Raw genomic sequence first — 144,179 nt, forward strand, 5'->3', positions numbered from 1 at the left:
CTTGCATGGAGCCCCATTGACAGATTGACCGTCATCTTGAACTTCCTAGCCCATCCTAGCTTTGTGCGGGTAAACTGTTTTATCCCTGACGCCCTTACACAACTTTCTGGTTTTGGCCTCTGTTGGGAGTTTGGAGTTTGTTTGTTTGAGTGCGTGGACAAGTGTCTTTTATAAAGATAATAAGTTCTAACGAGTGCAGTTAATACAGGCAATGAGTGGAGAACAGGAGGGCTTCTTTAACAAGAATTAACAGGCCTTTGGGAGCCACGATTCTTACTGGTTGTTAGGTGATCAAATACTTATGTACTGATATAAAATGTTAATTAATTACTAAAAAATCACACAACGTGATTTTCTGGATTTTTGTTTTAGATTCCGTTATTTTCGTCAGTTGAAGAGTACCTATTGATACAAATTAAAGACTTCTAACTGCTTTGCAAGTGGGAAACCCGCACAATTTTCAGTGTATCAAATAGTTGTTCTCCCATTGTACATCTTTGTACTTCTCTTTTGCACCTTAACGTATTGTTGGGTGTGACGTGGCAACCCTGTGTAGTTAGCGTTAGTTGGCTGGAAATGTTTACATTCAGCAAGTTAATGCTACCTGATTCAAGAAATGCCTGTGGGATGCACTTAAAAAAAAAAACATATTTTCTGCATAGAGAAGGTGTTAAAAAGACTCACGTCCAGGTAAAGCCACAAGTAACTGGTATTATAGTCGAAGTCAAGTTTCAAGACTTTTGAGACTTCTTATTAGCAGATTTAATGCTGAATTATCAAAATGAGCAGAGTGAGGAACAACAATTTTCCTAAACATTTTATTAATCTGTGTTAGACAGAACTCAGCACAGTTTGCTGGAAACATTTTGTGTCTTGTTAGATTTTGTGTTTTTGGAACCTTTTGAGTGTTAACAACAACCAGATAGCAACACTTACTGTAGACAAACTGTTTCTTTATATCTTCTTCTTCTCATAAAAACACTGTTCATTTAAGCTCTTTCACGCCCTTGTGTCATAGAGTTCTATTACATTTCTGTCCTTATACTCTGAAGTGTGTGTCTGTGCCACTTCAAACAGTAAGAGTACAGAGGTAATACATTGCGTAGCTGGACACTCACATGAAACTTTATTAGGTACAACTAATCACATTGCAGCAACTCAATGCATTTAGGCATCCAGACATGCTGAAAATGACTTGATGAAGTTCAAGCTAACCAACCAAATGGGGGAGAAAGGAGATAAATGAATGCAACATGGTTGTGGGTACCAGTAACAAGTGATCTACTGGGAACTCACACAAATGCTCCAGATGATGGAATGGCAACAGTAACTCAAATAAACACTAGATATACAGAATCCCTTCTCTGAATGTACAACATGTCAAACCTTGAACACATAGGCTACAGCTGTAAAAAACAAAGCCAGGTGGTATAATTGTTACCTGTGAACAGGAAACAGAGGATAGGTCTGTGATTCTGTCGGCTTCACCATGGTTGAGAAGGAAAATGGACACCAGAAAACTAAGGTTTCAGAAGATGAAAACAGTCGGTTGAGAAACCAGCTATATCATCAAAACTTTACTCCCCTATCTGTAACTGTACATTCTAACTTTTGACCTTTCCTATTCTGGAGCATAAATAAAACATTTCAGTGCCTTCCAAATGATTTTACACAGAGCCATCAAAACTGAATGATGATAGATTGGAAAAAAATCTGCCTCGTCGAACGAGTAATGATATTAGCAGCAAAATTCAGATGGTAAGATCAGAATTTGGTGCAAATAACATGAAAGCATGAATCAACTGTTCCTTTGTTTCAGTAGTTCAGGGTTGTGGTGGTTGTGTAATGGTATTGGATATATTTTCTTTTTACAACTTGAATCCCTTAGAATTAACTGAGTATTATGCTGATCATGCCCACCCCTTTTGATCCCAGTGTGCCCATCTTCTGATAGCTACTTACATCAGATAATGCACCATGTCACAAAGTTCAAATCATCTCAAACTGTTTGCTTGAACAGGACAATGACCTCAATCCATCTTAGCACCTTTGTGATGTATTGGATAGGGAGATTAACATCATAGATACGCAGCCGAGAAATCAGCAGCAACGGTTTTATGTCATGTCCATAGGAACCAAAATCTGGGGGAAATTATTTGGGACGTAGATTCAATAAGTTGTCTGATAACATTTAATTGGGTTTATACCCACGAGCCACTTTATTAGGTGCATCTTGCAAATACTGGACTGGACCTATAAATCCCCCCATTTAAACTAATAATGAATCAAAAATTTATGAATAAACATCTAACAGATGTATGATTTAAGCAAAATAAAATCTTGTACTATAATAAGAAGCAAGTTTATGGTGTTTTATGTCTTTTTGGGCAGGAAATATTATACATACAGCAAGATAATGTAATATAATAGTTTTTATTTCAGGTACCATAAAGGTTATTTTGACAAGTTTTGCTTTTAAACAAAAAGAGCCCCACCAGATGGTAAATGAGGGAATTAATAAGTTATGTCCTTCAAATGCTTGAAGTGTCATATGTGGACATACTTTGTTGTCATAATTAAATCAGTGAAGTTATTTGTTTGACTCAATGCAAACTGATGTGATTAACATAACATCTGTCTTTTTTATGTGGTTACATTTTAAAGTATTTGTTTTTTAATTACCATGTCATTAAATTAATGTAGTCACTTTTTACATTTCACAACTGGCAAGAGTTGCCATGTAACGATAAAAGTTGCACTGCGGGGCAGACTATACAGTATGTGTATGCGTTTGCAACTATTAGGGTTTAATATTGGACAAGATAAGTGACAGTGTGGTGCAAACGTATTCACAACCCTGGAGCTTTTTCACATTTTATCACTTCACAACCATAAATGTCAGTGCATTGTGCTGGAGTTTTGCACTACGTTAAATTGGCTGCATGCCAAAAGTGTACACCAGTGGGTGGATTCAGAATAGGCCAGTACATTTGCAGCATAGCATGCTTTCATTCTCTTTGTATTGCTTTCATTCTCTTGTGACTTTGTATTTAGATTGCATTGTGACTGCCCAACAAAAAGTAGCACATGGAGAAAAAAAGGTTACATGGTTTCAAAATAGTTTTTGAATAAAAAAGTGTAGTAATCTCTTCACTCGTATAAACCTAAATGAAATACTGTGCAACCTTTTGACTTCAGTGAAATCTGTGTGAAATTCATGGGTAATCTGTTTTTGAAGACCTCAGAGATTTATTAGAGAAGTTCGGTGAACAAATAGCATCCCAAAGTACAAGAACCACAGCAAACAAATTGGGGAGAAAAGTGTGGAGAATGTTAAACCAGGGTTAAGTTATAAAACAATACCCCAGCTTTGAACATCTGACAGAGGACTATCCGATCCATCACCTGGAAAGTGTATGGTACAACTGCAAACCTACCAAGACATGGTTTTCCACCTAAACTGACAGGTTGAGCAAGGAGAGCATTAATCAGAGAAGGAGTCAAAGTGGCTATGGCAACTCTGGAGGAGCTGCAGAGAATCTGTCCACTGTACACCTACTAGTTGTGTACTCTACACATCTGAAATTTGTGGAAGAATGGCAAGAAGAAGGCTATTGCTGTAAGAAAGCCATAAAATGTCCAGTTTAAAGATTGCCACAAGCCCCCCAAAAGACAACAAATGAAGAGAAAGGTGCTGTGGTCAGATGAAGTCAAACATTACATGCAAAATGCTGTGTGTGTATAAAATGCTAACTCTACACAACACCTTACTTACTCCATTCTGAGGCTAAAATTGTTAGTGTCAGCATAATTTTGTACAGATGCCCTTTTAGCATCCTTTTAGGGAAGGAGGATGTGTAGAGTTGATGCAAAGATGGATGGAGCTAAATACAGGACAATAGTAGAAGAAAATCTATTAAATTCTTCAAAAGACTGGAGACTGGGGCAGAGGTTCATCTTCCAGCAGGACAAGTGCCCTAGTCATTTATGTGTTAAAACAGTCCCAGAGATTCCAGACAACAGTGTACAATCAACAGACAACAGTGAATCTGTGAAAAGACATAACATTTGATGTTCAGAGACACTCTCAATCCAATCTGACCGAGTTTAAGCTATTTCAAAAAGAACAATGGGCAAAAATGTGAGTCTATATGTGCAAAACCAGTGAGACATATCCCAAAATGTTTGCAGAGGTAACTACAAATATTCTACACAGTTTGACTCAGTTTGGTGGAATGTGAATGCTCATAACACTTTAACAGATTTTTATTTATAGAAAATTTGAAAAGCATATATTTTCTCCCACTTTACAGTTGTGAGCTATTTTATGTTGTTGTCCCAATAAAACACAATAAGTTTTGTGGTTGTAATGTGACAAAGGTTTAAGGGGTGTAAATACTTTTGCAATGCACACTACATATCTTGCAGGCTCATGTTTACACTGACTATAACAACAGACGGAAACACCTCTTTGTAAACATGTAATATGTTACCCCAGGCAAAACAAAACACCTAAAACTTTACAATGTATTATTAATAAGCTCTCTGTTGGTACACAGATACCAGTGGTGTAAAAAACACAAGGATAAAAAAAAAACAATCATCTGGAATATGATCAGAATTAAAAATGATTTAAAAAACAGCCACATCAAGATTTATGGAAGAGAAAACTTCTTTGAAAATAAAATGAATTAAAAGAGGACAAAACATCTTGACACTGTGCTTTAATGTTAGAAATAAGATGTGTTTTCTATGTTAGAGTTCTCAAACCAATTTTCAATTGACAGTATTGACCATGAGCTAGACAGAAAATCTCATCTCATTCATGTATATGAGGTGGACACCACTGCCTCACTGTGTTTTAGATCACTGCCAACAACCTTACCTTAAAGCAGAGTTTGAACCAAACAAGTAAAATACCACAACACTACCACCTAGTGACTAGCTGTGGCAGTTACAGTCAGCCATGCTCCTGCATCCAGAGCGACCTCTAGTGGATAAACAACAGAAAGAAGGCTGTAGAGGCTTCAGTCTCTGTCCCTGAAAGGTTGGTAGACTATATGTACTTCATTGGTAGAAAGTTGAAACATCTGAAACTTGCTTTCAGGTTATAAAACTACCTAGGTTATGCTCTCTTGACCACTGATTCAGTATACGTTTAAGAACTAGGCTGTCATGTAGGGACTCAGTATAAGCTAAATGTTTTCTAGCCATTTGATATTTATAGCTTTCACTTGAAATTAGCATTTAAATGATTAATATGTTTGTCTTTGTTTGTAAAGCCCTGGAACTGCCATACTGCTGTTATTATATATGATTATTTTATATGAGTTATATGAGATATATGCAGTCAAAAAGAAAGTACTCCCCTCAAAGTTTTATGCATTGTATACTTACAGGTCCTTCTCAAAATATTAGCATATTGTGATAAAGTTCATTATTTTCCATAATGTCATGATGAAAATTTAACATTCATATATTTTAGATTCATTGCACACTAACTGAAATATTTCAGGTCTTTTATTGTCTTAATACGGATGATTTTGGCATACAGCTCATGAAAACCCAAAATTCCTATCTCACAAAATTAGCATATCATTAACAGGGTCTCTAAACGAGCTATGAACCTAATCATCTGAATCAACGAGTTAACTCTAAACACCTGCAAAGGATTCCTGAGGCCTTTAAAACTCCCAGCCTGGTTCATCACTCAAAACCCCAATCATGGGTAAGACTGCCGACCTGACTGCTGTCCAGAAGGCCACTATTGACACCCTCAAGCAAGAGGGTAAGACACAGAAAGACATTTCTGAACGAATAGGCTGTTCCCAGAGTGCTGTATCAAGGCACCTCAGTGGGAAGTCTGTGGGAAGGAAAAGGTGTGGCAGAAAACGCTGCACAACGAGAAGAGGTTACCGGACCCTGAGGAAGATTGTGGAGAAGGCCCGATTCCAGACCTTGGGGGTCCTGCGGAAGCAGTGGACTGAGTCTGGAGTAGAAACATCCAGAGCCACTGTGCACAGGCATGTGCAGGAAATGGGCTACAGGTGCCGCATTCCCCAGGTCAAGCCACTTTTGAACCAGAAACAGCAGCAGAAGCGCCTGACCTGGGCTACAGAGAAGCAGCACTGGACTGTTGCTCAGTGGTCCAAAGTACTTTTTTCAGATGAAAGCAAATTCTGTATGTCATTTGGAAATCAAGGTGCCAGAGTCTGGAGGAAGACTGGCGAGAAGGAAATGCCAAAATACCAGAAGTCCAGTGTCAAGTACCCACAGTCAGTGATGGTCTGGGGTGCCGTGTCAGCTGCTGGTGTTGGTCCACTGTGTTTTATCAAGGGCAGGGTCAATGCAGCTAGCTATCAGGAGATTTTGGAGCACTTCATGCTTCCATCTGCTGAAAAGCTTTATGGAGATGAAGATTTCATTTTTCAGCACGACCTGGCACCTGCTCACAGTGCCAAAACCACTGGTAAATGGTTTACTGACCATGGTATCACTTTGCTCAATTGGCCTGCCAACTCTCCTGACCTGAACCCCATAGAGAATCTGTGAGATATTGTGAAGAGAACGTTGAGAGACTCAAGACCCAACACTCTGGATGAGCTAAAGGCCGCTATCGAAGCATCCTGGGCCTCCATAAGACCTCAGCAGTGCCACAGGCTGATTGCCTCCATGCCACGCCTCATTGAAGCAGTCATTTCTGCCAAAGGATTCCCGACCAAGTATTGAATGCATAACTGTACATGATTATTTGAAGGTTGACGTGTTTTGTATTAAAAACACTTTTCTTTTATTAGTGGGATGAAATATGCTAATTTTGTGAGATAGGAATTTTGAGTTTTCATGAGCTGTATGCCAAAATCATCCGTATTAAGACAATAAAAGACCTGAAATATTTCAGTTAGTGTGCAATGAATGTAAAATATATGAATGTTAAATTTTCATCAATACATTATGGAAAATAATGAACTTTATCACAATATGCTAATATTTTGAGAAGGACCTGTATGTAGGGTTTAGGATTGTACTCCACTCATTTTTTCCACAAAGGTTTTCCTAAGGCTTCTTGTTAGTTCAGTTTGTTTTTGTGCACCTAAAGTTAGAGTAGGATTGTTTTAGAGCCTGGTAAAGACCTGATTGCATGTATTTTAAATCCCTAGAATTTACAGATGTTCTTTGCTTTCACCATGGCCATATATAATCTGCTGTTCATATAGTGCTGGTAATGTACTCATTGTTTTGTTATACTAACATGATTGTAGGTTACTTCATGTTTAGTTTAATTTGTACAGTTGAATCAGTATTATAAGGTGCTATGAGTTGCTTTTATTCAAAGCTCCAACATATGTTTGCTTTAGAAATCCATCAATACATTCAGTTACTGTCATCATGGTTCTGACTTTGTACAGAAACGTAACATTTTAAATGGAACATTGTTATTTTCTTTAATTCATCCTATTAGCCATGCCAGTGGCGGTAGGACATGAATGTACTTCCCTTCAGATGAAAATGATCCCGGGGGATCAGATTCACAGTGGGAGTGCTGTACATGGATACTTTTGCTACTGACAGAGACCTACAATAAAATCCTTCCAGCAGATACATTTGAAAAGAAATGACAAGCCATCAATCATTGTCTGGTAAAAGTTGCATCTAGATACACCTCCCCAAAATTTCTAAACTTCTCTGTTGTTTTACCAACTTTCTTAGTTTCACAGACAGAAAAGTAAGAATGCTAAAACAAACTTTCTTAGTTTCACCATGACTATGGTCCTGTCCACCCTAACATGGTTAATTTGCAAGACAGGATTTTTTCAGATACCTTTGAACCTCCCATCCACTTTGCACAGTCCCACTCTGGTTTTCAGTTCTAAAAGCCACAACAGTGTGGCCATTTTTATATTTTTGTTCTCTCTTGCTTTGTCCTGACTCATTTTCTATCAAACTTTAAATATAGGATAAAGAAGGCCAAATGGATAAGGGTGAACGTTGTCAAAGAAAATTAGAGTTTTGACTGTGTTTTGAGAATCTTCAGACTAGCACTGCTTTAACCATGCTGAGTAGCTTTTGAATTTTAATAAACTACATAATGTTGGTACACAGATACCAGTGTATCACCATCTGCCAGCGCAGAATAGGTACTGCCGCTCTTTGATTGGAAAACATCAAAAAAACATCTAGGAACTTGTGTATTAGAGCAGCACTTCTGGTTTTTGGAGGTGCAAACTCAGAGATCACAGTATTTTGTCAATCCCTCAGATATTATATCTAGTCTTCTAGATGTAGATTTTGAATGACATAAATAGAAACGTTTACTTTGTGGCCTTGAAGATTTTCCACATAAAATCATTACAAATGGTATCTATAGCTACTTTTAAAAGAACATTGTTCTAACAGTGTTAGCTGTTAGCTTTAAGCTGTTCTATAATCTAAGGAACATACACTACCCACACTACAGTGATATTATATCATGGAAGTAGGCCATTTAAGTAGCATGCAGTGATGATTTCCTCATCTCAAACAATTTATTGAAACAAAAACCAACAACAGTGGTGGGTATACCACAACAAAAAATTTCAATGTTTGAATAACGCGTCGTGTCGACTTTTGCCTTTTTCTACTGGCTCCATTTAACCCGTTCCACTCCACTTGGCCCGCTTTCCGAGCTTTTCCATTACGGCTTTTTCTGTACCAGTATCTACTTTTTTGGTTCCTGCTCCTGAACAGGTACAACCGGGGCTGCTGCCTGTAATCAGACTGCCTGCATTAGGTCAAATGGAAAGAAGACCTCGCTGAATCCACAGAGCACGAATATCCAGTATACAACCTAAAACTAACTTCATTGCGGTCAAAAGTCTGCGTGTTTGCGCTTTAAAATCCTTGTCCTCCTTATTGCCATGGTTGAAGTCAGAAACTTCCTCATAAAGCACAAAATTGTAACTTCTTCAGGCAAACTTTAAAGCTTCACCAGTCCAGACAGCAGCGTTTCTCCTCTCAGCTTCACCTGCCTAACCCCCTCACATCAGAAACTCTGAGCCTTATTTTCTGGCTGGGCTGTAGTCCAGACAATTATCCCAGTGGATCATTTTATTCATGAAATAAACACATATTAGACATTTTTGCATATACAGTTGTTGGGGGTCACACCTGCTATTTTGGTCAGGTAAATGCTTTTGCTGCACAGGGATGGGCGTCGCAGCTCTGATGTCATCAGTACTTATAAAAAGCTGAGGAAACAATTTCCAAGTTATAGCTTACAACATAATGGGGCAATCTCTGGATAAGTAGAAGCTCGTGGGAGGTTTTACTTTTCCTCCACACTGGCCATTCCCGGAAGAGCTTGAAAGCGGGAAATCTGTCTGAAACAAGATCAGAAGATTCATATCATGATCAAAGACCGTCAGATGCATCCAGACGCAGGTGAAACCCACAAAGGGTTTGTTTCTAAGGAGATGAGTTTTCCCTTGTTTTTTCAGTTGAATGCAATGGTATTTTCCACGTTTTGGACGGAGACGTTTTTGAGTTGATCACAGACGTGTGACACTCCCTCCTGTTTTTTCTTCCATCCTCAATCGATGTCAAAGTAATTTCGTTCTCAGTTTGTCAGTCACTTTCTACCACTTCTGCCATAGTGGCCCACGGGGAAGCTAGTGCCTATCTCCAGCAGTCTATGGGAGGGAGGTAGGGTAAACCCTGGACAGGTCGCCAGTCCATCACAGGGCAACACAGACACACACAGGACAAACAACCATGCACACACTCATTCACACCTAAGGGCAGTGTAGGGAGATCAATTGACCTAACAGTCATGTGGAGGAGTACCCGGAGTTTGTAATTTTATATTAAATCGGATTGGTTTATTTAGAGGTCTGGGCAGGGTAAGGCACAATTAAGGTGAGTTAGTATCACAATAAGTTCATCCAAGGTATTAACTTGTTGCATGCAATATTTATTGAAGTGTTTTATGCTGAACTGTTTTGGTTAACTGTCTAAATACTGTGGAAGCGCTTCAAGTGGTTGCGCTCCAGTTGGATGCATTAATCTTGCTGATTGCCAGTCAGCCAGGAGTTAAAGCTGAAATTTGGAACTTTTTCATTCAAAACAGACTGTAAGTCTGGACCTCATGGCCTGGCCACTCCATTGTTCGTTCCATTATTTTTTTGCCCTTGGAGTTTTTCCACCGAGCTTCCACTGTTTCTGAGTTTTATGACCTTTGTTCGAGATTTGGGGCTATCAGCTGTTAGTGGCCAAGGGGCGTGGCCCTAACATTCTACCAGCTGATACGCACACACAGAGAAAGGTTTCACAGCGTATTGGTTTTGTTCGTCTTTTCAAGTTAATCCTAATTGTTATTATTCTCATTTGTCCATAAACTGCTTGTTTGATCTCCGTCTATCCTCCAACGCATATCCTTATTTTGATTATTAGTGTACACCTTTTTGTAGAATAGTGCATGCTTAATTAGGTGAACATTGTTGGACCAGAATAGTTTGATTGTGAGAGGGACTATTGGTTTAATACATTTTCCATAGATAAATAGACAGCGTTTGTGTTTATTTTGTGTCAGAGTAATTATCTGTCAAGAGAAGGTTGGAATTTCACCATTCGGTGAAATGGTTGATAACACAGTGACATTTGGTATGGTTTTGGTTAATAATTATTAATAAATAATTATAATTACCTAACTGTAATTATTAAGTGCTGTGAGCCCAATAATCACACCCCCAGACTGTATCTCTAATCTTTATGCGTGAGAAATGATTTTTGGTTAGAATTATTTTTGTCTAATTATGATTTGTAATTATAATTTTTGGTAAATATTTATAATTAATAATCATAAACCTTATACAATAATACAAACATTTTTCTATTTTGTTTATTTGTGTTTTAAATTTTTTGTATTGCTTTTTTAATTTACTTTAATGTGACAATGTCATACAGTAACAATGGTGGCACAGTGGTGGCACTCACTACTCACCACAGAAATACAACAGACACCGTGCCGAGTGGAGCGGAGCTGCACTGCCTAAAAAGAGCCAGTGAAAAAGGGGCATTATTGTCTCCGGAGGAATGGCATCACATTCTTCTTGAAGGGTGCCCCTCAGGTCATTGAGGTTCTGGGGTACAGATATAGACATCAACTCAGCTCATTCCATGGATTTGCTATGGGATTCCAGTCTGGAGAAAGTGCAGGCTACTCCATTAGAAGTTCCCCTGTCTCCAGCGGTCATACCCTAATGATGCAACATCGATGAGATGGAGCATTTTTATCCATAAAAATGAAATTAGGCCTGTATTGTTCATGTAGGGGCACAATGATCAGATTAATAATGTTATTCAGCTAGTATGGGCTTTTCACTGTACCACTCACAAAGAGTAGGGCAATTCTGTATTGACTAGACACACCTGCCCACACCTCCACCACCACCAAAGGCTTGTCTAGTGACAACAGTGGTTGATGCATAGAGCTATCCTTGACATCTCGTTGCCAGCCATCATCAGCATGAATTGACTATCATCAGAACATCACTGACTTTCATCAGAACATCACTGAGGCCCACTGGTTACTCATCCAGCGTAAATGCTCCCTGGCTCATGCAAGACAATGATGCTGATGTCAATGGTTTCGAATGGTCTGATATGATTTTGATTGATTCGGATTGAACCAGGAAATTTATTGGTCAATTCATGGTTCAAACATTTGTTGTGAATTTTGCTGTTAGGCTCCCCAAAAAGAACAAAAATGTTGAACAGATGGACATGAGCACTCAAAAGATTACCTGTATAGGTTATAGTGCATTTTAGGTTCATCTTGAAATTTCAGCAAAGTGCTGAATGTCCCTAGCTTTTATTTATTTATTTTTTTTATACCTTTTTTTTTGCGGCACTAGAGGCCTGTTTTTTTTTTTTTATATTTGACAGTAGGTAGACAGGAAAAAGGGCAAAGAGAGGGCGAGACATTCGGCAATAGTCGCCGGGTCCAGGACCCGAACCTGGGACAGCCGCATCGAGGACTATAGCCTCTGCACATGGTATCCCTGGCTATATGTGAGTAGTGTATGCAGCATATTTTGCCTATATGTAGTATACAGTCAGTGGTTGTACATCATGCTTTAATGTAAAATTGCGAACATTTGCGTCCTACTTTTCTTGACTCTGACTTAGATATGGTCTTGTTCTGGAATATCTTCCTCATAGAGAAGAGTTTCCATGAGCCACCCTCATAAAATGATAATACAAGGATGAAACAGTACTGCACCACTTCACCATTCTTTGTTACTTACAGTACAGACCAAACGTTTAGACACACCTTCTCATTCAAAGAGTTGTCTTTATTTTCATGACTGAATATTGTAGCTTCACACTGAAGGTATCAAAACTGTGAATTAACACATGTGGAATTATATACTGAACAAAAAAGTGTGAAACAACTGAAAATATGTCTTATATTCTAGGTACTTCAAAGTAGCCACCTTTTGCTTTGATTACTGCTCCGCACACTCTTGACATTCTGTTGATGAGCTTCAAGAGGTCGTCACCTGAAATGGTTTTCACTTCACAAGTGTGCCCTGTCAGGTTTAATACGTGGGATTTCAAGCCTTATAAATGGGGTTGAGACCATCAGTTGTGTTGTGCAGGAGGTGGATACAGTACACAGCTGATAGTCCTACTGAATAGACTGTTAGAATTTGTATTATGGCAAGAAAAAAGCTGCTAAGTAAAGAAAATCGAGTGGCCATCATTACTTTAAGAAATGAAGGTCAGTCAGTCCGAACAATTGGAAAAACTTTGAAAGTATCCCCAAGTGCAGTTACAAAAACCATCAAACGCTACAAAGAAACTGGCTCACATGAGGACCGCCCCAGGAAAGGAAGACCAAGAGTCACCTCTGCTGCGGACGATAAGTTCATCCGAGTCACCAGCCTCAGAAATCGCAGGTTAACAGCAGCTCAGATTAGAGAACAGGTCAATGCCACACAGAGTTCTAGCAGCAGACACATCTCTAGAACAACTGTTAAGAGGAGACTGTGTGAATCAGGCCTTCATGGTAAAATAGCTGCTAGGAAACCACTGCTGAGGACAAGCAACAAGCAGAAGAGACTTGTTTGGGCTAAAGAACACAAGGAATGGACCTTAGACCAGTGGAAATATGTGCTTTGGTCTGATGAGTCCAAGTTTGAGATCTTTGGTTCCAACCACTGTGTCTTTGTGCGGCGCAGAAGAGGTGAACGGATGGACTCTACATGCCTGGTTCCCACCGTGAAGCATGGAGGAGGAGGTGTGATGGTGTGGGGGTGCTTTGCTGGTGACACTGTTGGGGATTTATTCAAAATTGAAGGCATACTGAACCAGCATGGCTACCACAGCATCTTGCAGCGGCATGCTATTCCATCTGGTTTGCGTTTAGTTGGACCATCATTTATTTTTCAACAGGACAATGACCCCAAACACACCTCCAGGCTGTGTAAGGGCTATTTGACCAAGAAGGAGAGTGATGGGGTGCTGCGCCAGATGACCTGGCCTCCACAGTCACCGGACCTGAAACCAATCGAGATGGTTTGGGGTGAGCTGGACCGCAGAGTGAAGGCAAAAGGGCCAACAAGTGCTAAGCATCTCTGGGAACTCCTTCAAGACTGTTGGAAAACCATTTCAGGTGACTACCTCTTGAAGCTCATCAACAGAATGCCAAGAGTGTGCGGAGCAGTAATCAAAACAAAAGGTGGCTACCTTGAAGAACCTAGAATATAAGACATATTTTCAGTTGTTTCACACTTTTTTGTTCAGTATATAATTCCACATGTGTTAATTCATAGTTTTGATGCCTTCAGTGTGAAGCTACAATATTCATAGTCATGAAAATAAAGAAAACTCTTTGAATGAGAAGGTGTGTCCAAACTTTTTGGTCTGTACTGTATGTCTTTTTAGTTGGGAACCTTCTATAAAATTCTAGATAACTTTTTTTGTATAGTTTTGTTTCAAACAAATGCTATATTACGTTTACATTTGTTTGCATCTCCACCGATGTGTCAGAAAGTGCTGATGCATTGTGGGTAGTAAGTGACGTCAGCGTTGATCAGTCCCTTTTGTCACAAACAAAGGAAATAAAATCTTTTTAAATAAGTCATAACCTTAAAAAAACTTTCCAACATAAAGTTAAAAAAAAATTGTTTGTAGTTTGAATATGTAGATTGGATATCTGGAGATTATTAAACAGTATGGCAACTAATTGTATATCCACCTAATTCTAGATGGCTCGATACATTGTGTGAACTCTCTTGGTAACAAATGGTCACTCGCAGAGCATATGCAGGTAAAAAAACGTGAGAACATCAACTTTCACTTCGTACGGGATAAGACCGTCATACCACTCCCTATATCTTTTAAAGGTTTGGGGGATGGCCTTGTGCCTCGTCAACTCCATTGTGACAGACAAAGAACAGAGGTAAAAGTAGGAATTAACTCTGTATTGATCCTGTTTTTATGATTTTAGATCACTGACAGACATTAGTTGTGTATATGAAGAGGCAATATTCTGTTGTAGGGTGAGAATGTGGTCAGGCGGGATACAACCAGGACAGGATATCTGTAAATTAGGAGGTTTTTTAAAACTGTAAAAATGTCCAATGTTCAGCTGAGCTCAGTTTTTAACCATATATTGGCTATTCTTTAAACTGACAGGTAAATCCATCTTTTGCCTTGAGACTGCCTCAAACAAGAGTTAGTCCTGTCCGGCCTGTGGGATTTTCAAGCCAAAAAGCCTTGCTTAAAGCCCTGATCAGGTCTCACTTAAGCCCCAGAACGGATGGAACACATCTTATTGCCCCAGGCACTCACCGAGTTGTCTGCTTTTTACTATAAGGCATTTAATTGGCTGAATAATAGGTCATCATGCTCTATACCAAAAATCTGGGCCAGTACATTTGAAACATAAAATGCTTTCATCATGTCTTTTGATTCTAAAATTCTCTCAAATCATCCAACAAAAAACATCTAACAATTCTAACTTGAGTTTTTTGGTTAAACATTTCAGAATCTGCTAACAATCTGACCTGATCAAAATCTTTTTAAATGGCAGTTTAAATCCTAAATAATCTTACACAAAAGCTCTGATTGAAACTTGAAGGTGAATTGTGTCTTTATTGCATCCTACATTTACATGTCAAGTTTTAAACATTTGTTTTCTATTAAACATAAAACATGAACTGATGATAAATATATAACCAGAAACCTTCAATAACACAGTTCTGGCTATGCAGCTAAACATGTCTGTCTCGTCAGTCTTCCCTCCCCTGCAGTGAGATTATGGTAGTAATATTAGAGCTAAGCTGATAGACAGACATAATTTTAAAAGCTAAATGGAATGTCATGTCTTGCTTTTATATTTGCTTTCTTAGCATGCTTTGCTTTGATCTCACCCAGCTTTGTTCAAATCTCTTTCATTATTGGAGCATTTAAAGCAGCATAGTTCAGTCCAGGTTTGGGTGAAGTATGCTTAATAAAGGATGTTCAGGAGGACCGCAGGGCCGTCTGGGGAGTTGGTGGGGGACATGTGTGCGTGTAGGGGGTTACTGTTAGGGACCCTGTTGTTTAGGCAATCCTCTCATCGGGATTACAGCAGACAGCAGGCCAGGGGTACAAACCACTGAAAATCCATTTAGACAATGAGGAGGAAATATAATGAAAGGAGGGCTTTAGTGTTTTTGTGAATCTCTGACATTTTTATATTTAGCTGAAAAATGTATAGCTTTGTCTTTGATAATTACTAAATATACAGTGCATATTCTAGTCCAGCATTAGTAACATCCTATGAAGACTCGAACAAAGACATCACACAAACTGACAACAAAATTCTCCAAATAACCAGTAAGTCATTTACTCTTCTAATCAGGTATTAGTAACAGTCAGTTAGTAAATGCACAACAGAGATTTGCTGTCTTAAACAACTGTAACGTAGCCTCTGTGGGGGAGTATCCTCTGGGGTTTACACATGTCTCTTGGTCTGCTGCTCTTTACAACTGCTGCAATATAGATGACCACAGTGCATCTATAGGCTACCCCAGTTTTACCTATGAATTCTCAAGCAAGAAGGCAAACCTAAGTGTGCATGGCTCACGCCTTCCAGTGGAGAGCGGCACTTCTGTCATACCAGGGCCACAGTTGCCAGCATAAGTTAACTTCAGTTCAGTTGAGTTTTACAGTGCCTTGCGAAAGTACTCGGCCACCTTGAACTGGTCAACCTCTTGGCACATTTCAGGCTTCAAACATAAAGATATAAAAATTTTTGTGAAGAATCAACAAGTGGGACACAATCGTAAAGTGGAATGAAATTTATTGGATGTGTCAAACTTTTTAACAAATACAAAACTGAAAAGTAGGGCATGCAATATTATTCGGCCCCCTTGCGTTAATACTTTGTAGCGCCACCCTTTGCTGCATTTACAGCTGCAAGTCGCTTGGGGGATGTCTCTATCAGTTTTGCACATCGAGAGACTGAAATTCTTGCCCATTCTTGCAAAACAGCTCGAGCTCAGTGAGGTTGGATGGAGAGCGTTCGTGAACAGCAGTCTTCAGCTCTTTCCACAGATTCTCGATTGAATTCAGGTCTGGACTTTGACTTGGCCATTCCAACACCTGGATACGTTTATTTGTGAACCATTCTATTGTAGATTTGGCTTTATATTTTGGATCATTGTCTTGTTGGAAGATAAATCTCTGTCCCAGTCTCAGGTCTCTTGCAGACTCCAACAGGTTTTCTTCCAGAATGGTCCTGTATTTGGCCCCATCCATCTTCCCATCAATTTTGACCATCTTCCCTGTCCCTGCTGACGAAAAGCAGGCCCAAACCATGATGCTGCCACCACCATGTTTGACAGTGGGGATGGTGTGTTCAGGGTGATGAGCTGTGTTGCTTTTACGCCAAACATATCGTTTTGCATTGTGGCCAAACAGTTCGATTTTGGTTTCATCTGACCAGAGCACCTTCTTCCACATGTTTGGTGTGTCTCCCAGGTGGCTTGTGGCAAACTTTAAACAAGACTTTTTATGGATATCTTTGAGAAATGACTTTCTTTTTGCAACTCTTCCAAAAAGGCCAGATTTGTGCAGTGTACGACCGATTGTTGTCCTATGGACAGACTCTCCCACGTCAGCTGTAGATCTCTGCAGTTCATCCAGAGTGATCATGGGCCTCTTGGCTGCATCTCTGATCAGTCTTCTCCTTGTTCGAGATGAAAGTTTAGAGGGACGGCCGGGTCTTGGTAGATTTGCAGTGGTCTGACAATCCTTCCATTTCAATATGATTGCTTGCACAGTGCTCCTTGGGATGTTTAAAGCTCGGGAAATCTTTTTGTATCCAAATCCGGCTTTAAACTTCTCCACAACAGTATCACGGACCTGCCTGGTGTGTTCCCTGGTCTTCATGATGCTCTCTGCACTTTGAACAGAACCCTGAGACTATCACAGAGCCGGTGCATTCATATGGAGACTTGATTACACACAGGTGGATTCTATTTATCATCATCAGTCATTTGGGACAACATTGGATCATTCAGAGATCCTCACTGAACTTCTGGAGTGAGTTTGCTGCACTGAAAGTAAAAGGGCTGAATAATATTGCACACCCCACTTTTCAGTTTTTTATTTGTTAAAAAAGTTTGACACATCCAATAAATTTCATTCCACTTCACAATTGTGTCCCACTTGTTGTTGATTCTTCACAAAAAAATAGAATTTTATATCTTTATGTTTGAAGCCTGAAATGTGGCAAGAGGTTGACCAGTTCAAGGGGGCCGAATACTTTCGCAAGGAACTTTATTTATATAGCGCCAACACATGTCATCTCAAGGCACTTTACAAAGTCAATTCAATCAAATAAATCTATTTAAAATCAGAGTTCCACAATAAAGACAAACCGTCGTTTACACATCGTTCATCCATTCACATTACACTTATCGATCCAAGGTCATAGGCCATGTGTGCTTTCAAAACATGCCACAGGGGTTGTAAAACCAAAGGGGCGTAGTTTTTAACTCACAACATTCACCTGAGAAATATGTGAAAGTCCTGTAATGGGACATCCCCAGTCCCCAACACCTTTGAGCTCTGTGTCTCTTTAGTGCTTTAAATACAAGCAATTGTTAACATCTTATTATCTGCATCAGATGTTGCTGATTAATGTATTTCCAGCATCAGGGGGACACTATGTGCATTGCAGACAGAGCAAACCATGCTTCTTCTGACTGTGAGTAATATAAACATATCTGGGTAGCCCCGCCAGAGTCCAGATTTAAAACTGATAGACAATCTGTGGAGGAAGATAATGGTGATGGCAAGGAGGCCTTCAAACATAAAAAAACATGGAGCTCATCACTAAAGATAAAGTGTTAAAGTACCAGTGGAAACATGCAAAAAGCTCCTCATTAATTACAAGAAGGGTTCATTTACTATCCATAATGTTATTATTAAGAGTTTTCAATTTATTATTGAGAAGGTTTTAAATACATTTTGACATTCCATTTTGTTTCTTATTTCCTATCAAAATCAATATTGATTGAATAAAAATAAATTTCAATCTAAATCTAAATCTTTTTCATAAATGTCAATAAACTCTAAGAAATATACAGTAGACTTGTTTTTTTGTCATATCCACACAGCTGTGTGCAGGTTGTGTATGCTTCACCTCTTTCAGTGCTGGCTTTTACTGGCAGGTGATTCCACACAGATGCAGCCCATCAAGGCCATCAGGAGGAGCTTAAGAAGAGCGGGTTCCCCTGAGATGCCAGATTGTTCCTACTCAGAGTGCTCATCAGGCCTCCTATTTTTCACTCATGTCCTTTTGCTTACCTGCAGAAATCATTTCAGTCCTGGGTCTCAGTCTGCTGCCTCCTTGTCCTCAGAGTGTTTGGAAGAAATCATTCTGGAAATCCCTATATTAATTTCTTCACAATTTTTGTTTTATTCTGTTGATGGCATATTTTTTTTATTTGTTTTATTAGGAAAGAAAACAACAGAACAAAACATAGACTGTATACAAAAAATATAAAAATAATTAATGATTTAGTGCAATAAACAAAAACAACTATTAAATCTAAATTGAATTGATGCTGCAGGGTTGAAGCTTTTTATTGGGAGATATCACTTTGGCAGCTTTAGGACAGCCTGGCACTTTCTTTTGTTTTTTTTTAACATTTATTGATAAACAAGAAAATAACAGAACAAAAACATAATAATTTACACTTTAGACTGGTGGCACACCAAAACTACAGTTTTGTGCCACCCTTCTACAATCTGTGCTCCTACATGTCCCACTCAAGAGGGTTTCCCTACCTTCTGTCTAGGATCTCTTTCTGAAGTGCTGTAAGAACAGGGTTGTTATGAGCGGGCTTAAAGGCCAACAATAAAATGGGAGACACACCATGTATAGGAGTTCTAAAGTATACATTTATTGAACACAAACTAATATTTAAATCAAAGTTTCCGACATGAAGTGTGAAAGTCAATGAAATCAGTGGTGTATGGTGGGCATGAGTGGAGGATTTATGTGAAAGCGTTGTAATGTGCAATAAAAATAATCTAAAAAGCAAAGGACAGCAGCATACTTGTGGAGGAGAGCAGACAGAGGTTCTTCTTCAGTCCTCAGGTGTCCCATATCAGTAATCAGTGTTGCATATAAAAGGTCAATGCCCACACTAACCAGAAGGGGTTGTAACAGGGTTCTAAACCTTGTCACTGGCTCCTCATACCCTCACCATGAACTCTATGAACTGCTGTTTTCAGGGAACATTAAAAGCAGAACCAGGAGACAGCTAAACAGCTTTTTGCTACAAGCTGTTAAAATTCTGGACTGTTGTTAGTTTTATGAAATTAATGTCATTACAATTATTTTATGTTTTATCTATTTTTTGAGTCATTATTTTCTTGTAACATTCTAAATGAATTTCTAACAAGAATCTCTTGAAAATCCCAGAGGAACACGGGCTCATTCTTTTGCGTGTTACTGTATTAATTATGAAGGGAAATTATAATAAATTGATTTGATTTTAATAATTTCATATACACCATGACCTGGCTTAAAGGAAAAAAGGGAAACACCATGCATAACATTTCTCCAAGATCAATGAATTTAATTCAAACTAATAGATAAATGAAAAGTTCCTAATACGAGATGGAATGTCAATGAAATTGGTGGTGTATGGTGTGCATGAGTGGAGAATGTAAGCATACGTGTCATAATATGTCAGCAAAATAAACCACAAAGCATAAAGTGGCATACCTGTGGAGGAGAGCAAAGAGAGGTTAGATTTTTAGTCAAGCTTTAAGTAACTGAAAAACTCACCAAGTCCCGCTGGAGTGTCATATAACAATAATCAGTGTTGCAGAGCAAAGGTTAATTTCTAACCCTAACAAAAGGGTAGCTGCAAGGATATCTGCAAGAGTCATAGCACCTACTGTTGTCACCACAGCACAGTAGTCCAATAACTCACCAGGTTACCACATTATCAGGTCAGCTAAACATACAAGTGACCAATTGACGAAGGGGAACCTCCAGTGACCTCCAGTACAACTTTCAGGAATCATTGAATGTTTTTTTTTTTTCCATTTGATGTTCTTAACCTCAAATATACAAATACACAGTGCAAATTTCTTTCACTCATTCAACTTTGTGAAAATTAGGAATTTTCTAATAAGTAGTACCAAAAAACTAATTGAAGGTTAGAATGTTGTTAACAGGATATGCAAAATAGTTCTTGTAAAGCCTTCAACTAATCGTATTCTAAGAACCAGAATGAGAGGGAAATTATTATCCTTTGCCTCTCCAATAATGTTCAAGAACACCAATGAAGAAAGACCAGCAAAAGCAATAGCAGAATCTCACCGGAATAAGAAAGATGAGGGCACCATTTTGGGGATGGTGGACATGAAATGCCATCTCACTGATCAGTCAAAAGCCAAGGCTAGTGTGTGAGGTTAAATGTTACCAACTAGATACAGTGTATGCAGTTGTCTTTCACACACAGTTTAAGTTCTGGAACCCAGAACTTAAACTTATACTGGGCTCACAAAGTTCTTCCTGGTGAGTGAGACGGTCACCTCCTTGCAGTTTCAAGTATGAAGGTTCTGACTGTTGTCTGTGCTTTGGATGGTGTCGTTCAATGAGCATCATCTGGGGATTCTCTTGTGCTCCTCGGTACTTCGGTGCCTATTTGTGCAAAGATGATGTTATCTGGATTGGTGTGATTGGGAGGAACTGACCAACTGATTTGAATCTATACTATGTTTTGTTTGTGGACATCTGTGCTAGACGTTGGATATTTATAACAAACACCATGTTTAAGAACAAGGTGGTTTAAAAGAGAACTTGGTACCAGGTCATCTTTGGCCAAAGGTCCATGACTTCTTTTGTGATCTTATCATCAGAACTGCAGTGTCATGTCTATGTTGTGGACCCAGATTGAGGATATTGGCCAGGTGGTGGAAGGAGCACTTTAAGAATCTTCTTAATCCAATCAAAATGTGCCCTGTGGACCTGGGGGAAGGAGTGTCCATCTCCATGCCAGAAGTTGCAGAGATTGTTAAACTGGTTGCCAGAATTTGATAAGATTTGGCCTGAGATGCTGAACGCTGTAGATACTGCAGGACTTTTGTGGTTGACACTGTCATGATCCTGGTGTGTGTGTTTGATTGGTTGTAAGTGTGTCTCCCTCCTAGAAGAGAAGATCTTGGTAGGGAGCAGTACCAGGCACCTGGCTGCACACCTGCCGGCAATTCCCTAACCAAGTTGTGGGAGATAAAGGGGCAGTGAGACGATCCTTCTTTGCTTGCTGCTTAACCTACCTGGTAGAGACAAGGCAAGTCCTTCTAGAATAACTGAAGTTTTTTCACTGTGTTCATTTCAAGCCCTGCTTACTTAAGATGTCAGCTCCTTGCAAGGTTACTGCTTCCTCACTAAGCTTTGAGCAGACTCTGGATTCCTCCATGGCAATAATTCTCCCAGACAGCTTATTCCTGGACCAACTCCCACTGCGGACATGCCCCTTTGTCCCCTCTGCTCTGTGCCTGTTCCTCTTGGAACCTAAAAATATATTCTTCAGCCTTGCTCCTTCAGTATACTCTAGAGAGCACTTAACACACCTCATGCCACCACCAGGATCCACCTCCTCCTGAAACTTCATCCTCTCACCTTACCACAGTATGCTCTCCATTAATCACCAACAGTTTGAATACAATCATGCTGTTGCTACGTTTGCTCCAACTGAACTGTACTCTTCATCTCCAGATCTCCATCTCCATTGCTGAAGCACCGCAACAGATTCCTTGACTTAGTCATTTTTTTTAGAATAAACTCACTCCTTTCCATTCATTCTGAGTCCCGACTTGTTTTTTGCATGTGGGTCAGAAAAATACCTGGTTCCATTTCAGGCACGCCTCTTGTAATATTGCATGGAGGACTTGGACAACATATGTGGAGTGACAGACCAGGGTGATGGTCCTACTCTTTAAGAAAAGGGACCAGGGGTGTGTTCCAACTATCAAGGGACCATACTTCTCAGTTTTCTATGGGAACATTACAATAAATGTTCTATATGTTGCCTCAGTGCATTTAGAACATAAATGTACTTTTTTTGCCAGGTAATGTGATTTTTTTCTCCTCCATGGCAACATGTCCATGGTGTTTCCCATATCACACTTGCTGACAGGTGGAGATGATGACCATTCTCTACATAATTATAACCATTCGCTGAACAGCAACAAGTTGGTAGAAAAAATATATGTATGAAATAGGTGATTATTGCTTATTTAAATTAGAAAGAAAAAAAGACATGACATTTACAGAATGAATCTGTCTTCTTACAAAGAGATTCCTTCAATCAACTTTTTAAACTTCAGGTTTTACAGTTTGCTGTGGGCCTCAAAATCTGGATGTCAGCATTACTAGATTGGTTGTTAATCTAAGTTTGAATGCCTTCTTATTTGAGCTTGAGCTGCATTCTTTGTTGGCACAGTTAAGAAGAGGGGAGTAGAGGAGTGAAGTTAAGGGTCACAAGGCATTTGGGGGTCCTTTGAGATTCCATTGTTGTGAAGGGTCAGACTGGAATGAAGAATAAAATGTGCAGGGTAGGGGAATGTGAAGATATACACACAGAAAAAGGGAGTGAGAATGGCAGGGAGCACTGACTGCAAATCTCCTTTCTGGAACTTGAAATGGACTCATAAATTATGAAGTGGATGGGTCCTCCTCTCTCAGTGGAAAGCAAAAAACATAGCCTTTTGAGAAAAACAGAAAACATGAGGATAAAACTATGTTGCACTCTCAGAAAAAAGAGTTAGTTTACCAACTTCAGGCTGCAGGTGTAGTGGTTACTGCTGCCACATTACAGCAACCTGACCTCAGTTCCAATTACAGCAGCGTTTCTGGAATGAGTTGCATCGATTCATGCATTGGTTTTCTTTTGGTATTCTAGTTGTATCCCATGCTTGGAGTACGCATGGCTCTCTATTGTATGTATTTCTGCACTGGCACTGAGATAGACTACTGGCTGCTTCAGGGGTCTATATTGCCAGGGTGTATACCCCCTCCTTGGAACCTTGAGTAGCACAAAGAAAGCACATAAAGGCTGAATGTTCAAACCTTTGCCTTAAAACACAAAGAAGAAGACATAAATATATTTTGGGGCGTTTTTGTCTCCCATCTGACTCCACCAAAACTTTGTAACTTTTCAGCAGGTCGTTACGGGCTCTTACAAACCTCTTTAGCTGTTGAATGGCCAAATTAGCATTAGCTGCTCATTAGAGGACAGCTGCTGTTCCTCTAACTGCCTGTAAAATACCACCAACAGTGTTGTCTTCAACAGTGTTTTTCAGATGGATGCAAGCAGGGGTACGTACCATAAAGAGCCTGAGGGAGTGCAGCTAGGTTTCGGAAATGATAACTGAAAACCCAGTAAACAACAACAAGTCAAAACTGAGTCAAAATGTGTTTAATGTTTTTTCAACATTAAGTCAGCTTCATTACACAGATGAATACTATCACAGAACATAAAAATGCCAACCATAGTAGCAACAAAATGTGATTTGGAGCCCATCAAAAGCTTAACCCTTCAATTCAGTTAAATTGAAAAATACTTTATTAATCCCAAAGGGAAATTAAATGTTGTTGTAGCTCATATTATGAAGGTTTCTTCAAAGAGCCGTTGTAGATGCTGATGGCTGTGGGCAGGAAGGATCTCCTGTAGCGCTCCGTCTTACAGCAGATCTGAAGAAGCCTCTGACTGAAGACACTCTGTTGTTGTACAACAGTCTCATGAAGAGGATGCTCAGGGTTCTCCATAATGTTCTTCATTTTATGAAGAATCTTTCTTTGCACAAAGATCTCCAGAGGTTCCAGAGGAGTCCCCAGAACAGAGCCAGCCTTTTTTATTAGCTTGTTGAACTTTTTTAAGTCCCTGGCTCTGATGCTGCTTCCCCAGCAGATGATGGCATAAGAGATCAGACTCTCCACAACAACAGACTCACAGAAGATATGCAGCATCTTGCTGCAATTGAAAAGTAACAGAGCTACTCCAACCTGCTGCCACTTTCAGTGGTGCAATTCTATGAAAGGACACAAGTGGAGGTCTCAGAAGAGACAGAGGTTTTCTATAAGGACTAAGCCCTGACTTTTGTCTCCGAACCTTTCATACACAATAATGAGGCAGAATAAACATTTGAACATTTCTGCCTCGACAGGATTTAGGATAAAGATTCAGCACCAAGATGAGCAGCAGTCTGCAGGTAAAAATTAACCATGGAGGTCACAAACTATGTATAAAAACTGGCTTCTCCTTCTCTGTGAGGAAGCAAGAGTGTATGTATCTCATGTGTATCCACTCTGATGTCATGAATATGTGATGCAAATCTGCTGTTGAACTACCTATATGTTTTTTGTCATATCCTGCAGCGCACCTATTAAAGGAGGAGGGAACGTTAGCATCCTGTTAAACTTTGTTGTGTTCTGTGAACATGCTTGTTTACTCACAGAGAACATACCGAATCTTGTAGCCACAGATCCTTCAGTCTGCTGCTCCGTATGGCACGAGCAGTGAGTCGATAACGGCATGGGAATAGATTGTGCTACTCTCCATGCAAGGTTTTTCTGTCTAACTTCTCTACATCAGGGATAGCACTGCTGCTTGTGAACACATGCATGCACACTGTCTTCATTATCTTATCCAGGCTCAAATGTGTCATTTTTTCTAAAAAGTACAAGAACATAGATTTTGAATGTATTATTAACATGGAGCTGCTATGCTGTGTTTCTTTGCTCTTATATATCATAAGAATAAACTATTTTGTTTTGATTATACATAACTGCATAGGCAAATAGAACAGTGACTGTATGAAAAGAAATTCCTAAAACATCTACAGAATTGTTGCATCAGCTCAGATCACAGTATCCTATAATTCTGACTGATATTCTCTGGTGAAATTTAAAGCATTATGAATACTTTTGCTGTTGTTAACAACATACACTGTATAAAAAAACAGAAAAACATATTTTTCTCTCTGTCTGAGATTCAGTCAAGCTAAACCTTTCTTATTTGTGGTCAGTCAAAATGTTTTCTTTTTGCTAAATGCCAGAATAACGAGCATATATTTTTCAATAGCTCCAGTTTGGAGGCCACCTAGCTTACACGCACGTTCTTACCTTTGCCCACAAAAGTTTTAAAGGACTGAGATCAGGGCTTTGTGTTGGCCACTCCTAAATATTGATCTTGTCCTTAAGCCATTTTTTACCTAAATAGGTTCTTTTAAGGTCATTGTCAATTTGGAAAATCTATTTGTGCCCAAGCCTTCTCATGACTGAAGATGTTACTTTGATGTTTCCACATAATGTTCTTTCCTCATGATGCCATATATTTTGCGAGGTATCCGAATCCCTCCTGCAGTAGAAGACTCCCATAACATGATGCTGCCACTCCCATACTTCACTGTGGATAATGACAATGACCTACCAGCTTTAGCCTTCATCTTTACAAGGTCTTTAATTTTTGTTATGAGGTTGATGCACATATTGTGCATCCAAACATATTACTTTTTGGGACAATAACCCCTTTTCCTCCTAAACTGTATAATTGCTGGACATTCCTATGGTGTTCATACTTTCATAGAGCTGCTTAAAGAGATGAACGTTCAAGCAGCTTCTGGAAGCCTCCCCAAGGATGAACCAGACGTGTAAAGATCCATCATTCTCTTCCTGACATCTTGGCTGATTTCTCTTGATTGTTTGAGGTGTTGCCCCAAAATGCATCCGCATGGGTGCCCCTATGCAACTCAAATGTTGAGAACTAACCAGAAGCTCAAAAAATAATGTTCTAATCTAGATTGTACAGGTCAGGAACCAGTTCACTGTGTCTGTTAATATGGAAATTCTTCTATACCCACGCAGAATAACAGCCCAAAATTATGTCATTTACAAGTTCCTCCTATGTAGCTGCTGGCTTCTCTCTCACTTTTCTCATGCTTCCCTTCCCTGTGGTAGAGCTTCATACTAACAGTGACTAATGGTTATATTATCTCTTCCATTTCTGAACAATCACACCAACAGCTGTCATCTCATTGAAGGTGTTGCTGATAGTCTTGCAGACTATTCCAGTCTTGTACAAAACAATCTTGCCCCTGATATCCTTTACACATCTTTGGTCTTGCCTTCTTACTTGAAACTGATAGAGAAACTATGGGAAGAGCAAAACATTTGGGTGATGGCAAGGAGGCCTTCTAAACTCAGAGACTTGGAACTCATCACCCTAAAGCTAAATCATCAAAATACAGTACCAGAGGAAACATGCAATAATCTACTCAAAAATTATAAGAGGGCTTTGATGCTGTAACGACAATATACATTTTTTCATCGATTATTTAGAAGAGGGTAAATCATTTCTGATATGCCTTTTTTTAATTTCATACTCCTTTTACATTGATTTAATAGCTTTACAGATATCCCTGTTGTATTTCCTATCAAAAACAAACCTCTTGGCTGAATTTTAATTTGAAATCTGCCAGAGATATTAATAATTTTGGGCTTAACAATAACCCTTCTGTGGGAGACAAAATTCTGGTTGGGTTGCAGAGGATCCTATACAGTAGTGAGTATACTGAGCGAAATGCAGTTCAGCCTCTATGTTTTTAAATGAAAATATCATAAAAATTTAAAGAGTTCATTTTGTTGTAAGAAAGAAGATTTATACAATGCCATATTTAGCCCCCCCCCCCCCCCCCCCCCCCCCCCCCCCCATTATAAATATGTAGAGCAGCATTTAAACAGTGGTGCTTACAAATAAGAGACAAACCGTACAGAAACAATCCTGCCTTCTGCAACATATCCTGCATCACATGAATCACAGTGTCTCATAATGACTTCCTCATAATGAAACATGACATTCTGAATAATAATTACAATATTAATCAGTGACTTCATGCTTTCACTTCGTTCTGGATATGATTTATTCAAGCAACTAGTTCTTGCATGTACTCAAACTAGGTCTTATTCTCTTTGATCATCACTCTGTCATAATCTGCCTTTGTTGAGGTTTTGAGTTTGTGTTTTGTTTACTTTCCCTGCACTGCCACGTTCTTTTCTTATCTTGCTTTGTTTCAGTTCATTTAGTTTTATTAGATTCATTCTGGTGTTTAGGTTTTTGTTATATTTCCAGAATTCCTATATTCTACGTTTTAGTTTGTATTTCCTAATAGATCTGGTTCCTCCCTGTTTATTCAATTCAATTCAATTCAAAAATACTTTATTAATCCCAAAGGGAAATTAAATGTTCTTATATGTTCTTCTGGCAATCTTATTGATTTCCTATTTCAGATCACTTGGATGTTTTCTGTTACCTCCCTACCCTCCCTGCTCATCAAGGTTAATTGGTCACTCTCCCTCAGTTCCCTTCAGTCCCTCTTCCCCCAGCTGCCTCACATTCCTCCTTATTGGTTCCCTTGGTTTATTGGTCCATTCTCCTACCCACCTCAGTATTTATACTCTTTGGTTGAATTGTTCTCCACTGGTTCCTTTTGTTATCTACCCTGTTTGTCACCTGTCTGGGCCCCCATGTTACCTGCTTGGATTCACCTTCCATCCTTGTACGTTCTTGTTTCAAAGATCGTTATTAAAAATAATTTCAACTTATTATGAGGCTCCTCGGCTATGCTCTGCATATGGGTCCAACTCAACCTCAGCACTTCCTGACACACTCTAGGTCTGAAAAATGTTTAGTTAGCTTCTATTGCTCTTTTAAAATATTTTCTTGATGGTAGGAACTTCTCACAGCAGAGCAGCTCTGATTTGTTGATACAGTTTCAGTTTTCTTAGCTGTATAATCTTATCATGACTGGTGTCCTGAGCCAAGCCCAGTTGTTCAGATAAGAAACAAAATTCAAAATAGTGTAGCATTCAGCCAGCTGGTTGAACACAGTAACATTCTTAAGGCTAATGTTAACAACACTTACATTTATGGGCAGTTCAGCTACAAAAACAGACATAGCTAAAAGTAGATGAAAATTGAATATTTAATCCTTAGTTTTCCTCATCCAAACCGCAAAGCACTAAAACCACTTCTGTTTGTTGTTTTGTACCGTCCACCAGGCCCTTACTCTCAATTTTTAGATCAGTTTTCAGACCTTTTATCTGATTTGGTGTTAAATACAGATAAGGTTATTATAGTGGGGGATTTTGACATTCATGTCGACACTGAAAGTGATAGCCTAAATATAGCGTTTAATGCTATCTTAGACTCAATTGGCTTTGCTCAAGACATTAACAAACCTACCCAACTTTGTCTTCATTCACTGGACCTTGTGCTGACATATGGCATTGAGTGCAAAGACATAACAATATTTTCTCATAACCCTGTCCTGTCTGACCATTTCTTAATAACCTTTGAGTTTAATTTAACTGAGTACTCCACACCTGAAAGAAAATGTCATTATAGTAGATCGTTATCAGACAATGCTGTAACAACCTTTAAAGAATCTGTTCCACTTTTAATTTCTTCATTATCACAGAAAAGCACAGTGGAGGACAATAATTCTGTTTCTGCCCCTTCACAAATTGATTATTTTGTTCATAGTGTTTCTTCATCATTGCTTGGTGCATTAGACAATGCAGCCCCCTTGAAATATAAGGTAATTATTCATAGGAGGAAGGCTCCTTGATTTAATTTAGATCTGCATACTTTAAAGCACAATGTTAGAAAATTGGAGAGAAAATGGCGCTCTACACACCTAGAATATTCCTACTTAATCTGGAAAAATAGCCTACTGTTGTATAAAAAGACACTTCGCCAAGCTAGAACAGCTTATTTCTCATTATTAATAGAAGAGAACAAGAATAATCCTAGGTTTCTCTTTAGTACAGTTGCAAAACTTACAGTCATAGCTCTGTTGAGCCATCCATTCCCTTAGCTCTCAGCAGTCATGACTTTTTGGGATTCTTCTTAAATAAAATTGATTCTATTAAAAATAAAATCTTTGACATACTCCCGAAGATGATTACTTCATCCTCAGCAAGTGAGACAACATTGGAAATAACTGCAGAACCTGATTTGTGTTTGGACTGTTTTGATCCTGTGGAGCTTCCTGAGTTATCAGAAATATTAGCTTCATCTAAACCTTCAATTTGTATGTTAGACCCAATCCCAACGAAATTATTTAAGGAAGTGTTCCCTCTGATTACCATCCCCATTTTAGGTATGATTAACCTATCCTTAGTAAATGGATATGTACCACAGGCTTTTAAGGTAGCTGTAATTAAACCTTTACTTAAGAAACCTTCGCTTGATCGAGATGACTTGAAAAATTACAGACCTATATCCAATCTTCCATTCTTGTCAAAAGTTCTTGAGAAAATAGTTGCTAATCAAATGTGTGAGCATTTACACAGCAATGACGTGTTTGAAGAGTTTCCATAAGGCTTCAGAGCTTATCATAGCACTGAAACAGCTCTGCTGAAAGTCACTAATGATATTCGAATGGCCTCAGATAATGGACTTGTGTCTGTTCTGGTTCTGTTAGATCTCAGTGCTGCATTTGATCCAGTCGATCACAATATTCTCTTAGAAAGGCTGGAATAAGCTGTAGGGATCAGGGGAACAGCACTAGGCTGGTTTAAATCTTATTTGTCTGACAGATTCCAGTTTGTTCATGTAAATGATAAATCATCTTTAAACTACAGGGTTAATTGTGGAGTACCACAGGGTTCAGTACTTGGGCCAATTATCTTTACTATATATATGCTTCCAATAGGTCAAATTATTAGGCAGCATGGGATACATTTTCACTGTTATGCTGATGATACTCAGCTTTACCTATCCATAAATCCTGATGAACCCAACCAGTTAGATAGACTACAAGCATGTCTTGAAGACATAAAAACTTGGATGACTTTACATTTTTTGCTTCTAAATTCAGACAAGACAGAAGTTGTCGTCTTTGGACCGGAGTCTTTAAAAAAGACACTGCTTAGTCAATCACTTAACCTGGATGGCATTAAATTGACCTCTGGTAATAAAGCAAAAAAACTTTGGTGTTATTTTTGACCAGGACATGTCATTTAAATCCCATATTAAGCAGGTTTCTAGGATTTCCTTCTTTCATCTTCGGAACATTGCCAAAATTGGAAATATCCTATCCAGGAGTGACGCTGAAAAAGTAGTCCATGCATTTGTTACTTCAAGGCTGGACTATTGTAATTCGTTACTATCAGGATGTCCACAAAATGCAGTTAAAAGCCTTCAGCTGATCCAAAATGCTGCAGCAAGAGTTCTGATGAAACTTAAAAAGAGAGATCATATTTCTCCTATTTTAGCTTCCCTTCATTGGCTCCCTGTTAAATACAGAATAGAATTTAATATTCTCCTCCTCACATATAAAGCCCTTAATGATCTAGGTTATAATCAGTCTGACAGAGAGAGGTATCCCAATCCTTGTGGTTTTTAGTATAACAACAACCATCAGTGGGCTCTAGATGGATAAAGTTTATCAGTTTATTATTTTACTTAGTGCCCCTACACGTGGCCCGATCTGGGGTAGCCGGACTCTGGCACTCGGTGGTTTGGTCTGGCCTCCCTGGCAGCCCCGCGCCATTCCGGAACCCTTTGTGGGGTGCCTTGAGATGACATTGTTGTAAATAAGCATTATATAAATAAATAAACTGAAACTGAAACCATCTCTGTAGTTATGCTGCTATAGGCTTAGGCTGCTGGAAGACATAATGACCACATTCACCCTGTTCGCTACATTCTCACACTACTCTCCAACTTTGCATTATTTGCTGTTATTTTAGTTTTTAACTTCTTGTTCTCTCTTTTCTCTTCCTAGAAGCTACACCTGGCCTGACTCTGTGTCTACCTGCAACAACTTAATGCTCACCCTCTAGCGATGACCCACATGGCCCTGTTTTTCAGTGTTTAACCCTTTCTCTCTCCTAGACATGGAAATTGACTGAGCTTTTACTGTAACTAATGATATGTGCTCTCTTTCAGACTCTAACCCTGAAAACTAGCTCAGAGTTTATCTGTTCTTTCTTTCTAGATGAAACGATTAAAGGAGCTACATCCATGAACATTTACTTTTCCTTCCCATAGAAAGTACTCCTGGATCAATGCTTCTGTGTTCTTTTTGCGTCTCTGCTCTGTTCTCTCAAATCCCCAGTCGGTCGTGGCAGATGGCCGCTCACACTGAGCCTGGTTCTGGTTCTGCTGGAGGTTTCTTCCGGTTAAAAGGGAGTTTTTCCTCTCCACTGTCGCTACATGCATGCTCAGTATGAGGGATTGCTGCAAAGTCAACACCAGTGACTGTCCACTGTCTCTACATGTTCATCTGGGAGGAGTGACTGCTACAAATCTCTGACTCGATGCAATTTGCTGGGTTTCCTTAGATAGAAAAACGTTTTATCCAATTTGAATAAATAACTGAATCTGACTGCACTGTTCAATGGTTACAATTAATTGGAATGTATGTACCTGACTTTTGTGAAGTGCCTTGAGACATGTGTTGTGAATTGGCGCTATATAAATAAACTGAACTGAATTGAATTGAAAAATTTAGATTTTTTTTCTGGGATGTTAAACATAAAAGAATGAACTGATAACTAAAAATAGAGAGGCAAAAATGTTTCCTTGGGTTAACAGATTTTTTTTCCTGCAAAACTAAACTGTTTATTAAATAATTATTTTTAGATTTGATTTGACATTTTCTTTTGCAAAGTAATTTAAAGCCAAAACAAAATAAATGTTAGTTCTCAATGGGGTAATTGTTCAAAAATCATTGTTTAAATTTTTCTCCTTTATCTGATGCTGTTTCCCAATGTTTCAGAGGTGAATACTTCCACATAATGTTGTGGTGTTTCTGTTCAATTAGAGACAGGGGCTTTCTGGTTGCTTCTGTAGCTTCAGAAAGAAAAGTCAAGCCACGCTCGTCTTATTAACTCTCTCTATTAACTATGGTGCACGCAGCCGGAGTGAGAGCAAGCAGATGGGGGAAGGTCTCTTTGGGTCAAAAATTCCAGCTCTGACTCCGCTTCCTGGGCTGTGTTAGGAAGCAGGTTAACGTGATTTATTTTGAAAGTTCCAGAAAATTTCATACTGGCCTTTAATGTTGTAACCCATGACTGGGGTCCCAACAGCACACAAATCTGTGAACTACAATAAAACCTTTATAAAGACATTCGCTTGAAAGAATTTTTCATTTTTGCAGGGTCGATCAGTCTTGGGACTACCACCTTAGAGGTTGTTTTGGTTTCTTTACAGGGACATTTCTGACTTAGGTCACTCCTCCTGTTTGGAATGGACATTTTCATCACTTTGCACTGTCATGTAAAACAGATAAGGCAGTATAGCTGCCTCAAATATAGAATAAGATAAAGAAGTAAACTAAATAATCTGGAGTACCATGATCCATGATACTCATGGGAGGTTGGTGAGGACTCATGCTGTGTTTTCAACATATCTTATAAACATTTCAGCCTAACAGAATGCAGCATCCACTTTATAGACAAAGTCTATCTGTGAATCTTCTCATGCATTTGCATGCACCTTCTTGATGTATTGGAGTGATGTTTTCTTCTTTAATGCCTCCCTCTGCTGTTTTCTCTCAGACTTTGCCAAATGTTTAATTAAAACTTTTGGAGTGGTTGTATAGACAGCAGGTTGAAGATAAGCCGATGCTGGACTGAAGAGCTGCAGTTGGGGGTTTGGGGTTGTTAGGGGGTAGTGAAGAGGGGGTTGGTGAAGGCATTTCTCATTATGTTAAGCTTCCAAAGAGGCGTCCGCCAACCAGATAGCTGCTAGATAAGCTCCCCTGTTCTCAGTGAAGGGGGTGAGCATTTTTTTATTTTTTGGGGGGGGACGTCTTCTGCAGCCTCTAACATGTTTTCTACCAGGATTGCCCTGTTTTAGCTCCATCCATCTTCCCAATGATTCTGACCAGCTTTCTTGTCCTTGCTTAAGAAAGGCCTCCTAACAACCTGTTTCACAGGGGGGATGGGGTGTCCAGGATACTGTGCAGTTTTTTTTCCCCCACCTACAGCATTTTGCATACTGGTCAAAAAGTTCAATCTTGATCTTAAATGGCCAAACCGACTTCTTTCCCATTTTTGCTTTGTCCCCTACATGGCTTGTGGCAAATGCAAACAGGAGTTATAATGTATTTCTTTCAGCAATGGCTTTTTTATTTCTACTCTTCTATATTGGCTATATATGTGGAGTGTCTGAATGACAATTGTTCCACAAACAGATTCTCCCACCGGTTCAGTGGATATCCGCAGCTCCTCCGGAGTTAAAGGTGGGCGTGCTGTCTTATTTGGATCCTACTGTCCTCTAGTTATTTTTTCAGCAGAAACACACCACATGTTTTCTGCAGGACCAAACTAGAGATACATTTTTGTCAGCTTGGTACCACTGCGGTGCAAACACATTTAGAGAATTGGCTATAAACTCACCAAGTACTGTAATATTAACTCTGAACTTGGGTCAGTGATCATACATTAATTAGAAAACCAGTGGATATATAGCCCTCTTACTTTATTGTATTGAGTGATATTAATGGTTGTATATAAGTGTAATGTACGATTTATTAAAAAGTATAAAAAGATAGGCAAACTGTTTTCAGATATGCTTGGTTAACACAGTTTAAACACAAAGTGCTTTGGTCAGCTGTTTGAAAAGTAACTCAAATAAATACAAGAAATTAATAATTTTTGTGAAGATCTATCAAATATTCTCATATTGTAAAGATTTAACATCCTTTGAGTTTTCTTTATGACTGTTTTTTGTGCAAAAATATCACTAGAAAACTACAGAAAATTTGCATTAGAAAGGTTTATTATTATTAAATTATTATTAATAATCTGACCTAGTTTAAATATGAAAAAAAAAAAAACTTTTCTGGACTTATCAACAATATCAGTGGAAAATGAATCAGTTTTCTTTTTCAAAAACATGGATATTTAAATCTTCCATTTCACCTAAACATGACCACTATACCATGACCAGTATGATATGACCAGTTTAACATGGTTCTTCAGCTTTGTGATCACTTTGCCGGCCTGAATTTAAATACGCCTTAGCATTCTGTAAAGGTCCAGTAAAAATGAGATTATGCAGAAATATCAGTTACAGCTGTCAACCAGCCTCAGAAAAAAATAAATAAAAAAATGAATGAATGAATCCAATCCGTGACTCCATTCCTTGGTTTCCTTCCCTCTTGCTCTGCTGGGGTGATTACTCTGCCTTACTCCATCCCTGCTTGGTCCCTTAAGACACACACTCACACACATGCATACACACAAACTCCAAAACTCTCTCACACAGACTCCCACTCAAAGTGGTCCAGCATGGAGGTGCTGCTGCTTGCTCTCTGCAGCTAACTTGAAACAGCCTGGATGGAAAGCTGAGGCATGCTGGATGGAGAACCTGTGGACTCACATCATCTATCTGTACTGACTGGACACATCAGCAGCTGCTTCACTATGGAGTCTGGCAGATATCAGAGGACGGTGCTGATCACAATGATGATGTTCAAGTTAGGTAGGTCATTGTTTCCTACAAGAGCTTCACCACTGTGTGTAGTGCCGTTTATCACATCAGAGCAGGGTTTCCAGGGGCTTTGTTAGATCCATGTGGAGTTTGTTTAAACAATCGTACCTTTGTGTATTTAGCACAACTATACTGAAAGATCATAGTCAATTCTAGTTTTATTTTTTGCCAATAGGCTACCTCTGGGTAAATATTACATGACTAACATTTCACACAAACTAGCTACTTTATAAAAAACTAATACGTAAAGACAATGTCTTTTTATTTATTGAATTCTTCCAGCCAAGAAATGTTTTTTGCTTTGGTCAGTTGTTTGAAAAGTAACCAAAATAAATATAAGAAATGTATCATTTTTTGAAGATCTAACAAATATTCTGATGGTGTAAAGGTTTAACATCCTTTGAGTTTTCTTTATGACTCAGTTTTTTGTTGACCTGCAGCATGTGTACCCCTGACCAAGGGTGTTTGTGTGTGTGTGTGTGTGTGTGTGTTAGTGTGTGTGGTCAATCAACCCCAGGAGCTTTATGAAGCCCCCCCTGGACCATTTTTCCCGTGACCTTCGTTTGTGGGAGGTGTCTGAGGCTTGTTTAAACCGTGGCACGCCAAATGCAGTGATTGGATCTGGGTGGCATTGTTAGAGGTCACCATGGTAACGAGTTAGGCATCCAGCTGCACTGCTGCACAGCTTTTTTTGTCTCAGCTTTGAAAAGAGGGGTCAATGGACGTTAAGGAGCATGGAGAGAGAAGTGGGCCTGTGCTCTGATGTTTTAAAGGAAAAGGCATGCATATGAGACAGGACTTAGGTGGGGAGATCAGAAAGAAAGATATAAAGCAGAAAACAAAACAGGTTTTTCAGAAATAGCATGAAAAGTTAATCAAAATCAGAATGATTAGTCTTCACTAAGTCAAACTTGAAGAACAAAAGAACCTATAAAGGTGAAAGACTGTAGTTCAGCCTCTTACTGTAAATGCAGTAATTTCCACATGATTCATCCACCAGAGGTAAGTGCATTTGTTCAGGCCAGTTTCAGCCTCTCAGTGTGAAACTGTGACTAATTCCAAGAGAATTTGGTCTGATGGAGTAGGACACTAGTGATCCAAATGCTAAACAGTAGTGCTTTTTAAAGAAAAAAATACTGGTGAAGAAAAGAAACAAACTCTTCAGAAAACACAGTACTTAAAGCTCCAAAGTTTCTTAACTGGAACTGCAAAGATTTTATTTTAAAAATACCTAAATAAAAAAACCCAAATTCTGCCTCTAAAATGAAACGCAATCCTTGATCACAGGAGACAAAAGGATGTACGTCTAACACTCTGACTGGGTCCAAAAGGATTTTGGCATTTTTTTTCCATATAAAGCAAAGAAGCCACCTGCTGTGGAGCCTCCAGAGGACAAAGCTGAACCCTGGTGGAGCTGCCAGTCTTATGTGGTGATTCAATAAAATTCCTCTGAGCTTAACGTGCGTTATCCTGGGGCTTCCCTTTCTCTGGGAGTCACAGCACTCATTCTTCTTTGGCAAGCAGCATGGACGTCTAGACTCAATGAGACCACTTTCACCTATCAGTTCAGTTCAGTAGAGGTAGATTTGGTTTAATTCAGTTCAGTTCAGTTCTGCTCAAGTCGATTTAAATCTGATCAATTTAATTCAGTTTTACTATCCAAAAAGCATTTAGAAAAAGAAAAGTTCTCTCAAGACACTGAACATCAAATGAACAGGGTGAATTCAAATCCAGTTACATGCTGTCAAAATCAAAACCAGGTCTTTTCAGTCAGTTGCATTCAGTTCAGAGCCTCTGCTCTGGAAACTAGATTGTCATCGTTTTGAAGGAAATTAGAGGTGTTTCAACCAAAGTGAGATAGATACCAATTGTGCTCATCAGATCCGATTTTCGCTGAAAAAACCTTAAATAGGCTATACAGTCAAAATGGTTTGTGGGAGACCACAGAGCATGACTGGTCAGCTTTCCCAGGTGTAAAAATGTTTTATATATTTCAAACTCAGTTTTTGAGCTGTGTTAAATCTTTATTTATTTAAACATTTTACTTGAAGTTTACATTTAATACCAGACATTAAATAAAACATGAAAAAAATATTTTTTAACCAAGGAGTGGGAGCAAAAGCTTTAAAAGTGAAACTGTTGCTCCCTCCCACAGCATGGGGAGTAATGTGTTAGTTTGAAGCAAGCCTCCCCACCCAGGAGACATGCTGAGGTCTCTGGTGAGCGTCATCAGTCTTATCCTGACATCCTTCTACCTGCTAACAGTCCGTGGCTCTGCTTAGTGTTACTGCTGGTTTGAGATGCTGGTACCAGTCAGTGCCAGGTATCAACTCTGTCAGGCCACAGCAGTGATCTATGAAGTGCTTTGTGACGGAACGGGTGGGTGGATGTAGGAGGAGCTGTTATCATCGCCCTGGAATGTGTGAGGGGGTGATCAGGTTTGGATGACGGGGTGAAGAGTGAGGAAAGCCTTTCTGCCTTTAACATCTCTTTAGAAGGATTCATGAGATTACAACTGGAGTAAGATGAAGGCCATGATTTGAGCTAAAATATCTTCACCGGGCTTCTGGAGAAAATCATCTGGACTTAGTGTGGCATGAGGGACACAGAGGACAACAATCATCCAGAAAAGATATGAAATTAACCTGATCTCACAGAGTTTATCTAGAAAAAGACGACACAAGATGGACGAAGAAAATGGAAATGGAATCCGAGTTTATCCTGAGATAAAGATGAAGGACCCTGCCTAAACATGCCTTAGGAAAACAATCTTTAAAATTGCCAGTAGAACTGTAAGAGTATTTAGTAGTCTGAATTTGAAAATGCCTGATTAATATGGATGGTTAATAAATTAGCTGAACAAGAATTAAAATATTATTAAAATGGAACCATAAAATATTTGAAATGTAATCTTTTGACTTGATTTACAGTGACCGCATCATTAGTAAATTATTGCTAACAACAAACAAAAACAAAGGTACATTAGAGCTGACTCGGATCCTTAGTTCTAGAGGCAGTCAGAACATTCTGTCACATCACAACTGCAACCAATGATGTATTTTATATGTGGCTTTAATGTGATGGACTAAAATAAAGTAGTGCATGATTGTAAAGAGGAAAGACAAGGATACACAGGATTTCTTTTTTCTAAAATAAAATATCTGAATAGTAGGGCGCGCATATGTATTCAACTATCTGCAATCCGATAGCCCAAAATAAAATAAAGTGCAATCAACTGCCTTCAGAGGTCACCTCATAAATAAACCAAATCCATCTGTTCAGTGAAGGCCTCAGACGTTTGTTGGACATTAGTGAACAAACAAAGCATCATAGAGATCAAGAAACACAGCAGACAGGTCAGATAGAAGGTTATGCTGAAATTTACAGCTTTGAACATCTTTCCAAGCTCTGTTCAATTCATCATCTGAAAATTGGAAGAGGATGGCACAACTGCTAACTTTCACCTTCCAGCAGGACACATGCCTTAACATACAGGCAGAGATACAATGGAATGGCTTAGAACAAAGCTTATTTATGTGTTAGAATGGTCTAGATTCCAGACTTAAACCTAAATGAGAATTTATGGTAAGACATGGAAATTAACATTGACAGATGCTCCCTCTCCTATCCGACTAAGGCTGATCGTAGATATATACTGCAAAATACCTCCACTTGTAACTACAGCACAAGATGGTTCTACAAAGTATTGACTCAGGTGGCCTGGATAAAGGTGCATTTCATACACTTTAGATTTTCTTAGTGAAAATGTTAGACAATCTTGAATCCTGCTGTTCTCCACTCCACAAATATGCACTATGTTGTGTCTATCACATAAAAGACAATCAAATACGTTAATGTTTGTGCTTGTAATGTGACAAAAAGTGAGATAGTTCAAGGCATATGAATATATTTGCAGGACCCTGTAGTCAATTATAAATAAAATCTCTACTTCCTGTAAATGTGTTAGAAATCTTATAGGATTCAGTTTTATTCTAATATATTAAAGTAAGTAAAATCAAGTCTATCCCATGTGGCTCGTCAATAGCTCTTAAATTGCTTTTTGTATGCTGCAGATGGATGTTTTAGGGTGACTTTTCCAAAACTTGAATCTTATCCTAACAAGCATGTAAGTTCTTGAAGTAGAGGCGAAATTATGAAAACGAAACCTCCCAGGCTTTAGAGGTATGAAAAGCAGGGAGGTGAAGGGAGGAGAAGTGAGACAGCGATGTGAGAAGGAAGTTTTGGTGTTAGGTGGAAGTGATAGGAGATGCCAGTGAAAGGAAGTGGAGGTGTTAAAGTGCTTACAGTGGAAAGTAAGGGATGGAGGTGTTAGATGGAAGATGAAAATGCATTGTCACTGCTGTTGATGTTGTTTGTGGAGAAGCTGGTTGTCTGCCATGTAATTAGGAAGCTTGTATTCACCCAACCAAGTGTAACATTTTTACTGGTTGTAAAAATCAATCAGCTTGTTAGTTGGCATGAAAGGAAGATATCAGGAATGGCCAGACCTGACCTGTATGTGCCTTTTCTTTAGAGGTTGCCCTTTAAATTCAGAAAATACTGAAGCAGCACTGTTTTAGGATAGTACATACTTTAAGATTAACATTGCTTTCACAACAAGGGTCAAATTGGTTAACTTGAGATTCTACCCTCCAAATTAGACTTGTTCTGCTTGTTGCTTTCTTTCTCTCAATTACACTACATGACCATCTGCCTTCACACACATTTGAGTTTGAGTGACACCGCATTCTTAATACATATGATTTAACGTGATGTCAGCCCACCTGGGCCTTTGAGGGTACAACAGCTTAAACTCTTCTTCAAACACTTTTCACAAGTTTTAGGAGTGTGTTTATTGGAAATGTTGACAACTCTTAAAAGATACTGATGTTAGACAAGAATGTCTGATTCACAGTCTCACTCCAATTCATCCCAAAGGTGTCCGGTCAGGTTGAGGTCAGGATTTTATGCACACCAGCCAAGTTGTTGCAAACCAAACTTGCTCATCTATGTTCTTATGGACCTCACTTTGTGCACTGGTGCTCAGTCATGTTGGAACAGGAAGGGGCCATCCCCAACCTGCTCTCACAAAGTTAGGAGCAGGACATTATCCAAAATGGTATTATAAGACATTAAGAATTCCTTTCACTGGAACTAAGAGACTAAGCCCTACTCCTGAAAAACATCCCCATGCAATAATCTTACAATGCAGTCAAATGTCATTCTCCTGGTAACTGTCAAACCCAAACTCATCTACTGCACTGCCAGACAGAGAGGCATGGTTCATCACTCCAAACACCACATCTGCACAGCTCTACAGTCCAGTGGCAGTGTACTTTACACCACTGCATCCAATGCCTTGCTCTGCACTTGGTAGGCTAATGTAAGGCTTGGATGCAGCTGCTCAACCTTGGGTGCAAATTTCTTTCAAGCTCTGTACACGCTATTCTTCACCTAATCTGAAGGCTGCATGAAGTCTGGAGGTCTGTAACTATTGGCGCTGCACAAAGTTAGTGATCTCTGCTCACTATGCTCCTCAGCATCGACTGATCCACCTTTGTGATTTTATGTAGCCTATCCCTTCCCAGCTGCGTTGCTGTTGTTCCCAATCACCTTCACTTTGTTATAATACCATTAAATATGACTGTGATATTTGAAGTTGTGAGGAAACTTTAAGACTGGTGGCATTTTATAATAATAATGCACTGAAATTACTGAGCTCCACAGAGTGACTCCAATCTTTAACAAATGCTAGGAGAAGCAGTCAGTATGGCTTGGTGCTGGATTTTATACCTCTGTGACCATTGCAGAGACTGGAACACCTGCATTCAATGATCTGGAGGGATGAACAAATACTTTTGCAGTAACAGTTTAAATTGTAAGCTCTGCTCTGTGTATGACTGTCATTATTATCTACTGTGTTACATTAAATTAAGTGGGTTAAGCTTTCATTATTGACACAGTAAGAGTAATAGGTTTACATTTAACACCATCTGCTCTGGACCTAAGTCCACAGAAAAGTGCTTGTAATTCTTTATCATCAGATTGGTTTCTAAGCTTCTTCAAGTGTTACTGCAGTAAGCAGACTATTGTATTAGCTGTAGTATAATATTAAAACATATAATCTTAAGGACCGACAACAGGTCTGAGGGACATTAGCATAATTAACTCACATTGAAAAAGAACAAACAACTGACCAGTTCCTATTCCATAAGATGACAGCTTGTTACATTTTTATTAGGAAAGCAGCCTAGAGGAAAGTACCAGAGTGACTATAATGACCTGATTATATTGAAATGGCAAAAATCATGACAACATGAACAGTTTATTATTATTATAAATAGTATTATCTGACCTTAAAGGTGTAAATATTTGTTTGATTTCACCATTTAAACAGTAGAATTACTTCTGTTCAAATATTATTTAATAAAGACTATAAAAAGAAATTGCAGATTTTGCTCAAAGTATTTTATATAACTACTGACCATTCTTGTTTTGTAAAACATAACTAAAACTAAGGGACCCTGCTGTGATGAAGTACATATCTCTTAGAATTCCTTCATGTTTCAGATTTCGAAAGAAAACTCCTGAACAGGTCTCCTAAGATTAATTTACTCGCAGACCTTAGCTGTTGAAGCTGGTTGGTTAAAAAATTATAGATGCCACCTGAAACAATGGAAAATATTCCAAAACTCCTTCAAGAAGTCGAATCAAAAGATATTATTTGCCCTCTGTAAGCTGAGTCTAATATTTTGAGCGAGTCCCAACAAAATGGGACTGTTGCAAAGGGGAAACATCAAGGATCGCATCATAGCATTTGGACAGAAATGTACAATAGCAGAAACAGTTTGGTGCTGTGAACTGTCAGACCTGGTCTGAAGTAAAAGCCAAACAAGAACCTCCAATAACACCTAAAACAAAACAATACAAGGTTCAAGAGGGTAAAAGAGAATTAGGAGTTGTGTATCTTCATTGGACAAAAAGATGTAGCTGAAACGTTTGTTTGGTGCCATCTCATTGAAACATCTACAGACACCTGAAGAAAACAAGCACATCCCCATAGTCATTGATGACTACTCCTTTATGGCACAGAGCTGTAAATGGAAATGTAGACATTGAAGTTTAAGACATTTGTCTCATTTCATCAAATTAAAGTAGGTTTGCTAAGGATGAAATTGTTTTCCAGGTTAAAGGCAGATCAACTCATTGACAACGTCAACTAACAGTCTAGATGTTGATCTTATTTATAATTTATGGTTGGGATTGAAATGAATGTGCATGACAAGGTTCCATCCTTGTTGAGAGAACTGGAACCTGATTGATGGACAAGTCTTAAAATGTAAAATGTCACGGATGGAAGAGGAGACGGAACAAAGTACCAGAACTTGTTCTCTACATGATACAAAAAAATAAGAAATATTCTTGTTTAGAACAAGGATATTTTTTGTGAGGTACACATATAGCTCAGTAGATTAGAGTATTATTGAAAAGATTATTTATTTCAGTAATGTAATATTGTAATATTTGGAGTAACTGAATATTGGGTTTTCATTAGCTGTTAGATATACCATAATAAATTAACAGAAATAAATGACTCTGTGTGTAGTGAATTTATATAGCTGAATTAATGAAAGCTTGTAACCTTTCAGGAAGGCAATAAGAAACCAACACAGCTGATTTAACTTCATTGTTTCTCATGTGAAGAATAGTAGTAGTAAATTTACACTTCTTGTATTTTATGTTTTTGTTCCCCTTCTTCCTAGGATTACTGTGTACAGCAGCAGCGGACAGTTGTTTATCCTCTCCTTGCAACAATGGAGCAACATGCATCGACCACATGGGTAAATATGTCTGTCTGTGTACCAAAGGACCAGTGTGGTACATGGGTAAAAACTGTGATCAGCTGTACGATCCCTGCATTTTGGCACCTTGCACCAACTGTACCAGCACACGTGGGACGGATCAGTTTACCTGTCAGTGTCCAGACGGCTTCACAGGGAACAGCTGTGAAGAGGGTGTGGATGAATGTCAGAGCAGCCCCTGCACTGGTGTTAAGTCCAACTGTGTGGGCAGAGTCAATGGGTATTCATGCCACTGTCCCATTGGTCTGGGAGGTGAGGACTGCCAGGAGTACATGACCATTTGCTCAGTGGAACCATGTCAGAATGGTGGCACTTGCCTAGACATCCCTGACCTTGGCCCCCAGTGCCAATGTCCTGCTGGATTCCAGGGTATGAACTGCGAGGAGAATGTCAATGAGTGCCAGTCTGACCCCTGCCAGAACGGAGCCATCTGTAAAGACAGAGTCAACGGCTACCAGTGTTTCTGCGTGCCTGGATTTCAGGGTTACCACTGCGACCTGGACATTAATGAGTGTGCCTCACAACCCTGTCAGAACAATGGTACATGTCTGGATAAGGTGGATCACTACGTGTGTGACTGCACTCCAGGTTTTAAAGGTAATGCATTGTTTGGATAAGTCAAGTTTTAACTGGATGGGACAGACTGATGTATAAAACTGTGCAAAAGCTTAGAACATGTTCAGTTTATTCTGATTTACGATTAGACTTTAACAGGGGGCATACGGTGATGGTCACAATTATTGGCACTCTTGGAAAAGATATGTGGAAGCTTTACAAGCAAACTCTACTTGTTTGCAGGAAAATCCATCCATCCATCCATCCATCCATCCATCCATCCATCCATCCATCCAGTAATGTTTGAAATTATTTTTGAATAGCATAATGGGTAACTGACTTAAACACACAGTGTTCCAGTGGAAGATGCTAAAACCCATGGGAATTCAGTTTGTTTGGTGTGTGCATGCCGTACAAAAGTGTGAGTAAAAATAGAACAGTTTTGAAGATCCAAAATAACCAATTACACTGGGAAAAAACATTAAAGGCATCTGCTCTCCATAGGATTCATTATGTTCTACTGTAACATAGTCAAAGAGTCAAAAAGTGTCATACTTTGAAACGTCGGTGTTAAGATTGATAACTTTGCCTAACGTTTGGCTTGGTGTTCTTTCTATACAAGACATTACAGCAATAAGTGGTAATTTAGTCATGAAAGTCAAAGACTAAAAATGTGTTCACTATGCTGTAGGACAACACACAGTTTGTAAAATATATTGGCCTACTTCATACTTCTATAAACCAAGTTTCTATTGTGAATACATGTTTTTGACATCATTAGTCTGTCAGTTCTGTTGTTATTGTGTAGGTTTAGTGCAGCACTTGTACTTGGATAATTAAGTGGGAGGTTAGAATATGTCATGGCCTTCCTCTGGCACCCTGCAGGCATTAACTGCGAGGCGGAGATCGATGAGTGTGAGTCCCTTCCCTGTCAGAACGGTGCCACCTGTCGAGACCATGTCGCCATGTACTCGTGTGTGTGCGTGGCAGGTTTCCAAGGCCAGGACTGTGAGGTCAACATTGACGAATGTGCCAGCATGCCTTGTCTGAACAGGGGCAAGTGCAATGATGGGGTCAACAGGTAAGATTACAAAAAGCCATGCTTTTAAACTTCATCACATGACATTATGTCCAGACACTTTCCCTTACCTTAACTGTGGCTACTTCTTTTTGAATCCTGTCATCAAAGATCAGTTATACAGAATGTTTTTGCAGAAATACATAAAGATTAATACTTAAATAATTATACATCACCTTGTGTGTCAATCTAGAGATTTGTCTGCTTCTTATTATTTAGCTGTCCACAGGACAGATTATTTAACCATAACTTCAAGTTATAACAAGGTGGCAAATAACCGAGTAGTACTGAATTAGATTAAACTAATATAGTTAATAGTACTGAGATCTTAACAAGCTGCTCAGTGGTTCTAGTTACCACTGTTGATTTACAGTTTACAATGCTGAGATGTTTCTGTATGTACTTTCCATGTTCTCCCCATGCAAGGTGTAATTCAGGTTCTCTAGTTTCCTCCAAAAATTCAAAAAGATGCCAATTGTGAATTATCTTTTGTTTCTTTGTTTTCCTTGTGATGGATTGGGGACTAGTTGGGGCATATACCATAACCCTCCCACTCTCTTGTCTGCTGGGATGGGCTCCAATCCCTGGTGATCAGAAACATAATTTAGCAGGTACAAAAGGCGTATGGTTGGATGAAAGGAAAGTGGAAAGCATAACCCATCTGTGCTCAATGTGTTTTTTTCATGCTGCTTTCATTATCATTCTGGCATATATATATATATATATATATATATATATATATATATATATATATATTTATATATATATATATATATATATATATATTTATATATATATATACACACTACCGGTCAGAAGTTTTACTAAGGGCATCAAAATAGTAAATGAAAACACATATGGAATTATGTAGCAAACCAAAAAATTGTTAAAGAACTTTAAATGTGTTTTATATTTTAGATTATTTAAAGAAGCCGCCCTTTGCTGTGCTGACTGAAATATTAACTTTTGGCCATCTTTCAATGAACCTCTGGGAAGAGCTTTCAAGACTCTTTGGAAAACCATTTCAGGTGACCACCTCATGAAGCTCATGGAGAGAATGCTAAGGGTACAATGCAGTCATCAAAGCAAAGGGAGGCTATTCTGAAGAATCTAAAATAGAAAAATGTTTAGATTTATTTCACACTTCTTGCGTGCATACCTTTAGCATACAGAAAAAGGTTTGTGAAATTCCCCCTGAGGTTTTACTCTGCAATAATTTACCATACCTTTTAGCACTTTCTTGGCCTTCATATCAAGCACCTTAAACTACTTGGGTCTATGGGGTGTGCTATATTCACGTTGACCTTCAGCATTCCAAAATTATAATTTATCCTGGACTGTCTAATAATTGTATTTAACAGTAGGATGAACAAACTACAGAAATGTGATATGTGAATGTGTGACACATTACTAAATGCACCACAGAAACAGAATAGGTGCATATAAACCTAAATAGAAATTCAGAGAACGTATGGACAGTGAAGGGATGGTAATCAAAGATTAGTGCTTTAATCAGTCATCATGATGAGGAGCTGTATTCTATGGTGAGCCTAGTAAAGCTTAGCATCCCATCCAGCAGTGTGTCTGTCTAAGGCAGCATAGCAGACAGTAAAGTTGACCAGGGATAAGAATTAATCCACTTGTTGTAACTCACCACGATGAGTCATTGGATAGCTGGAATTGCTCCAAAAACCTGGTACAGTTGTAACAGATTGGACTAGTTGGAAGTCAGGATGTAACATGACTCGCAATGTTTTTAATTCAACACAAAGTCAGTTTTAACTTGCATAGATTGTGTGTCACACTGCAGTAAGTCATTTGGTCAGCCTAATTAAGCTTCTTTCCTTGTTCACTGATTTTTTATTTGGTATATGGTGTGTGTTTATGGACGTTTATTCCCTTTGGGTCATGTTCTGATTTTCAATAAATGGGTAGCCAGTTAACTTGTCTGGAAAATTTTTGAATAGCTTAAAGTAGTAAAAATTGATAATCTTAAGCCAAGATGAAATCGTTCTATTGGCAGTAAATACTTTTTACTGAGTCCATAGAGGCCTCCAAGAAAGTATTTCTCAAGCTGTCAAACAACCCAGCGTAATGTAGCGCCTAAGGGAGTGCAGAAGGATAACATAAAGAGTTGTTTGAAAGTACTCAATGAATGTGGCGCAGATGTCACAAAATTTGCATCACATTGTTTGGAGGATTTTCCCCGCTGTGACATTTTCAAATATGGACATGTGTGCCTTGCTCAAGACAATGGAGCACCTACAATGACGTCGGTGCCATGCGGTGTGTGCACTACAACTCCGGGGGAAGTGTGTGCAGATTTCGGCCTGATCACCTCTCAGAAAAGTGGCAGGGTTTGTCCTCTGGACTGTCAGGTGGGAAGCCAGGAACTCAACGAGACAAATGCACGGAACGGTGAATATGGATAGCGGCTGGAACCCGGGGGACAGAGGTGTCTGAGGCTACTACCGGAGCTGCTTCCCGTGATGAGGAGACTGACAACAAAGGGACACATATGTCAACTAGCTGTGGCGAGCACGAGATGAATGCTGCCGGATCTCCAAAATGGTCTACTGTTTTAAAAAGAGGAAAACCATCATCTAATGGTAAAACGGGAACTCGCTTTTGACGAAGCCAGGTAGAAGCTTGGGTATTGTGGGGACAGGGGCAGCTGACCACCATATTAAGACAGTGACGACCAAAGAGATACGTTTAAGTCAGGTGAGAATTTGGAAGAAAAGCACTCACCAGGAGTGTTTTTGCTTCCAAATTCTCACCTGACTTAAACGTATCTCCAAGAAAAACTTGGACGAAAGGTTACATGTCAGAAAATAGCCACAACTAACAGTAGGTTTCCTCGTCTAATGTGACAGCTGAGTGCAAAGATGTAGCAGTGATGTACAGTACAGACCAAAAGTTTGAACACACCTTCTCATTCAAAGAGTTGTCTTTATTTTCATGACTATGAACATTGTAGCTTCACACTAAAGGCATCAAAACTATGAATTAACACATGTGGAATTATATACTGAACAAAAAAGTGTGAAACAACTGAAAATATGTCTTATATTCTAAGTTCTTCAAAGTAGCCACCTTTTGCTTTGATTACTGCTCCAACAAAAAAAAGTAATTTGAAATATAGTTTTGCCAGAGAAAATGTAAGCCAAAGGTTATTGTTTGAAACTACAGCAGTATTTCTCCTTTACCTTGCATGTGTTGTCACTGACATCCTCCAAGCACGTTCTGTGTGGTTGATTGGTAAACCTCCAAACCCTCCGGATGATCCCCAAAACTCATTTGTTTGTCTTCTATCCGAATGTCCTGAAGGCACCCCTTGAAGTTTCCACCCCGGGCATTCATGTTCTTGCCTACAGGGAGCCCTCCCACAAATGCCACATCTCCTGCTTCTATGCTCACGTTGCCTAAAGCTCGATGATTTCCCGCTTTAGGATAAACCACATGGCCATTCTTAATCTTTATGGTCACTAAATGATTCTTCCCATCAGTGACTTGTTTAGCTTCTGACAGCAGAGTAGTGTGAGGACTGTAGATGGCAACAGTGCTTTCCTTCAGATAGACTGTCAGGTAGGACTTTCCCTGCCGGCAGAACTGCAGAAGCAAGCCGTTGTGTTTGAGGGAGTGCATTAAAAAGGAAACGGTCAAGTTTTCTCCATGGCTGTTTGAAATGTTGACAGTGGAATAACTGCTGGTGTTCTCATGGCCAAACGTAAATGACTGATATTCTGAATCGGGAGTGGAAAAGACAAAGGTGCAACTATATTATTTTAACATATTGGGAAACTGGCCACCACATACAGTACAGACCAAAAGTTTGGACACACCTTCTCATTCAAAGAGTTTTCTTTAATTTAATGACTATGAATATTGTAGCTTCACAATGAAGGCATCAAAACTATGAATTAAAACATGGAATTATATACTGAACAAAAAAGTGTGAAACAACTGAAAATATGTCTTATATTCTAGGTTCTTCAAAGTAGCCACCTTTTTCTTTGATTTCTGCTCCGCACACTCTTGGCATTCTGTTGATGAGCTTCAAGAGGTAGTCACCTGAAATGGTTTTCCAACAGTCTCAAAGGAGTTCCCAGAGATGCTTAGCACTTGTTGGCCCTTTTGCCTTCACTCTGTGGTCCAGCTCACCCCAAACCATCTCGATTGGGTTCAGGCCCGGTGACTGTGGAGGCCAGGTCATCTGGCGCAGCACTCCATCAATCTCCTTCTTGGTCAAATAGCCCTTAGAGAGCCTGGAAGTGTGTTTGGGGTCATTGTCCTGTTGAAAAATAAATGATGGTCCAACTAAACGCAAACCAGATGGAATAGCATGCCGCTGCAAGATGCTGTGGTAGCCGTGCTGGTTCAGTATGCCTTCAATTTTGAATAAATCCCCAACAGTGTCACCAGCAAAGCACCCCCACACCATCACACCTCCTCCTCCATGCTTCACAGTAGGAACCAGTGATGTACAATCCATCCGTTCACCTCTTATGCGCCGCACAAAGACACGGTGGTTGGAACCAAAGAGCTCAAACTTGGACTCATCAGACCAAAGCACAGATTTCCACTGGTCTAATGTCCATTCCTTGTGTTCTTTAGCCCAAACAAGTCTCTTCTGCTTGTTGCCTGTCCTCAGCAGTAGTTTCCTAGCAGCTATTTTACCTTGAAGGCCTGATTCACACAGTCTCCTCTTAACAGTTGTTCTAGAGATGTGTCTGCTGCTAGAACTTTGTGTGGCATTGACCTGTTCTCTAATCTGCTGTTAACCTGCGATTTCTGAGGCTGGTGACTCGGATGAACTTATCGTCCGCAGCAGAGGTGCCTCTTGGTCTTCCTTTCCTGGGGCGGTCCTCATATGAGCCAGTTTCTTTGTAGAACTTAATGGTTTTTGCAACTGCACTTGGGGACACTTTCAAAGTTTTCCCAATTGTTCGGACTGACTGACCTTCATTTCTTAAAGTAATGATGGCCACTCGTTTTTCTTTACTTAGCTGCTTTTTTCTTGCCATAATACAAATTCTAACAGTCTACTCAGTAGGACTATCAGCTATGTACTGTATCCACCTCCTGCACAACACAACTGATGGTCCCAACCCCATTTATAAGGCTTGAAATCCCACTTTTTAAACCTGACAGGGCACACCTGTGAAGTGAAAACCATTTCAGGTGACTACCTCTTGAAGCTCATCAACAGAATTCCAAGAGTGTGTGGAGCAGTAATCAAAGCAAAAGGTGGCTACTTTGAAGAACCTAGAATATAAGACATAGTTTCAGTTGTTTCACACTTTTTTGTTCAGTATATAATTCCATGTGTTAATTCATAGTTTTGATGCCTTCAGTGTGAAGCTACAATATTCATAGTCATGAAAATAAAGACAACTCTTTGAATGAGAAGGTGTGTCCAAACTTTTGATCTGTACTGTACATCCCTGTTATCTGGCCCATGGGTTTGTAAATAAGGTGTTTTCATGACCCACGCAGTAGGACTGGAGTTCCTGGCTCAAGATGGTGCTGCTTTGAGAGGGTGAATGAGTGGGCCTTCATCGGACCGCTGCACTGATGCATATTAAGACGAGCCATGAGTAGCTGCTGTCATACAACTGTCGCGGACTACGCGTGGGACAGAAGATAGAGCTCGTTGAATAGTTGTAGACCACTTGTTGGGTCAGTGTGATGTGCTGTGTTTACAAGAGACATTTCTGCCAATGCAGGACTTGGAAGGGTTAAACTCGATACATGCTGACTTTCATGGAGCAGGAGAGTCCAGAGTGGATATGAAATAATAGGCTACGGGGTGGATTCCTGCAGGAGTAGCGACTCTCTGGAACAACAAACTTGATTCCTGTGTCACTGTTGTCAGACTGGTGTATAGCAATACGCTGACAAGGAATGTGTTATCCTAAATGTGTATACCCATGAGTGTCATCATAATGGAGCTGAATATCTTATTTGACCTGCTTTTATCAGTTCTTCTATACAGGATAATAGCTTTTCCAGTGTGTTGGTTATTAGGGATATGAACTTAGATATTTCAGAAAATTAGCTTTTTGCTAATTATTTCAACCAATTTTGTGAGAATAATGATTAATTATGTCATCTAAAGTCCTATTGCCTATAGCTTTACAGATATAAGTGAGGCAAGGCATACAACCTCTTGGTTGGACCACTGTGTTTCTACAGCAGATGCGCATGTCACATTGAAGGATATGAACATTTTTTTATGAGTTATCAACAGCTGATCACATACCTTTTGGGATGAAAATAAATGACCATGTTTTACCTGTGACAGAAAATTATGACGATGAAAATAGGTCTTGAGTGGACTGGAGCTCTCTCACACAGCAGGAGATTCTATCTTATTGTGTGAGCACAGAAAGATTACTAGAAGACATATACCTGCCAAGAGAAGCAGTTATGTGTAGATATGGTAAATGCCAGAATTCTGAACATATTTCAGTGATTTGTTATATGTATGAAGATATAATTAAAGCACTGATTGATTCCAGTAAATCCATACACAGAATAAAAGTTTAAAAGAAAGTCAAACCTGGTTGGAATGCCCATGTAGCTAGATTTTATATAAAGGTATGTGAGGCTTCCAACGGCTGGATTATGGCAGAAAGAGCAAGATATGGGCCAGGTTTTGAACACAAAAGGGTCACAAATGCACAATATAAGTATCCTCTTTGTTTCATCTCAAGAAGTGAGCAGACAATGACTGCTGACTGCAGTATAAAAGTGCTTATGAATTTTGGAAAGAAGTTAGGTCAACGAAAACTAATTTCTCTGCCATCTGTTGTTGAATGTATCTCTGGTACAGATAATATCTTAGAACTGTGGCAACATTACAGGAAGCCATTTATTTGTGTACAGAGTGATTCTTATAGTGTGAATGAAGTTTATAGCTCAGATGCAAATTTCTGTCATGAAGTCCATGAAGTTGTCAAAGAATAAAGCCACTGGGGAATGTGGGATCTCAGCTGAGCACTCAAAGTTAGCAAGTGGAAGGTTAGCTCTGCTCTTCATCTGCTTCACAGCTTTTTTAACACATGGGTTTTTACCTGACTCTATGCTAACTCTATAGTTAGTCCCTGTTATCAAAGATAAAGCTGGAGAAATTGGCATCTTGGAGAATTACAGACCAATAGCGTTGGCTAGTATTGTGTTTAAAATTGTTGGGAAAATTCTGCTGGACAAGATCTCAGAATTTGTTGTATGTTCAGATGCTTCCAAAGCCCTTTGATAAGTTAACCATGGAAAACTGGTTATGAAATTATTTTGAAAGGGTGTACCTAATTTTATTGTAAGAATCTAAACTTATTGGTATGCTCAGCAAGTGATGGTGGTCAAATGGGAAATGGTGTGTCTGCACCATTTAAGGTTGGTAATGGGTCAGACAGAGGGGGGATGTTATCCCCTATTCTTTAAATGTGTTTCTGGATGAACTATCAACAAGATGCCTGTAAAACTGGATGCACCGCTGGGAATTCTTTTTTCAACCATTTGTTGTATGCATATGACCTGGTGGTTTTCAGTCTGAGCACTGCAGGCCTGCAACAGTTGCTTAATATTTGCTCAGGCTATGGCCTGGACTATGATCTTCAATACAATGCAGTGAAAAGTATGGTAATGATATGTAAAACTAAGGAGGATAAAAGTACATAATTTTCAGATTTTTATCTGTTAGTGTTAAATGGAACAGAGAAAATAAAATATCTTGGGCATATATCAACAGAGGAATTGTCTGATGATGACAATAGACAATGTAGAACATTATATGCTCAAGACAAACGCACTAGCATGCACGTTTGAATCCTGTACAGATAAGGTGAAAATAATGCTGTTTAAATCATTCTGTACAGCTCTACACACAGCTCATCTCTGGCCCAATTATAAAGAAGGAAGCTTGCAAAGGCTGCAGGTGGCCTACAGTGATGTTTTACGTGTGCTTCTCAGGAGGCCGAGATGGACCAGTGCAAGTGAGATGTTTGTCTCAGTAGGATTAAAAATGCTGCAAGCTAACTTGCATAAGCTGTATGGCTTTATTTGTCGATAGCTTGATTCACAGACTCATTCAATCATGTCACTAGTTAATATCAGCTGTAGTGCCATTCGTTACCAGTCCAGGATGTGGAGACACTGATACAGTTGTCTTTTAAAGTGACTTTTTAATTTGTTTGTTTTATTATTGCCAGTTGTGAATGTGTCTTTTTGTATATAATGGACTTCGAGTCCATAATAAAGTTGGAATTAAATAATTGAATTGGATATTCCCTGTCCAGGGTGTGCCCTGCCTCTCGCCCATAGACTGCTGGAGATAGTCACCAGCTTCCCCGTGACCCACTATGGAATAAGCGGTAGAAAATGACTGACTGACTTGGATATTCAGTAGTAATGCCACCACCGACGTTAGTACTCTGAATTTTAATTTCAGTAATACTGTTAAAAATCTGGGAGTGATTTTTGATAAGGATTTTAAGTTTAGTAAGCAAATTAATTCAATAGTCAAGTTGAGCTTTTATCATTTACACCTTTTGGCTAAAGTTAAGCCTTCCACTCAGACATTGAGACAGCTATAAACACTTTTATCAGCACAATAATTGACTACTGTAATGCTCTTTATGTTGGTGTCAGTCAGTCGTTACTCAGTCATCTGCAACTAGTAAAACATGCAGCTGCCCGGCTTCTTACGGGTACCACCAAACAATAGCACATCACTCCTGTTTTATTTTCTTTGCACTGGCTTCCTGTCTATTTTAGAATGGATTAGAAATGTCTGCTGTTTGTTTTTAAAGCTTCAAATGGTTTGGCCCCATCTTATTTATCTGATTTGTTATGTCTTTATGTTCGTGGTAGATCACTGAGGTCTTCATCCCAGTATTTATTAAATGTACCAAGGACTAAGTGCATTGGGGTGATAGAGGACTCTCAGTAGCAGCTCGTAGACTGTAGATCCAGTTCCCTCCCGAACTATGCTCTATCTCTAATCTGGGCTTTTGTTTTAAATCGAAACTTAAAACTTTATTATTTAGAAATGCTATTAATACATAGTAGTTTGATAGCACATTATTCCAGCGTTTGTATTGTTATATTATTTTTGTTGTTGGTTGTTTTACATTTTACCTTTTTATGAAATGTTTTTCCTTTTTATGTATGCTTTGTAAAGTACTTCGGTTGCCTAGTTGGCAGTTTAGAAAGGGCTATACAAATAAAAAATAATAGTGATATTAATAAGTTAAATTGTGCTCAAGCATGCACAGTCTCTGTGGGGTGATGAAAGAATGGAGAGGAGTATTACTTAAAGACCCTCCATTAAAGGCTACTGGTCAACTACTCTGTGTCTCTGCTCTTTCCCAGTTATCAGTGTGACTGTGACGGGACAGGCTTCACTGGGGACCACTGTGAAATCGATATTCCTGAATGTGCATCTGACCCTTGCCAGCATGGAGCCAAATGCTTAGAGGGAATCAACCAGTACATATGCCTCTGCTGGGCAGGTATACTACAGTTTAACACAAATTAGCTTGCAAACCAACCGCCCCAGTGGAGGGACACTTTCAGATTCACAACTGTTGAAAGATTATTATTTCAAACTGGTATGTATACATACTGTCTAGAATTTAGGAAATTGAGGTATTCTTTCAACATGCATTACATTGCCAAAAGTATTTACTATAACATTCAAATCATATAATTTAGGTGTCCTATTCACTCCCATGGCCACAGGTGTTTAAAGACCAGCAGCTAGTGCTGCAGACTGCTTCTACAAACTTTTGTGTTAGATTGGGTTGCTCTCAGGAGCTCAGTGAATTTCATCATGTAATCATGATAGGATGCTACATGCGCAATAAGTCCCATCATGAAATTTCCTCACAACTAAGTGTTTTACATGCAGCTGTTAGTTGGGTTTTGACAAAGTGAAAGCTATTTGGAATAACAAGAGTGCTTTAAAGATATTTAAACATTGTGTAAAGCAAGCTGATAATGGATCCTAGAGCAATGGAGGGGTGTTCTCTGGAGTGACTAATAATGTCTTTCTGTCTGGTATCAAGTGGGCGAGTCTGTGTTTGGGAGTTGCCATCAAAAGAGCACCTCTCTTATTGCAATATGGCAAATGCAAAGTTTGGTACAGAGGGAATAGCAGTGTGTGGCTGTTTACCAAGAGCCTCATGAACGAAGCGTGCATGTGCACTAAAACCTTGCTGTGCACCATGTGCAAAAATAAAGGTGACTGTAAATATTTCTCTTTTTTTGTCACATTGATGCAAATGTGCATGAAATGCATATAAATTATCTAAGGGGCACGTTCATTTTCACTAAAAGAAAAACAGTGTTGGATCAGCACATTAAGTCTAAACTAAAAAAGTAGCATTCCCTGCAAAATTGCAGTGTGAATGCTGTAAGCTGAATTTTTCAGCTGACACTGAAAGAAGCTAAAGTCAACTAAAATAAATTATTGAAATGTAAAACATTAGCATAAACAGGAAACTGTCTGCTGATCAACTTAACTAGAAAAACTGTAAGCTACTATTGGCAGAACAAGCTGAAGTTAATGCAAAACCCTCCATCAATGCCAATCTATTTTGTTGACAGTATATTATTACAGGCACGACACTAGGTAAAGTGAATGTTTTAAAAAGTATAAAATATATAAATGCTAATAAATATAGCCATTATATCCTAAATGAGCTGAATATTGCAAATGTTGAATCATTAAAATAGCACAAAGTATGCAATTCAGTTCAGTTTTATTTACATAGCACCAATTCACACCACATCTCTTCTCAAGGTTCTTCACAAAGGGTTGGAATGGTGGGGGTTGTTGGGGAGGTTAGATTAAACTACTGAGTGGTAGAGTTTGGCCATTTTAGAATGGACTATGTGTAGGAGTACTATGTAAAATAATAAACTGATAAAGTTTGTCCATCTAGAGCCCACTGGTGGTAATTGCTATACTACAAACAACAAGGATTGGGATACCTCTCTCTGTCAGACTGATCATAACCATTGGAAAAAAGAAGGGGTTACACAGGTAGCAGAAATAGAGGGTGTGCTTGCACCTCAACCATAACTGAGCCAGTTTAGGCTAAACCTGACTCAAGTAGATACATATCAATTAATCCTAACCATTGAACAGTGCAGTCAGATTCAGTTATTTATTCAAATTTGTTAAAACAATTTTCTATCTAAGGAAACCCAGCAGATTGCATCCAGTCAGTGACTTGCAGCATTCACTCCTCCTGGATGAGCATGTAGAGACAGAGGACAGTCACTGGCGTTGACTTTGCAGCAATCCCTCATACTGGGCATGCCTGTAGCGACAGTGGAGAGGAAAAACTCCCTTTTAACAAGAAGAAACCTCCAGCAGAACCAGAACCAGGCTCAGTGTGAGCAGCCATCTGCCACGACCGACTGGAGGTTTGAAAGAACAGAGCAGAGACACAAAGAGAACAAAGAAGCACTGATCCAGGAGTACTTTCTATGGGTAGGAAAATTAAATGTTAATGGATGTAGCTCCTTTAGTCGTTTCATCTAGAAAGAAAGAACAGATAAACTCTGAGCCAGATTTCAAGTCTAGAGTCTGAAAGAGAGCACATACAGTTAGTCACAGTAGACGCTCAGACAGTAGCCATGTCTAGGAGAGAGAAAGCGTTAAACACTGAAAGACAGGGCCAAGTTTATCATCGGTACAAGGTGAGCATTAAGTTGTTGCCAGCAGAAGCTTGGAACGTTGCCCCTCTCCAGAAAGGTGTCACAGGTAGACACAGATTCAGGCCAGGTGTAGCTTCTAGGAAGAGATAAGAGAGAGAACATAAAGTTAAAAGCTGAAATAACAGCAAATAATGCAAGCGGAAGGAGTTAAGTCGCAAAAAACGTGTAAAGCATTCACACCACAAGTCAGGTGTAATGATTTTTTTAAGGTGGACATGGTGTAGACAATCGCACATGTCCATAGCTGCTTAGAGGTGTGCATAATTGTGGAACGATGGCAGTTTTGGCACTGCTGGAGGACATTCCCCATGGAAGAATTCGGAGGGAGCGTTTGTTTTAGAGATCTTACTGTACTGTTAGCACAAGATGATGCATGGTTTATTAGCTTCTTTAGATTACTCAAGGCAATCATCCTGGAGCTCTGCATGGAAGCTTTTCAGAAGGAGCCGATTGACAGATCAGATATTTCACAATCATCCCTGTGCCGTCCCATGCCACCTGTATGGGACGGCCTCATCGCATGTTGCCCAAATATGTAAGATTTCCCTACACTGTTGCTGAACAGGCATAAAGTAAAGTTGCAGTGAGGAGCGCTATCTGTAAATGAAAATTTATTTGCACCTGTTTATGTCAGTTGCCTCCTACTGCCACTCAATTTCCTTTATTTTGTTAGTGATTCCAGAGGAATGACTGCCATATAATATTCAATATCTTGCCTCCACCTCTGATACTAAAACCTCTATTTCACATTATGTGAATCTCCTCTTCTTTCCCTTGCTGACGCCGCCAGTGGCATGGTTATTTGGACATGTTGTGGGTGCCTTCCAGCTATTTATACTACTGCATATGTATTTATGGGCAGGGACCGGTGGTTCAAGCGCCACATGCAGCTGCACCCAATTCACTGCGAATTGGGATCTATGAAGGCAACGTGTGCGGTGACATGTCTATGCATGGTTTCATACATGTGATTTTTTTTGTGCACCGCAAGTTTCATAATTTCTCTCTACTATCAACATTTAGTATGAAAGCTGTGCACTCTTTTGTACATGAGGCCCCAGGAGTTGGACTCAGTCCCTTAGTTCCACTAAAAGGAACCCTTCAAGTTCAGTATACCAACAACCTTTGGACAATGTTGTGCTCCCACATGTTTTACAAACAGTTTGGAGATAGCCACTTCCTGTTCTAATATGAGCCAGGTCCATGAAGATATTGGTGAAAGTAAGTAATTTGGAAGAACCTGAATGACCTACACAAAATCCTGACCTCAACCCGAGAGAACACCTTTAGAATTGATTACCGATTAAACTGAGAGACAGGCCTTCTTAGCCAACATCAGTGCCTGACCTCAAAAATGCCATTCTTGGAGATTAATGAACAACTACCATAAACACACTCCTAAAACCTTACCAGAAGAATTGAAGCTGTTATAGCTGCAAAGGGTGGGCAGATATCATATTAAACCCTATGGATTAAGAATGGGATGTCACTCAAGTTTATGTATGTGAAGGTATACCTTTGGCAATGTTATGTTTGTACTTTGGGCTTGAAAATGTACTATTAATTAGATAGATTTGATCTATTATTAAAAACTAAACTAATTTGTAGTTTTACATATTTCACCATAATACATTTCGTGGGGGTTTACGAATTTGGACATCCACCTACACTTTTCCGAATTTTTGGAAATGAAGTTAGCAGGACTTACAAAAAAGTCAGAAAACGTTAATATACTTTATACAATATGAATGTTTAGGTTACGAAGGGGAAAACTGCCAGGTGGATATAGATGAGTGTGAGCAGCATCCGTGTGACAATGGCGGAGACTGTTTCCAGCGCTCAGATCTCCAGAACTATGGGAGGCTTTCTGAACTGAACATGACCAGTTTCAGCTATGACATTGCAGCTGGCTTCATTTGTCACTGCCTGCCAGGATTTGCAGGTAAGCTTTAGATCTACTATAAAACATTTGTATTTCTTTATTCACATTCTCTGATTCGGAGGAACGTGTCCCTCTAACAGGTTATAACTGCTCAGTCAATGTGGATGAATGTGAGTCTGCGCCATGTCACCATGGAGGAAGCTGTCAGGATCAGGTCAACTCCTTTCAATGTTTGTGTCCAGAGGGCTTCACAGGTAGAATAAACCTTTTCTCTGCTGTTCTAATCTTGCCTCCTAACAAAACATCTATTCTGAGCTGCTTTTCTCCTCACAGAGACCTAACTGTGTTCCTAACCTAAGGCTAGGCTATCGAACCAAATACATGGCTGTCTGGTTTAACACAGTCTTAAATGCTTTTTCACATACTGCTGGAGAGAAGGGACACATCTGTTTGCATGTGTGGGAAATAAAAAGTACACCTTTTTTCAGCTCTAGGATATTTATTAGGATAAATAACTAAGGCAGTCTTAATTAGATTCTATAGTTATTTTCATCTTCTCAAGTATATACAAGTACCTCTCAAAAATAGAATATTGTGAAAAAGTTCAACATTTTCGTCACCTATTTCAGAAAGTAAAATTCAGGAAGTAGCAAAGCATAGTCATAGAAAGTTAAGTGGAAGGAAAAAGTGTGGTAGGGAATGATGCACTAGCAACGGGGATAACCACAGCCTTGAGAAGATTGTCAAGAAAAATCCATTCAAGAATTTTGGGGAGCTTCACAATGAGTGGGCTGAGGCTGGGGTCAGCACATTGAGAGCCACTAAGTACAGAAAAATCCTACACTAGAGCTACAAATGTTGCATTCCTCGTGTCAAGCCACTACTGAACCAAAGGCAATGTCAGAAAGGTCTTACTTGGGCTAAGGTGAAAAAGAACTAGACTATTGCTTAGTGGTCCAAAGTCCTGTTTTTAGATGGAAGTTAAGTTGAAATGTAATTTTGAAACCAAGGTCCCAGAGTCAAATTTTCTGAGACAGTAAATGTTGGGTTTTTATTATCTGTAAGCCATAATAATCAAAGTTACAATAGTAAAGCCTTAAAATATTTCACTCCAAGTATGTTTAACTTCTTCTAATGAAGGACAAAAAATATTCAACTTTTTCATGATTTTCAAATTTTTGGAGATGTGCCTGTAAAAACAACACATAACAGATTCCACAAGTCAGTTACCTACATTCCAACTTGATCCTAGTTATCAAACAATGCAGTAAAGTCTAGCTGGCTGTATATCTCTCATTTTCTGTCAGATTTTTGTTTGGTCATGTGTTTGGAGAAATATTTTGTCCACTTTTCTTTATAGCATTGCTACAGCTCATTTATGGTTCCATCACAGGATTTCATTGTTTTTTGGCTTTCTGTTGAAGATTTTCTGCTGTTTGAGATCATCGTCCTGTTGCTTTCAGCCAAGCCTCAGCTGGTGGACAGACTTACTGGCTTAACATTTGACTCCAGGACGCTTCTTAAACAGTTTATGGCTGGACCAATGACTACAAGGTGCCCAGGTTTTGTAGCTGCAATACAAACAAAACCATCAGCCTTAACACCATGTTGTGCAGTTGGTATCAGGTGTTTGTGCTTAGATGCTGTGTTTAATGTACATTATTGCCAAACATCTGTACTTTGGAAACATCTGTCCAAGGAACATTATTCCAGCAGTCTTGTGATTCATTCAGGTGCAGCTTTGCAAACTCACTCTCCCAAATTCTTTTTAGAGTGAAGAGGCTTTTTCTGTCTTATTCTGTCTTATTCTGCCATTTTCTAACTGTACTTTCATTAGCTAACATGTACTGTAGAAACAACAGGCTGCTACTTTCATTCTTAAATGCTCTGGAAGCAGCAAAAAGGAGACTTTTTTTTATTTTAATCACATTAAGTTTCCGTAACTGTTTGTTTTAAATATTGCTCCCCGCATACTTTTTGTTGGCCCTAGTAAAGATGTTTTTTTTTTATTGCTATCCAAATACAACACAAAATCATTTAGAAAACTCAATAAAAAAAAACTGTTCATTTTTTTTCAGTATTACCTGTTTACACCAATTAGCATTCTGAAGTATTTTCAGAATTTATGCTTTACTTTTTCAGGTTGCTGAGAGTTTCTGGGTTCTGTTGTCAATAATCCATGAAGTCCTCTTTCCTCTTTTTTGGTGATATCAACATGATTTGACACAAGGGCTGTTTGTCTTAGCTTCTCTTCGAGATGGGTAGAGATCATGCCATTCAAGTTTGGCAGTTGTGAGTTTGTCTTTAGGCATTAAGGAAAGCTAAAATTAAATAGCTACTTGTATATATTTGGCCAACATCTATAGTCAAAGCAACAATGTTAATGTTTAAAGCAACTGGAAGTATGAAAAACGAAAGCAGGAGGATGGAATGGAGGGAGATAAATCTCCAAAGCTCACTGATAAAGAACTGCAACAATTTTTGCAGGATGTGATTTTCCAGCTGCAATAAAAGATGGATTTCACACATGCATAAGTTAACAGAATATTCTCATTACACAGCAATGGATAGTGCTTTACAGAGATTTATGCCCCTTAAACATTCTTATTTTGTCATGTTACAACTGCAGACTTGAGTGTGTTTAATTGGAATTTTATTGTATTTGATTGACCAACAAACCGTATAGCATAATTTTGAAGAGGACTGACAATAATATGTTCAGCAAGTGCCTGCACTTTTCACGTTTAAGTAGTATAGGCATTTATTTCAATTCCACCCCCTTTATGTTATGATTTGTGGGTTGTTAGCAGGACCAAAATGCAAGCAGGAACTCAGGAGCAACATAGTGAGTAGAGCAATTTAATGATAAATAACCATCAACACTTCCAGGCAAAACACAAGCAGAGAACGGGACACGAAGCAAGGACAGAGAACCAGGAGATGTAGAAGGTGAAGGGCGTGATGCAGAGAGAACGGACAATAAGCAGTCAACGGAAGGTTCCAGCAAAGAAACAATGACAACCAGTCAGGATTGTGACACCTTAATGTGATACCTCTAAATAAAATTCAGTGCAGTCACTTCCCTTTATATAAATAGAAGTTCTCTGAAATACATTAGTTGTAATGTCACAAACTGTGAGAAAGTTCAAGGGGTATGAATACTTTTGCAAGGCATTCTGAACAGATAGCATCATCATCACCCTAGTTCTCAGAAGCCTCTAAACCAGGCAATAATGGGTTATCCTCCTCCTCATGATTATTCCTCATGGCCAGCCAAGCTATGAATTCCTTCTTTGAAGAGATTTGTCACGTCATCACTCAAAACAAAAAGAAATATACCAGCTTGTGACCCTAAAACAAGATAACAATTGACTCCAGACCAAGAAAGTCAGCCTTCTTCCACAAAATAAAGGGGTAATTTGCCCACGATATTATGAGTGTGAGATGTGGATAGGAGGGGAAGAGAGGCCATATGTTATGGAGAAGCATTGTCGTAAAGAACAAAGCCAATAAACGGAGCCATATGCCAGGAATCCATGTTGGATATTAAGCAGGGGTCCGTTAAGAAAGCTGTCAGGGGAGGGGGATTAAGGCAAAGCTCCTTAGGACCCTAATTAAAGTCTGGTGAAAAAAGGACAATATGAACAGCAAAACAGACCTCATTTATTTGTTTTGTCCTGTATTCGTCTGGTTGGTTATTCTGTAAATTTGGGAAGGACAAAAGAGATTTCATAAGACTTTATATGGTGTTAATAAATCTGTAGACCTCATGTGTTCAGAAGTTTTTACCTCTGTGTCCCAAAATTCTGGCTTTGCTTCTATTCTGCACCAAAGTATTAAAGCATAACCTTTATTGCCATAATTCATTCAATTCAATAATGAAATAAAGCAGACTGAAAAAGAAATCTCTAAAACCCCTGCTACAGTTTCTCTGGGTTCATCTTGTTAGAGAATACAGATAACAAGAGCTCTCAGTGTTTTAGATTTAGATTATTTTTGGTATTTAAATAGAAATTGTTGCTGCAAAATATGGCAGGAGCAATGTTGGTTGATATTTATTTTAAGATTTTTTTTCACACAGACTCTACAGAATACTGCACTTACTAAAATGAAGAAATGAGACAATAGTTTGCAGTTTTGTTTATGTTTAAGGACAACCAATATGACTTTAGATGACTACACACTTATTTACATTGAGATAACATTGTTTTCTTAATATTACGTTTTGTAAATATATAACATTTAAATTGATAATCATATATGTACATTTACTTAATTCCTTTTTCTTTTAGATTTCCTCTGTCTTCTTTACAAATTTGACATGCTTTCAAAAATAGTTAAACAAAATTCCAGAATTATTTTCAGTTATGTCCTTTGTAGTTTAAGAAAACTATCAGCCACTGTACTTTTAAAAAGTCAACCAGTCTCATTGGGTAAGAGTTGAAGTTTTTAACCTGTACACTCCTTAACCTCAAGGTTTTTGTTTTTGCTATTTTATTTTTTTTGTATTTGTTTTCACTTTTAATTTTAAATTTTATGACCCCCTTTAGACTAGGAGAAGTGCATATCTGTCCAACACTCTACCCTGAATACCAGTTTGGTCTGTCTGACTCCTGTTTTGACCATACATTTTTCAAAACTGTAATCCTCACATATTATAACAATTGCCCCATGAATACCTAATAAATCCACCTCCACCTTAAAAATACAGGGAAACATGTTGTAGGTGTAGTTCCCCGTTAAGCCACTAGAGGCAGCCTCTATTAGTTTAATTACTTGATCTCAAATCTATGGAGGTAAATTTGTCTCAATATTCTTCAATAAAAAAAAACTAATCTCAATCAAAAAAATAAATTGTGGTCAAAACCAAAACCTTTGGAATATTCAATAAAAAAAAAACTAATCTCAATCAAAAAATATTAAGTTGTGATCAAAACCTTTGGCATATTCAATCAAAAAAAACTAATCTCAATCAAAAAAATAAATTGTGGTCAAAACCGTTGGAATATTTAATCAAAAAAAAAAAAAACTAATCTCAATCAAAAAATATTAAGTTGTGATCAACACTTTCAGAGTTGTTACAATTTTTTTTTTTTTATGGAATATTTTATTTTGGGGAGAAAAAAAAATAGTTTGAAAAAACTTTTTTTGATTAAAATGACAAATTTGTTGTCATGAAGAGAAAAACGTTATTTGCAAACATAAACTTTTATTTGCGCATGTCAAAAATCTTTGGTTACGACTCTTGCTCTTTTGGTTTTGACACTCTCTGTTTTTGGTTGAACTCAAAGAATTTTGAGTCCTGGGAACATGAACATCCTGGGCGGGGCCTAAAGACGAACGATATAAGATGTTTTCCTATTGGTTAGCGCTGACTAAAGCGGCCGCTCGAACTGCAGGGCTTGTACAGAAGAAAACTGCGGTTAAGTGAGCCGACAGTCAGAAATACACGGTCACGCCAGCCGACACTAGCTCTCTCTTAAAGATTAGCGTAGCGCATACAAGGTGCATTACAGTAATGGAGCATAAAGGACCCCGATCCTGGCAATGGTTGAGAAAATAAGAGGAAAACAGAAAAGGAACCTACAGAACATTTATATTAATTAAATTTTTACAACTTTCACATTCATGTTTTATGTAAAATAATAAATATTTAATATTTTACTGTACAGTTTTGAAGAAATATCTTATCAAAGTATCTCAAATTGCTCAACCATTATATGCATTTGTCCCACTTTCAGGAATTTATTTCTCCATAACCATGAGAGGCGACAACACAATCTCTTCAGATTATATTAGAGGGTCATCTATATTATAACCAGAATTAGTACTTCATAATCTCACTGTAGATTTCTGGAGAAATTCACAACTACCCCAACAAAGTACGACAAACGCTTCTTTTTGGTGAGGTCGATGAGGTCCTGTGGGAAGTGGTCTGGACAGCTTAAAGTGCAAGAGCATCCAGAACTACTCTGACCTCTCCTGGACTGGAAATGCCCCTCGCCTGTTGAATAAGGCACAACAACAGCTCTTCTTCATGAGGACATGATAACAGACTGTTCTCTCTCCTCAACTGCTTACAAATGTCTACAGGGCCACGGTGGAAAGCACTCTGTGTCTCAGCATGACAGTGTGGTGTGGGAACTGCACAGGAGAGGAAAGAAGTATCACGGGTGGTGAGGACAGCACACAGGATTATGGAATGCCGTCTGTCCGACATGTACTTTGTTTTATACTACACTTGGGGTAGTTGTGTATTTCTCCAAACCTTTACAGTAAAATTATGAAATATTAATTCTGGTTATAATACAGATATCCCTCTAATAAAATCTGAAGAGATTGTGTTGCCACCTCTCATAGTTTTGAAGAAATAAATTCCTCAAAGTTAGGCAAAAGCATATGCTGGTTAAGCATTTTGAGGTACTTTGACAAGATATTTCGCCAAAACTTTACAGTAAAATATTAAATATTTATTATTTTACATAAAACATGAATGTGAAAGTTGTAAAAATGTAATTAATATAAATGTTCTGTAGGTTCCTTTTCTGTTTTCTTCTTATTTTCTCAACCATTGCCAGGATCGGGGTCCTTTATGCTCCATTACCGTAATGCACCTTGTATGTGCTACGCTAATCTTTAAGAGAGAGCTAGTGTCGGCTGGCGTGACCGTGTATTTCTGACTGTCGGCTCACTTAACCGCAGTTTTCTTCTGTACAAGCCCTGCAGTTCGAGCGGCCGCTTTAGTCAGCGCTAACCAATAGGAAAACATCTTATATCGTTCGTCTTTAGGCCCCGCCCAGGATGTTCATGTTCCCAGGACTCAAAATTCTTTGAGTTCAACCAAAAACAGAGAGTGTCAAAACCAAAAGAGCAAGAGTCGTAAACAAAGATTTTTGACATGCGCAAATAAAAGTTTATGTTTGCAAATAACTTTTTTCTCTTCATGACAACAAATTTGACATTTTAATCAAAAAAAGTTTTTTCAAACAATTTTTTTTTCTCCCCAAAATAAAATATTCCATAAAAAAAATTGTAACAACTCTGAAAGTTTTGATCACAACTTAATATTTTTTGATTGAGATTAGTTTTTTTTTTTGATTGAGATTTGTTTTTTTTTTGATTGAATAATATTGGGACAAACTTACCTCCATAAAAACCTTGCCTTGCAAAATGCATTGCAATAAAAAAGCTGCACACTACAAATATTTTATTGATGTGTTGATATTGATATGAAAGAGTTGTCTGAAAGACATTAAGTACATGTTTTGTCTGTTTGTGTGAAATTTGAGTCTTTAAAGGCAACAGAGACAAAACACATGAAAGCTTATGACAAAAAAGCCAAATAAATATAAATAAAGAAATATCCATGGTTAGTTAGGTCTGAAGTTATTGAAAAGATTTGATTTGAAAGTTAAAACATGACATGAGTAAAATAGATGTTTCTTGTAATTGACCTACTCAGGCTCTGGTAGAGGCGACTGTGGCTCAGTAGGAAGAGTAGTTGTCTTGCAATCAGAAGGTTGTGGGTTCAATTCTAGCTTCCTCCTGCCATATGTCGATGTGCCCCTGGGCAAGGCACTTAACCTCAAGTTGCCTACTGATCTGTGTATCGGTGTATGAATGTGTGAGCATTAGTGAGTGCAATTGGGTGAATGTGGCTCTAGTGTAAAAGCACTTTGAGTGGTCTGTATGACTGGAAAAGCGTTATATAAGTTCAGTCCATTTACCCTTTGCAATAACCATTGCAAATATTCCACTTTGTATTTCATTTTATAATGATTGCGGGATGTCTAGGGGCTTCTCTAGGGAACTTATTAAATTAAAGTTCCATTGTTGGGAAAACTCTCGTCAGATGGACTTACAGTCTGCATTTCTGCTGTAGTAAAGACTTCCATGGCATTTCGGGCTGGTTGTACGCTATAGGAGGTGAATTTGGACTTTAGCCTAGTTTTTTTATTACAACCGATGTTTACATTTGGCTTGACATCATTATAGGCGAGTAATTATGTAATTAAGAACTACATTATTGCTGTTAAAAGCGCTGACATAAAGCTTTGGTTCAGTCCACCTTTCTTTCTCTTTCGTCACTGTAGCTGAATGCGAAACTTTGATGTTGTCAAAAAGCAGTCTTGAGTGACATCTGGGAGTCGTATCTGCTGTGTTTTGGTGTCACTCTTTAAAGCCGGGCAGCAGAACTTAGAATTCTGAACTGTAGTTCCACACATAATACTCGTACTCGTCGTCTTCCAAGGTGTTCCCAGGCCAGCCAAGAGACATTTTCCCTCCAACAAGGTGTCTGATACATTCCGTACTCATAGTCATCGTCTTCCGCTTTATTAGGGACCGGGTCGCGGGGGCAGCAGACTCAGCCGAGACGCCCAGACGTCCCTCTCCCCAGACACCTCCTCCAGCTCCTCTGGGAGGAGCCCAAGGATTTCCCAGGCCAGCCGAGAGACATAGTCCCTCCAGCATGTCCAGGGCCGTCCCCTGGGCCTCCGCCCGGTGGGACGTGCCTGGAACACCTCCCGAGGAAGGCGTCCAGGAGGCATCAGGTATAGATGACCGAGCACCCTCAGCTGGCTCCTCTCGATGTGGAGGAGCAGCGGCTATACTCCGAGCCTCTCCCGGATGGCTGAGCTCCTCACCCTATCTCTAAGGGAGTGCCTGGCCACCCTACGGAGGAAGCTAATTTCAGCCGCTTTTCGGCTCAGCTCTCTCGTCTCCACAATGGACTGGCACAGCGCCCCTATTATTGCGGCTGCCGCACCGTTTCATCTGTCGAACAAGACCCCGAGATACCTGAACTCCTCCACTTGAGGCAGGATCTCCCCTCCAACCTGAAGAGGACAAGCCACCTTTTTCCGGTCGAGAACCATGGCCTCAGACTTGGAGGAACTGATCCTCATCCTAGCGGCTTCACACTCGGCTGCGAACCGCCCTGGCGCATGCTGTAGGTCTTGGCTAGAGGGGGCCAGCAGGACCACATCCTCTGCAAAAAGAAGAGACGAAATCTCCAAACCAGACCCCCTCCGGCCCTTGGTTGTGCCTAGAAATCCTGTCCATAAAAGTTATGAACAGGACCGGTGACTAAGGGCAGCCCTGCCAGAGTCGAACATGCACCGGGAACAAGTCCGACTTAGTGCTGGAAATGCAGCCCAAACCCCAAACCCAGGCCCGAGTTTTTGCCTCTGCCACAGCCCTGGCCACGGCACGCTTGACCTCACTGTACCCGTCAGCTGACTCAGGAGTCCCACAAGCCAACCACAGCCAATAGGACTCCTTCTTCAGCTTGACAGTGTCCCTTACTGCCGGTGTTCACCACAGGGTTCGGGGACTGCCGCCGCGACAGGCAGTGCAGACCTTACGGCTGCAGCTACGGGCAGCAGCATTGACAATAGATGCGTAGAACATGGTCCACTCGGACTCTATGTCTCCAACATCCCTCGGAATCTGGTCAAAGCTCTCCCGGAGGTGGGAATTGAATACATCCCTGGTCGAGGGCTCTGCCAGATATTGCTGGCAGACCCTCACTCTGCGCTTGGGCCTGCCAAGTCTGTCCAGCTTTCTCCTCTTCCAGCGGATCCAACTCACCACCAGGTGGTGATCAGTGGACAGTTCAACCCCACTCTTCACCCGAGTGTCCAAAACATGTGGGCGAAGGTCTGACAACAACAAAGTAGATTATTGACCTCCTGCCTAGTGTGTCCTGGTGCCAAGTGCACTGATGGACACTCTTATGCTTGAACATGGTGTTCATTATGGACAATCCATGAATAGCACAAAAGTCCAATAACGAAACACCACTCGGATTCAGATCGGGGAGGCCATCTCTCCCGATCACGGCTCTCCAGGTGTCACTGTCGTTTCCCACGTGGGCGTTGAAATCCCCCAGCAGAATAATGGAGTACCCGGGAGGGGCACTATCCAGCACCCCCAACAGGGGCGCCAAGAAGGCTGGGTACTCCCAGCCTTCACTACCGCTCGGCCCATAGGCCAAAACGACAGTCAGAGACCTATCCCCAATGTGAAGGCGCAGGGATGCTCTCATCCACCGGGGTGAACCCCAACACAAGACAGCTGAGCTGGGGCATCCACCTGGGAGCCTGAGCTTGTGCGGGAGGTCGAGAGATATCGACTAGAAATAGTCAGGCTCGCCTCCACGCACAGCATGGGATCTGGAACCCATCTTCTCAAGAGGGGCTGGACTCTCTTCTACTCTGGAGTGGCCCACGGGGAGAGGCGGCAGGCTGGGGTGGGTCCACGCATAATAATTGGAATAAAATTATAAAAATCTTTTATATAACACCTAGTTAACACCTAGTAAAAGAAAATGCCTGACTTCCTATCTGTTAAACAGAAAAGGATGTTGTACTGATGTAAAATGTACACACCTGACAAAAGAGGTTACAATTTGTCTGTTGAAAACCTGATTCTCTTAATGTAATTAATTTACCCAGTAACACTGGGGTGTCCAAGTTGCGATCAAGGGGCCATTTGTGACACCTGAGTGATTTTTGTTGTTGTTTGTGGCTGCCAGCTGCATTTTAATAATGATACAAGTCTGCACTGCTAGCACAGGTGGTTGATACAGATGCAGACTTTTTGTGTTCAATTAGGACAAAATTATTACCAACAGATTAAAATCTTCTCACATTGGAGAATTATAGGCAGGACGCAAGGTTTGTCTGTTAATAATCATGTCTTTTTAATTTCTTTTATTTCACAGTAAATACGAGAACATCTATTCAGTGACTTTAACTCAACAGGCAGACTTTGGTATACAGTTAATATGCTTTTATTTAAATAATAAAGGTTTGGCTAAATACAGCTAGTGTTTTTAAAGAAAGAGTGACCAAATTCCTGAGATTGCTTAAAATAGACTTGATTTTTGTTATATTTTTTAACCAGGATTTTGCAAACTGGAAGAATTTGTTTTAATGAGGTAAATATGCAAAACCAAGTTTTTGATCTATAATTATTTCTTAACTCTTTCCTAAAACAAATAACTGTTCATTTGTTTATTTCCAATATTGTATGCCTAGATTATTGCTGAGTAGGTACAATATAATTTTAGTTTTGAAAAAAAATATTTTTTGCAAACCTTTTTACAGTTTATGTTTTTATTGAATACATTGATTATTTACAAAAGGTTTTGAAAAACCTTCTATATAAAGTACTTTTCCTAACCTAGAAAGTACTTCTTGATCAATGCTTCTCTGTTTTTTGTATTGTTTGTTTTATTTGTGTCTCTGCTCTGTTCTGTCAAACCCCCAGTCGGTCGTGGTAGATGGCCGCTCACACCGAGCCTGGTTCTGGTTCCTCTAGAGGTTTCTTCCTGTTAAAGGGGAGTTTTCCTCTCCACTGTCGCTACATGCATGCTCAGTATGAAGGATTGCTGCAAAGTTAACTCGATGCAAGTGACTGTCCCTGTCGCTATATGTGTATGCATCAAGTTACTGACTTGGTGCAATCTGCTGGGTTTCATTAGGTAGAAAACCTTTTAACCATTTCAATAATAAAATGTATTTGACTTCATTGTTTGTTTAATAGGATCAATTTGGAGTGTATGTACCTGACCTGGATTCTGTCTGTATGATTCGACTGAATTTACTTTTTTTTATTGTAAAGTGCCTTGAGACGACATGTGTTGTGAATTGGCACTATATAAATAAATGTAATTTAAATAAATATTCCTAAAGCTGAGCGAAAATAATGATAAACAAAAATGTCTCATCCTCCTTAGAACTAAATGCTAGCCTAAAGTTTAAGTCCTACCCTACTTTGGTCTGACTCACGTTGAACCTGCAGCACCTCCTGCTGGTCAAACAAACAATTTCTGCTGCTAGTTGCCATCTGCAGTATTTTAAAAGCAGTATAAGGAGTAGGTTTGGGAAGGACTGCAATCTTGCATTCCTCTTGTCAATTGACAGGAGCCAGATGGAGGCTTACCTTTGTGCCAGGGCTGAGCTGAAGACAGGAGAGCAACAGAGGAGGGAGGAAAGGGAGGGAAGGATCATTTCAGGGAAGGATGAGGGAGGGTGAAAGAGGGAGGAAGAGAAACGGTGGGCAGGGCTGCCTTGTAATCACTTCTGCTTGACATCCTGGTGCAAAGTGAGGGAACTAAGGAAGAGAGGCAGTGAACTTTGCTGTGTCTCCTTTGCCATTATAAGTGTGAGGAGTGGGTTGGCAGTTGTCTTGGAGGATCATGGAAGGGAGGTGGTTGATGCTCCTGCTACTGCTGTGCTGCTGCTGGTGGGCACAGTGCTTGATAGGTATGATAAATGGCAATTTGTAATATAACAATTCAATAGAGGACATTTCTTGTATTTTTCACTGGGAGGTTGGAGTCTTGGCAAAGACAAGCTGCACAGCTCCTTCACTACAGAGGATTGTAAAGACTACGTTAATGCAAGTTGACTGGTGCTGCCAGGGCTTAACGTTAAGTGCAATTTAAAGAGGCAGCTCTCACCCCCAGTCAGCAAATCTCTAATTAGAGTACAGAAAGTGTCAGTGGCTTTATCTGAGGGTCATTTGTGATGTTTCTGTGTCCAGCTGACACATTCATGATGAAAGAGACATTTAATTGGATTGCTAATGTCATGTCATTTCCTCATCTTCAAATTATTTGGAAAACACACTAACCAGACCTGCCTGGTTTTCTGATTTGTATCAGTCAGTCAATGTTAACTTTTCCAGACACAACATTGTTGTTGAATTAAACCTAACATATTAGACTGTAGATTAGTCCATAAAACTAATCTGGTAATGCTTCTCAATGAAAGTCTCATGAACAACATTAATGTTAGTGTTTTTCCATTAAGGTGTTCTCTGCGAGGTTGACATCAATGAGTGTGACAGCAATCCTTGCCAGAATGGTGCCATATGTGAGGATGCTGCCAACTCCTACAGGTGTCACTGCCCCATGTCAGAGCCAGGTCAGGAACCCTGGGGTGGGCGTGACTGTGATGTTAAGTTGCTCGGCTGTCGGCAGCACCAGTGTCAACACGGGGCAACCTGTGTCCCCATATTGAACATCGACAGGGGGCACAGTTACATATGTATGTGCCCCCCTGGCTGGGGTGCAGAACGCTGCAACACCTTAACCACCTTCTCCTTCAACATAGAGGGTTATGTTCACATGCAGCTGCCCGTTTTCAAGAACAGCACGAAACAAGAGGGTGTCGATAAAACTCAAGGACTCCACATGCAGCTTCGTTTCAGGAGTACTCTTCCCAGCATGGTGCTGTACTACCGTGGCACTATGGAGCATTTTCTTTCCCTGGAGCTTGTCGACGGCTCCCTCCAGGCTACAGTAAACTCAGGGAGCTTACTGAATGTGGTTTACCCCAGCCCAGTTAATGATGGAGAATGGCACCAAGTGACTGTAACCATGGATGAGGGGTTGGTTCTGACCGTTAAAGGGCCTGGTTGTAAGGAAGGATGCCAGGTGAAGAATGAAGGTCACAACCATCTGATTTTTCTCCAGCCCAGCTTTTTTCAACAGCTTTATATAGGAGGAGTACCTTTGGAATATGCCTCTCATTTATCCAGTGGAAAGGGATACATTGGCTGTATTGAAGATCTTAAAGTTGACCATAAACTGCTGCTACCTCAAGACCTGATTAGGGAGGAGAACAAGGGCTTGGAACTTGGATGTACTAAGAAGAATTGGTGTTCTGAGGACGTCTGCTTGGAGCGTGGACAGTGTGTGGACATGTGGGTTCAGGCAAACTGCGTGTGTTATCGGCCATATTATGGCAGTCACTGTGAAAAAGGTAACAGTTCCTATATTTACAAGGGCTTGCTTTCTAAAATTCTATTTATGGATTGTTGGATGATTTACCTTGCTCTGAATCTTAAAAATGATAACCCAGATTCCTTTGTTGTTCCAAAGTGAGGTACAGTTCAAGTGAGAAACTGACAAGCATTCATCATTGTCATAATTTAAGAATTTATTTGAAATGTTGATTTTTTTTTTTTTTAGGGGGGTGGGGGTAGGGGGAAGATAACACAGCAATCATTATTAAAATCAAGCATCCTGTGCTCAAGTTCTAAATCATTGTGGATTTTCTCTAATCCATACAGGATTAAAATAATGCCCAGAGGCTTTAATATATACATACACCCATACTAATACCTTTTGTATATGGTCCTCAGCAAGGCACAGGGTTCAATTTTTGCCCAAATCCCTGAAGTCATTCTTAGTGAAAATCTGTGGACTATGCTTCGCAGCTGGGGCCATGGCAGCCAAATATCCAGTCAGAATTATACCAGAAGCTCATTGATGGCTGCAAAAATACTTGTGGTTAAGGTACAACTTCCTAAAGAATATTTACTATTGGGGATGTATGTATTTCAACCAGTATGTATCATTTTGAACACGTGTGTTAGAGAAAATCCAAACTATAGTCACATTTGTGCAGGCAACTTCTGTTTATAAAAAGTATTACAGTTGTATGTTGCATGATCTTCTCATCCTTAAAAATAGTTCAAATGGATATTGGGTAACCCACAATTCAGTGACCTTGAGGGCCATAATGACTGCATGTAAACTTCTGTCCGAAACTGTAAAATACAGAACAGTGTAACTGTAATCTGATTTATATACAGTACAGACCAAAGGTTTGGACACACCTTCTCATTCAAAGAGTTTTCTTTATTTTCATGACTATGAATATTGTAGCTTCACACTGAAGGCATCAAAACTATGAATTAACACATGTGGAATTATATACTGAACAAAAAAGTGTGAAACAACTGAAAATATGTCTTATATTCTAGGTTCTTCAAAGTAGCCACCTTTTGCTTTGATTACTGCTCCACACACTCTTGGCATTCTGTTGATGAGCTTCAAGAGGTCGTCACCTGAAATGGTTTTCACTTCACAGGTGTGCCCTGCCAGGTTTAATAAGTGGGATTTCAAGCCTTATAAATGGGGTTGGGACCATCAGTTGTGTTGTGCAGGAGGTGGATACAGTACACAGCTGATAGTCCTACTGAATAGACTGTTAGAATTTGTATTATGGCAAGAAAAAAGCAGCTAAGTAAAGAAAAACGAGTGGCCATCATTACTTTAAGAAATGAAGGTCAGTCAGTCCGAACAATTGGGAAAACTTTGAAAGTGTCCCCAAGTGCAGTCGCAAAAACCATTAACCGCTACAAAAAAACGGGCTCACATGAGGACCGCCCCAGGAAAGGAAGACCAAGAGTCACCTCTGCTGCGGACGATAAGTTCCTCCGAGTCACCAGCCTCAGAAATCGCAGGTTAACAGCAGCTCAGATTAGAGAACAGGTCAATGCCACACAGAGTTCTAGCAGCAGACACATCTCTAGAACAATTGTTAAGAGGAGACTGTGTGAATCAGGCCTTCATTGTAAAATAGCTGCTAGGAAACCACTGCTGAGGACAGGCAACAAGCAGAAGAGACTTGTTTGGGCTAAAGAACACAAGGAATGGACATTAGACCAGTGGAAATCTGTGCTTCGGTCTGATGAGTCCAAGTTTGAGATCTTTGGTTCCAACCACTGTGTCTTTGTGCGGCGCAGAGGAGGTGAACGGATGGACTCTAGATGCTTGGTTCCCACCGTGAAGCATGGAGGAGAAGGTGTGATGGTGTGGGGGTGCTTTGCTGGTGACACTGTTAGGGATTTATTCAAAATTGAAGGCATACTGAACCAGCATGGCTACCACAGCATCTTGCAGCGGCATGCTATTCCATCCGGTTTGAGTTTAGTTGGACCATCATTTATTTTTCAACAGGACAATGACCCCAAACACACCTCCAGGCTGTGTAAGGGCTAATTGACCAAGAAGGAGATTGATGGAGTGCTGCGCCAGATGACCTGGCCTCCACAGTCACCGGACCTGAACCCAATCGAGATGGTTTGGGGTGAGCTGGACCACAGAGTGAAGGCAAAAGGGCCAACAAGTGCTAAGCATCTCTGGGAACTCCTTCAAGACTGTTGGAAAACCATTTCAGGTGACTACCTCTTGAAGCTCATCAACAGAATGCCAAGAGTGTGCGGAGCAGTAATCAAAGCAAAAGGTGGCTACTTTGAAGAACCTAGAATATAAGACATATTTTCAGTTGTTTCACACTTTTTTCTTCAGTATATAATTCCACGTTTTAAGTCATAGTTTTGATGCCTTCATTGTGAAGCTACAATATCCATAGTCATGAAATTAAAGAAAACTCTTTGAATGAGAAGGTGTGTCCAAACGTTTGGTCTGTACTGTATGTGGTGGCCAGTTTCCCAATATGTTAAAATAATATAGTTGCACCTTTGTCTTTTCCACTCCCGATTCAGAATATCAGTCATTTACGTTTGGCCATGAGAACACCAGCAGTTATTCCACTGTCAACATTTCAAACAGCCATGGAGAAAACTTCACCGTTTCCTTTTTAATGCGCTCCCTCAAACACAACGGCTTGCTTCTGCAGTTCTGCCGGCAGGGAAAGTCCTACCTGACAGTCTATCTGAAGGAAAGCACTGTTGCCATCTACAGTCCTCACACTACTCTGCTGTCAGAAGCTAAACAAGTCACTGATGGGAAGAATCATTTAGTGACCATAAAGATTAAGAATGGCCATGTGGTTTATCCTAAAGCGGGAAATCATCGAGCTTTAGGCAACGTGAGCATAGAAGCAGGAGATGTGGCATTTGTTGGAGGGCTCCCTGTAGGCAAGAACATGAATGCCTGGGGTGGAAACTTCAAGGGGTGCCTTCAGGACATTCGGATAGATGACAAAAAAATGATTTTTGGGGATCATCCGGAGGGTTTGGAGGTTTACCAATCAACCACACAGAACGTGCTTGGAGGATGTCACAGTGACAACACATGCAAGGTAAAGGAGAAATACTGCTGTAGTTTCAAACAATAACCTTTGGCTTACATTTTCTGTGGCAAAACTATATTTCAAATTACTTTTTTACATGTGCCCTATGTTAACTCCAGACAATTTAACTGTTTTTGCACTATAATACTGTTGCAGATAATATAAATTTTCCACCTGAAATCACTTGGCATGGATTGTTGTGACTTGCAAAGTATTCATAGCCCTTTAACATTTGAATTTTTTTTAGGGTGCAGCCACAATTTTCAGTACGTTTTATTGCTATTTTATATACCAGACTGACACAAAGACTTGCCTATTGTGAAGCAGAAAGAAAGTCATACATGGTTATCAAAGGTTTTGTACAAGTAAACTGCTGAAAAGTGTGGTGTGCTTTTATATTCAGCACCTATGAGTGAGTACTTATTCTATGAAAGTCTGTGAACATAATGTTTTAAGTCTTGCCAAGATTCTCAATTTGATTTAGTTCTGAACTTTGTATCATTTTAACACATGAACATGCCTGGATTAAACCTGTCCAACTGTGACTCTGGCTACACATATAAATAGGGTTGTTGTGCTGCTAGAACCTCCACCCAAGTCGCAAGTCTTTTGCAGCTTCTATCAGGTTTTCTTCCCATCAACTCTAATCAGCTTTTATGTCCCTGCCCTCAGCATGATACTGTTACCACCATGTTTCACTGTATAAGTAGTGCATTCAGGATGCTGAGCAGTGTTTGTTTTTCACCACAGATATCTTTTTTATGCGGACTAAAATGTCCAGTTTTGCTGTGAGCACCTTCTTCTTATTGTTGTATTTTTGCCACTCATCCATAAAGGCCAGATGTTTAGAGAGCACTAATAATAATTCTCTTATCAACAGTCAGTTTATCAGTTGACCTTTGAATCTCTGCATCTCCAGAGTCACCCTGCACCTCTTGGATGCTTCTCTTGTTTTCTGACCTAACCCTGCTTTAAATGTCTCCACAACGTTCTCCCTGTCTGCTGTGTTTCCTGGCCTTCATGATGCAGTTTTTCTCTAATGTTCTTCACCAGTCCTCTAAACCCTTCACAGAAAAGCTGGAATTGTGATGAACTTACATTACACACAGTTGGTCTAGTTAGTAAATAGGTTACTTCTGAAAGCCATCACAATCAAAAGGTGCTCAATACAAATGCATGCCACAATTTTCAGATTTTTATTGCAAAACATTTTTGAATTAACAAAGTCAGCGAAACATCCATGAATACTTTTGCATTTTAAGTTTACCCTATTGACTCTGTTCGAATGTAATAGCCTTTGATCTGCAAGTTATCATTTAATCCTGTGTGCAGCTTTTACTGAGGTGGGATCATCAGGTGGGAGATTTTACAGCTGATCATTTAATCCCTCAATCTGTGTTCTGTTCACAGGATATTCCCTGTTTAAATAACGGACAATGTCAGGTCACTTGGAATGACTTCAGGTGTGGGTGTCCCCTTAACTACTCTGGCCGGCTGTGTGAAACACGCCGGTGGTGCATTGACAAACCATGTTTTGAAGGAACAAGCTGTGTGGATCTAACAGATGGTTATGAATGTGAGGAGTAATACTTCTCTGTATTAATAAACAGCATGGCTGATTTTGTTAATTAATTCGCATAGAACACATTTGCAGAGATCCTTTCATAAAAAGGTTTGAACTGACTTGTAACTCGATATTTTCCTACAGGTTTAACGGAAGCTGTTTTTCAGGACAACTCTCTTCAATATGCTGCCAATGGCTCCCTGCTGAACCCTGTGACCAACATCACCATGGCCATACGGACAAGGGACGAGAATGGAATCTTGTTGCGTTCTGAAGGCAGAGCAGAGGTCTTTTGTTTGGGTTTATTAAACTCCAGCCTGCTGGTCAAACTGGACAGTGGGCCAGGTGAAGAACTGCTTGCCTTTATGAGTGATAGGACCATCGCAGATGGGGCATGGCACCAGATCCAGCTCAGTATGGTCAACCCTCTGTTATCAGTATCTCGTTGGCAGCTCACAGTCGATGGGCAGAGGGCTGGTGGCAGCTTTGGAGTCGGCAGCAATCTCAACTTCCTGAATAACAGCAAAGTGTGGCTGGCGGAAAACTACACTGGATGTTTACGGGAAGTGAGAATAGGTGGTGTGTACCTGCCTCTCATAAAGGTATGGGAGACCCCTCAGCGAAGCTGGTTCTCCAGGATCAGTGGGCATGAGCCAATCATTGGATGTCAAGGTGCACCAGTTTGTGATTCACAGCCCTGCCTTAACCAGGGTGTTTGTCAGGACCAGTTTAATGAGTTTAACTGCAGCTGCAGCTCTGGATGGGAAGGGGGCTTGTGTGAGAAGGAGATAAATGAGTGCTCTTCAGCTCCCTGTGTCTATGGTTTCTGTAAAGACCTCATGGCAGACTACAAGTGTGAATGTGAACCTGGATATGAAGGGAAAAACTGTCAGGATGAAGTGGATAACTGCCTGGAGTTCAGCTGTGTTAATGGAGGAGTCTGTGAAGAAAATGCTGGAATTCATACATGTTCATGTCCTCCTGGCTACAAAGGCACACGTTGCCAGTGAGTACAAACTATTCACCTTTACCTTTAGAATATTTCAGCATATTTACAAAACTAATGGGAAAAAAAGCTACAACATTTTGACTCCTACATGTACATGTTGTACTAACCACATACATCCTAATGATTGATTGACGGTTTGAGAACAATCTGGAAGTGAGTTTTTTTCCAAATTCTTCCTATCTCTGTCCAACCAAGCATGTGGAGGTATGCCGAGCAACCCAGGACAAACTATTGGGGTTTGATTGCTCAATCACTTTTACTTACTAGAGCATCAATCAGCATTACAAGAGCATTAATGTGCATTACTAGAGCATTAATGTGCATTACTAGAGCATTAATAAACATTACTAGAGCATTAAATCAGCATTACTAGTGCATTAAATCAGCATTACTAGATCATTAATCAGTATTTTTACATTCATTGCACTTCTATTCAGGCTTATAGCTTCTTAAAAGCCATGTCTGTAACTGAGAAATATAAATATGTATGAAAGAAAACAAGTATACATTGAGCTACATGCTTCTACACTTTTCTAATTATAATGCAGATCCTAACACTACATTACACTGCGCACACTCAGTGCCACTTTATTAGGTATACCCTGCTAGGAGAAGATTAAACTCCCTTTTGCCTGCAGAACTGCCTTAATTCTTAGTGAATTCAACAAGGTGTCTGATACATTCCGTACTCGTACTCTTCATCTTCCGCTTTATCAGGGACCGGGTCGTGGGGGCAGCAGACTCAGCAGAGATGCCCAGACGTCCCTCTCCACAGACACCTCCTCCAGCTCCTCTGGGGGGAGCCCAAGGCGTTCCCAGGCGTGTCCTGGGCCATTCCCTGGGCCTCCTCCCGGTGGGACCTGCCTGGAACACCTCCCTAGGAAGGCGTCCAGGAGGCATCCTATATAGATGCCCGAGCCACCTCAACTGGCTCCTCTCGATGTGGAGGAGCAACGGCTCTACTCCGAGCCCCTCCCGGATGGTCGAACTCCTCACCCTATCTCTAACTGAGTGCTAGGCCACCCTACGGAGGAAGCTAATTTCAGCCGCTTGTATCTGGGATCTCGTTCTCTCAGTCATGACCATAGGTGAGGGTAGGAATGTAGACCGACCAGTAAATCGAGAGCTTCGCTTTTCGGCTCAGCTCTCTCGTCTCCACAACGGACTGGCACAGCGCCCATATTACTGCGGCTGCCGCACCGTTTCGTCTGTCGATCTCTCCCTCCATTCTTCCCTCACTTGTGAACAAGACCCCGAGATACTTGAACTCCTCCACTTGAGGCAGGAACTCCCCTCCAACCTGAAGAGGACAAGCCACCTTTTTCCGGTCGAGAACCATGGCCTCAGACTTGGAGGAACTGATCCTCATCCTAGCGGCTTCACACTCGGCTGCGAACCGCCCCAGCGCATGCTGTAGGTCTTGGCTATAGATGGCTAGCAGGACCACATCATCCGCAAAAAGAAAAGACGAAATCCCCAAACCAGACCAACTCCGGCCCTTGGCTGCTCCTAGAAATCCTGTCCATGAAAGTTATGAATAGGACCAGTGACAAAGGGGAGCCCTGCCGGAGTCCAACATGCACCGGGAACAGGTCCAACTTGTGCCGGCAATGCGGACCAAACTCCTGCTCCATTTGTACAGAGACCGGATGGCCCCTAATAAAGGGCTCCCAATTCCATATTCCTGGAGCACCCACCACAGGGCACCACGATGGACACACTCGAATGCCTTCTCCAGGTCGGCCTGGTCCAGAGGCACTGTCCCCGACCACCACGCATTGTTGAAGAGGCGTGTCAACCATGACAGCCCTACAACATCAAGAGACTTGAGGATACTCAAGGCGGATCTCCTACACCCCCAAAGCCCTGCCACCGTGGAGCTTTTTAACCACCTTGGTGAGTTCAGCCTGGGTGATGAAAGATTCTAACCCCGAGTCCCCACCATCCTGCCATCACGGAGGATTGAGGAGATCCTCGAAGTACTCCTTCCCCCACCCGATAATGTCCCCAATTGAGATTAGCAGCCTCCCAACCCCCACTGTAAACAGTGTTGGTGAAGCACTGCTTCCCCCTCCTGAGGCGCCAGACGGTTCGCCAGAATCACTTTGAGGCCAACCGCTAGTCCTTCCCCATGGCCTCACCGAACTCCTCCCATGCCCGAGTTTTTGCCTCTGCCACAGCCTGGGCCGCGGCACGCTTGGCCTCACTGTACCCTTCAGCTGCCTCAGGAGTCCCACAAGCCAACCACAGCCAATAGGACTCCTTCTTCAGCTTGACAGCGTCCCTTACTGCCGGTGTCCACCACCGGATTCGGGGATTGCTGCCACGACAGGCACCGCAGACCTTACAGCCACAGCTACAGGCAGCAGCATCCACAATAGATGCGTAGAACATGGTCCACTTGGACTCTATGTCTCCAACATCCCCCGACATCTGGTCAAAGCTCCCCTGAGGGGGGAGTTGAATACATCCCTGGCTGAGGGCTCTGCCAGACATTCCCAGCAGACCCTCACTATGCGCTTGGGCCTGCCAAGTCTGTCCGGCTTTCTCCTCTTCCAGTGGATCCGACTCACCAACAAGTGGTGATCAGTAGACAGCTCTGCCCCTCTCTTCACCCGAGTGTGAATACATACATCAAAATTTTAAAATCTGGTTAGGATTATCAGGCTATATTGAGGAGCTTTTTGCTGCATTGCGGGTCAAATACCAGTCAGGATCTTTCTGTGTGGAGTTGTATCCACAGGTCCTCTTCTTGTACTCTAGCTTTCTCTTACAGCGCAAAAACATGCATGCAAGGTAAATGTTCCCCTCTGAATTACCCATAAATATGAATTTGTGTTCATGGTCTCTCCATGATGGACTGTGATGGACGCGTGACCTGTTTGTGGTCTACAGAGTAAACATTTTTTTCAAGATTTTCTGATTTTATCCAACTGTCAATTTTATCCAATTGTCAGTGAAAGAAAAGTGTTGCCATTATTAAAGTATCAAAGGAAGTAAATTGTGTGTTTGTGTGTTTCTAATAGATGGCGTTTCCCTCCAGTAGCTTGTGATGCAAACATGGATTGTCTCAATGGTGGGGTTTGCTTTGCAGGCAACTGTACCTGCAAGCCTGGATACAGCAGCAGCAGGTAAGACCCTGGGTTCTTCATACACTACATGGCTAACTGTGCGTTCAACACTTAGCAAGGTGTCGTGCTGATGTATGTCTGGTTTAGGAGCATATGTCTGTGTTTTCTCCCATCTTGTCAGTCAGCATTTTGCTAAAACCCTTCTGATGTGTTTCAGGTGCGAGACGGAAGTAGATGAGTGTGAGTCTAGTCCCTGTCAAAATGGAGCCACCTGTCTGAACCGACTCAACCACTTCCAGTGTGTTTGTGTCCCAGGCTTCAGTGGCAAACTGTGTGAAAGCAATGTAAGTTGAGCACATTCTGCAGGTTGAGGTACTTTAACGACACATGTTTAGGATTTTAAGTTTAAAAGTTTCAAATAACCTGACTTAGCATGACATCTAATGTTGGTTTCAATAAAAATATTGTTTAAAACCTTTAAGTGGAGACACTTTCACCTTTCAGGGGCTGTAGTTTATATAGAGCACCAACAACTAGAGAACAGTTTCTTCCAGCTGCAAAACATCTCTCAAATGAGAGCAATCATCTCTAAAGCCAAGCTTGAGATGCTGATTTGTGCTTTTGCTTCGTCATGTTTAGACTATTGAACAGTCTTTTCACCTGTCTAATTAAGAAAGAGCTGCCTCGTCTGCAGCTGGTACAAAACTCCTGACGTGCACTAACAGAAAAAAACACAAAACCCCTGTCTTAAAGTCTCTTCATTGGCTCCCTGTATTATATTGCATAAATGATCAAATTTAGTTTTTGACATTCAGAGCACTACATGGGTAGGCTCCTCCCTACAGCCCGTAGTCTGGGATCCCCTGAGCTGAATCTATTGAATCTATTGAGACAGAGCCTCTCAAGATGTTGGACCAAGACTATGGAATGAACTTCCACTTTTCTTGCAATCACTGGACTTTGGTGATGCTTTTAAAAACTCAAGACATTATTTTTTAAACAAGCATTTTGGCTTCACCAGTCCCAAGGCTGGGCAGCATGGTGGCACAGTTGGTAGCACTATTGCCTTGCAGCAAGAAGGTCCTGGGTTTGATTCCCGGCCGGGGGTCTTTGGAGTTTGCATGTACTCCTGCATGGGTTCTGACCGGATACTCCGGCTTCCTCCCACAGTCCAAAGACATGCCTATTAGGTTAATTGGTCTCTCTAAATTGTCCTTAGGTGTGTGTGAATGAGTGTGTGCGTGGTTGTTTGTGTGTTGCCCTGCCATGGTGTACCCCACCTCCTGCCCGTAGACTGCTGGAGATAGGCACCCACTATGGAATAAGTGGTAGAAAATGACTGACAGTCCCAAGGCTGCTATGAATGTATGCAGTGTATTTTTAAATGTTCATGTAAACTTATTTGATGATGTCTTCCTAAGTGCTGCACAGTAGGAAGACTGCTGTAAGAGAACGTTGCAATATAAATAAAATGTACTTACTTACTTATATTATTGGCACTTTTGGTAAAATTGTGAAAAAGCCTTAATATAATTTAGATTTATTTAAATACTTAGTTCTACGTTATTTATTAAACAGAGATTTAAAATTGTAGAAACAAAAAAGATCAGAATAATGTGGGGTATGCCTTATGTTCAACAGATGCCTGATGGAAACACAAAAAAACATATAAGTAGTCTCTGATATTAAGTACATTTCTATGATCTCTAAGAGGGTACAAAATGACCTCAGGTTGTTTACTAAAAGATGCTGTGTGGATAGAAACTCCTTGTGCAAGCTTTATGTTATTGAAGAAATTCTGACCAAAAAAACAAAAATGTGAACTAGTGAAGGCCTAAAATGACAAGTGGCAATCAGTCTTTTTATGTAAAGGGAAACTGCATTTTTAATCAAGAATTATGTACATGGTCTCAATGAGTAATCAGTGTCTTGCCTGCTACAGACTAAGCAGTTTGCTGTCTTTAAGTTTATGTTCCAAAAAAAAGCTAAACACTGCTTACAACAGAACTACCAGAATAGCAGCATTGACAACATCTGCTCATCTGCTCTAACTGCATAAAAGGTTGTGCTTCTCATCCTGTTCAAAGTATTGCTTGCCTTGGATATATTTTTACAAACACTTTCTGTTTCTCCAAACTTATAGAAGTAGCTGCCGCCTGCAGGTAACACACTGAGAGCTAGGGTTGAAACTCATCCAATTAGGTATAAAAAAAATACTCCATGCTGTTCTTGCAGAAACGGGAGCCTAAGGAACGAGTTCCCTGGCTGGAAGTGACCATCCCCCTGACCACCCTGTGTGTGCTGTTAGCCATCCTGACAGTGTTTTTCCTGATCATGACAGCACGAAAGAAGCGGCAGTCAGAGGGCACGTACAGCCCCAGCTCTCAGGAGGTGGCTGGTGCAAGGTTGGAAATGGGCAGTGTGCTGAAAGTGCCACCAGAAGAGAGGCTGATCTAAAGCCTGAAGTTGCCACCTCACAATCTTACATCCAAAGGATGCATATAAGCCCAGAGAGAACATATATTTGGCAGCATAATACTGCTTTAACCTCTGTCCCAACAGTGAAGAGGCAGTAGGTAAGACAAGAACTGCCTGGAATAACTACTGAAGTTAGATTCATCACTAAATGGTTTACAAAGGAAAACCTTTTTCTGCGGATTCCAGTGATGATACAAAAGAATGTGGCTGTTGGAGGAAAAATAAAGTTTCTCCATGTATTTTACATAATGTTGCTGTGAAATTTGCACAACAGTCTATTTAACTGTGACAAGTTCTGGCAACTTTGTTGACAGGCAGAATAATTTTTAAACCTTTTAACTCTGTACCTGATTAACTTGTCCTTCTTTTCTTCCACATATTTTTTTTCATATGAGCTATTTTGACTAAAGCTCTGAGGATAAAAATCATTACTCTGAACTGTTGTTTTGTGCAAATTTTTACAATTCATGCGGTAGAACTTTGCCTCAGAATCGAAATCACGGATGGACATTCATCCAGCCTTTTGAAGTCTTACTGCTGTATGTTGTGATGTCCCCATCAGGATTTATCTTGTCCCTGTAACCGATCATCTAAGAATAGGCAACAGTCGATACCAAGTCCTTATCTGATATTTTTTAAGTTAGTTAATAAAATCAATGCAGTATTTAACGTGAAGCTCCAACACAGGTTACCAAGATGAACAAAGCTGCTATTATGTTCTGACAACCATCACCTGGAACATGTAAAACAAATCTGACTTGACATCCAGCTACAGTCTTCAATGAACTCATGTCTTACTCCTGCTGACTATTGCCTCTTTTCCATTCACGGCTCTAGAATGGCACGGCTCCACTCTGCTGAATCTCGCTCTGCTCCACACAGCAGCTGTTGTGTTTCCATTGACTTATTGACGGCTGGAGTTATGGCTTTAAGCCCCTCCTCCAGCCATCAGCATTGTGCACTGTGCCGCTATTAACCTTTAGTATCTTATGGTTTGGTGTGAGACTACCAAACATCAGATAAGTTTCAAGTACAAACATGCACAGAGTAGACAGTAGAGCCTATGAAAAAGGGGCACAAGTTTTCAGTGAGCACTTTGCTGTAGCAGTAGCCTAAGGGTAGCATGTTTACTTGTTGTTTTGATGTCACTCTATAATTCGGCTCATATCACATTTCATTGCAGTTCCAGGTAATAAGGTACAGGAAAAATAACAGAAAAGGTTGTTCTCCTGCTTCAGAACATTTATTTTAAACATTATTAAATCATAAAACCAGCATTCAACATACTAAATGACAGCTATACAAGACATCATCAAGATATTTGGCAATATGATTAAAAATTTGCAGAATGCAGTTGGGCATCAAATTTAAAGTGCGATGGTTAAAGTCACAGACAGTACAATTGCCACAGGTATACTGAATGTGTGAAGTGTGATCGGGATCCTGAGGCAATGCATGGGATTGGATCAGGACATCCTCAGCTGTATTATATTGTTAGTGTACACTGTATGACTCAACAGGTTAATCCTGCTACCTATTTTTTTAGTGTTTGTCCTCATTTTTGTTTTGGATTGCGTGTGTATATAAGCTGCACAAGTTGAAGTCACTGTATGTTCTTCTGTATTTCCAAGGGTATATTTGGTGTATTTAATTTTATAAATGTGGTTGCTGTTGTCAGTGTGTCACAAAATGATAAAAAATGGATGCTTTAAACCCTGCAAAGAACATCTGCTTGAATTACAGTATAAGTAAATAATAGGTTTTCACTTTTTTTGTATTCAACAAGCTGACCTGCAAATCTTGTCCATGAGTATTTCATAATGGGGAAACAAATGACATCTTTTTCAGAGGAAAGAAAAACTATCTAGGTTTGATGAGAGGTAAAACACTGTTAATTGCAAAAGGCCTGTTTTTATATAGAGCACCACTAATGTAAAATCCACTAATCAAGAATGACTGCTGTGGTGCACTGATGCAACAATGAACTAAATCACAAATAATACAACACGTTATGGACTCTTGGCGACACAGCCTGAAGAGCTTTCTTTGAAGTGTGTCTCTAAAAAATCTACATCTGAAAAACCAAACGGCCCCACCACTGCATAAGGAGAATGTGACTAGGAAACTAAGCAGTGACTGGGATTTTGCAAACACAGGGGTGAGGTGAAGTAGTAGGATAAGGGGTGCAATGGGGCTCAGCCTTAGTTCTATTGTTCCTTACAGAAGACAGGGCACTCCAGGTTTGGAGAACCAGCATTGAATGTGGTCAACATCAAGCATGCTAAATTGCCAAACATTTTAAGCAAACATTTTATTTGGTATTTTTGCACCTTGTCATTTTTGCATTTGACCGATGTTTTATGTGTCGCTGTTAATTTCACCCAAAACATATCTGCCTTTAACAATGCAACATTAACATACCCTACATGACAAAGTTTTGGTTTGGCAAAGCTAAGCTTACAGCTAAACAATGGGATGTTCATTAAGCTCTCATCTTATAAAAACAGTGTACTAGCACAAAGGTTGCTTGGTTGAGAAATCTGTGAAAAACTAAACCTTTCTTTTCAAAACAGATGAGATGTAAAGATATTTTTAATAATATTTGCTTAAAGTGTTTGGGTATGAGATATTTTTGATGCTAATACTATAATGCTCTTATCTAGGTCCTGCTCATAGCAGCTGTTTGCTCAACTCCCACCAGGGGTTGTCTGGGCTGATTTATCAAACTGGGAAGAAACTGTGTGCTGCCTCTTCCAGGTCAGACACTAACTACTCATTAATACCTTACATTACAAAAAACACTAGCTCTGAAATAGTTCCAGATTATGACTTCTCTTTACTATTTTAAAGTTAATATATTAGTAAACTTCACAATTATGATACTTGGTGGTGTTAGGATTAGTTTAATTGAACACAAACTTAGTCCACAAGTCTGATGCTACTTTGCTTATCTAGGTACAGGTCCTTCTCAAAATATTAGCATATTGTGATAAAGTTCATTATTTTCCATAATGTAATGATGAAAATTGAACATTCATATATTTTAGATTCATTGCACACTAACTGAAATATTTCAGGTCTTTTATTGTCTTAATACGGATGATTTTGGCATACAGCTCATGAAAACCCAAAATTACTATCTCATAAAATTAGCATATTTCATCCGACCAATAAAAGAAAAGTGTTTTTAATACAAAAAACGTCAACCTTCAAATAATCATATACAGTTATGCACTCAATACTTGGTCGGGAATCCTTTTGCAGAAATGACTGCTTCAATGCGGCGTGGCATGGAGGCAATCAGCCTGTGGCAATGCTGAGGTCTTATGGAGGCCCAGGATGCTTCGATAGCGGCCTTTAGCTCATCCAGAGTATTGGGTCTTGAGTCTCTCAACGTTCTCTTCACAATATCCCACAGATTCTCTATGGGGTTCAGGTCAGGAGAGTTGGCAGGCCAATTGAGCACAGTGATACCATGGTCAGTAAACCATTTACCAGTGGTTTTGTCACTGTGAGCAGGTGCCAGGTCATGCTGAAAAATGAAATCTTCATCTCCATAAAGCTTTTCAGCAGATGGAAGCATGAAGTGCTCCAAAATCTCCTGATAGCTAGCTGCATTGACCCTGCCCTTGATAAAACACCGTGGACCAACACCAGCAGCTGACACGGCACCCCAGACCATCACTGACTGTGGGTACTTGACACTGGACTTCTGGCATTTTGGCATTTCCTTCTCCCTAGTCTTCCTCCAGACTCTGGCACCTTGATTTCCGAATGACATGCAGAATTTGCTTTCATCCGAAAAAAGTACTTTGGACCACTGAGCAACAGTCCAGTGCTGCTTCTCTGTAGCCCAGGTCAGGCGCTTCTGCCGCTGTTTCTGGTTCAAAGTGGCTTGACCTGGGGAATGCGGCACCTGTAGCCCATTTCCTGCACACGCCTGTGCACGGTGGCTCTGGATGTTTCTACTCCAGACTCAGTCCACTGCTTCCGCAGGTCCCCCAAGGTCTGGAATCGGCCCTTCTCCACAATCTTCCTCAGGGTCCGGTCACCTCTTCTCGTTGTGCAGCGTTTTCTGCCACACTTTTTCCTTCCCACAGACTTCCCACTGAGGTGCCTTGATACAGCACTCTGGGAACAGCCTATTCGTTCAGAAATTTCTTTCTGTGTCTTACCCTCTTGCTTGAGGGTGTCAATAGTGGCCTTCTGGACAGCAGTCAGGTCGGCAGTCTTACCCATGATTGGGGTTTTGAGTGATGAACCAGGCTGGGAGTTTTAATGGCCTCAGGAATCTTTCGCAGGTGTTTAGAGTTAACTCGTTGATTCAGATGATTAGGTTCATAGCTCGTTTAGAGACCCTTTTAATGATATGCTAATTTTGTGAGATAGGAATTTTGGGTTTTCATGAGCTGTATGCCAAAATCATCCGTATTAAGACAATAAAATACCTGAAATATTTCAGTTAGTGTGCAATGAATCTAAAATATATGAATGTTCAATTTTCATCATGACATTATGGAAAATAATGAACTTTATCACAATATGCTAATATTTTGAGAAGGACCTGTACCTAGAGAAGCACACAAACATACTTGCCTTTTATTTTCTTCTCACAGGTGCTGCTAACTTCCCAGAATCACTTAAAGATATTTTCTATTGCAATTAATGAAAAGTCCTTATTTGACATCAAATCAGTCTAACACACTGATCTTATGTTATTAGTTTGGGAAGAAGAAGTTACATATTGTATGATGATGGAAAAAACATGCTGGTCAGGGTTCTATATAATTGGCAAAATTGGAATCTTTGCCAGCTGAATCGGGCCAGATTGGTACTAACAATTCAATCTCTAAAGTTGATTAGACCTAATCTTTTATACTAATGTCTAGTTTTTAACTTGTTCGTGTGAATGATGTTTTAAAGACTAAACTGCATATCAGAGTAGTTTAAGACTGAATGGCTACAGGCTGGTTAAAAACAAAGTGCTGTTAAATCTGAAAGTTGAAGTGGGAGATGCAGTATTTTCTCCATTCTTGATCTTCTGTTCAAGAAAAACAATGTTTCTCACAGAAAAGCAAAATGATTAAAAGTATGGTGTTTAACATATATTTTTAAATGTCCATTTGAAGAATTGATGCAAAGTGAATATGAATTGTAAATTAATGTACAGTCAGGCCAAACTTTCTGTTACTGCTGTTTTTTTTTTTTTCTCCTTAACATAACCCATTTTCTTTCTACATTGGCAAGATACCAAAGCTCTGATGATTTGCATAATACTCTTCGTGGTTGAGGTTTTACTGTGGAGCATCGGGAAGTGTTTTAACTTGATCAGTTAAATGGAAATCAGAAAGGCTGGAGAGAATACAGAGAAACCAATAATTTCAGACCATTATTAGCCAAGTCAAGTTTATTTATATAGTGCTTTTCAGCGACAATGCATTCAAAGCGCCATATTATGATACTATTATGTTATTCTGACATAACTTTATATTTGCTTATTTTGTAATGTGACCATTATTGAAATAATTTTATCAAGCCCCATCTCTAAACTGATATATAGTTGGCATTCCTATAGGTCACTTATGGCATTTATAAAGAAATAATATGAACAATTTAAAAATGGAAATATACAAGTATGTGCATGGTGCAACACTAATATGTGCCTTGATGTTCTCCAGAATCCATGAAACTAATGTGTCCTGTGGTGCTTTACTGGTCCTCTTCAGATATAATGAAGCTGTGTGTACACTGCTTTGGAGAGGTAACTGGCAGACAGCTACCTGTGGAAGGTTTAGCACTCCTCGGATTTAATGCTGAAAGCATCATGATTTTGTACAGGTATACAGTATTATTCAATACATAAAAAGCATGTATTTGCAGAATGGTAGCTATGCCACAATGAATTGTTTTGAGTGAAATTGAATTATGCTCAGCTTTGGTAAAATAAAGTTTCAATGAAACAATTCTAATTAGTTTCACTTTTATATCATACGACATGGTTCCCTGAAGTTGTGCAACAAGAGCCTTTAGTATTATTGACTTTAAGTCAGTGTGACTTTAGAAGCCTCCATGTGTCAAACTTTCTTTGATGAAGTTGTGTTGTTGGCTTCTGTTAATTTGATGTCATTGCCACTGTTTTTAAAGATGTCCCTTTAGAAGACAATTCGTCATGTTCACCGACTGATGTAACTGTATGAAGAACATGTGTTTTAAAAAGTAGTAAGTCTATTTTTAATATTGATAGCTTGTCTGTGTTTTATGTTTGTGTAAAGAGACAAATGTGGTTCTCAAACACATCTGTGTGTTTTTGTGTTTTCAGTGTTCAAGTAAAAATAAAATACAGTGAGGTATGAATACTTTTATTTTCTAAAAACTGAGTGCTCTCTGTTCATAGAAAATATTGATTTTAATATCTTCCACTTTTAGAAAAAAATTACAAACTGCATACCCTGCTTAAACAAAGCTTATGCATCATGTTTGTAACCAGGAAATTAAATGTCTATAATGCATTGGACTGACAAGAATCAGAAGTACCTGCTAAAATATTAAGAGAACTACTATGCCTTAACCTGTTAAGTCCTAGGTGTTATAGAACAATTTCCGCCTGAATTGCACCTGAAATAATAATAATAATAATAATCTTTATTGGTCATTGTACATGTACATTACAATGAAATTTGTCCTCTGCATTTAACCCATCCCTTATAGAGAGCAATGGGCTGCCATTGTGCGGCACCCAGGGAGCATTCTGGGGCTAAGGGTCTTGCTCAGGGACCCAGAGTGGCAATCTGTGGGGTACAAACCTGGCCCCTTGTGTCCCCTCCGGAACACAAACCTCCTGTTCTAACCACTAGGCCGCCACTCCCTATAAATCAAGTATAGCCCCACAGTTATAATGGCTACATGCAAACTTTTGGTAACTGTGTAAAGGTAGGACGTAAAAGAATATTGTTTTAAGTGGAAACACTGTAGCAACTGTTACTATGTCTGATTTATTAGTGAATAAACAAAAAAAATCAAACGCACTACTCACAGCTCAACTCACCAGCGGGTTTGTTGAGCGGTTTGGGCAAGCCCCCCAGGTCATGGGTATGTAAGCTTCAGAATGTTTGTTTCACAACATTTGAGTTAAGTGGAGGTAAACCTGTAGATATATTTAAGGGCTATATCCCAACCACACTGCAGCCTTGTATGACATCATGACATTGGAAATAGGAAGATTATTGTGGACATTCATAAGACTGGTTCATCCTATGGTACAATTCCTAGATTCAGATCTGTTCAAACAAATGTATGCATGTATAAACACCCAGAACTATAGAATGACCAGACCTCATAGCATTTAGGAAAGAGATGGGTTCTGTGTCCCAGAGAAGAACGTATTTTAGTGCAAAATGTGTGTATCAACCCCAGAACAAAAGCAAGAAACATGGGCTGAAAAGCCTGTCAGAAAGGAAGATGCCATGACTTCACAAAAAATAAACCAGATAATTTACTCTGGGACAAAGGTCTTCATTTTTGGAGAAACATCCTGTAGTCACATACCTGGAGGAAAAGGGGACATGTTGGCAAGCCTGACAATATCAACTCAACTGTGGAGTACATAAATGGCAGCATCGTGTTGCATAGGTGCTTTACTGCAGGACATACTTGTGCGCTTCAGAAAATTAATACCATCATGACCAAAAACATTATGCAAAATATGAATCTCAGTCCCAGAGGAAGAGTTGAGCAGACATGTGTGAACAAGGCAGCCTACAAAGCTGACCCAGTTACACCGGGTCTGTCAGGAGGAGCCAAAATTCCATCAACCTACTGCAGAAAGCACGTGGAAGGAATATAAATATATCCGACCCAAATCACAAAATTTAAAAAGAGATTTTACCAAATAAAAAAAAAATGTATGTAAACTTCTGATTTTGAAGAAAAGTAAAACAATTCTCTTATAATTCCTGCATTTAACAAATTGAAATGATTTTAGTAATTTTAACTGACCTAAAACAGGACATTTACTGTATGAATTTTTAAACAGAAACAAAGTGTTTGACAGAGTGTTGCCTTCTAATAGTTAGAACATGCAATCTAAGTTTCATGTCAGCATTCCAGGCTCCTCCACTCCCACATAATGGGATAAGGGAGGATGAGGGTGATGCTTGACCTGTTAGTTGTGTGATCATTAGCCAGTCCAAAACTCAGCAGATACACAAGATGGGAGTCTTGTAGGCACAAAGGAATGCACTTTTATATGGTCCGATTGGGATGGAGGTAGGTCATGGTGGGGTAGAGAGGTTGTGTTTTAAGACGTGCATAGTGGAAAAGGAAAATGAAGCCTAGGGATGTAAAGAGTGCATTCAGCTCTCACTAAACTCATAATTGTGAGTCCAAATTTATTTAGGTTTGCTTTTGACATCAAGATGTGTAAATGTACGATAGAGCAACATAAAATACACAAAAAAAAATCTTTTATTGTCCCTCAATTTGAAAATTCAGGTGTCCCCGCAGCAAAGTGACAGGCAAATGCAATAACATTTCAGCTTTTATTTCCAGATACACTATAATTATGAAAGTAAATGAAAGCTCAGCCCACAGGTATTGTGAAAGCACAAGACCTGTACTCAAGCTCAAATCAAATTGGCTAAGACACAGAGGCCTGAGAAGTAAGGACATGTAAGAAGACTAAGACAAGTCAAATGAGGGCCCCAGAGAGCTGTTGTTGAACCTACTTGGTTTCCGTTGCTCCAATTAGTGCCAGAGTATTTACACATACCCCTTTGACCTTGCCCTGTCAGTTTATCTCACAGTTGCACCATTTTGACTATGATTGCTGTTATCTTGTAATCTTTAATTTATTCCAGCTTCCTGTTTCTTTGTCACCAGTAAGCTATCTCCTTTATTTGGCTACAGTACCTTATTGATAACTCAAGAACTAAAAATAACATCTAACATGCCAAATAAATCCTCTGACACCACTGTCTGTTGTTACTGGGAATTTGCATGGAGTTATTTACTTTCTGATATAGGTTTTAAGCTGACTCATGTCTATCAGTCATTTATTGTTTTAGATACAAAAAAACTGTTTTTTTTCAGGAAGATTGAAGACATCCCTTTCACATATTTGTTTATATTTTTTAATGCAAAAGATTAACTCTAATACACTCCATATGAAGAATATCTTTTCTAACTTGACAGAGGAAACCAGTTTGAACAGATTTTTCTCCATTCGCATCCCAACATGCTGGCTAAGCCGTAGTAATTCATGTGTTCCAAGCATAGAGTTTCTAAATGTAGAATGGGAGTCACCTCCACGTAAAGCTCACCATCAGGTGGTAACCAGTTGACAGATCAATCAATCTCTACACTTGCGTGTCCAAGATATAATTTCCCAGGACATTGCAAACTCAGTTATCAACCTTTATTCCAAGGTGGCCTGGTACCGAGTACATTTGGTACCAGGGCACCTGGTGGTACACAGTTTATGCCTGGAACAGAATTCAAACAGCAAAGCACAAATTGGATACAGATTGGGGATCAAGGAGGCTTTTATTCTCCTAGATGACTACATTATTGCCTACATGGAGTGTTAAGTCCCCCATGAGTGAGTACCACAACACCCCTAGATCGTACCCCTTCCAGGACACCATCCAGAACATTAATTTGCCATGATTGGATTACTACTGAATATAAAAACGTCAGACATAATATATGTATCATAGCTAAAGTTATAAATCGGTGTTGTTTCTGATATTGTCATCCATAGAGGTGTGTGTATCTCTCTCCTACCTCCTCTCATTACAGGGTTTGTGCAGCAGGTGTGTCCTCCAGCTGGAGTTCATCAAGGCCAAGCAGGAGGGGACTAAAGAGGAATGTGTTCTCTGAGGCAGAGGCCAGATTATTTTGCTTACATAAGTAAATGTTCAATGTCCATGTTGTTGTCTTGCTCCTGGACTCCAGTGGTCTGTTTCCTCGTTCCCTGCGTCTGTTTGGAGGAATCTTCTCAAGACTCTCCATGAATTATTTTACTGCTCTTCTGGCTGATCTCCTGAAACCACTTACCTGGATTTTCTATCACTAACTCGCCTTCATGTCCACCCAACAACTCCAACCTGAAAAAAGGACTAATCCCCTGGCAACCTCAGTTCCTGTGGATATAGTCACCTCCTCTTGGAACACATTCTCCTCCTCCACCAATAAGAAACATTCTTTTCTACTCATTTACAAAATTAATCTTAATCATCAGACATTAACCACATACCTCTCCTCCCAGTGTTTACCTGGAACTTTGCTGTATTCCTGAAAGAATCATCTCAATTTTTACATTTACCAATAAACTTCTCGAAATGTTTCTTGTTGCTTGTACTAGAGCTTCACTCTTATCAAAGATGACAGATAAATGTGTGAAACTTAGAGTCTCACTAAAACCCAAAGAAAACATATTTAAACATAGATAAACAGCATAAACGTCATATCTTCTCAACAGTACACGTGAGTAGCTTTCATGGTTTCTCCAAATTTCACATCTGATTGGTTGACCAACGTCCTGGCTAGTCTACTCCAGAAGTGATGTCTTCACTAAGCTGATGTTGAACACCACACAAAGCTTTTCCCAACTGGACTCATGAAGGAGTTGATTCCCCAGGTTTAGCTGAGTTAAACATAACATTGCTCAGAATTGTATATTTGGTTTGTTGAGTGAAGTTTGAGTAAAGTTGTAAAATTACACATCATCAGATCATGCTTTGCTCAAGCCGCTAAATTATTTTAAGCTGAGAATTGCATTAGCGGCCCTATGCCATCATGTTTCAAATTTGGAACCATCCAGACATTTAATGTCTGTTCAAGAAGGACCAGCACTGCATTCCATTCTTGAGTGACCCACAGGCTGATCAAAAAGCTGTTTGTGCTGTGACTCTCATAGACCCAGGTTTGTTCTATAAGAGATGGAATACCAACATGTCAGATCTCAGCTCTCTGGTGCTGGCTAAGTTGTCTGATGAAGCTGCTGATCCCAAGGCCTGTATTTCATCTCCCTTCTGCTTTCTCCTCTTTGATTGGATTTAGGCATTGGATTTCTGAATTGGGCCAAAAAACATCCCTTGATTTCTGTGGAGAATCTCGTGTACAGATTAGAATTTGCATCCTTAGCTATATGTGTTAGTTGTTTATAAATATTTTTTCTGTTTTATTATTATTGTTGATCAGTAGTAGATATCGGTTGACTGATAATACATTTGAATATTTACTTTAGTGTTTCCTAGCTCTCATCAAGTTTTACTTTTTTATTAGAAGTGTTAGTATTTTCAGTGACTTTCAAATAAATTCAGAATCCTGTGGAATGGAAAGGAAAAGACTTCACCACTCAGATTGATTGTCAGAGATTATAAAACGGATTAATTTATAAACAATGATATGATTTAATGTAAGTTTAACTTTAATAATATTAGAAGGGGTAGCTGCAGTCCACACTTTCAGGGACTCAAAATGTTTGCAAGTACAATAACAGTTTAAGCACTGATGCCAAGTTCACACAAACAGAACAAGGTTTAGACATGTTTGTGAGATGGAAATGTTTAAAAATGTAAGCATCAGACAAGGGAAATTTAAATACAATATTTTCCCTGAAAGTCAAGAAATAAAGTAAAGTAAGTTTTTTTTTTTTCCAATGTGGTAACCTGTAAAGCAGAGTTTGTATTAGAGAGCTTGTTCCAGTGTTCATTGTGCTGAGGACAATGTTTTAATTTTGGCTATAACTGGCCTTCATGATCCTTCAGGAAACATGCAGCATTGATATGTTGCCAGCCTTTATACAGGTCCTTCTCAAAATATTAGCATATTGTGATAAAGTTCATTATTTTCCATAATGTAATGATGAAAATTTAACATTCATATATTTTAGATTCATTGCACACTAACTGAAATATTTTAGGTCTTTTATTGTCTTAATATGAATGATTTTGGCATACAGCTCATGAAAACCCAAAATTCCTATCTCACAAAATTAGCATATCATTAAAAGGGTCTCTAAACGAGCTATGCCCCTAATCATCTGAATCAACGAGTTAACTCTAAACACCTGCAAAAGATTCCTGAGGCCTTTAAAACTCCCAGCCTGGTTCATCACTCAAAACCCCAATTATGGGTAAGACTGCCGACCTGACTGCTGTCCAGAAGGCCACTATTGACACCCTCAAGCAAGAGGGTAAGACACAGAAAGAAATTTCTGAACGAATAGGCTGTTCCCAGAGTGCTGTATCAAGGCACCTCAGTGGGAAGTCTGTGGGAAGGAAAAGGTGTGGCAGAAAACGCTGCACAACAAGAAGAGGTGACCGGACCCTGAGGAAGATTGTGGAGAAGGGCCGATTCCAGACCTTGGGGGACCTGCGGAAGCAGTGGACTGAGTCTGGAGTAGAAACATCCAGAGCCACCGTGCACAGGCGTGTGCAGGAAATGGGCTACAGGTGCCGCATTCCCCAGGTCAAGCCACTTTTGAACCAGAAACAGCGGCAGAAGCGCCTGACCTGGGCTACAGAGAAGCAGCACTGGACTGTTGCTCAGTGGTCCAAAGTACTTTTTTCGGATGAAAGCAAATTCTGCATGTCATTCGGAAATCAAGGTGCCAGAGTCTGGAGGAAGACTGGGGAGAAGGAAATGCCAAAATGCCAGAAGTCCAGTGTCAAGTACCCACAGTCAGTGATGGTCTGGGTTGCAGTGTCAGCTGCTGGTGTTGGTCCATTGTGTTTTATCAAGGGCAGGGTCAATGCAGCTAGCTATCAGGAGATTTTGGAGCACTTCATGCTTCCATCTGCTGAAAAGCTTTATGGAGATGAAGATTTCATTTTTCAGCACGACCTGGCACCTGCTCACAGTGCCAAAACCACTGGTAAATGGTGCTCAATTGGCCTGCCAACTCTCCTGACCTGAACCCCATAGAGAATCTGTGGGATATTGTGAAGAGAACATTGAGAGACTCAAGACCCAACACTCTGGATGAGCTAAAGGCCGCTATCGAAGCATCCTGGGCCTCCATAAGACCTCAGCAGTGCCACAGGCTGATTGCCTCCATGCCACGCCGCATTGAAGCAGTCATTTCTGCAAAAGGATTCCCGACCAAGTATTGAGTGCATAACTGTACATGATTATTTGAAGGTTGACGTTTTTTGTATTAAAAACACTTTTCTTTTATTGGTCGGATGAAATATGCAAATTTTGTGAGATAGGAATTTTGGGTTTTCATGAGCTGTATGCCAAAATCATTCATATTAAGACAATAAAAGACCTAAAATATTTCAGTTAGTGTGCAATGAATCTAAAATATATGAATGTTAAATTTTCATCATGACATTATGGAAAATAATGAACTTTATCACAATATGCTAATATTTTGAGAAGGACCTGCACTGAAAATATGTATGGAAAAAGGCAGCATATGCTTTTTGCCTTACATTAGAGGGATGTGTCATGGACTGGTTTTCTATTCCCAACATTTGAATCCAACCTTATATTTAAATGTTAAACAGTGCTGCTGACAATCAGATAACCTCCCCCCCTTTCACTACCATGCTTCTGCTGATGAAAAACAGTTCATGCAGTTTACAGTTTACTTCCATTACACTAAAATCTCCACTCTGGGCCATATGCCATCATAAAATAAAATATATTGAAACTGTGCTTTACTAATTAATTTAAATATTGTCTCTGGCTTTTAGAAAAGGGTGAATTATGCACCCTCTGCACCTTCTTCAGCATACATCCACCCCTCATTCTACCAAACTGGGTAGCTGGCTGGCAAGTGACAAGGCTGACAGACGAGCTCTGTTGGTGGATTAGCATCATGATGGTGGGGAGCACAGCTTCCTAGTGGTGTCAGCCATCATGATACCAGCTACAGGTCTAATGAGGGAGACTGCTGCCTCGGCATTCCGTCCCTATTGTCAGGAATTGGACGACAAATCAGCAGTGGATCACGGGCACACCACAAATGATATGTTGACAAATGCAGATATTTCACTTTTAATTGACACTAAGAGACAGAGATGATCCGGCTGCCACGGCCTCTGAGGAGACAAGGACAAGACAAGATGGGAGAGAGACATGGAGAGGGAGAAAGAAAGCAGTGGGTGGAGTGTTGGAGAAAAGAATATGTTGGAGTAGGCCATGGAAGATTGGAAGATGTTTAATGTTTGTGTAGGTGTCATTTTTTTCTAAAGGATCATGGTTGAAGAGGAGAAAGAGGGGAGGGAAGGATTAGAGGTGTGGTTTTCTGAGACTTGTATGTGCTGACAGCAGCTGTATTATCCAACTATCTCAAAGCAAAGTGACTCCTTTAAACCATGACAACATGGACTATTCCTTTTTCCAGGTAAGCTTTCTTTGAAAACTTACAGGAACAATCTCCATTAGAAATGATAAAATTTGTCAGTCAGTCAGTCAGTCAGTCATTTTCTACCGCTTATTCCATAATGGGTCGCGGAGGAGCTGGTGCCTATCTCCAGCAGTCTATGGGCAAGAGGCAGGGTACACCCTGGACAAGTCGCCAGTCCATCGCAGGGCAAATTTGTGTCATTTGCTAATATTTCCATACCACTAATTTATATTTTTACAAACTTTTCTCTAATTGCTACATGATATACTATTTATGGTATATGGCGTAGGGACTTTGCCAAACTTATGCACATTTTTCACGGGCTCTACTCTGGCCACCTCCACTCCACTCAGCTGTTTTGCGACCGTTTCCATTACTGGCTTTTTCGGTAGCTGCTTATCAGCAGGTCCTATCGGGGCTTAGCAGGGCCGAAATAGAACGTGAGCAGACTGCTGTTCATTGAGGGGCCATGAATGTGGTCAGCCATATGTCAGAAACATGATAAAGTATTTGACGAGATAGCAAAGAGAATGACAAGCCATGGATTTTACAGCATGCGGCAGTGTTGGGAAAAGCTAAAAAAATCTCGAGAGCAACTACAAAAATATTAAGGGCCACACTGGCCGGAGCGGGTCACACCGAAAGCTGTGGCAGTGGTTCGACATCATGGATGTTATTTATCGCCATGTTCTGTGAGTTGTGGGTCAGATGTTGGTCTGGACTGCGGAAACTCACTGTTTTAAAAGGACATGAAGTGCGACATTGAGTGTTAATTAATTACTTAAAATGTGATTTTCTGGATTTTTGTTTTAGATTCCATCACTCAGAGTTGAAGACTACCTATAATAAAAATGAAAGACTTTTACATGCTTTGCAAGTCGGAAAATCTGCAAACTCGGCAGTGTATCAAATACTTTTTCAAATACAACCTTCTCATTTCCTGTTCATGCTTGATGGGTTTCTGTCCTGCTGTTCTAAACCCTGTTCTCAACCATTGCTTTAGTTCAACATGCACTGCACTTGTGGCATATGCTGAGTCTGTGTAAATGTTTACTTTCTGTCCTTCTCCTAATTCTAGGGCCGCTATCACTGCCAAAACCTCTGCTTTCTGTGCTGATTGTGTGTCTGTCAGTCTTTCTGCTTTCACTGTCACAAAGTCTGTCCCTGTGTCCTCCACAACTGCATACGCTGCTTTAAGTCCTTCTGTGTCATGTCTGAAACAGCAACCATCTGTATACAGATTTCTAGCATCTGTCAGAGATGTGCTTTTTAGGTCTGGTCTGATTTTTTCATTAAACTCAACTTTTTCTGCACAGACATGTGGCTCTCCTGATGTCATTCTGTCTGCCATGTTTATGCCTTCATGTGTGTATGTGATGTTAGGAGCTTCCAGCACCCTGCTCAGTCTCTGTTGTCTCAGTGGTGATAGTGTGAATGTTTTTGAGTTCACAAAAGCCACCATTCCATGTGATGTGAGAATATGAAGGGAGTGTCCCATAACTACATGGTCTGTTTTCTGGATTATTTTAGCCATCCCTGCTGTATGTCTGGTGCATTTGTGATGCCTTTGTTCCATGTTGTCAAGTATAACACTTATGTACATAAGGACTGTTCTTATTCCCCCTTTTTTCTGAAACAGCAGGCCATTGGCTGTGTGTGCTGTTACAGAAACATCCAAATAGAATGGAAGCGTGTAGTCGGGGTGTGCCAAGTGTGCAGCTTGGGATAAGCTTGTTTTGAGAGTGATAAAAGCTTCTTCAGCTTCTGTGGTCCATTCCAAGGGGGCAGTGAGATTTCTCATGCCCTGTTTTTTCACTAAGTCTCTAAGGGGAGCTGTGAGATCAGTGTAGCCAGGGACAAATGATCTGCTGTAACCTGTAAGGCCCAGAAATGACAACATGTCTTTCACAAAGAGTGGTTTGGAATGAGAAAGTACTGCAGATTGGTGTGCAGGTGACATACCAGTTCCTGGCTGGGAGACCACACGGCCCAGGAAGTCCACCTGTCTTCTGCAGATTTGAAGTTTAGCCTTATTGACTTTATAACCTGTCTTGGCTAAATGTGGAAGAACAACAGCAGTGGCCTCCAAATATTCAGTTACAGTAGGTGTAGCCAAAAGAATGTCATCAACATACTGGATGAGTGTAGTATGCGGTGGGAGTGGGCAGTCCTGTAAGGAGTCTTTAAGAACTTGGTTAAAGATTCCTGGGGAGAGAGCAAAACCCTGTGGCAAACGAGTGTATCGGTACCTATGTGATCCATAGGTGAAAGCAAAAATATCCCTGCATTCTTCAGGTAAAGGCAGGCATAAGAAAGCATTTGCCAGGTCAATGCATGTAAACCATGCATGTTCAGGAGTAAGATTAGTGAGAGCAACATAAGGATTTGGAACAGGGACAGTAGGAGTGGACAGTGCTGCATTAACGACCCTCAAATCGTGTGCCATTCTCCATTTCCCTGTTCCTTTTTTCTCAACTGGTAAAATAGGTGTATTCCACGGGGAAGAGTCAGCCGACTCTAATACACCGGCATTCCACAGACCCTCAATTGTGTCCTTCATGCCCAGTTTAGCAGCGGGTTTATGAGGGTATTGGGACCTCCAGATTGGTTGATCAGAAGTAAGCTGAAAAGTAATGGGAGTACAGTGTATGAGGCCCACGTCCGTGGGACCTTCTGCCCAGAGTGTGGAGGGCATGCTCTGTACAACTGCAGCTGCCAGTGGGTGATCTGATTTTTCTCTACCATGATGTCTGTCTAACTGTACATGTTCCAGGGTGCCTACATCTATGGAGTGATTAAGAATGTGATAAGTGATCCCTGAAGGTGAATAGGAGAGGTTAGGAGTGGAAGAGAGATGCCAATCCTGTAGGGAGAGGGAGCGTTTTAACACACCCCTAACTCACGTGCTTCATGTCCTGGATGTAGGGCTAAAGAAAGGTGCGGAATGCTATCAGACCACATTTTAAACCAAAATCCTGTTCTTTGGTCAACCTGACAGAGGCGACTACGCCTTCTGGAGCTACATAAATATCAGTGGTGACAATGTTCCATGTCTCACCTTCCAGCTCATCAGCAAAGCTTTCCTAGTAACATTCACAGTTATTTCTGTCATAAAACAGGGTGACATGCGGGGGGTCAGGAGGAGAAATGTAGGGTGCCAGGGTGGAGAGGAAGGAAGGAAGAGAGAACACCTCTGCATGCTGTGGTTTCTGGGTGTAGCAAGACCCAGTAAATGTCAGCCATAGGATCAGACATGGGCTGGATTAAATACTGTCCATGTGAAAAGTGTGTGTTGCTGCCACATGAAAGTTGGGTGCCATTAGGAAGATGCACCTGCAGTCCGTCTGAACCACACAGAATGGTTGCGCCCATTTTGATCAACATGTCTCTATCTAGTATATTTACTGGTGATCTGCGGACACTAAGTAACTGTGGTTCAAAGTTTGCCCTCCTATTTCAGTTCTTAGGGGCTTGGTGTAAGATAGGACCTGTTTAGCCCCAGAAAACCCCATGACAGTGGTAGTCCTTGTGGAGAGAGTGTTGGGAGGGGCTTGTTTGATGGTTGAACATGTAGCTCCAGTGTCCACCAAAAAAGGAAGACTTTGTCCATACACCGTCACGGACAGTAAGGGGTCCTCAGTCCCTCTGTCCGGGGGGTTCTGTGGGGACCCTCAGTGGTGGTCTGGCCAGAGACTGGGCTCATCCCAGGCTGGCAATTGGAATGAAGGCTGCTGCTGTTGGCCTCCACGTGATGGACCACCTCGTCCCCTTTGTGGGCGTCTTGCAGGCCCTCCCATAGGTCCATGCCATCCATATTCCACATGTGGACCGCGTTTGTAGGGACAATCCCTGCTCCAATGACCAGGCTCTTCGCAGTAATAGCACACATCAGCATTCCACCACCTCCGTGGCGGTCCTCGCTGGAATCCCCTTCCCCTGGGCCCACCTCGTCCCCTGAAACGACCAGCATGTGCCTGATGAGGACCAGAGGTCATAGGCCGCTGTGCAAATGCGTCCTGGTGGCCAGGAAATGTGGCCAGGAGCTTGTGGTGGTTGGGACACAGGTGGTTGGGACACAGCACCTTCATACATTATTTTGGTGGTTTTATTCTCTTTTTTCTTTTCCCCTGTTTTTTCTTTTGCTTCAGCTAACTGTATTTTTAGTAACTGAGTCTGCAACGCTTTAAGTTCTTCCTCATCCTTCTTATGTTCCTCTCTTATTTTAGAGAAATCCTGAATTAAATGGCGATCCCACGTTCCAGTATCAGCCCCTGGTAAATCAGGATTGTCTTCCATGTTGGTTTTAACCTGAGTGGGTAAGCCTCTCAGCACAGCGTCTCTGAACCAATCCCTCTGTGAACCCTCATTGGCTGGATTGGTTCCTGTTTGTGTTTGCCACATGGATTTGCATTGATCCAAATATTCTCTTGGATTGGTGTTTGGATTCCATTCAAATTTAGGGATAGTACCCCCCTAGTTACATTGTATAGATCCCTCAGTGCGTCCCCTATGTCTTGGGCATGGAGAGAGAAATGATGTGTCTGGGAAGAGAAGGGAGCGAGCACTTGCTTCAACCTCTCTACAGCTGTGTGGTTTCATACAACGTGCTGCAATTGCACGGTAGTCCCCTAGAGCTAAAGTGGTGCCTGCGGTAAGTTTGAGTTTCTGGTTGGGGGGCACTGCGCTCAGGTGTGTCTTCTGGTGGTTCATGCAGGGTTGAGACGGCTTCCTCATTTTCCTGGGCCTCACATTCTACACTTGGAGTGGGTGAAGCCCAAGGAGTAGATGGCCGTAGTGGAAATAATCTATGAGGAAGTGTGGCATCAGGCAGCCAGTCACCATACACAGCAACAGTCACTGAGCCTACTTGCTTAGATGGGGCAGGTGTTGCCATGGTCATGCTTTAGGGTGAATCATCTGTGCAGTGTGAACGGGGTGAGAGATGGTGCTGATCACCATCCAAGATTTCTCGCATTTTTCTAAGCTTAAACCCATCTGGGCTTACTTGAGTATAAGAGCCAACAGAAAGTGCTTCAGAACAAGCTGGATCAATTACAGACAGAGAGTCTTGTGATTCAGATAAGAAAGAAATTAAGTCCTTTTGTTCGTCTTGTGGAGCTGTAGGGGCGGGACAGTAGGTGAGAGCAGCCTGTGGGCTGGACAACCCACGAACAGTTACATACCCTTTTTTGACGTCAAGTACAGGGTACAGCCCTGTGGGAGGAGATGTAGGAGGGGAAGGAGGCTCAGCTGACGGTGGGGGAGTTGCATAAGCTTGTCTGTTACTTCCTTTTTTCTGTCAGTGTGTGGTTCTGTGTGTGTGGTGTCAGGTTTATCAAACATTGCATATTTACCGCCCTGCCATATTAAAACCATCTGAGACCAAAATGTCTCATCTTTCGCTGCCTTATCTTTTACATCCTTCCACTTGCCTTTAAACCATCCACTATCTTTACATTTTTCCTCCGCCAACTCTCTTTCTTTCTTAGCCTTCCTCATATTCAGCCAAAACCATCTGCCAACGTTCTTTCTGCTCTTTTCATCCGTTCCATCTCTCTGTACCTCTTCCTGTATTTTCTGATTCATTTTCTTAATCAACTTTTGTTCCAGTTTTTCTTCCTGTGTCTGCTGCACCAACTGCCTCACCATATACACCTGTTCCTTAAATGTTTTCCACACCGGTGCCTCTACACCCAAACCTGAGTCATCAATCTCCTTTTGAAACTCCCCGTCCATCTTACTGGACTGTAAAACTGCCTCACCAGACTATAAATACCCCACAAAGTCTTTACACCTTAATACTTGCTTGTCACGTGAACATTCACACCCTTCCTTTCACTTTATTCATGCGCTGGTCAACTGAGGCCATCCAGAAAATGTGGCACGCTATGTCCCTGGTATCTGGACTATTTTGAGAGTGACATACACACGTCTCAAGACACCTCAATTTTCCCCCAAACCAAGCAGCTTATCAGCACCCTGTCATTGTTGACACCAGTTAGGTTCCCATACAGGAATGCTGCAATCATTCACCTGCAATGAGAGTCTGGCGAACCGCTGCGCCTCTCCCCACTCACACCGTATTTTCACACGCAGTCCCCTAACAAGTCTGTCTCACAGACTATCCCTTCTGTGAACTGCTCATAGATTTTATGTGTTTGTATGTTTATGCACTTTTGATCTATTATTGGAGTGTACTAAATATGCTCTCGTTTCTGTTTATTCTAGCTGAATTATCCTATTCAGCTCATAGTTCCTCTTAATCTGTTCTATTCTCACTATTATATATATAACTCACATTCACACTCTAACTGTTACTGATCTCACTGGCTCATCCAGCCTGCTCACAGCTTTATGGGACTTTTGACTATGTGTTTTAAGGTTTACCACATCTGTAATCTGGTTTTATTGAGACAGAACTCAAATAAAACACAGCATTCAAACCTTTGTGTTTTTGCCCGGTCTTAGCTTTCTGACTCCAGAATACAATGAACAGCCTTCCTATGGACTCTAACCCTTCCTAGGGACTCTAACCCTATTTTAAGGACTCAAACCTTAAGAAACTGATTACACTTCGGAGGTCCCCACCCTCCGGGACTTCAACCCAGCAAAATCATGAATTCTCGTCAGAAAACCTGTGGAGTTGCCAAACTCAGGAAACATACACGGGCCTCGAACCCTTATCCAGAGAGACTCTAACCCTCAAATTCCACACGGGCCTCGAACCCTTTAGTTCAAAAAACACTTCTCATTTTGCTTTTCGTGACCTCTTTTACAGTACCTTAATGCATTACTTTACACGTGTTAAATTTAGCAGAACATTTCACTTACTCAGACATCTGACACCAATAATTTAGGCCTATCGACAATGCCAAAAGTGCAGAGTTCATTTAAACAGGTTTCTGCTTACCTCGTAAGAATTGCGGGGGTGCCCCGGAGTCAGAGTCTTTTGGTGAAGTTCTGATTTAGCCGAAAGTCCTCGCTTTTCCCAAATCACGTCGGGGTCACCAAGATGATGGAGTTATTCCCTAAACTCCTGCGTGCTCGTTTGTTTGGTAAAGCTAAGACATCCTATACTGTTACTAACAAAAACAAAGTAATAAAAAGAACTCGGAGGCTGCGCAGCTTTTAGATGCCTGTACAGGGAGAAGCTCGTCCGAATACTTCCGAAACTTCTGAATACTACTCCCAGAACAGCAGTTTTTATTCAAAAGCAAGGCGTGTACATTACAGAGAAAAAACATACAAATGTATGTCTGATTTCCTATCCGGAGCTGTCTGGCACTCTGACATTCAGCTGCCTTTTCAGCATTTCCTGTTTTTCCACTTTTGACCTTTATCTACAGACATATACACAAATATCTTCTTGTTGCAAGGCAGAAATCTTACATACAGAAATATCTTCTTGTTGTGAGGCAGAAATCTTGCAGACATATACACAGAGAGGCTTTTTAGCAGGCCTCTAAGTTACACAATACATTTTATTTCACACATTATTAAACATACTGGAGCATAGCAATACAGATCCTATAAGCATAGCATGAATATTTTCCAACACTCTCCACTGGAAGAACATAAAGGTTACTAAACAAAACATTTCAATTATATGCATTCATTCAACATACTGTCAGTTACCTTCTTTCCAAAGCAAAGCCTAAATCTTTTTTTTATTTTTTATTTCATCCTTGTCCCTTAAAGTTTGTACAACTACAGATCCAGTCTATTGACTGACTGATTTGCACACCCTTCCATATCCGGTGCCAACCAGACCTGGTGTCTCTGTCGGGAACTGTGTGTGACCTGGAGCTCCAACTGGGTCCAAATGGGCAGCTGTTAAAACCACGTCCTCAGCTAGTGTTGCGGGTGGAATGATGGATGATTTTCTCTGCAGTTCGTGAGTCCTTGGTGCCCAATGGGTATTTTCCTTAAAAATGTTATCTCTCTCTGACCGTGGAATTACAATCCTGCAGCCTCTTGTGATTAATCCATTAATGTCTGATAGCTCGTTCTTTACATTCATGTCTGTTCTGATATTCAGTGGTACATTGCCACTGTGTTCAGGGCAACCTGTTCTGATGTAGCTGATAACTGTTTGTAGTTCATTGTCTACTGAGCATACCATTTTAATGCTCTCCATTTTAGATGGGGAAGCTGGAATGCCTTGAAGTATAGCAGCGACATAACATGACACATCACTGAGCATTTCAGTTTCTTCCTCAGTGCAGATCTGATGGCCCCTGGACAGGGCTGTGGCAACAATGAGGGTTTTCCCTGGCACATAGACAGCCTCTGGTGAGTACCTCATGAGTCGCACCAGGAGGCACTGACACCTTAGTGGAAAGGTGTTGAGGCTTCCATTGTTGACCAGTGACACCAAAGGTCTGTGGTCTGTCTCCAGCCTTAACTTTTACAGGCCACACAAGTATTTATCAAACCTTTCACAGGCCCACATGCTGGCCATACACTCCCTCTCAATCTGGGCATATTATCTTTCAGCCTCAGAGAACTGTAAGCCACTGGTCTCCATACTTCACCATGGAGCTGAAGCAGCATGGCTCCCGGTCTGTAGCTACTGTCATCTGCAGACACTGCTGTGGGTTTGGTGATATCATGAAATGCATCCTTTTAATGTTTTCAACAGCTGACTGAACATCATTGTTCTTTACCAATTTTTTATAAAGGCTAACACATTGTGGCTAGAGAGGGGATGGATCTTCCCACATAGTTGACCATATCCAGCCTCTACCTTTTACTAGGTATGGCTTGACCCCTGACGGGTCCATGAGGTGATCCAGGAGGCATAGCTGTCTCTTTCTGAAGGAACATTTTTCTTTTTCAGGTTTAGAGCCCACTGTCTGTATGTGTTGTAGCACCTACATCATGCTGTTCCCTTGTGGTCCCATAAACAAGCATGCCATCCATAAAGACTTTACCACCTTCATTGTTTCCAGCATTTACGCTGGGATATCTCTGGTGCGCTTGTTATGCTATAATGTAGTCTTTTGAAACAGTACCTGCCAAAGGGAGTTATAAATCTGGTAAGTTTACAGCTGTCTAGTTATAGAGGAATCTGCCAGAATCCACTGGCCGCATCAAGAGAAGAAAATACAGTTGGTCCTCTTAGTTTGGAGATGATCGTGTCTGGATTAGGCAGGATAAAAGTAGTAGGCTTTTTCTGAGATTTCTTTAGAACTGGTACCATCGGCGCGCATCATGCTGTAGGCTGTGTCACCTTTTCAACTATGTTGTTGTTCTTCATCCTCTGTGGTTCTTCTTTAACTTTCTGCAGCATAAAAAAAGGTACGCAACATGCTGTGTGGATGGCATACAACATCCACCAGTGGGCCCACCACCTGCAGGAGGAACAATGAAGGACCGGTGCAAAGTGGATAAGGCTGCTATCGCAGGCAGAGATCTCGATAACCCGACCCCAAGGTTTAAACTGGGTCTAGGGATGTGGAATGTAACCTCGCTTGAGGGTAATGAGCCCAAGCTTGTGCATGAGGCCCAGAGATGTTGACAATGGAGGAAAAGTCCGGACAAATTTGGGAGCCCCAAGCGTATAGTGAGGCTCTGATGGGAACATCTGGTGGAGCCCTCGGTCAGAATGTAACTCCCATCTCCAGGAGAGCTTTTCCTGTATCCAGGTGGAGGCTAGGGACATAGAGTCCGAGTGGACTATGTTCTCTACCTCTATTGCCAATGTGGCCGTAAGGTCTGTTGCTGTGGCAATTCCTGAACCTGGTGGTGGACACCAGCAGTAAGCCTATCGGCTTGTGGGACTGCTGAGGCAGCTGATGATTAATGATGCCAAGCTTGCCATGCACCAGGCGGTAGCAGGGGCAAAAACTCAGACACGGGAGGAGTTCAGTGATGCCATGAAGAAGGTTTGTCGGTCGGCCTCGAAGCGGTTCTGGTAAACCGTCTGGAACCTCAGGAGGGGCAAGCAGTGCTTTCCCAAAATTGTTTACAGTGGGAGAGGGGAGCTGCTGACCTAGACAGTGGGCATTATCAGGCATTGGAAGGAGTACTTCAAGGATCTCCTCAGTCCTGCTGTTACGCCTTCTCTGGTGGAACCAGAAACAGAGGACTCCGAGTTGGACTTGTTCACTACCTTGACCAAAGTCACCAAAGTGGTTTTAAAACTCCATGGTGGAAAGGCTTCGGAGGTGGATGAGATCCACCCTGAGTACCATAGGTTTCTGGATGTTGTGGGCTGTCGTGGATGGCACGCCTCTTTAACATCGTGTGGCGGTCCCTGACCGCCACACGATGGGTGAGAGACTGGTTTGGTGCAGGGGTACCCTTTGTCACCAGTCTTGTTCATATCTTTCATAGACAGGATTTCTCTGCACAGATAAGGGCCAGAGGGGGTTTGGTTTTGGGGACCATTAGATTTCTTCTCTCCTTTTTGCTGATGACATGGCTCTGCTGGCTCTCTCTAGCCATGACCTACAGCATGCATTGGGGCGATTTGCAGCCAAGTGCGAAATGGTGGGGATGAATATCCGCTCCTCCAAGTCCGAGCCCATGGTTCTCAACCACAAAATGGCACAGATGCTGCACCGGTCCGCTGTGTTGAAGAGAGAGCTGAGCCAAAAGGCCAACTCTCAATTTTCCAGTCGGTCTACATTCATACCCCCACCTTTGTGCATGTACTTTGGGTCAAGACTGAAAGAATGAGATCCCGGACACAAGCTGCTGAAATGAGCCTCCTCTGCTGGGTTTTACAGGAACTCCATTAGAGATAGTGTGGTTAGCTCAGCCGTCCGGAAGGATCTCAGAGTAGAGCCGCTGCCTATCTACATTGAGAGAAGTCAGCTCAGGTGGCTCGGACATCTGCCATCCTCCCTCGCCTCCACCTTGCACAAATGTTTTAAGACTGCTGCAGGAAACCAGAGAAAACCCCAACCATGCATCAAAATAACAACAAATCCACACAGAATGGCCCCAACCTAGCGGTGATTTGAACCCATATCTCACTATTTTGGAGGCAGCAACACTGACCACTGTACCACCATGACTCCCAATCTCAATGGTATCCCTGCCAAACATTACTTTTAGCCTGGTTTAACACCAACAGACAAGTAAGTAATGGATTCGATGGTGTCATTTATTTAAGCATTTTTCAACAATGTTAAGTAGGAGCTAAAGCTTTACACATGTCAACACAAAACACATTAATATTCACTTAATAGGGCAGCCTGCAGCAAATGGTCATTGGCTGAAGGATTAAAATAGGGGAGATTATACAGAAGTCGAGTGCCAGAATCTCACTGGAAGGAGGTGTATAGTGTTGCATGCAACACATGTTCTAGAAGATGAAAACATTTGGCTTTTTAAAACGCAGTACATTACAAACTCTGCATTGCATGTACAAGGCAGATTCTATATTCTATATCTATTAGGTGTTCTCACAACTTTATAGAAATACAGATGGTAAAAATGCTAAAATCATACTAACCTCTACGTAAGGGGAATTCGGTTATATTCCCAGATTTTTATGAGATAGGATTTAAAGTCCAGCGTTTAAGTGTCTTTAAAGGATCAATGAAGTGTTGAGTAACTACAAACCTGTTTTAATGGATATGTGACATCATCAGGATTTTTGTAGTCCAACTGTGGAATGTGCTGGTAATGTCTGTCAAAGCTGGCAGATAGTTTCAATTATCACCCTGCAGACTATTTCTGTACAGAATGGTATCAGTAGATCATTTAACATCTCATGTACAAAAACAATTATTCACAAGGAAAATGGAGTAAAACTTCAAGTCAGTTTTAGATCATAAGAGATATATGTGATGAATAACTTTAAGAGTAGGACTTTAAATAAGTAACACAATTCAAAATCATATTCAAACATGACCTAGTCTAAAAAAATGTATCTAGACTAATGGAGTTTTAAACGAAAATTCAACATGGAAAACTCATTATTACCTCCAGCTTTGTCTGATTACTCCTCCATGCGGCATGCTGCACCAATCAGTGTCAAGTCCGCATTTCTCCCTGACCAATCATCCTTCAAGGCTCCACTTTAAAAGATCTTCGTCCATGGAACCCTCCGTTCTTCAGCTGAACTTTAAAAATCAGAATCAGAATCAGCTTTATTGCCAAGTTCGTACATACAAACAAGAAATTTGCCTCCGGTACACTTTGCTCTTTTGTTCTGTTTTTGCATTACAGAATATACAAATTTACAATTTACAATGTACAATATACAATGTACAATGCAATATTCTGCATTACAGAATATACACAATTACAATTTACAATGTACAATATACTCATATCTAATAAAAAAGGTGCATTTGCCACATCTGTATGCTGTTGTTCTGTACTCTATTGAATGTTCATCAGAGAAACAGCCTGGGGGAAGAAACTGTCTCTGTGGCGGCTGGTTTTAGTAAACAGTGCTCTGTAGCGGCGGCCTGAAGGTAAAACTCTAAACAATTTATGTGCAGGGTGTGTGGGGTTGGCAGAGATTTTGGCAACTCTTTTCCTGACCTTTGACCTGTATAAGTCCTGGATGGAGGGAAGGTCAGCTCTGATTATTCTCTCTGCAGTCCTGATTATTCGTTGCAGTCTGGACCTGTCCTGTTTTGTGGATGAGCCAAACCACACTGAGATGGATGAAGACAGGACAGACTGAATGATGGCAGTGTAGAACATGACCAACAGCTCCTGTGGAAGGTTGAACTTCTTGAGTTACCTCAGGAAGTACAGTCTCTGCTGGGCCTTCTTTCGAACAGTGTCTATGTGTGAAGACCATCTAAGGTCCTCAGAGATGGTGGTTCCTAAGAACCTGAAGTGGTCCACGGTTGATACAGTGTTGTTGAAGATGGTGAGGGGGGTGTATGGGGGTGGTGTTCTCCGAAAGTCCACCATTTCCACAGTCTTGAGTGGGTTCAGTTCAAGGTAGTTCTGACCGCACCAGTGTACCAGCAGATACACCTGCTGTCTGTATGCAGACTCATCACCGTCCTGGATCAGTCCAATGACAGTGGTGTCGTCTGCAAACTTAAGGAGTTTCACGGACGAGTCCAATGAGGTGCAGTCATTTGTGTACAGAGAGAAGAGGAGTGGGGATAGAACACACCCCTGGGGGGCACCAGTACTTATTGATCTGGATTGGGAGAAGATGCTCCCCAGTCTCACCTGCTGCTGTCGGTCTGTCAGGAAGCTGTTGATCCACTGACAGGTGGAGGCTGGGATGTTGAGCTGTATGAGCTTCTGGTGGAGGATGTCTGGTATGATGGTGTTGAAGGCCGAGCTGAAGTCTACAAACAGGATCCTGGTGCACGTCCCTGGGTGGTCGAGGTGTTGCAGGATGAAGTGTAGACCTAAGTTAACAGCATAATCTGCCGACCCTTTTGCTCGGGAAGCAAATTGCAGGGGGTCCAGCAGGGGGCCTGTGATGTCCTTCAGGTGCTTCAACACCAGCCGCTCAAAGGACTTCATGACCACAGACGTCAGGGCTACAGGCCTGTAGTCATTTAATCCTACAATGGTGGGTTTCTTGGGAACCGGGATGATGGTGGATCGTTTGAGGCAGGAGGGGACCTCACATTTCTCCAGTGACTTGTTGAAGATCCTTGTGAAGATCAGAGTGAGTTGATGTGCGCAGGCTTTCAGGCATGATGGGGAGACGTTATCAGGTCCTCCAGCTTTCTTTGTTTTCATGCGCTGAAAGAGCCTGTTTACATCTTCCTCTGAGATCTTTAGTGCAGGCGGAGGATCTGATGGTGGGGGGTTGGTTGCTTTATGGGAGGAATTTGTTCCTGAATGGGATGTAGAGGAGATGATTTGAGGTCTGAATGGCTTCTTGTCATGTCTGCAGTAGAAGCCATTCAGACGGTTGGCCAGGAGACGACTCTGTTCAGGATGGGTGGAGGGGCTCTTGTAGGCAGTCAGGTTTCTCAGACCAGTCCATACAGCTGAAGTGTCACCAGTAGAAAGGCTGTTCTTAAGCTTCTCACTGTAGCTTCTCTTGGCTGCTTTGATCTCCTTTGTTAGTTTGTTCCTGGCCTGCCTGTACCACGTCCAATCTCCACTGCTGTGAGCTTCTTCCTTTTCCCTGCGCAGATTCCTGAGGTGTGGAGTAAACCATGGCATATTGTTCCCAAAGGTGCAGAAGGTCTTGGTCTGCACACACATGTCCTCACAGAAACTGATGTATGACGTCACCACATCAGTGAGTTGGTTTAAGTCAGTGGCTGAAGTTTCAAAAACCGTCCAGTCTGTGCAATCAAAGCAGGCCTGTAGCATCTGCTTTGATTCCTCAGTCCACTTCTTAACAGTGTGAACCTTGGGTTTGGAAGCTCTTAGTCTCTGTCTGTAGGTTGGGATGAGGTGTATTAGATAATGATCCGAAAAACCCAGAGCAGCCCTGGTAACAGCATGATATGAATCTTTTAAAGCTGTGTAACAATGGTCCAGTGTGTTTTTGTCTCTGGTGGGACACTTAATATGCTGTCTGTATTTGGGGAGTTCATTTGAGAGGTTTGCTCTGTTAAAATCTCCCAGTATTATGATGAAAGAGTCCGTGTATTTTTTCTCCAGGTCTGTAATCAGCTCATCAAGATGTTTTTCCGTGGCAGAAGTGCAGCCATGTGGTGGAAAATATGAGCCGATTATTACAAACGAGGAAAACTCTCTCGGTGAATAAAACGGCTTACAGATTATGGAAAATGACTCCAGATCCGGGCTACATGTTTTTCCCAGCCCTTTTACGTCTCCGCACCAACCTTCATTTATATAAAAGCAGATTCCGCCTCCTCGCCCCTTCCCCGATAGCTCTATCATGTCTGACTTCAAGTCCAATGACTTCGAGTCCCCGCAAGGCCTCTTGCCAGGCCCTTGCCCTCCTCCAACCGTTCCTCCAGAAAGGAGCACTCACCTTGATTCTTCTCGTGTTCATCCTTCCCCTTCATCCCAACTCAGGGCGAGCGGAATTTCTCCTGGGTCCGACTTGGACACATCTCAGCTCGCTCAGCTCGTCGAGCTCCTACCTTGCGGTTCTCCTTCTGAACCACCTCCACTGTTCACTTCCTCAGGTAAACGCCTCAAGAAAACTGCCAATCCCCTGGCGAAGCTCTACCAATTTTAAAAACTCTTCTCACAACCCTTCGCTCCGGCCCTTATTCTCCCTACCTAAAATCTCTCCTTTCTAGTGCCTGGCTTCTCGCATTTTATGGCTTCCTCAGATTAGGTGAATTCACTACCCTTTCTAATTCTTTCGACCCTGCTAAAGACCTATCAATTTCTGACCTTAAGTTTTATTCTGACCACTTTAAAATTAATCTCAAACATTCTAAATATAAAAGTCCCTGCAACATTTTCATTGTATGCTTAGATGGCCCATTATGCCCGTTTTGTGCCATGTTTAAATTTGCTCTTCAACACCGTAAACTCAACCCATCCAGACTGCCTCTCTTCCTCACCCCTGAAGGAGTTCCCATGACCGCCTCCTGGTTCCTCAAGTATCTGAGACAAATTGTAGTTCAATGCAATCTAACCCCTAGCCAGTTCTCAGGTCATTCATTCAGAATCGGAGCAGCTACTTCAGCTGTGATTCATGGTGTCTCATCCATCTCTCTCCAACAACTTGGTCGCTGGTCATCTACTGCTTTCTCTTCATATGTCCGACCAGACTTCAGTTCCGTGTTAGCTGCTCAACGGTCTATCAGCTCTTAGGTAAGAGCCCCTGCACTAACTGGTGGTGGATGGCCTGTCAACCTGGATTTCCTTTATTCATTTGCTGATTTAACTTTGTTTTCAATCCTAGGTCCTCATCCCTCGACATCCATCAGCTGCGATTCGTTTCATCTCCACTCCTATTCTTCTCATTCTCCGTCTCATTCTCTCTTTTACAGGTATCATCATTAGTTATTTTCTTCTTTCTTTAGAATTTCATCCCTTTACGCTTTATCAGGCAAAGCCCCATCTACGCCTTGTCAGGCTCTGCCCCATCTACGCCTTGTCAGGCACAGCCCCATCTACGCCTTGTCAGGCACAGCCCTATCTATGCTTTGTCAGGCTCTGCCCCATCTACGCCTTGTCAGGCTCTGCCCCATCTACGCCTTGTCAGGCACAGCCCCATCTACGCCTTGTCAGGCACAGCCCCATCTACGCCTTGTCAGGCTCAGCCCCATCTACGCCTTGTCAGGCACAACCCTATCTACGCCTTGTCAGGCACACTAATTTATTCCTTCTCTAGGCTCAGAGCGGTATTAATTATTTTCCTTTCGTCCTAGTTCTTCAGCCCCATCCATGCATTGACAGGCACTGCCGTCAACGCCTTGTCAGGCTAACTAATTCAATCTTTATAAATCTCATTAAATTCCCTTCTTTTCTCATTTCCGGCCTCGGCCCCAGCCTCAGGCCTTTTTTTGGGGGGAAGACATCTTTAAATCTAACCCTAAGATGTTCATTCAAGCACATGTCATTCTCAGATTTCAAGTCTTCCACTGGGGTCCGAGCGCCAAAGATATAAACAATCACTAATAAACTTTTCTAATTGCATCCCTGTCTTCTCTTTGTGAGTCTTTCCAGGTTGAAATAGAGACAGAATGTACCTGGTAAAATACTTAACAAAATTGCAAAATATTCCTAAACAGTTTAGATGTGTGAAAATGAGTTAAAAAAACAGGTTGTAATGCATGGTACTGACTACAGAAGGCAAGAAACTGAGAACCTAGGTGGATAAACTGTCTTTCCTAAGTTGGTGGAAATTGTGCTGCATTTCTCTTCCTTGCCCAGTAGAGGGAAGACTCCGACTGTGCCCTGATAGAAAGAAGAACGTCCAAGTGTTTTTTTTTTTTCAGATCCTTGGGCTTTGATCATCATATCAGTTTAAATAACACACCCTCTTGGCTTGCACAGCTGTATGTCTGTGGTTGGTGTTGTACTGTGCTCTGAAGCTTAACGCAGTCACTTGCAGTGACACACACACACACACACACACACACACACACAATTGGCCACAGATACATTCATACTGCTGGGCTGATAGTTGTGGGTCTAAACAAAAATATTATTGTGTTAATTTGTCAGCCAGCTTTAGATTGTAAATTGGTATTGAAATAAAGGTAGCCAGTACTGACTGTATACATTGTCTGATCTATTAAGCTAGCAAAAAGAAAGAAAATTAATAGTTACAAAACATGTTAGCTGAAAGTCTAGGTATACAGATTTAAAGTATACAGAATCAAGACTGGGCTGAATCACTTGACTCAAAGGGGCAAGGGCTGCCTTCTAGTGAAAGTAAAGATTCAGGAGAAAAGTAGGTTTCATACGATATGAGAGAGTATTTGTTGTGCTGATGAATTTGTGGTTAATTGTGAGTGATGTTGTTTATGACTATAAGGGGGGAATGTTAATGTGTACCCTTGGGTAGGGTTGATAGATAGAGAGACATCCCTCATTAAAGTAATTAGACCTGCAGAAGAGGTTCCCCAGGCCCATGAATAGATTTGCACACTATGTCTTTTGCCACACACACCAAACTGCATACTTTCACACCCAGGACTACCTCCATGTATACTGTGATCTACTTAGTAGGTATTAATCACAATTTCATTGAGTTTTTATTTAAACCACAGAGAAAAGGCAGAAAAACTGGAAAAAATAAAAATGCTTTTGTTTGCCCCGTGTACCCTGAAATAAGATAAATGTTGGCCTGTACTCTATACATGTTTGTAATGTTTACTAGATTTAACAAGTCATTTGGAATAACGCAAAAATTATGAACAATTATGTCAATGGTTAAAAATATTATTTATAAATGTTAATGGAATGCATGAAATACACTTAGTACGTTGAGTACATGGGTGTAAGATGGTGAAAATAAAATGAAAATCAGTAACCTGGACAGGACTTAACTGTTTATGCTTTGGTTATTTATATTTTCTCCTGGCTGGTTGTTCTAAAGTAAAGGTGAAGGATATTGGTCAGAGAACATAGAAATTCCTGAAGGTTGTCAGTGATTCATTGTCAGGCACAATAGAAAATCATGATTAAAACCTACTCACATTAAAATATCAGAACCTGCATATTTATAAAAAAAAAAAGTGGCAACTCAAAATTGATATTAGCAATTAGCACTCTTAAGGCCCTGCACTTCCATCCAACCTTCACATCACTCCCCACAGGCGGTGGATCCAAGTGGAGGTCTCTTCTTGTGGCTTTTTAAGCCTGGTCCAGAACAAGCCCTGGGAGCCAAGTCATGGCTCCCAGCCACTTGCCAGTAAGCTCCTCCACAGGTACTGGCTTTAGGATGGTTACCTTATTCTTGGTGAGGCATTCTATTTTATCAGGTCTTCACTCCTCCTTAATGAGCATGTAGCGACAGTGGACAGTTGCTGGCATTGACTTTGCAGCAGTCCCTCATATTGAGCATGCACGTGGCAACAAACTCCCTTTTAACAGGAAGAAACCTCCAGCAGCACCAGGCTCAGTGTGAGCGGTCATCTACCATGACCAACTGGGGGTTTGAGAGAACAGAGCAGAGACACAAAAAGAACACAGAAGCATTAATTCAGTAGGACTCTACAGGAAAGAAAAGTGAAACATTAATGGTTGTAGCTCCTTTAGGGGCTTTATCTAGGACAGATTAACTCTGAGCCAGTTTTCAAGTCTAGAGTATGAAAGAGATCACATACAGTTAGTCACAGTAGAAGCTCAGCCAGTAGGTATGTCTAGGAGAGACAGGGATAAACACAAAGTGAGCATTAAGTTGTTGACAGCAGCAGCTTGGCCGATCTCCTGGGAGCTGGTTCCACAGGAGAGGAGCCTGATAACTAAAGGATCTGCCTCCCATTCTACTTTTAGAGACTCTAGGAACCACCAGTAAACCTACAGTCTGAGAATGAAGTGCTCTGTTAGGAATATGGAACAATCAGATCTCTGATGTATGATGGAGCTAGATCATTAAGGGCTTTATATGTGCGGAGGAGAATTTTAAATTCTAGTCTGGATTTAACAGGGAGCCAATGAAGGGAAGCTAAAATAATAGAAATATTACCTCTCTTTTTAATTTTCCTCAGAACTCTTGCTGCAGCATTTTGGATCAGCTGAAGGCTTTTAACTACATTTTGTGGACATCCTGATAGTAACGAATTACAGTAGTCCTTGAAGTAACAAATGCATGGACTAGTTTTTCAGAGTCACTCCTGGATAGGATATTTCTTATTTTGGCAATGTTCCAGAGGTGAAAGAAGGAAATCCTAGAAACCTGTTTAATGTGGGATTTAAATGACATGTCCTGATCAAAAATAACACCAAGGTTTTTTACTTTATTACCAGAGGTCAATTTAATGCCATCCACATTAATTGACTGACTAAGATGTTTCTTTTTCAGAGTCCGGTCCAAAGACAACAACTTTTATCTTGTCTGAATTTATAAGCAGATTTATAGTAATCCATGTTTTTATGCCTTTAAGACATGCCTGTAGTCTAACTGGTTGGGCTCATCAGGAATAACGGAGAAATAAGGCTGAATATCATCAGCATAACAGTGAAAATGTAACCCATAAAGAGAATTGGCCCAAGTACTGAACCCTGTGGTACTCCACAATTAACCCTGGAGTTTAAAGATGATTTATCATTTACATGAACAAACTGGAATCTGTCAGACAAATAAGATTTAAACCAGCCTAGCCGTGTTCCCCTGATCCCTACAGCATATTCCAGCCCATCTAAGAGAATATTATGATTGACTGTATCAAATGCAGCCCTGAGATCTAACAGAACAAGAACAGACACAAGTCCATTATCTGAGCCCATAAGAATATCATTAGTGACTTTCAGCAGAGCTGTTTCAATGCTATGATGAGCCCTGAAACCTGACTGAAACTCTTCAAACATATCATTACTGTCTAAATGCTCGCACATTTGATTAGCAACTATTTTCTCATGAATTTAAGATAAAAAAGGAAGACTCGATATAGGTCTGTAATTTTTCAAGTCATCTCGATCAAGCGAAGGTTTCTTAAGTAAAGTTTCATTACAGCTACCTTAAAAGCTTGTGGTACATATCCATTTACTAAGGATAGATTAATCACATCTAAAATGGGGCTTGTAATCAGAGGGAACACTTCCTTAAATAATTTGGTTGGGATTGGGTCTAACATACAAGTTGAAGGTTTAGATGAAGCTAATATTTCTGATAACTCAGGAAGCTTCACAGGATCAAAGCAGTCCAAAAACAAGTTCTACAGTTACCACCAATGCTGTCTCATTTACTGAGGATGAAGTAATCATTTTCAGGATTTTGCTAGTTTTTAATTTTTTTTACTGTTTTTGTTTTTGCTTGCTATTTACTTTACTTAGTCCACAGATGCCACTGGAGCTTATGGGTGTAGAGGTGACAGGTGTTCCACATCTACTGATTGCTACCGGGAGTATTTAAGCAGGAAGCTGCCAGCACCTCATCGCCTGAGTGTTAACCATAGGTGGTAAACTCCAGCCCTCTGTAGCTCTTGTTATTATCTTGAGAAAATTCATTACGTTCTTGTGTACTCCTCTTCAGTTGACTGCTATGTACAGGATTTCCTTCCAGTTCGCTACCTGGTTTCCAGCCAACTTCAAGTATTCCAGAAAAGCTCTTCAGACAAACTTCAAGCTGGCAGCTTCCAGGCTACTCAATCAACCGGCCCCAGTCACAAGCAAACCCTGTTCACCCTCTACCCTGCATTATTTTGATTATTTAACTCTAAACTAATCTTCTCTGCTCAAACACTTCCTCTTACATGAACCGTGCTGAGGAGATGTCCGTGGCGACGAAGTTGAGGAAAGCATCCACAGTGAACAAAGAATTAGCTAGCAGCTAACATCCGTAGCTGTGGGAAAGGGGCGGCTCGTTCTGCCCGCCCGGCTGAACTCCATGCAGAACAGCGTGCTGGATTGCAGTACCTTTGTCCTTCCTTCAGAGCGTGAAAACTACTCCACTTGGCATTGTAGAGACAGGGTCTCTCCTGGGAACTCTCTGGAACAGAGTTTGCTTCTGTAGACCTCAGAAAGAAAAGTCAAGCTAAGCTTGCACCTTAATTACCCTACACCTTAATTACCCTGCTTGCACCTTAATTACCTTGTTTGCCAGCAAATAGACATTAGCGCGCTGTGTCCCTCCTTCCAGTTCTGCTGGGGACCTGTGTGGAAGAGGTCTTTTTGTTGGAACCCAGGGTTTTTGTTCAAACAGTGATGTCATGGGAGAACACACTCCTGGGGGGCGCTGGTGCTGATGGTTCTTGTGTGGGAGAAGATGCTCCCCAGCCTCACCTGCTACTGCCGGTCCTTCAGGAAGCTTGTCATCCAGTGATTTGTGGAGGCTGGGACTTTGAGCTGGATGAGCTTCTGGTGGTGGATGAGCCATGACTAAATTGATCATCAGCCATGACTAAATGGATCAGGAAATGGACAGGAGAACGTAGGCTTCATTTATATTAATAAAGAAGCTGCTCTGATCTGTAATGCTAAAGAAGGAACTAAGGCAGAAGGTGATTTGAAGGTGGTCCATCTTAAGTTCAATAATCTCATTTGGTCATATCAATCATAACAGAAAGAACATGATAAAGGTAAAATGGGCAAAAATAAGATTCCTCATTAGTGATAAGGTGAGCAGGTCCTTTATTCTCATGGAGCTTAGAGTAGAGTCACTGCTTCTGGTCCTCTCTCTTCCCTCCCCTGTTCTGTTCAGCTCACAGGTTTTCTATAGGATTAAGCTCAGGGGACTGTAATGCCAATTGGAGAAGGTGGATTTTGTATCTGGCAAACCATTTATGTTTTGATTTCACATGTAATTTATTTAAGATCTCTCTTTAATATTTTGTTTAAAACAGTATGTTTTTTTTTTTTAGAAATCCTGACAGAAGAAATTCAGCAAAATTCTCATTCTTCCATTTACTATACTGATAACATCAGTGCCTGCAAGAGTGAAATTAGCATAATGTTATCTGATTAACTAGTATTTGATTACAGAAATTGCAGCTGAAATTAGCATTTAATTAATACATAATAGCATTGTTAAAAATATGTAATTCAGCTCAGCACAGAGCCAAAAACATTGTAAACCAGCTGGATGTTTTTGAGGGGTTGCAGAAGTGCTTGCTAGTCCACACCTGCTGTGACGGATAAAGCAGTGGGCTTGTTGCATATGAAAAGATTCATACATATTGAAACCACAGCAGGTTTGATCCCACCCTCATTCATAATCCATATTCCTTAAGAGCAGCAAGGGCAAAATGCTTCTTAGTGCTTAGCTTTGGCATTCATTATAATACATTCTCCCACCTCTGCCTTGTTCTGACCTGTGAAGGTAGAGGAGGGTTCAAGTAAAGCTTTGTGACCCTCGTATAATATCATTATACATGCAAGGCATAACACATTTGGTCCCATGGAGACTTTCTGGGGCACATAGACAGGGTCAAACGACAAAGGAGGAAGCACTGGCAGATTGAGAATAGCTCTAGCCCAGTTTTTATTGTATTTATATGTTTCGTGAGAGGTTTTGAAATTCCCCTGAGAAAAAAATATCTATTTGTCCTTACTAGTACAAAGTATAAGTAATGATAGCAAACTGGAACACTGCAGGACTAATTAAGGATGTTGGATGAATTTAATATATAGAGCTGTGGAGATAACCTTTGGGTAATGGGGACTGTTATTATCTTTGTTACATTTTATAACTGGTAAACAGTATGGTCAGTGTTAGTTAGACAACTATAACCACTGCTAAAATCTACTAGAATCCATTTGGATAGTCTGCAATAGTGACATAATCCAGCCAAATATAGGGAAAGGACAATACACATTTTATGGACAATGCCGAGTTATATGACCTGCCGAAATCCCAGCTGCATGTTCTGAAAGGTCATATGGACTGTAATCTTGGTTGGCGACTGGTATGATGTGTATGACAGAAATCTGTAGAGATAAGTTCTAGCCATGTATTTAACACAAACTGTCATCTAAAAGAAGCTTTTAGCTCCAAACTAGCTCATTCTGAGTTGTCCCGCTGACATACTCATTTATAATCCTGTCTATTGAGATAACTGTACATGTGTCCTTGGCCTTCACACACACACACACACACACACACTCTTGTTTTGCTATATGTAGTGAGGACCATGTGTTGACTCCCATTGACTTCCATTGATTTTCAGTCATTTTCAACCCTTTCTATGCTCTAGCCCTGACAATAACCCTAAACCTAATCATTACCAGTGCATGCCTAACCCTAACCTTAACCTAAACTCAGTTCACACCTTAGTCCTAAACCTAACCGTTAGTGAAATAGGTCGGGAGGACCAGCAAAATGTCCTCACTTTGGTGCAAACGGTCCTCAATTTGATGGTGAAATCGGGAAAATGGTTCTCACTGTGATGCCAAGACAGGAACACACACACACACACACACACACACACACACACACACACACACACATCTTTCTGAAAAACAATTTTCCCCCTTAAAAATCTTCTTCAGTTTTTGCTTTTTTGACCCCCCTAAATGAATATCAAACTAATTTTAATGTTAGACAAAGTTAACTTTGAGAAAAATCACAAATTGCATGGTTTTGTCAGAGCTGGTTTGTCTGTCTGTAAAATATCTCATAAAGATTTGAACGGATCTATTGGTGTTGCTTCACTTAGTGAGATAAGACCATCAGTGCTTGGTTGTGTTTTAGTTAAAAACATCAAATCAAGTTTTCTGTCCAAAAAAAAGGTCATTTCTAAGAAAAGCCTTGTTTTTCTGCTCTTGGTGCAGGAGGACGCTTTTCTCGGTCTCCCCCACCCTCCCATATCTGCCCTGCTTCAGCTCTGTGTCTAGTCTTCTTTTTGGACCCTCTTTTTGCATATCTTCCAAAATTCTGTTATGGATTTGGTCAGCTGGTCTCTCAATGCAATTGATCAAATTTTCTCGACGAAAAGACAGGGTGGAGGGGAACCCTCTTGTCCAGACAGGACGTTTTTCTCCGAATACACAATGGACTCCTGGCAGAAGTGGAGGATTATGTGTTTGTCGATAATGTCAGTCGAGGATGTGGAAGATACGTATATATACGTATATGTTTTTTTTTATTTATTTATACAGCTTCCACTTATTGAAGAAAAATGTATTATTAATAAATTTACTGCATTTCCTAGAACACTGCAATCCTCCTGAATAAGCAGCATCTGTTGAAAAACTTCATTATTATATTAGTCAGTTGTTTCACATATTCACTTAGATCTTTAAACATTCCAGTAGGTGAAGTTGTTAGTATCTCATGTAGACTGACATATACTGTTGCACTTGGAGAGAATCTCAGCTTATCCATGTATGCTGCTGCAATGTCTATCATCTCATCTTCTCATCAACTTCCCCTTTTCCTTCTTTTTTTTTTTTTTTTTTTCCTACCGTGTCCTGTCCGGCAGAGTATCGCTCAGAATTGTTGTCTGAGTGCCAAGAAATTGCCCAACAGATTTACTTTCACAAGCAGAGCATCACAGCTAATGAAAAGGAAAACAGAAACTTGAAAAAGAGAGAGACGGGGCAAAAGGGAAAAAGGGGAGAAAAAAGGAAAGAGTGGAGGAGAGAAAGAAGGATGAAGAGAATAAAAGATTACACCCTGCTTGCTTATACACCTGCAGCTGTTTTTTTTGTGGTTTTTTTTAACAAAATAGCACACAGTATTTATGAATGTAAAATGTACTTAGTGAGAGGTGCAGACCAATATAGAACATCTGTGTATCTGTCAACACCTGAAGCTTAACACCTGTGAGTATGAGTGTTGACGTGCTTTGTATACAAGGTTTCCCCACAAAAATATGCGATAGGGAGTGTGAGGACCCACCGACCTGCCCCGTGGTCCCCGGGCGGACACTGAGGAGATCCGAGCCACAGACATCCAAAGGCCCCCCAAAGGATTTCTGCTTTTTGGAGTCAGCGGTTACCTGGCATATTGAGAAATTCGGAAAACGTCAGCAGCAGTTCTGGCAATTGTAAGGCATGTGTGATGGGAGCTGCAGGGCGATCAGCACTCAGACTGAGATGTTACGTGAGCTGAATCGCAGACTGGATGTGATCCTTACACAGGATCGCAGGCAGGTTGCGGTTCTTGGACTCAGGGGTGAAATGGGATAAATCTTGGAGAAAGTTGTTCGCTCAGATCTGGCAAAAGACCGGGAATTTGGCTGTTTGGATTCGCCTTTGAGAAGCACCAGCGAGACTCTCAAGGCTGATGGAAAATTAAGAGTCAGCCTAACCCAAATAATTATTGTTTTTCTGAATCTGGCTCCCCTGCATGGCCTTGATGGCTGGCTATCTTCAACCTTTCCTGGAAGTTATGTAAACATGACGCTCTGCTCCCTCTGCCCCCATGATGTCTGTTTGGATGGGTTGTACTGGAATTCTAATTTCCCCTCGGGGATCAATAAAGTATATTTGAATTGAATTGAATTGAATTAAAAGCAATCCAAGATTCAAAAGTGCCATGTTCAGGGTCCTGTTGGTTATTAGGTTGAGAGTGGGACTTTTTGTTATGTGCACCAGTTTGAGGTAGTTAAAATTACTTCTAATGAAGTGTTTCTTGTTATTCTTTATGATGCTTATGACAAGGAATTCTGATGAAGAGTTTGATGTATTCACACAGTCCAGGAATGCCGGATGGAAGGATTTAAGTAAAAAGTAGGGTGCAATAATATCACTGTAGGAAGTACATTTTTATAAAAGTTATTGTGACAGAGTAAATATAGGCCATTAGTACCCACCTTTGATCACAACCAGATGTTAATACTTGGTTTTAACTCAGCAGGGCAAAGCTTCTGGGTGGTTTTGTTTTTTCAGGCTTAGTCAGCATTAAGCTGCTCACAGTAACCCAATGATCATTTGAAGGCACTTATCAACCAATTGGAAACTGGACTTGATGTGTGTCCATGTTACTTTAGTCAGCCATTTATTATTTCGTTCTAGGAATACAACCAATCATTTTAGATAAAGTCCAGAGCTGCTTTGCCATTTAAGCTTTTTAACTTGTAATTATTCTAGTAAATAAAATTTTGATTCAATGTAGTTGCTTTTTAAAGTTGCTTATAAAGAATTATTTAAAATTTTTTATTCATTTATAACAGTGAGATCAAATAAAGGGATGCTTTGACACGTGTTGACGGACATCCAGACATTAACAGACATGTGGCGGGGTGGGTCACTGGACTGATCTAAGGTCTGCCAAAGAAAGCCATGGAGGAGAGCAGTTCTTGTGGATGAATAGTCAGATTTGAGGTGTGTGTGGTCCTCAATATTTGTCAGCCTTAACTATCGCTTGTTAAATCAGTTGGATGTTCACTAAAATAAAAGAAATGTTTTTTGTTTTGTTTTTGTGCTTTTAAAAAGAACTTTCATTGGAATAGCAAATTTTCTAAAAGGGAAACACACTTCTGGCTGTGTTTGAACATTCCTTATGTATTTTGTTGAAATTAAGGACATTTATGTGGCTTTTGTTCCTCTAAACATTTTAAACTAATTGAGCACATTCAGGATTGCTGAACAGCATTTTGTTTTTGTTAGTTGTAACATTACGTTTCAGAAGACTTGATGTTCCCGTCTGTAGCTTCTTCAGCAATCTTTTCTGCTACTTCTTCCTGTCTTGAGAAGTAAAACTAGTCCTCAGCTTCACATGCAACCATTAGAACGGTACATGTGGGCATATTGCATTCACGATTATATGATAGTATGTGATAGTATCTGATTAACAGAGTGGTGAGCTGCAGGAGAATAAAAAAGAGCCCATCCAGAAAAAACACACTCATGCAAATGTGTCACTCTGACAGCATGTCTCAATTAGGGCCCAAAAAACTGAGCAGAGACGGGCTGAGCTGCCAGCATCACTGACCCTACCCCTACAACCCCGACACACACATATAAACACTACGTCGGCACGCTTACTTAAAGCATAGCAAGAACTGGAAAGAACAAAGAAGTGAGGAAAAACTGAAGGGAATGACAAGAAGGAGGCCTTCAGTGACATGACTGCGAGGAAAATATTCTTGAGAAGGGACTGCACAATAAATTGACAGCTGGAGAACCATGCAAAGGAAAGATATGTAATGATATGACTTAATGGAGCACTCACGCCACTGATGCCAGAGCTACATATAATGACAGCAATAATAGCAAACAATAGACGCGCAGATTCCTGTCTTTTTTTTTTAAGACAACACACACACACACACACACACAGGTGCATGCACACAAACTAAAACACAACAGTGAGGAGATGGAGGCAATTACACAGAAATATGCAGCAATGAACACATAACGAAAAATGTGCAGTTATGTAGTGTTCTTACACCCAAAAAGAGGCACATACAAAACACTGATAGAACATATCTGTTTTAATGGTGTGTGGAGGTGCACAAGCACAAACATTGCAGCCCCATATGGCAGCTAGCTGATGCTGGGGAGAGCCTGACGAAGGCTGGTATCTGGCTGGGCAGCCGTTTAATTAATCTCCAGACAGACAATGGCATCAGAGAGAGAAAAAGTGTGAGACTGGTGCAGAGGAAATACCGAGAGCAAGTGCATGAGGAAAATAAAGACAGAGGCAGTGACAGCCGTGCAGAAACTATGTGTTTGTCTGTCTTCTTGTCAGCCCTGAGGACACATCCGGAAAAGTGCTGCTTGAGTCTCCAAAAAGTGTCGAAACGCAGAATTTCAGAGGCTGGTCTTTGGTGGAGCAGAGGACTCCGATGTCTTAGTTTATGGAATACAGAGGAACAGTTAGACTTGCAGTAAAAGCTCTGCTCCAGTGTCCCGGCAGTGTCTTTTCACTTTGTAAATTTTTTTGTTCAACTTGGAAGTAGCCTTTCTTAAAAAGAAAAATTAAACATAAATTATTTACAATATTTAAATGACATGCTGGAATTAGAATAAAAGTATTTATTTATTGGTTTTATGGCCCTTCATAAGAGACAGGCTTTTATTTAAAATATGACTATTCTAATTTAGTTAGCATTTTTAGTCATTTTTGATTTAGACGTTTTAGAATTTTAAAGTAGTGAAACCTCTCAGAATGAGAAAAATAAGTTAGACCAAATTCTGTAAAAGTTCATTTAACTCTCTAGAATTACAAATAAATAGCTCTCTAATGTTATACTAAAGATTATGTTGAAATTATATTTTCATAGTAAAATGTACTGACTGTTGATTTAAGAATATAGACCACAGGCAGTGATCCTGAACATTATGAAGATGATTTGTGCATTTCTATTTTCTGTTTTCATTATGGGAGAACTTATCCAGTTCTCTATTGTTCTCTCTTTTACATGACACTAAGAAAGAATGAACTTAAACACTCAATTAATTTAAAATTTCATGCTATTTTTATAGCAAGATATACCTTACAGTTTGTAATTTTTCAAACTTTTTGTGCAATTAGTGACCTGTTGGGTACTATTATGTTCAGATCAAAATCGGAAAAGGTAGCAATTAGTGATTTATATAACCCATTACACCATGTGTAAAAAAGTGTGCTTTTTGACAAAAGATCTAGAGTTGCTTCCTTGTCTTGAAATATCTAACACTTTCAGTTTGATAAAATTGTGTTTTCAGAAAATGCAGTTTTTTGTTGTTATTAAAAAAAAACATGAAGAAAGAGCCAGCATTAATTTAACCTTTTGCTGGATGACACAGAGTAGAAGTAGGCATTATGGCACATGGTTCCCGGTTGCCCCTCAAGGACCACATGACCCCCCCACAAGATGTTTTGCAAAAGTAGCATTAAATGTGGGGCCTATTTACTGCCTGCCACACTCCCTGTTGATGGTTGGTGTCTCTGCCTTCTGGTGTACTTGTGGTTCTCGGTGTCCAGGGCTGGGTGCATTGGTGTGTGACAGCTCACTCCCGGTGGCTTGTTGCTTCTGCTTGGGGAGTCATGTATCCCGGGGTTTCGGGTCTCTTTTCATGACTGTATCTGCTCGGGCGTAGACGGCTGCCGCCAGAGCCCTGGGCTCGTCGCTGCAGCTCCCTGGGGCTTCTGCACTGTGGCTGCTGGGTGGTTCCCCTGGGACTCTCCCCTGTTCTTCTCTGGGGGGGTTGCGATAGTCCTGCCAGTGGTTCTCCTAGGGTTCTCATGCTCTGGGGGCCCTTTGGATGTCTGTGGCTCGGATCTCCTCCGTATCTGTCCCAGGTCCAGGGGGGCAGGTCTTTGGCTCCTCACACTTGCTACTACATATGTTTATGGAGAAACCTTGTATACACACGGCGCTCACACTCAGACTCACAGGTACTTAGATTCAGGTGTTAACAGATACACAAATGTTTTATATTGAGCTGCATTTACCACTAAATACATCTTGCATTCATTAGTACCGTGCACTTTTTGGTAACAATGCTGTTATTATATATGTTTCTGCAGGTGTAGAAGTAAGCAGGGTGTTATCTTCTAATCTCCTCATCCTTTTTTCTGTCCTCCATTCTTTTCTCCTTCTCTCCCTTTTCCTTTTTAAACCACCTTTCTCTCTTTCCTGCTTCTTATTTTTTATTTTTCATTTCCGTCTCCATGTCCGTAACAATTGAAATAATAAATAATAAAGAAGTTTCTAAAAATGTTTCTTCCATTAATATCAAGCAGAGCATTATAACGTTAGCTGTAATGCTCCTCTTGTGAAATTAAATCTTTTGGGCTTCTTCTTGGCACGGTAAAAAAATAAAAATGTAGCACTCGACACCTTGGAGATAAATATACTACCTAAAGCACAAAAATAATGGACATGACTGAAAATGTGTAGGTGAAAGGTTACATGAAAAACAAACCTCACTCAAAATTAAGTCAATTCAATTCAATTCAAAGATACTTTATTGATCCCCGAGGGGAAATTAGAATTCCAGTACAACCCATCCAAGACACAAGACAAGCTTGCGGTTACAGCTATGGTCTACCTCGACAGCACTTGTCCATCTTGTTCTTTGCTGACATTAAACTGTGAGCCAGGATGAGTACTACCCATGTTTAAGGTCTTAATAAAGCTGCTGATTTGTGATGATGTTTATCAAAATCAGGTTTGATCATTTATCCCCCCCCTTCCAAAAAAAAACAAAAAAAAAACACTAAACACTGCTGCCCCTAAAGAACAACAAGAAGCACTGATATCTACACATTTGATCAGGTTATGACTGTTGGGAAGAGTGAAAATGTTCCAAAGAGAAACAACGCTGGATATTCAAGGAACTGTTGGAGGAACTATCAGCTGAATATCGTGACCTGTTACTGTACACAGCAAATTAAAAAAATAGTTTGCTGGTGCCTGCCCTATGGAGGCTCAGAAGTGTCAACCAAATGCAAAAGCTGCAACATGACAAAAAAACTGCACCACACAACAGTGAAAGCCACAACAAAACAGGAAAAAACAATAATGTTGGACAATGTTTGGTAATGTTGGTATGTGCTGTCATAAATGAGCAATGTTTTTTACAGTGCTGACTTTTGGGGCACAGGGAAGATTAACAAACTTCAGTGCATCTTTAAGATAAAATGGTCATAATACTAACTTAAAAAAATCTCGTTCGTTCGTTCGTCATCTTCCGCTTATCCAGGACCGGGTCGCGGGGGCAGCAGACTCAGCAGAGACGCCCAGACGTCCCTCTCTCCAGACACCTCCTCCAGCTCCTCCAGGGGGAGCCCAAGGCGTTCCCAGGCCAGCTGAGAGACATAGTCCCTCCAGCGTGTCCTGGGCCGTCCCCTGGGCCTCCTCCCGGTGGGACGTGCCTGGAACACCTCCCGAGGAAGGCGTCCAGGAGGCATCCGGTATAGATGCCCGAGCCACCTCAACTGGCTCCTCTCAATGTGGAGGAGCAGCGGCTCTACTCCGAGCCCCTCCCGGATGGCCGAGCTCCTCACCCTATCTCTAAGGGAGTGCCCGGCCACCCTATGGAGGAAGACCCAAAGTTCATGGCCATAGGTGAGGGTCGGAACGTAGACCGACCAGTAAATTGAGAGCTTTGCTTTTCGGCTCAGCTCTCTCTTCACCACAATGGACCGGCACAGCGCCCCCATTACTGTGGCAGCTGCACCGATCCGTCTGTCGATCTCCCGCTCCATTCTTCCCTCACTCGTGAACAAGACCCCGAGATACTTAAACTCCTCCACTTGAGGCAGGAACTCCCCTCCAACCTGAAGAGGACAAGCCACCCTTTTCCGGTCGAGTACCATGGCCTCGGACTTGGAGGAGCTGATCCTCATCCCAGCCGCTTCACACTCGGCTGCGAACCGCCACAGCGCATGCTGTAGGTCTTGGCTAGAGGGGGCCAGCAGGACCACGTCATCCGCAAAAAGAAGAGACGAAATCCACTGGTCCCCAAACCAGACCCCCTCCGGCCCTTGGCTGCGTCTAGAAATCCTGTCCGTAAAAGTTATGAACAGGACCGGCAACAAAGGGCAGCCCTGCCGGAGTCCAACATGCACTGGGAACAGGTCCGACTTAGTGCCGGCAATGCGGACCAAACTCCTGCTCCGCTCGTACAGGGACCGGATGGCCCCTAATAAAGGGCCCCCGATTCCATACTCCTGGAGCACCCCCCACAGGGCATCACGAGGGACACAGTCGAATGCCTTCTCCAGGTCCACAAAACACATGTGAACCGGTTGGGCAAACTCCCATGAACCCTCGAGCACCCTGTAGAGGGTATAGAGCTGGTCCAATGTTCCACGGCTGGGACAAAAACCACACTGTTCCTCCTGAAGCCGAGGTTCGACTATCGGTCGGACTCTCCTCTCCAATACCCTGGCGTAGGCCTTACCAGGGAGGCTGAGGAGTGTGATCCCCCTGTAGTTGGAACACACCCTCCGGTCCCCCTTCTTATAAAGGGGGACCACCACCCCAGTCTGCCAGTCCAGAGGCACTGTCCCCGACCGCCACGCAATGTTGAAGAGGCGTGTCAACCATGACAGCCCTACAACATCCAGACACTTGAGGTACTCAGGGCGGATCTCATCCACCCCCGAAGCCTTGCCACCGCGGAGCTTTTTAACCACCTCGTTGACTTCAGCCTGGGTGATGAAAGAGTCCAACCCTGAGTCCCCAGCCTGTTTCCACCACGGAATGCTTGATGGCCGGATTGAGGAGATCCTCGAAGTACTCCTTCTACCGCCCGATAATGTCCTCAGTTGAAGTCAGCAGTCTCCCGCCCCCACTATAAACAGTGTTGGCAAAGCACTGCTTCCCCATCCTGAGGCGCCGGACGGTTTGCCAGAATCGCTTCGAGGCCAACCGGTAGTCCTTCTCCATGGCCTCACCGAACTCTTCCCAGGCCCGAGTTTTTGCCTCTGCCACAGCCCGGGCCGCAGCACGCTTGGCCTCACGGTACCTGTCAGCCGCCTCAGGAGTCCTACAAGCCAACCACAGCCGATAGGACTCCTTCTTCAGCGTAACAGCATCCCTTACTGCCGGTGTCCACCACCGGGTTCTGGGATTGCCGCCACGACAGGCACCGCAGACCTTACGGCCGCAGCTATGGGCAGCAGCATCGACAATAGATGCAGAGAACATGGTCCACTCGGACTCTATGTCTCCAACATCCCCCGGGATCTGGTCGAAGCTCTCCCGGAGGTGGGAGTTGAATACATCCCTGGCCGAGGGCTCCGCCAGGCGTTCCCAGCAGACCCTCACTATGCACTTGGGCCTGCCGAGTCTGTCCGGCTTTCTCCTCCTCCAGCGGATCCAACTCACCACCAGGTGATGATCAGTGGACAGCTCAGCCCCTCTCTTCACCCGAGTGTCCAAAACATGCGGCCGAAGGTCTGATGATACGACAACAAAGTCGATCATCGACCTCCTGCCTAGGGTGTCCTGGTGCCAAGTGCACTGATGGACACCCTTATGTTTGAACATGGTGTTCGTTATGGACAATCCGTGACTAGCACAGAAGTCCAATAACAAAACACCACTCGGATTCAGATCGGGGAGGCCATTCCTCCCGATCACGCCTCTCCAGGTGTCACTGTCGTTCCCCACTTGGGCGTTGAAGTCCCCCAGCAGAATAATGGAGTCCCCGGGAGGGGCACTATCCAGCACCCCCGACAGGGACGCCAAGAAGGCAGGGTACTCTGCACTACCACTCGGCCCGTAGGCTGAAATGATAGTCAGAGACCTCTCCCCAACCCGAAGGCGCAGGGATACAACCCTCTCATCCACTGGGGTAAACCCCAACACGAGACGGCTGAGCTGGGGGGCAACAAGCAAACCCACACCAGCCCGCCGCCTCTCCCCGTGGGCCACTCCAGAGTAGAAGAGAGTCCAACCCCTCTCAAGGAGATGGGTTCCGGAGCCCACGCTGTGCGTGGAGGCGAGCCCGACTATTTCTAGTCGATATCTCTCGACCTCCCGCACAAGCTCAGGCTCCTTCCCCCCCAGCGAGGTGACATTCCACGTCCCTAGAGCAAGCCTAAGCATCCGGGGATCGGGCCGTTGAGGTCTCCACCTTCGTCCGCCACCCAATCCTCTTTGCACCGGTTCCTCACGGTTCCCCCTGCAGGTGGTGGGCCCACTGGGGGATGGCCTCGCGTCTCTTGTTCGGGCTTGGCCCGGCCGGGTCCCGCGAGGAGCAACCCGGCCACCAGGCGCTCTCCGACGAGTCCCGACCCCAGGCCTGGCTCCAGGGTGGGACCCCGGCTCCGCCGTACCGGGCGACGTCACGTGCCTCGATATTGTGTTCTTCATGAGGGGTTCTTGAACCATTCTTTGTCTGACCCATCACCTAGAACCTGTTTGCCATGGGAGACCCTACCAGGGGCATTAAGACCCCAGACAACATAGCCTCTAGGATCATTTGAACACTCAAACCCCTCCACCACGTTAAGGTGACGGTTCAAGGAGGGGTTAAAAAAATCTGTTATAAAATAAATTATTTAATGAGCCTGTGGAATCAAAATTATGGCCAGCCAATTGCCTTCATTGCAAACAATACCGACGGATAGAAAAGAAGGTATGACAGAACTCTGTAGCTCCACAATACAATTTTCTGACCTTAATTTGGCAAATATTAAATTCGTTAAATGATATTCTCACCAATCCCTGAGTGAGTGGATTGACATTGATTCTGTGCATTCACACACTCATGTTCTAAAACTCAATAAAATGCAATAAAGGTGACTGTGATTTAGTACTAAAGTGAATTTTGAAGAATCCTTCATCTGCTGGATTGAACTCAGAGAAGAGAGGAATGAAAGAGAATTGCCAAGTCAGGTTTAAACCTTCTGGAGCGCGGCTTTAAACATGCTGTAACCTTTAGCCTTATTTCCATTTCCATAAACTTAATTACAGTGTTGGTTATGTATTGTCATTTTCAGTTTATTATATCTGATGTTTTTACTTTAGTTATGGAAAATGAAAATAAGCAAATGCAACAGGTGTGCGATGCATACCTCCTGCTGCCATGGATATTCAGCTATACCTTCAGTTCCTCACCAGTTTCAGATTCCCCTTGGCAAATACATTCACCAACACTGGAGCTCCCTCTCTTGGATGATTTTAAAGGAAACATGAACTTAGGGATAAAAAGTTCCCTTAGCTGTTGAGGCTTTTAAACATTTTGAAATTTTAAAAGAATACGCTTAACTTTTGTTTTTGGGAGGGGGGGGGGGTTGGTTGTGTGTTGGAACTCTACAGGTTACCAACTTCCTACTTGTTTAAAAACAAGCAGATTACATTGACTTTAAATCGTCCCAAGATTCAAGTATAACTGGGACTGCTTCTGTGTCAGACCTCTAACAAAACTTTCAACTTGGCAGGGTCCTCTCGGCTGCTTAAACATGAAAACAGTTGACTGATAGATGCTGTAATTCCACTTTCATTAACTTGTAGTAAGAAATACCACAATCCAGATGTAATAATGATTAGTAGTCAAAAACAGATAAGGCATATGCTAATCATAGTACGTTTATGTCAGCTGGAAGGTTGTCATAACAGAAGCCCAGTTCTTCATCCACATGGAGCAACTGAGAATCAGAATTTTCTATTAGTGCATATGTGCATGAATTAGTACTTAGCAAGTGTCAAATCGAACAGTTAATATCATTGCATCAAATGTAGAGTAGTTGTGGTAATAGGAGGACTACTGATTTGCAGGAGAAGTTAAAATACAACTAGACACCAGCTCTAACGCTTGCTATTTTTCGCACATTGTTGTAAACATTTAACAATGTATCTATGACTACTGTTATGTTAGCCTCGCCCAACTGAGTTGAAGCAACAACTGATTATTTTCCTTAATGCTCACCCTCTACCGATGATCCACATGGCCCTCTCTTTCAGTGTTTAACCCTTTCTCTCTCCTAGACGTAGCTACTGACTGAGCTTTTATTGTGACTAACTCTATGTGCTCTCTTTCAGACTCTAACCTTAAAAACTGGCTCAGAGTTTATCTGTTCTTTCTTTCTAGGTGAAACGACTAAAGGAGCTACATCCATTAACATTTACTTTTCCTTCCCATAGAAAGTACTCCTGGATCAGTGCTTCTGTGTTCTTTCTGTGTCTCTGCTCTGTTCTTTCAAACCCCGTCGGTCGTGGCAGATGGCCGCTCACACTGAGCCTGGTTCTGCTGGAGGTTTCTTCCTGTTAAAACGGAGTTTTTCCTCTCCACTGTCGCGACATGCATGCTCAGTATGAGGGATTGCTGCAAAGTAAATGTCAGTGATTGTCCACTGTCTCTACATGATCATCTGGGAGGAGGGAATGCTGCAAGTCACTGTCTGGATGCAATCTGCTGGGTTTCCTTAGATAGAAAAACTTTTTATCCAATTTGAATAAATAACTGAATCTGACTGCACTGTTCAATGGTTAGGATTAATTGGTATGTATGAACCTGACTTTTGTGAAGTGCCTTGAGACAACATGTGTTGTGAATTGGCGCTATATAAATAAACTGAATTGAATTGAACCTGCTGTGAATGATAATCTAATTTTAAAATCAGTTTCATTCTTCTTGTATTTAAACAAAAATAATTTTTCAGTCAATAGCACAGGATAACAGAAGTTATTTGAGAGAAAGTCAGACACTGAGCCTCTGCAGACAGTATTATAAGGAGTTTTGTTTTAAAGTTTGGGTCGTGTTTTATTTATTTTTATTAATCACAAGTCTCCATGGGGCAGGATCACTTTGATTGGTCAACACATGTACATTATCTATGCAGAGCTGTATCAGGAATAACGTGAGGGAGCCAATAATTTATTTCCAAATCCACAACTTGTTTACAGATATTTTATTTTTCAGTCCAAATAATTAAAAGCCAACTCCAGACCGCTGCTTGTTATTCTCATCCTTCCTGGCTGTGTATTTATGAGGCCATGTGTGCTCCATCAGCCTCCATGTGTAAGACAGTTATAAAGGGTCACATTATTCAAACACAAAATCAGGTGGTGCAGCTTTAATATATAAATGAGATCCAGACAGAAATTATTTATTCATTGCACTGACTAGACAAAAAGTTTTAAATTCACTCGCTACTATCGAATCAAGTTCCTAGAAATGACTCAATACAAATGTCTTGAAACAATAAAAAAACATAACCTACTTTATAAAATCATATCTTATTAAGTCAGTCAGTCAGTCAGTCATTTTCTACCGCTTATTCCATAGTGGGTCGCGGGGGAGCTGGTGCCTATCTCCAGCAGTCTATGGGCGAGAGGCAGGGTACCCCCTGGACAGGTCGCCAGTCCATCGCAGGGCAGATATCTTATTAAGCTGAAACATAAAAGCCCACATTATTAGTTGAGGAGAGAATTTTTAACAGAGAAATACATTATAATCTACCTAATGATTTGTTAGAGACGGGCCATTTACTTCTTTCTAACCTCTATATATATATATATATATATATATATATATATATATATATATATAGGAAAACGACCAGCATGGCGAGTAAACATAATACTATCAAAACCAGAATAGCGATAAGCATGTAAATAAGCTACGTTCAAACATTTTGATTCTGTTTGACTCTTTATTTAATTTTGCTAAGTTTTATAATCATGGTTTACATATTTCTGAATCCATTCGAAATTCTATCATCGGTTAATTTCTCTCCATTGATTAGGACCACATTTGTTTTTTGGCTTTTAGTAACAACCAATTGGTTTTAACCTTAAACCAATACAAAGACTTAATTTACATGAGTCAATGTTACTATCCGTATCTATCATTTTGGGATTTATATTTCCTCTACATTTGTTCAAGTAAAACTGTCTGATCTAAAAGTGGTCTAAGTTTGGACTTTAAATTATAAAATCATATAAAATCTGACCAATGCAAAAATGTCATAAAGCATAAGCCCAAAACTCAAAGACAGTTAATCCCTTTTTAATCTTTTTTTCAACTGTAATAATGTTAACTTGTGGAAAGTACTCTGTATTTTTTATTTGTGGGTGACAAATTATGAGAATAGAGATAAATATGAGAAGATATGTACTGTATTGAGAGTTGAAAACTGTCAGTATTGTATTTTAATTTAAAGCCCTGTTAAACCGTTGAGCTGAACAGGATTGAGCACTGACATCAAGACACTTCCTTGATATCATCAGAGATTAAGTTCAGTTTGTTGTCATAAGCTAAATGTCAGATATGCAGCAAGAATCATAATTTCCAAGCAGAACAACTACATAAAACCATTGTAGGAAAGCTGTTTGTTTAATTTCAATAACAAAATTATGTCATCAGAGCAAAAATAAAACTCAAATTAGTAGGTCTTGAAAGGTCCTGGATTTAGATGTTATTTGCACAGGGAAGGGTGTCTTGTCTGATAGCTCAGTTAGAAAAGCACAGGACAGTTAACTCAATGGTCGCAAGTTTGAAGCTGACTACGGTTGCTTTTTTATTCTTCTTTTGGTAAATGGCCTGTGCTTGTAGAGCACTTAATTAAGTCTGAGGACCACAAAGCGCTTTACACATTAATACACATACAGGTCCTTCTCAAAATATGTGATAAAGTTCATTATTTTCCATAATGTCATGATGAAAATTTAACATTCATATATTTTAGATTCATTGCACACTAACTGAAATATTTCAGGTCTTTTATTGTCTTAATACGGATGATTTTGGCATACAGCTCATGAAAACCCAAAATTCCTATCTCACAAAATTAGCATATTTCATCCGACCAATAAAAGAAAAGTGTTTTTAATACAAAAAACGTCAACCTTCAAATAATTCATGGTCCAAAGTGCTTTTTTCGGATGAAAGCAAATTCTGCATGTCATTCGGAAATCAAGGTGCCAGAGTCTGGAGGAAGACTGGGGAGAAGGAAATGCCAAAATGCCAGAAGTCCAGTGTCAAGTACCCACAGTCAGTGATGGTCTGAGGTGCTGGTGTTGGTCCACTGTGTTTTATCAAGGGCAGGGTCAATGCAGCTAGCTATCAGGAGATTTTGGAGCACTTCATGCTTCCTTCTGCTGAAAAGCTTTATGGAGATGAAGATTTCATTTTTCAGCACGACCTGGCACCTGCTCACAGTGCCAAAACCACTGGTAAATGGTTTACTGACCATGGTATCACTGTGCTCAATTGGCCTGCCAACTCTCCTGACCTGAACCCCATAGAGAATCTGTGGGATATTGTGAAGAGAACGTTGAGAGATTCAAGACCCAACACTCTGGATGAGCTAAAGGCCGCTATCGAAGCATCCTGGGCCTCCATAAGACCTCAGCAGTGCCACAGGCTGATTGCCTCCATGCCACGCCGCACTGAAGCAGTCATTTCTGCCAAAGGATTCCCGACCAAGTATTGAGTGCATAACTGTACATGATTATTTGAAGGTTGACGTTTTTTGTATTAAAAACACTTTTCTTTTATTGGTCGGATGAAATATGCTAATTTTGTGAGATAGGAATTTTGGGTTTTCATGAGCTGTATGCCAAAATCATCCGTATTAAGACAATAAAAGACCTTAAATATTTCAGTTAGTGTGCAATGAATCTAAAATATATGAATGTTAAATTTTCATCATTACATTATGGAAAATAATGAACTTTATCACAATATGCTAATATTTTGAGAAGGACCTGTATTCACACATTGACAGTGGTACATTGAAGCCACAGACAGAAGTGAGGCTGCCATACAGTCAGCGCTACCAACCCCTTTGACCACCTTCAGCAGAGAAAGTGGGTGAAGTGTCTTGGCCAAGGACATGACTGAGAAAAACAGAACAGCGGTTTGAACCAGCAATCCAGCAGTTATAGGAGGAACTTCCACATTTAGACTTCCATAAAATGGAAAATCAAACAAATGAGCACGATCCAAAAATCTGAATGATATAAGCTAACACATTCAAGCATGGTGTTAGTTGCATAATGCTGAGGGGGTGTTTGGTGCCAGTTGTTATTGTGCAACATGCAATGTGAATGGAATAATATTGGAGTATATGCAAATAAAAAAAAATAATAATAATAAAATATCTGACCTTTTGGTCTTAGTTTGCTGTTTAAAAAACAAAACAATGATCTCAAACACCAATCAACACTGTTTTTTTAAACAAAAGTCTGGCTAACTTAAGCGTACCAAATATCGTTCCCAAAGCCCTGACCTCATCTGCACTGAAAACATGTCAACAATAAATAAAAGCTGGATCACTGCCAGATATTTTATCAAGAAGAGGATGGTCAGACATCCACCAAGAATTATTCCAGAAACTTGCAGTTGGCTACAAACAGTGTGTGGTCAAAGTGCAACTTTCTAAAGCTACATTTACCAAACCACAAGCAGGGGGAGAATCTATATATTGAATGTTTGATATGGCCTAGATTGAAAAGAAATCCAGAATAAATTCAAAACGTCCACCCGAAAGGTGTGTCTTTTAAAATCCTTCTCAGTTAAAGAACAATTGAAAGAAATCACAAAATGGTGTAATTTAACATTATTGGTCATAATTTGTGTGTTAATATTTTTCATAATGGAACATAACTAAATCATGCCTGACTCAGCATAATTACTACAGATTCTCAAGTACATGTGATCTGTTTGTGCTTGCACTGTGTGTGTGTGTGTGTGTGCGTGTGTGTGCGTGTATGTGTGTGTGTTTGTGTCTTCATCTACATGTATGGACCTGCATATAATCGAGACTCTGCTTACCTGTACACAGGTCCCCTGGTGTGGAGAACCCACTAACGGAGCTAATTGGGTGTAAAGGGAGGTGTGTGTGTGTGTGTGTGTGTGTGTGTTTGTTTCCAGTGAGGTTGGGAGTGTTGTGAGACCAAACAGCATCAGCTGCACCTGATCAGGTAGCCTGATTAAGCTGTGTAATCTCATGCTTGAAACAACAGCTGACCAGCTCCCTGGGGCGATGGCTACACACCCACACACACACACACCTGTGCTGGTGGCCTTGACAGCAGGCACCCTGTTCTCCCTGAAGACAATACTACCTATCACACACCTGGTATCCACAGGTCTCTGTCTCAAAGGTGAACTCTTACACCAGAAAAAATAAGGTCTTTAGCCCAACAGAGGCTTTTGAATTCACAGCAGAGATTGTGGAAAGGAGAAAACTGATCTCTGAATTGTTCCAGAGATGCATGCAAGCTCACATTTTCCAGAGTACAATTTTTAAGATAAAGAATATTCAGTCAATTTGCTTTTCATAATATCAAATCTGTAGTACAACATGTAGTAATAGGAAAACACAGAGGTTCCTTCGGTCTTTGAGAATGTTTGTGTTGTTTTCCATCTTGTAATTCCAGACATACTCCGTGATGTGAAGATTAGCAGGTCTTTCTGGAGATCTAGAGACCATCTGTTGCAGGGCTCCCTGGAAGTTGTTTAAAGAAGGCTTGTAGTCATTTTGGCAAGAACAATGACTGAATAGTTAAACTCAAGTAACATATGGTTAACCTTGCATAAAACAATGTCAGTTTTTCAGTTTCTTTTACTATTTAATCAAAAAAGGGGTCTAACCAGATACAATGTACCCTTACAACAATCCACCTTCTACTTTCTTTGATCTTCACTCAGAGACCCCATAGTAAATGTCAGTCTTCACAACAGAGTACTGCTAAACATGGCTAATGTGCTCAAAGTTTGACTGCTTGTGTTTTTAACTCGCCTTGCTTCTTCAGATGGGCTTACTTCTAGTCTGTGCGGTTAGTCTAGTCTAGTCTGTAGAAAACCCCTGAGCCAGATGTTGAGGACACTAGTTTTCCAGATAATTTGCCAATGAAAATTATGTGGAAGATGGACATATAGAGAACCAGACCTGACTGGAATGGACACATTTTATTTTCCAGAATATATATCCTGACAGGCCCTGTAAAACCACACCAGTATCCACCACAAATACAAAGAACAATTGGCAAGCACACAGACTGTTGAAGGGGCCACCTGTACCAGCTGGCCTCCACATGGAATATGATCAAGATACAGTTTTATTAGCAGTATGAAGAGTGAGACACCGATTAGCATCTATCATGGCCCGTGGATCATCAGAGATTCATTCTGGCCCAAACATAAAGGTGAACAGCTTTTAGCGGGAATGCTTCTTCTATCAGAGCTTTATTGCTCAAGTAAAATGTCCACATTGGAATCTGTTAAAAGTCTCTCATCCAGCACAGTGTTTAAAAAGCAAATCAAATCATAACTTGGAGCTTTATGTCAACCCTCTCTGTTTACAACAGCTCTCGCCATACTTGTGAGCCCATATGGTACCAGGTGACCCAGGTGACTACCGCAGAAACACCAGTTTATTTGGCTCTCTATTGATAGAATCTTGGCGAAATCTTGCAGTAGAAATTTATATTTGTATGATACAGATTTGTTTTCTAATATTTGTACAGCTATTGGAAAGGAAATGTCTCTTAGGCATTTATTTATTTTTGGAAAGTTTAGAAATATTTAACACATTAAATAGGTTTAACCATAAATTCCTGACATTTTAGTTACAGTTATTTAATGCACAGTGCATTTTTTCCCCTTAGTTTCATATCTTCATTGCATACAGAAAAAAATAAATAAATAAAAATAAAAACATAGCAAGTAATCTATCCTAATAAAGTACACTATAAAATAACAGGATTAAGCAATCATTCTTAAGATTTGTATCCATATTACTCGATAAAAATTAAGGGAAGTCTTAACAGAATATTAATTGAATATCAGCAACATTTTAAATTTTAAATTGTGCCGATGTCTTTGGAAAAACGGTTCAAACTTGTAAAAATTAGACACAAAAATACCACAACCATAGCTCTGCTCAACAGATTGTTTGAGGTATGTTCTGTTTCTAATATTATTCAATCATTACAGAATGCACAGCCCCACCTAAAAGTATCCTAAGCAGCACACACACACTCACACACGACTCCAATAACTCCCCTCCCTCAGCTGTGTGCTGTGGGAGCTGTTCAGCAGCGTCAGTCAATTGATCGAGTGCAGAAGAGAAGGAGGATGGAGCCGCAGGCCATGAGCAGCGGAGGAGGTGAAGACTTATCGGAAATCAGTGCAGCAAGAACGTTTGTGCCTTGTACAGGGCAGAACACACACTGCAACAGCTTCCACAGACCTCTCCATCCGGCCCTATCACAGAAGCTGTCATCAGTCTAATTCTGGCAACATTAAATGTGAAAACCTCAATGAAGGGGAACTTTAAAAAAAACGACCACTTGCAAAAATATTCTATAGTGAATACATTGCATCATCACTGAGGCCTATTCACACCACCTCCTCTTTTAAATCTTTGTTCTTATTAATTTAGCTGCAAAAGTTATTGAACAATCCTGATAAAAGAAATTGTAATTTTAAGCAATATAGGGGAATTGTAATGTTAACTTAAAGCAATGAACACAATAAGTGACCTGTCCATGGCTGTCTTTATTTATTTATTCTCTTTTCCAAAATAAAGTCATTGCCTTGCAAACTTTCCATTTTATCTGCAAATATATTGAGTTTCCCTACAATATCAATGCAACTTTGACAGCTATATAGTTGAGGACAAATAAAAGTAGTTTTATACATATTAGACATATCTGCATATCAGAAAATGGTTCTTCTTCCTTCCTTGTGGGTTACTAAGTGTAAATAATCTGAATATATTAAAATCATTCTGAAAATAAATATGTTATTAAGTATTAAGTTATTAAGTTATTAAGTAATACTGGGAGTTTATTTTAATGCTTAATTCCAGTCATCATCTTTCATATGTGAAAGGCATAATAAAGAAACGAATCTTATAAAATAATTTTCAAAAATTATTTGAAAAATATTGGCCATGTGAAAAAAATCTAAGGGCATAAATTGTGAAAGGAATTTTAAAAAAAGACAAAAATTGTATGGTGGTCATTTAAGAGAAATAAATTCACCTTAAGTTTTCATTATCACAACAAAACGTACCAATTCTAGTGGTGATAAAAGTCGGTGGCTATTCTGTAAAAAAGAAACATGCACACTTTAACACTGAATATGGTTTCTCCTTCAGTCCCAAAGAGTTGCATTTTCTATAGACACAAAACAACACTAACCCTGCCCCTAAAACATCTTCACAACCATGTTGCCAGTTAACTACAGGTCCTTCTCAAAATATTAGCATATTGTGATAAAGTTCATTATTTTCCATAATGTAATGATGAAAATTTAACATTCATATATTTTAGATTCATTGCACACTAACTGAAATATTTCAGGTCTTTTATTGTCTTAATACAGATGATGTTGGCATACAGCTCATGAAAACCCAAAATTTCTATCTCACAAAATTAGCATATCATTAAAAGGGTCTCTAAACGAGCTATGAACATAATCATCTGAATCAACGAGTTAACTCTAAACACCTGCAAAAGATTCCTGAGGCCTTTAAAACTCCCACCCTGGTTCATCACTCAAAACCCCAATCATGGGTAAGACTGCCGACCTGACTGCTGTCCAGAAGGCCACTATTGACACCCTCAAGCAAGAGGGTAAGATACAGAAAGACATTTCTGAACGAATAGGCTGTTCCCAGAGTGCTGTATCAAGGCACCTCAGTGGGAAGTCTGTGGGAAGGAAAAAGTGTGGCAGAAAACGCTGCACAACGAGAAGAGGTGACCGGACCCTGAGGAAGATTGTGGAGAAGGGCCGATTCCAGACCTTGGGGGACCTGCGGAAGCAGTGGACTGAGTCTGGAGTAGAAACATCCAGAGCCACCGTGCACAGGCGTGTGCAGGAAATGGGCTACAGGTGCCGCATTCCCCAGGTCAAGCCACTTTTGAACCAGAAACAGCGGCAGAAGCGCCTGACCTGGGCTACAGAGAAGCAGCACTGGACTGTTGCTCAGTGGTCCAAAGTACTTTTTTAGGATGAAAGCAAATTCTGCATGTCATTCGGAAATCAAGGTGCCAGAGTCTGGAGGAAGACTAGGGAGAAGGAAATGCCAAAATGCCAGAAGTCCAGTGTCAAGTACCCACAATCAGTGATGGTCTGGGGTGCCGTGTCAGCTGCTGGTGTTGGTCCACTGTGTTTTATCAAGGGCAGGGTCAATGCAGCTAGCTATCAGGAAATTTTGGAGCACTTCATGCTTCCATCTGCTGAAAAGCTTTATGGAGATGAAGATTTCATTTTTCAGCACGACCTGGCACCTGCTCACAGTGCCAAAACCACTGGTAAATGGTTTACTGACCATGGTATCACTGTGCTCAATTGGCCTGCCAACTCTCCTGACCTGAACCCCATAGAGAATCTGTGGGATATTGTGAAGAGAACGTTGAGAGACTCAAGACCCAACACTCTGGATGAGCTAAAGGCCGCTATCGAAGCATCCTGGGCCTCCATAAGACCTCAGCAGTGCCACAGGCTGATTGCCTCCATGCCACGCCGCATGGAAGCAGTCATTTCTGCAAAAGGATTCCCGACCAAGTATTGAGTGCATAACTGTACATGATTATTTGAAGGTTGACGTTTTTTGTATTAAAAACACTTTTCTTTTATTGGTCGGATGAAATATGCTAATTTTGTGAGATAGGAATTTTGGGTTTTCATGAGCTGTATGCCACAATCATCCGTATTAAGACAATAAAAGACCTGAAATATTTCAGTTAGTGTGCAATGAATCTAAAATATATGAATGTTAAATTTTCATCATTACATTATGGAAAATAATGAACTTTATCACAATATGCTAATATTTTGAGAAGGACCTGTATTTACCCTCCTTGAAAGACACTGAGATGCCGCAGTACCCCACAGGGCCTCTAGATGCCAGTGTGGTGTTGGTAACAGTGAGTTTAAAGTGTAACGGGAAAAAGAGGCAATGAGTGATGAAAGGAGTGGACGAGCTGGTTGAGGGTGAGGAGGAGCCAATTTTCAGAGGCAGAAAAGTGACTAGAAACTCCTCTGTTATTGTCTCCAGCCACAGCTCCCAATTCCTCAGAATTTGCAGATGAGCTGTGCCTCTCTGTCCTCTCTGCCTGATTTTCCAGCATGTGATGGAGGTAGACTATGGAGCAGCAGACTTGTAGGCTGGCTAATTAATGCTCAGGAGCCTGAGAAGTGTGTGTGTCCATGTGCATGTAATTGCACTTGTACTTGCAAGTGCCATGTGTGACTGTGTGAATGCAAGCACATCTGAGGGGTGTGTGTTTATGTGTGTTGCCCCCCCACCCCTGGAGGCATGAAGCAGACTGCTGGGGCTGGTGCAGGAACGGAGCTGGGATCATGGAGGCAGAACTGCAGGCATCTGCCCCCAGGAAGCAGCACCAGCCCTTCACAGCTGGCACTGAGGCCTTCATGAGCCAGGAAATGGCACACTTCCCCAGCTGAACACCCTCCTAAAATATACAGACACACAACCCTCGAGTCCGCCCTACCCACATCATAAATCAAAGCTGATTGATTGTTTTCTGAATACCACAACTACTACTACTACTAATAATAATAATAATAATAACCTTTATGGAAGGGTTTCACCTGCTTCTCCTTTGCAGTACTTGTGGATTCTTTCAAAATACATTTTAAGGCAGCCTTTATTAAGCTTAAATATTTAGTTTATTCATATAGTGCTAAATTATAACAAATGAAATCCCTCTAAAGGCACTTTACAAACACTTCCTAAAAACATGCAGGTATATAAAATACAATTTAGTGCAAATTCAATTTAAACTTGAAATGGGGCAGTGAAACATTAATAAACTTGATTAAACCAGTTAATGCGTCAGATATAGCCATTATCATTTCCATCCATATTCGCAGGTAGGCTCAGTGAATATTAAAAAGAAATAAAATAAATGAGTTCAGATGAAGATTAAGATAAAAAGCACATGACCCAACCAAAGCTCACAGCAAAACAAATAACAAAAGCAAAAAAAAAAAAGATCTAAGAAATACAAAAAGTTAACAGTTGACACAGACAATGAGCCTTAAAATGCAACATTAAAACAACTCTCTTAAGCTGATGACAAACTGTTTTACTGCCTTGTACTGTTGCTGCAATTGGCCCAAAGGTTTTTCTTTGTGGTACTTTTCAGTCACCTCCAGCGATGGCCCATGTGCCAGTACCATCTCCTGTCAGCTGCTTGAAAAACTCACTAAAAGGAGGTAGAGCCGATTCATGCAAAACCTTATGTATGAAATAAATATATTTAAAGGCAAAAAGTTCTCAAACTTCAACAAACAGTTTTAAAATCGGATCAATTTGTAAATGACCAAGTGGACATACAATTTTGGAAGTGAGAAGAGAAGAATAAAGATACATCAAATA

The 144,179-nt window shown here is 40.8% G+C and overlaps 1 protein-coding gene across 3 annotated transcripts; it reads left to right on the forward strand.

Moving 5' to 3' along the window:
• The first annotated feature begins 34,829 nt into the window (after positions 1-34,829).
• On the forward strand, positions 34,830-86,122 carry LOC124878537 (protein crumbs homolog 2-like). 3 transcript variants are annotated; one of them, XM_047382522.1, is made up of 13 exons: positions 34,830-35,057; positions 42,830-43,525; positions 44,369-44,564; positions 53,937-54,076; positions 58,048-58,233; positions 58,314-58,427; positions 70,995-71,948; positions 74,482-75,020; positions 76,422-76,587; positions 76,720-77,581; positions 80,611-80,715; positions 80,873-80,999; positions 85,797-86,122. In XM_047382522.1, the coding sequence occupies exons 1-13, from the start codon at positions 34,928-34,930 to the stop codon at positions 85,848-85,850; spliced, it is 4,269 nt and encodes a 1,422-aa protein (XP_047238478.1). In that variant the 5' UTR covers positions 34,830-34,927; the 3' UTR covers positions 85,851-86,122. The 3 variants fall into 3 exon arrangements, with proteins under 3 accessions (XP_047238478.1, XP_047238476.1, XP_047238479.1); XM_047382520.1 differs by lacking the exon at positions 85,797-86,122 and adding an exon at positions 82,891-84,889; XM_047382523.1 differs by lacking the exons at positions 74,482-75,020; positions 76,422-76,587; positions 85,797-86,122 and adding an exon at positions 82,891-84,889.
• The last annotated feature ends 58,057 nt before the right edge of the window (positions 86,123-144,179 follow it).

Source organism: Girardinichthys multiradiatus, chromosome 12 (assembly GCF_021462225.1).
Source record: "Girardinichthys multiradiatus isolate DD_20200921_A chromosome 12, DD_fGirMul_XY1, whole genome shotgun sequence".
Lineage (NCBI taxonomy): Eukaryota > Metazoa > Chordata > Actinopteri > Cyprinodontiformes > Goodeidae > Girardinichthys > Girardinichthys multiradiatus.

Coding starts and splice junctions, on each gene's coding strand:
- LOC124878537 (XM_047382520.1), top strand. CDS start 34,928: ATGCTGGATGGAGAACCTGTGGACTCACATCATCTATCTGTACTGACT. Junction 58,234..58,313: donor CTGCCTGCCAGGATTTGCAG/GTAAGCTTTAGA, acceptor TCCCTCTAACAG/GTTATAACTGCTCAGTCAAT. Junction 77,582..80,610: donor TACAAAGGCACACGTTGCCA/GTGAGTACAAAC, acceptor TGTTTCTAATAG/ATGGCGTTTCCCTCCAGTAG.